At 39.2% G+C, this 144,179-nt stretch overlaps 1 long non-coding RNA gene and 2 pseudogenes across 1 annotated transcript; 1 reads left to right on the forward strand and 2 right to left on the reverse strand.

Moving 5' to 3' along the window:
* The first annotated feature begins 32,836 nt into the window (after positions 1–32,836).
* On the forward strand, positions 32,837–34,552 carry LOC149248939 (uncharacterized). Its single transcript, XR_016265799.1, has 3 exons — positions 32,837–33,189; positions 34,132–34,161; positions 34,273–34,552. It is a non-coding gene; the product is annotated as an uncharacterized LOC149248939 (long non-coding RNA).
* A 36,911-nt stretch (positions 34,553–71,463) lies between these two features.
* Positions 71,464–118,188, reverse strand: LOC149248940 (putative serine/threonine-protein kinase At1g54610; annotated as a pseudogene).
* A 5,398-nt stretch (positions 118,189–123,586) lies between these two features.
* On the reverse strand, positions 123,587–124,458 carry LOC149248941 (putative serine/threonine-protein kinase At1g54610 pseudogene; annotated as a pseudogene).
* Positions 124,459–144,179: the final 19,721 nt, after the last annotated feature.

Here is a 144,179-nt window from a genome sequence, read left to right on the forward strand (position 1 = left end):
GTATCCGGCCGTGTATTCAGTCCCACCACCAAGCAACCTAGTTGTATCCTTTGATTGGAATCAACTAGGCAGACCCCGGTTACCAGCCAGTATCACATTCAGAATCATAGTCCAAATCTACAGAATGGTGATGGCTGGAACTATCATTGATGAAGGGGCATCTGTGAGTATCCTTTCCTCTATTGCTTGGAAAGCACTGGGTTGCCCGACGCTTTTACCTGAGATAAGAAATCTATCAGGTTTTGATAAAGGAACCAGTCACCCGTTAGGGATTCTCCCCAATGTTCCAGTTACATTGAAAGGGAAGACAGTTCATATGAACATCATGGTCCTCCACGGACCCTTGGTTTATAACTTACTCCTTGGACGAGACTATATATATTGCATGGAGGCAATAGTGTCCTCGCTCTTTAGAGTCATGTGTTTTCCGCACGAAGGAAGAATGGTCAAGCTCGTAGACCAACTTTCATTTCCAGGATCACGCATCGCAAATAGTCAAATACCATCCCTTAACAGTTTATTCACTCAAGGAATGCCACCACCCCCGGTTCTACTTCCCGATGAATGCGAGTAATTCGGAAAGAAAGAACTGGGACCCAGGGGGCATGCACCCTGGCCTGCCTTGGGCAGAGAAAACCTTGGGTATAAAGTTAATTTCCGCAGAAGAATGGACTAGTCCGTACCCCGTCCGAAAAAGGAAGAGAGGGTTGTTCTAGGATAAAATTCTTTTGTCAAAGTTATGTGAGCGAAAAGGATCGTCTCCCTTTGTCTAAAAAAGTAGGCTCTCCTAAGGAGGAGATCCATTTGTGGCAGCAAGTAGCCACCATCTTTGAATGTCAAGCCTCACCCATTAAAACAATATGTTTTGAAGGATAAGTAGGGGCAGTCTCCAAAGAAAGAGATGAAATTGCTGAAACAAGTAGTCACCATCCTTAGCAACCTAATGATAGACACCGCCGAAAAGAGAGTTTAGTCTGCGGCAGCAAACAAAACCATTTTTCGGATAATAAGTAAGAGGGCCTCCCTCCGTAACACCAATGTTTTATCTGTTGCGATCTTGCAAAATCAAAAAGTGAACTGATGGGAAGACAAGTACCGTCGGCACCGAAAAATAACAAGAAGACAAGTATCGTTAAAAATATAGCAAGACGACAATTAGAAAAACAGAGGTGGGACAGGGGAGGGGCAGCCTTGAAATTATACTTTATACCTGGGGGCATGCAAACCTTTCGGAGTGCAAGCACGGGACGACTATTTTTTTTTTTTTAATTTTTAGGTCCTCCCTTTAAACCTGTAGGTCTAACCCGTTAAACTCGTAGGATTAGCCGTTTCCAGCTTGCATAAAGAAAGGATGAAGGGCAAAAGTTAAAACCTGCCAAATTGGAGTAATTAGTGAGGTATCGCTCCTTAAATAAGATTACCTCACCTAAGGCATTCCTTGTATTAAGACTGGTAAATCGAGCAGTTTTAGCAATGTTCATGCTCGTTAAAAAATAAACGCAAGAATTCGAGCAGTTTTTGTACAGAGTTCATGCTCGTTAAAAAATAAACATAAATTGTGAGCAATCTTTCCCTACAGTTCAAGCTCATCCAGAAAAAATGAACCGGTAAATAACCTTGAGAAATGTAACCTTTGACTGCCATGTTAAAAGCCCTTGGTCGTGTTTATATGCCATCACCTCCATCCGTTCATTTGGCCAATCGTTCATCTCCATATGTTTGTTTACCCATTTTGAGGAACAACTGCGAAGAGTGATTTCACTTAGCCATCCTTGTGACACTGCCGTGATTGGAAAATTCCAACCTGTACCTGGAATCTATTGCTATCCCTGTTTATCACTCGTTCCTCAAAAGACGAGTCTTCTTTGAGCTCTTTTCACTGACTCGTAAAATATGAAAAGTTTGCCGAGTTTTGGCCTTCCAGCTCGTTAAAAGGACCGGAAGAGCTATCCCTCCTCTAGATTTTAATCTTTTTGGACCTGAGGGATTATTGCACAAAAAGATCGAGCGATTGTTTTGTTCGGCTCGTTAAAGAAATCGAAAATTCATCCCTTTTGTATTGTTTTATACTTTTTCGGACTTAAGGGATTAGATGACGAAAAAGAATTTTGGAGTTAACTTTCCGTACCTTTTCAGACTCTCTAAAAATGAAAAGGACCGAGTTTTCCTTGTCGTTAGACTCATTAAAATGATTAAATAGCGACAAACTTGTCTTTAGACGAGAACGAGTTTCCCTATCGCTAGGCTCGTTAAAACATAGCGATGGGCTTGCCCGAAGGGCAGGTTATAGAACAAGCATATGTTATCCTTCTCAAGCTTGACAAAAATAAAGAGGTACTGGTCAGCAATGACTGGGGAAAAATTGGGAGAACCTCACAGCATTAATGGTAGCAAGTCGCTCTTGAACATGACACTTTGTCCTCCGTATCACATCGGGTTGGATTGTTTCATTCACCGGTCTCATAACCATGGTCCTCGCCACACCATCCACAATTGGGGTAATGCTACCAATCCATCACATCAGTGTCGTTATATGTTCAAGAGATGTGGTTCTGCAAAGAGTCGACCGTGTCCCATCCACTGCCATACATTATCCTTCATCCACTTCATGGCCGCCACCATGAATCATACATCACAGTTTGTTTTCACCTCATCACAATCACTAGCTCCGTTCCGTGTCACTGATGTGGGATTCATTAAGGCCCTCCTTTGACGGATCGCTCCTTGTCGACATCAGCTCATTATCCAAGGAGTTGATCTAGGAACAACCCCTTCAGTACTTTGAAGCTTGCATGCCTCAATGGCAAGTTTCTCACTTCCGGCGACAGGTATACATCAATGACCTTCGACCAGAAGATTTTGCATGGTGGTCGACGCCAAGTCCTTTATTCCCACCATGTGAATTGTACTGCCGTACCTTGAGGGTCATCATCCTTATCGGTGATTCCTCTCGCGCTTGTTAACGGTTTACATCATTGACCGGTAATCAAGCGATGTCTTTCCATGTTCGACTTCAAGAAATTCTCACATGGATCGACTTGTACCTCGAGTGAAGATCGGAAGAGATTGAAGACCCCGGATCTAGTTTCATCCATCCGAGCTGCGATATATATTCAGGACATAAAGACATTTGATATGTACATCATTACAGCAGATGATCATCCTTCTCAAAGGATGATAATTTCAGCAGAGAATTATCGGTCTACAATCAGACGATCGTCTGTTCTATGTACGAAAATGTATTTATAAAGCTGAGCATGGGAATGCCCACCTCAGCTAGATCATGAAAATGTATGAAAAATAATGTATTGTATTGTATATTATTACAGGACACTTCTCAGCAGATTGAATGAACTTCGGATCCTCTCAATAAAGCATTTCACCCGATAAACGACCTCATACTTTAGGGGGCATCTGTTATAGACAATTTTGTGCCTTACAGCAACAGGCATGAATTGTCAATAATCCAAGGGATCCAAAGTTCCCTAAACATGATGTTCCTACCCCTAGAGGAACAAGGTCAGCAAACCAACAGCTCTCAGATCAGTTCTCCACCTGAAAACACTCAAAAACAAGCAATCCTGAAATCAAAGCAGGTGCTCCACTAGGCTTCTGCGCTGAAACTCAGATCCTCCATGGTGTACCTACGTTGCAAAGCAAGTGGAACAAAGGCCACCTGCGCTGAGCGAGATGGGACAAGTGGCACACTGAGTCATTGCTCCAAAAATGACACTTGGATCAGGGATTTCGCCTTGTGATGAGTCAGAGGCTCTGTTTCTCCAAGTGGAAGCAAGGTTCTCCAAGTGGACTCAAGAACTGAAGATCAACTAAAGATTAACTGAAGAGAGAGAGGACACAAGGCAGCTACACATCAGTTGCAAGCTGACTCATCCTTTCTCAATTCATCTATATATTGAGCTCTCTCCTATGAGCTCAGGAGGCTGGAATTTTGTGCAAAGTAATGCTATGCTGTTGGTTTCACTATAGAGCTATTGGGTGATTGCTTGAGGGAGGTGAAGAGGAGAAATTCTTTCTGCTGGGAGGTGTTGCTGGATTAGGACCTTCAATGGTTGTAACACTCTCAGAACCTTTACTTCTTCATTAATAAAAGCTATTGAGGTTCTTCTATATGCATTCGTTCCAATGATGTTTTGTGATAATTGTATATTTGGTTTATGCTAATCCGTGAATCAGTTATGATTGCATGCCTCTTGTAGTCTCCTTCTTTGTCATTTTGCAGGATCTCATTGTAGCTGGGCCGGCAAAAGAGCAAAGAGCTGGGAGCAAGCGGCCATAGAGAAGAGTTTGGATTCGACATTAAGCGCAAGGCAACGGTTAGTGCATTTATCCACTCTCTTTTGCTTTCATAAAGAAGTAAACCTTAAGTAGTTTTCTTTACAGTTGTTGCTGAGGTACTATCACCCTTAGAGTGGGATAGGGTCATCCGAGTCGGATACTTTTCCCTACAACAAACTGGCGACTCCGCTGGGGATCGTATCTGTTTGATTGTTTGTAGTATTTTGCTATTCATTTCCTGAACAAAAGAGTACCAAATCGAAAAGCTTTTGACTATATCAAAAGCGAAGTAGAGGGCAGCTACTCTAGCTCATTTCTGAGCATGTTCATGATTTGAAGAGCTGATCTACAAGGATCCTTGTAAGCTCTTAGTGATAGCTTTTCATCCTCCTAATCATCCCTTTGAGTGTGCTTGACTGATTGCTTCTGATTTGAGCAAAAACTGTGCATTTTTGAGAAAATTGTGACCCGGAAACTGTGAAAACGCAACTTTCGTTTTCCAAAGCAGGTAGTACACAGGCTACCTGCTTTGCAACGCAGGTCCCGAAGGGGCTACCTGCGCTGAGAGCCAGACTGGCTGTGCAGCACCTGCGTTGGCCCAATTTTGCCTTGTGCAGTTGGGGTTTCCTCCCTTTCTCTTGCCTGTTTTCACTATAGATTTGGCAGCCAGTTACCAGTCTTGTACCTGTTCTGAAACCAACCTTACTTGCCATCATTCTGCCTCTGTTATATAACGAAATTGTACTTGTTCTTTTGTATTTCTTACTCATTTACAATTTCCCATAACGAAGAGTAAACTAGTCTTGCTTTTGGCCTCTTAGATCTGAACCTGTGTTAGGCATTTTGCTGGTCTAAAGAGTTAGCTTGTTTGCTGTCCATAGCTGATTAGTCATTTTACCTTCGTCATTATGGTTTGATTTCATGCATTTCCAGTGATTAAGCAAGTAAATCTTAAGGTGTCTTTTGATTTTGGACAAGCTTGTTTGTTTTCACTTTAAATCGAAATCAAAGTTATATAACAACTTTCTTTTTGTAACCCATCTACATTAAGAAAGGGAAAAGAAAATACATGCATTGTGCATTTTGCATTTGACTGTTTGCTTGATGATTTAGGGAAAATTTGCATTTAGTGTGTGCTCTATGATCTGTGTGAAAAGATTTGCCTTTCTTTTCCCTCAGTAGTTAAGGTTTTCAAAGTTGAAAGATTGAAAAGTTTGCTTCTCATCTTAGACTGCATTCAGGAATTTCTTACATACATCTCGTGGTGATCCTTAAAGGCAAACTGCTAAGCAAGATCAACATTAAAATAAACCCAATTTACATAACAACGCTTTGTAACATAACGCAAACACATAGAGGTCTAGGTAGAGACGTGTTCCGGCGTCGTTAAACATAGTGACTGTCGATCTCTACGAAGGTGGGTGATTCCTCCTGAGAGTCGGTGGCACTAATACGGACTTGTGCTCCCACTTACCGTCGCGTATATATTGGGAGACCCCTATAGGAACAAAGCCTTTATCCATAGGAAGCTGTGTCGGCCGCCCTACTGATCGCGATGCAGTGAACACAGCATTCACGAAGATCGACCACCCGTACCGTAAAACGTATTCTGTGGTTTCGCGAAAAGTTTGGCACACCCTCTGCCTAGAACTCCAGAGAAGTTTCTTTTGGCCTTTTTCAAAATCTATAACTGAAAAAGTCCATCCGAGCATTTGTCACTTCGGGCTCGTTAAAACATCGAAGGAGACTAGAGTCATCTTTAGCTTTTTCTCGACTCTTAAAACATGAAAAAGCAAAGTTGCGTCTAAAGCGTCGTTAATAAAATTTATTTTAAATCGGAACATAATCACCTGTTATTCCCACGTTGATCTTTCAGTTGAAAAGTATGGAGCCCACCAACCAAGGAAGTAACCTTGGCGGAAGTCCCAATCCCTTCTCCTCTTGGGGAGATGTTGGTGCGCCTCATATGGCCACATTGTCACTTCCAGGATTGACAATTGGCCTACCCGTATGGCTCTTTTCAACTAATGTAGTGCAGATCGCCACTAATCCTGAGCAGTCGAATCAACAGTCAGACCAGTCTAGAACTACCCACTAGCCTTCCACTTCTTACAATACTTCCTCTGATCCTTCATCTTCGCAAGGTAGAGCCGGCAAAAGTCAGCCTCCCATGGAGAAGAAAGAAAAGAAGAAGAGAGAAAAGAAGCAGAAGGGGCCTATGGCGAAGGCGACTGGGGGAAAGCAAAAGACATCCGACAAAAATCCACACACTGCACCGACCGGGCCTAAATCGCCATGTGTCATTTGCAAAGGGACCCACTTCCATCGTGATTGTCCTGGTATTCCCCGGATACTAAGGGACTGGTCCCCAAGGTTGCACAATCCGGTAGCATCAACCTCTGGTAGTCATGTTGATTGCAGTCCGTCAACTAGCGAGAGTGAAGGACGAAGAGGGAAACCAAGATCACCCTGTATGCTGTGTGAAGGCGATCACGCCATCCACCGATGTCCATTCTTAGATGAGGCGAAGAGAGTTTTGGAAGATCGTCCGGTATCACCGTTACGACTTCCTCCTGGATACCAAAAACTCGTGCCTAATCCCTCGATAGTTGAAAATCCAGCTGGCCCGCTCAAGTGGTCAGCTGAAGTGTCGGTCATTGAGAATGAACCTGCTGAATCCAGACCAGACGAAAGTCTAAAGGTCGAAACGGCAGTTGACCCAGTTCTTCCTTCAGAGGTTTCATCCTCAAATGACTCCGTCATTGAAGACCCATCTTCAAATGACACCCTCACTGAAGAGGATAAGGATGACACCGTCCATATTCTTTTCATCAACACAGACTCTGATGAGCATCAGGGCAATGCGCCCATTCCTTTATCGCAGGAAGGAACATCGTCAGGGTTGTATCCGGCCGTGTATTCAGTCCCACCACCAAGCAACCTAGTTGTATCCTTTGATTGGAATCAACTAGGCAGACCCCGGTTACCAGCCAGTATCACATTCAGAATCATAGTCCAAATCTACAGAATGGTGATGGCTGGAACTATCATTGATGAAGGGGAATCTGTGAGTATCCTTTCCTCTATTGCTTGGAAAGCACTGGGTTGCCCGACGCTTTTACCTGAGATAAGAAATCTATCAGGTTTTGATAAAGGAACCAGTCACCCGTTAGGGATTCTCCCCAATGTTCCAGTTACATTGAAAGGGAAGACAGTTCATATGAACATCATGGTCCTCCACGGACCCTTGGTTTATAACTTACTCCTTGGACGAGACTATATATATTGCATGGAGGCAATAGTGTCCTCGCTCTTTAGAGTCATGTGTTTTCCGCACGAAGGAAGAATGGTCAAGCTCGTAGACCAACTTTCATTTCCAGGATCACGCATCGCAAATAGTCAAATACCATCCCTTAACAGTTTATTCACTCAAGGAATGCCACCACCCCCGGTTCTACTTCCCGATGAATGCGAGTAATTCGGAAAGAAAGAACTGGGACCCAGGGGGCATGCACCCTGGCCTGCCTTGGGCAGAGAAAACCTTGGGTATAAAGTTAATTTCCGCAGAAGAATGGACTAGTCCGTACCCCGTCCGAAAAAGGAAGAGAGGGTTGTTCTAGGATAAAATTCTTTTGTCAAAGTTATGTGAGCGAAAAGATCGTCTCCCTTTGTCTAAAAAAGTAGGCTCTCCTAAGGAGGAGATCCATTTGTGGCAGCAAGTAGCCACCATCTTTGAATGTCAAGCCTCACCCATTAAAACAATATGTTTTGAAGGATAAGTAGGGGCAGTCTCCAAAGAAAGAGATGAAATTGCTGAAACAAGTAGTCACCATCCTTAGCAACCTAATGATAGACACCGCCGAAAAGAGAGTTTAGTCTGCGGCAGCAAACAAAACCATTTTTCGGATAATAAGTAAGAGGGCCTCCCTCCGTAACACCAATGTTTTATCTGTTGCGATCTTGCAAAATCAAAAAGTGAACTGATGGGAAGACAAGTACCGTCGGCACCGAAAAATAACGAGAAGACAAGTATCGTTAAAAATATAGCAAGACGACAATTAGAAAAACAGAGGTGGGACAGGGGAGGGGCAGCCTTGAAATTATACTTTATACCTGGGGGCATGCAAACCTTTCGGAGTGCAAGCACGGGACGACTATTTTTTTTTTTTAAATTTTTAGGTCCTCCCTTTAAACCTGTAGGTCTAACCCGTTAAACTCGTAGGATTAGCCGTTTCCAGCTTGCATAAAGAAAGGATGAAGGGCAAAAGTTAAAACCTGCCAAATTGGAGTAATTAGTGAGGTATCGCTCCTTAAATAAGATTACCTCACCTAAGGCATTCCTTGTATTAAGACTGGTAAATCGAGCAGTTTTAGCAATGTTCATGCTCGTTAAAAAATAAACGCAAGAATTCGAGCAGTTTTTGTACAGAGTTCATGCTCGTTAAAAAATAAACATAAATTGTGAGCAATCTTTCCCTACAGTTCAAGCTCATCCAGAAAAAATGAACCGGTAAATAACCTTGAGAAATGTAACCTTTGACTGCCATGTTAAAAGCCCTTGGTCGTGTTTATATGCCATCACCTCCATCCATTCATTTGGCCAATCGTTCATCTCCATATGTTTGTTTACCCATTTTGAGGAACAACTGCGAAGAGTGATTTCACTTAGCCATCCTTGTGACACTGCCGTGATTGGAAAATTCCAACCTGTACCTGGAATCTATTGCTATCCCTGTTTATCACTCGTTCCTCAAAAGACGAGTCTTCTTTGAGCTCTTTTCACTGACTCGTAAAATATGAAAAGTTTGCCGAGTTTTGGCCTTCCAGCTCGTTAAAAGGACCGGAAGAGCTATCCCTCCTCTAGATTTTAATCTTTTTGGACCTGAGGGATTATTGCACAAAAAGATCGAGCGCTTGTTTTGTTCGGCTCGTTAAAGAAATCGAAAATTCATCCCTTTTGTATTGTTTTATACTTTTTCGGACTTAAGGGATTAGATGACGAAAAAGAATTTTGGAGTTAACTTTCCGTACCTTTTCAGACTCTCTAAAAATGAAAAGGACCGAGTTTTCCTTGTCGTTAGACTCATTAAAATGATTAAATAGCGACAAACTTGTCTTTAGACGAGAACGAGTTTCCCTATCGCTAGGCTCGTTAAAACATAGCGATGGGCTTGCCCGAAGGGCAGGTTATAGAACACGCATATGTTATCCTTCTCAAGCTTGACAAAAATAAAGAGGTACTGGTCAGCAATGACTGGGGAAAAATTGGGAGAACCTCACAGCATTAATGGTAGCAAGTCGCTCTTGAACATGACACTTTGTCCTCCGTATCACATCGGGTTGGATTGTTTCATTCACCGGTCTCATAACCATGGTCCTCGCCACACCATCCACAATTGGGGTAATGCTACCAATCCATCACATCAGTGTCGTTATATGTTCAAGAGATGTGGTTCTGCAAAGAGTCGACCGTGTCCCATCCACTGCCATACATTATCCTTCATCCACTTCATGGCCGCCACCCTGAATCATACATCACAGTTTGTTTTCACCTCATCACAATCACTAGCTCCGTTCCGTGTCACTGATGTGGGATTCATTAAGGCCCTCCTTTGACGGATCGCTCCTTGTCGACATCAGCTCATTATCCAAGGAGTTGATCTAGGAACAACCCCTTCAGTACTTTGAAGCTTGCATGCCTCAATGGCAAGTTTCTCACTTCCGGCGACAGGTATACATCAATGACCTTCGACCAGAAGATTTTGCATGGTGGTCGACGCCAAGTCCTTTATTCCCACCATGTGAATTGTACTGCCGTACCTTGAGGGTCATCATCCTTATCGGTGATTCCTCTCGCGCTTGTTAACGATTTACATCATTGACCGGTAATCAAGCGATGTCTTTCCATGTTCGACTTCAAGAAATTCTCACATGGATCGACTTGTACCTCGAGTGAAGATCGGAAGAGATTGAAGACCCCGGATCTAGTTTCATCCATCCGAGCTGCGATATATATTCAGGACATAAAGACATTTGATATGTACATCATTACAGCAGATGATCATCCTTCTCAAAGGATGATAATTTCAGCAGAGAATTATCGGTCTACAATCAGACGATCGTCTGTTCTATGTACGAAAATGTATTTATAAAGCTGAGCATGGGAATGCCCGCCTCAGCTAGATCATGAAAATGTATGAAAAATAATGTATTGTATTGTATCTTATTACAGGACACTTCTCAGCAGATTGAATGAACTTCGGATCCTCTCAATAAAGCATTTCACCCGATAAACGACCTCATACTTTAGGGGGCATCTGTTATAGACAATTTTGTGCCTTACAGCAACAGGCATGAATTGTCAATAATCCAAGGGATCCAAAGTTCCCTAAACATGATGTTCCTACCCCTAGAGGAACAAGGTCAGCAAACCAACAGCTCTCAGATCAGTTCTCCACCTGAAAACACTCAAAAACAAGCAATCCTGAAATCAAAGCAGGTGCTCCACTAGGCTTCTGCGCTGAAACTCAGATCCTCCATGGTGTACCTGTGTTGCAAAGCAAGTGGAACAAAGGCCACCTGCGCTGAGCGAGATGGGACAAGTGGCACACTGAGTCATTGCTCCAAAAATGACACTTGGATAAGGGATTTCGCCTTGTGATGAGTCAGAGGCTCTGTTTCTCCAAGTGGAAGCAAGGTTCTCCAAGTGGACTCAAGAACTGAAGATCAACTAAAGATTAACTGAAGAGAGAGAGGACACAAGGCAGCTACACATCAGTTGCAAGCTGACTCATCCTTTCTCAATTCATCTATATATTGAGCTCTCTCCTATGAGCTCAGGAGGCTGGAATTTTGTGCAAAGTAATGCTATGCTGTTGGTTTCACTATAGAGCTATTGGGTGATTGCTTGAGGGAGGTGAAGAGGAGAAATTCTTTCTGCTGGGAGGTGTTGCTGGATTAGGACCTTCAATGGTTGTAACACTCTCAGAACCTTTACTTCTTCATTAATAAAAGCTATTGAGGTTCTTCTATATGCATTCGTTCCAATGATGTTTTGTGATAATTGTATATTTGGTTTATGCTAATCCGTGAATCAGTTATGATTGCATGCCTCTTGTAGTCTCCTTCTTTGTCATTTTGCAGGATCTCATTGTAGCTGGGCCGGCAAAAGAGAAAAGAGCTGGGAGCAAGCGGCCATAGAGAAGAGTTTGGATTCGACATTAAGCGCAAGGCAACGGTTAGTGCATTTATCCACTCTCTTTTGCTTTCATAAAGAAGTAAACCTTAAGTAGTTTTCTTTACAGTTGTTGCTGAGGTACTATCACCCTTAGAGTGGGATAGGGTCATCCGAGTCGGATACTTTTCCCTACAACAACCATGCGTAGCAACAAAGCGCTGTCAGCGCGGAAGTACATGGCTTAACCGCGCTGGTTCGTTTTTCAGAACCGTCGCGACTATTAAATGTACAAGCGCGATGACCACGAAGTCAAAGAAACAGTTATGCGATGTCAGCGCGACTGTTTTGATATAAACCGCGCTGAGGCTAAAAAACAGGCAGGATCAAGCCAAAAGCTCCCAAACCAAGGCAATAGCCCTTTAGACAATTAAGGCACCTCCCAGACTGAACCAGGAAATCTAAAAGCAGAGGACTAATCCCCGATCTTTGAAAAGAGAGTACCAATCAAACTCACAGCAAGAATGAACAAGAAGAGACAAAGGCCAGCTCCCACTGTGGTCGCCAAATTGTTGGAGAGGTAAATCCCCTCTACGGATAGAGGCGATCCCTACTAGCCCAGAATGGGTCTAGCAACAATCAGTCAATGCTACTATGCAAGTTCCTAATTGCAAATAAAAGATAGGCAATGAACACCTACTTGGATTCCAACGCTATTGTTTGATGAAGAGATGTCGTTCTCGCTCCTTCGCTTTGGCCGGTCACGATCTTCCACGATCCCCGTAGATAGATACATGCACACACGAAGAGAAACACAAACACAAGCGTGAAATCTAGTAAATGCAATTATACATCAGTCAGAAAGGACGTAATTCACATTAACCATTACAAAGACAAATGAGAATGGAACCATAATAGTAGTCATCTATTATTAATCAATAACAGAGAAAGGTACAACCAAAGTTCTGACGTTGAATCCTTCTCAAGAGGGTCCAGCCAGCAAGCCTCTTAAGCATTCACCCTTGGAGGTAGATCTCCCAAGACAAGAACTCTCTCTCACACAAGTTCACACAAGAAAGCAACACTTCACAACCTTCCTTAAGCTCTCTAGCAAATCCACACTTGTCACACCAACTACCTACTAGCAGCAGCAGTCTAAGCACTATCAATTCCACACTATCAAAAACTAGCTGCTCATGGCCATGGTAGAGGCTTAAATAGGAGAAGGAGTCTCCATGAATGGTGGGAGGATGAGCTTATCTCCAAGGAAGGTGGTTCAAATGATGAACAGACATGCCATAGAAGGAAGGGCGACATTTACAAGGCCAACAACCAGGTCTGGAGTCATCTGGAAGGCTGGCTGTTAGAAAAAACTCGCCCAAACTGGATCAGCGCGGGTGTATAACTGCACTGGAGCGCTGACATCGCATCTGAATAACGGAGAAGGTTGTGTCAGCGCGACTCAATACAAACATAGGATGCGCTGGCTCATGAAATTCGACCAGCGCAGAAAACATGTGTGCTTCCACGCTGGCAGCGCATTCGTTGCACTATGAGGCACCAGTCAGCGCGGTTATTTTAATAACAGTCGCGATGATGGAAAAACTTTGGCAAAGTGGGTCATTTGGCCAGTTTAGAGAGCATGAGCATGATGAATTTGGTTTCATGACACAGTAGGGGGACTGACAGAGAGACAGTGACAAATTACTGTGTAACAATGATCATGAGCAGCCAACTAATGTTTATGTAACTAGTGGCTTAACTCCACCAAACAGCCCTTCATCAATTTCTTCAACGTCAAGTTCAAGTCTAACTTCTTCTCCAATTTCTACAAGGAAGGTAAGAATATTGAGTGATAATTATGAGAGGAGTGCAAATCAAGCACATGAAGAAAGCCCAATAGGTGAGATAGTCAATTTTGCTTTATTAGCCAAGGCTGAATTTGAACCATCATGTTTTGAAGATGCATGTACTAATGAGGTTTGGATGCAAGCCATGCAAGAAGAGATGGATTCCATTCAAAGGAATGACACTTGGAAGTTGACAGAGCTTCCACATGACAAGAAAAATATTGGCACCAAATGGGTCTATAAGACTAAATTTAACAGTGATGGGAGTGTTGAAAGACACAAAGCAAGATTAGTTGCTAAAGGATTCACACAAAAGTATGGAATTGATTATGAAGAGACATTTGCACCAGTAGCAAGATAGGAGACCATTAGAATGTTGATTTCTTTAGTAGCTCATAAAAAGTGGAGCATACATCATATGAATGTGAAAAGTTCCTTCTTGAATGGGTACTTAGAAGAGGAAATATATGTGGAGCAGCCACAAGGTTTTGAAGTGGAAGGAAAGGAGAATAATATCCACAAGTTGAAGAAGGCTTTGTATGGCCTTAAGCAAGCACCAAGAGTGTGGTATGCAAGGATTGATGGATACTTTCAAGAAATTGGCTTCTAGAGAAGTAAGAATGATCCTACCCTTTATTACAAACAAGAAGGTATTGATATTTTAATCATAAGTTTGTATGTTGATGATCTATTGTATATGGGTAGTAGTTCTAAGATGAATGATAAATTCAAAGTTGCTATGATGAATGAATTTGAGATGAAAGACCTAGGCATCATGAAATATTTTCTAGGAATGGAGGTTTATCAAAGTAAGGATGAGATTTTCATTTGTCAGACAAAGTATGCACAGGATATGCTAAATAAATTTGATATGCTTGATTGTAATCCATCCCCTACCCCAGGTGCTCATGGAGAGGTGTTACGTAGAGATGATGGTGCTGATTTAGTTGATGAGAAAACTTACATAAGTATTGTGGGGAGCCTGATATTTCTAACCCACACAAGGCCTGATATTACATATTCAGTTTCACTTGTTTCAAGATATATGAAAAATACATCTGAAATACATATGAAGGCAGCCAAGAGGATTTTAAGGTATGTGAAAGGCACTCTAAATTTTGGTATTCATTACTACTCTTATGAAAAGTTCAATCTTGTTGGATTTAGTGATTCAGATTGGTGAGGTTGTCTTGATGACCGTAAGTCCACATCTGGAAATTGTTTCTCTTTTGGTTTTGGTTTGATTACATGGAGCTCAAAAAAACAAAGTATTGTTGCCATCTCATCCACAGAAGCAAATTATGTTGCAGTTACCTCAGCAGGTACACAAGCTCTTTGGCTTAGAAAATTTTTGGAAGAAATTGGAGAAAAACAAATTCAACTTACAGTGATTTATTGTGATAATGTAAGTGCCATCAAGTTAGCAAAGAATCCAGTTCATCATAGCAGGACAAAGCATTTTGACCTGAAATACCACTTCATTAGAGATTTGGTGCAGAAGAAGGATATTGAATTGAAGCATATAAATACTCAACATCAACTAGCAGATATCTTCACCAAAGCAGTTGCAAAAGATTAGTTTTTGGCACTACGAGATAAGATAGTAAATCCTCATTAATCATTAAGGGGGAGTGTTGGGAATAATGCTTAATTAGTTATGTAAATTGCTATTTTTTGTTCTCTGCAAAATTAAAGAAGCAAATTGTTAGGGTGGTCTGGAAGGTGCTGGAAATTAGCTATAATGTCATTAGATATGTTTCAAAGTTGATTTTAGTAATAGTTTTACTATATAAGAATGTAGTTAATAGTTCAATTAATATATGAGATTTGCAGCATTTTTTAGCTCACACACAGTAACTGTGTTTTTATTTGTTTTATCTTTTTTATATGTATTTTTCTTCATAGTACTCTTGGCTTCTCAGTTGGCTGGAAATATGTCATTTCATATTCTACAGCACCCAGACCAGGAGTATCGTATTCAGAGATTAAACAGTTGCGCGTATAGTAGTTAGATGTCCATTTCATATTTAATTAATAAGACACCATCCATTTCCCATACAGCCGTCACATTAATCCACACAGCTGGCCCCGTTTACCGGAAGAATTTATCCATTAGCCGGGAGATATGAAACTGCCATCTATACCATACATGCGTATTGGTCATGCACTAAGGCGATGATTTGCTTAGTGACTTCTGGTTAATATTTGCCTTGTACAAATGGGTTGAAAAGCTAGTATGTTGATTGAGGATTTTTAATTGTTTACTCTATTATGATATAAAACGTTTTTAATTTGTTCATGTTATTATGATCTATCATACAAGCGAATGGTAAATGTAATGCCTGGAATACTCATTATTAATTGCGTGAAAGGAGTTGGATGGTAAATGTAATGCCTGGAATACTCATTATTAATTGTGTAAAAGGAGTTGGAGCTAGGGTTATGTGAGGAGTAGGGTTATGTGAGGAGGTGTAGGAAATAAATAGGATTGTAGTAATAAAAAACATATATTTATTTATTAACATGGGAGTGTTTTTGTTGTTGGAATTACGTGAAATTATTTTTGTTCAAATCTTATTTTTTGTTGTTTAAAATAGGTTTTTGATTATATATATGGATTCAACACCTTGAAAAAACCATAAAACATTTGTATTATGGAGAGTTTACAATTTAAACTTGTGATTCTAAGAAATCCGTGCTGGATTTTAGACAAATTAGATAGACTATGACCAATTAAATGGTTATAAATATATTATAAAGTTTGCATTAGTTTAATATTAACTAAGGAGGAATTTAGAAAAATTTTGGTAGCATAATAATAGTTGGAGGGTTTGATACCCTCCAACTCGTGTACACCACCCCTATGTGGCCCTACACTCCCCTCCTCCATGTGGGTGTGCTTGTTGCGTAGGCACACGTGTTGTGCCTCCAAGTCGGTTTTTCGCCATCAAGTGGCATGGCCCGTCATGCGTGCTTGTTGGCCTTGGGGCCAACTCAGGGCCCTGACATACTCCCCTACTTCAGAAAGGTTGTTGCCCTCGACAACACCATCTCAACAAACTCTATTGCAAAGATTATTTGTCGCGAAGTGCCACCAACTCCAATGTCAATAGTCCCTGCTACGTGAACTCTTTGAATTCTTCACATGAACCTTCATTAAGGCTCCTGACTCTATGTGGGTAAGATTGCTCAATCTCATGGTCATCAGTTACAACTCATTACGAGCCTCGACACTGCCTCAACTCATGGAAGGTTGCTCCCTCCAACTCGACTGCATGATTTGGTTGCAACTCATGTCGTTCCCATCCACCGCATGTAATCATCATCTAAGTCGTTTTTTCCATACTCCAACTCAACTCTAACATGCATCTATGCACTTGCGTCCCCCATATGACTTGAACTAGTTGGGTGATTTTTCCAACTGTGACATCCAACCCATGAGAATGCACCTCCTCATGCCTTCGTCGATTGTTTCTCCAACATTTCATCACATTTTCAACTTGACCAGGAACTCTTCCCATCTTCATGCATCATCCATACAACCAATGCTCATTGCACCATATCTAGGTCCATGAAGAAAACTCCATCTTATCTGTGATACACTGCTCATCAACGTTGTCAAAGGGGCAAGCCTCTACTTGCCTCATTATCTCATCCATGTGTTGCCCATGGTCATAGAATAACAACCTTCATGTTCATAAAAAATGTCTAAGTCTCATCAGACTTAACCCATGCCCAAGTGCTCCCATCAAGGCACCCTCATCGCTACAACCACCATCCAACTCCAAGGCATGTTGCTCCTATAACATCCATCAAGTCGCTCCCTATGAACACATCCCATATAGTGCCCAAGGTATGTGTCCCATACCACATCAAAGTCAAGTCTCAAAACTGACCCCAACTCCTCAACGAATTAAATACTCCAAGACAACCATCACATGAGGTATTTATCAACTGCAACTTCCCTCAAGTCATTATAGGCTCCTTTGAACCATCTTCATCCAACACTTCATGCAAGCACACTTGTCTTGGTCACAAGTCCCATCGCAAGCACACTTGTCTTGGTCACAAGTCCCATCGCAAGTTGCCTCTAGCTTCTTCATCCCATGAATGCTCTCATAGGTTGCGCATGTCTTCAAAACAAACATGGTCTTGTTGTTCGAATGCGCCCAACATCCACATCTGTCCTTCTGCAAAATATATTCATGTGGCATTGACAAGTCCATCCTGCACAACATCCTCAATTGGAACTTCTGCTTAATGTTCATATGCGACATATCTACAAGTGCCCTCACTTGATGTCCTTGTATGATGTTCACCATGCCCTTCTCTTCTACTTGATGCACACGACTTCAGCATCCCAACTCGCCCACTTCATTAGATCCCATGCAAACTCAACCATTACATCCTTGCCTTCGGTTAAGTTAGTGTCCTTGGTCTCCCTACCCTCATATCATTATCACATGTCCCTTCATCATTATCTCCCCCACTAAAGGTTTACTAAGATTGCCTCTTGGCTCCAATGAAATTGCACTGAAGAATTCCACCTAAGTATGAATATCAAGTCTTCTTCACTTCAGTGTGCCCTTCCTTCTTCTTTCCATGAGTCGTGCCGGGAACTTAGCCAAATCTCAACTCGGCTAAGCTTGACTCACCCATCACATAGGTTCATCATGTTCCACCCTTGTCTCAGGCATTCACACTTTCTCATCAGTTACAACTAGTTGCGATCCTCGACACTGCCTCAACTCATGGAAGGTTGCTCCCTCCAACTCGGCTGCATGCTTTGGTTGCAACTCATGTCGTTCCCATCCACTGCATGTCATCATCATCTGAGTCATTTTTTCCATACTCCAACTCAACTCTAACAGGCATCTATGCACTTGCGTGCCCCATATGACTTGAACTAGTTGGGTGATTTGTCCAACTGTGACATCCAACCCATGGGAATGCACCTCTTCATGCCTTCATCGATCGTTTCTCCAACACTTCGTCACATTTTCAACTTGACCAAGAACTCTTCCCATCTTCATGCATCATCCCTGCAACCAATGCTCATTGTGCCATATCTAGGTCCATGAAGAAAGCTCCATCTTATCTATGATATACTATTCATCAACGTTGTCAAAGGGACAAGCCTCTACTTGCCTCATTATCTCATCCATGTGTTGTCCATGGTCATATACCAACAACCTCCATGTTCATAAAAAATGTCTAAGTCTCATCAGACTCAACCCATGCCCAAGTGCTCTCACCAAGGCACCCTCATCGCTGCAACCACCATCCAACTCCAAGGCATATCACTCCCATCACATCCATCAAGTCGCTCCCTACAGACACATCCCATACAATGCCCAAGGTATGTGTCCCATACCACATCAATGTCAAGTCTCAAAACTGACCCCAACTCCTCAACAAATTATATACTCCAAGACAACCATCACATGAGGTACTTATCGATTTCAACTTCCCTCAAGTTGTCATAGGCTCCATTGAACCATCTTCATCCAACACTTCAGGAAGGAACACTTATCTTGGTCACAAGTCCCATCACAAGTTGCATTTGGCTTCTTCGTCACATGAATGCTCTCATAGGTTGCGCATGTCTTCAAAACAACCATGGCCTTGTTGTTTGAATGCGCCCAACATCCCCATCTATCCTTCTGCAAAATATCTTCATGTGGCATCAACAAGTCCATCCTACACAACATCCTCAATTGGAACTTATGCTTAATTCTCATATGCGACATATCTACAAGTGCCCTCACTTGATGTCCTTGCATGATGTTAGCCATGCCCTTCTCTTCTACTTGATGCACAGGACTTCAACTTCCCAACTCTCCCACTACAATAGACCCCATGCAAACTCAACCATTACATCCTTGTCTTTAGTCAAGTTAGCGTCCTTGGTCGCCTTACCCTCATATCATTATCACATGTCCCCTCATCATTGTCTCCCCCACTAAAGGTTCACTAAGATTGCCTCTTGGCTCCAATGAAATTGAAATGAAGAATTCCAGCTAAGTATGTATATCAAGTCTTCTTCAATTCAATGTGCCCTTCCTTCTTCTTTCCAGTGCCGATAACTTAGCCAAATCTCAACTCGGCTAAGCTTGACTCACCCATCACATAGGTTCATCATGTTCCACCCTTGTCTTAGGCATTCAAACCTTATTCTTTAAGGTCACATATTGCCTAGACGAGTCATGCAAAAATCATCCATCACAAACATACCTCAACCTTCAAAGTGAAAGTCATCCATCGCACATTCCTCTCAATCAACAAAAGGGGAACCATGATATGAATTTCATAAACTACTTCCATCCATGGCTGCGATATGCACAAATCTGGTCCAACTTCAGCAAGTTCCATCTCACCAAGTTCTTCCTATTTTGCTGGAAAGCTCACAACACTTGTTTCTCCATGCTTGTCCTTATGGCCAACCTCTTCCTTCAATCGCTGCGACATGCCCAAATCTGGTTCAACTATGGTAGGCATCATCTCACCAAAATATTCCTCTTTTGGTTGCATGTTCACAACACGTGCATCACACTTCACCATTGGACCATCTTCCTCTTCATACATCACAACTTCTTCTTATTTGTCATGGCTAACAACTTTAACCTGCCCAACCGCCCAACCAAGTTGAAGAAGCTCCCTTCTAACATTGTCTTCCAAAACTTCAAGTTCTTCTCCTAATTGTGGCCTCTCTTCCTTCATGCGGCCTAACTTATCCATAATCTGAATAAGTCTATCGCAACCCTATTGCAAACTTGCCATCGTACTTCCCAACCTTCAACCTGTTCACATCCTTGATCGCAGTTCTTTAATTTGTTCCAAACTTCTCCAAGTGCCCATCTTCACAAAGTAGGCTCTAATACCATTTGTCATGACCCCACGTTGTGTTGCCTTAAGACCATCGTGGGCATTGTGCAACACTGATGATATTTCGTCACAGTTATACAACTACTCTAACCCGGACTATGCCTAATTCTCATTCACTCTTCAATACTTTAGTCAATTTCCAATTCAATCTTCTTATTCAACTATTACTACAACAAAAATAAAAATTCAATTCACTTTACTTCATTAATATTCAATTTCTGCGATACCATAAAGAACAATTTGAACACAATATATGTGATGGGAGGGAGAAAATACCAAAACACTTCTCCCCTTTACTCTTACTAAACTTCAAATAATATTTACAATATAGTTACAAAGGGGCCAACCATGCCCAAACTCATGCACTACCCAAGTACAAAGAGTGGCAGTCGTTGGCCCAACATAATGCACTAGCCAAAGTGCCAAGTTTTGCAAGTAGGGTGTGCCCAATGCAAGGTTGACACCTTGCCCAACAAAAATCCCAAAAATGTCACCCTAAAACAACCCATAAAATCAACAGTCGGCCTTGCCTAGAAACCAACTCCATTGGGCGAGCTCTCGTCCTTCTGTGATGTGCCTTATCTATGTTTTCAAACTCTGTGATGTGTGCCCTATGGATTTGCGATATCGCAAACTTCACCCTTTTTGTGATCTCTCTATGATATTACTTATCTTCTGTGAACTTGTTTACTAACTCCTCCAAGTTTCGAGCTCCTATACTTATATTCGCTCTAGCATTTTGGTTTAAGTGGGCTGAATCCCTTTCACATTTTTAGTCGACCTCACTTCTTGTGCGGACATGACCCTAGGATGGCCTGCCTGTGGCCATGTGGGCATGCAAGCTCACCCTTGCTTGGGCGCTCCGCCTGCCATGTTGTCCATGCTACCACCACTGGTTTCTTCTGTGTCACAAACTCCACATCGCGCTGCCCGCTCGCTCGCCCATTGTGCCCTCGCTCGATACGTCTCTGTCGTCGCAGTTGCACTTCCTTGCCTTGCCCGCTACGCCTTGGCTGTTGCAGCGACTGGGAACTACTCCTTGGTGTGGGTGTGCTTGTGGGCATGGGTCCATTGATTTAGGCTACAACTATGCTAAGTGCGTGCTCTCCCTCATGCGACTTCCATTATGTCGTGTTGTTGGGTGAGCACTCCCATCGTGATGTGCCCACTATGTCTTTCCTCACGTAGCCCTCGGTGCCCTGCCTTTGTGCAGGCGCACTCAGGACACCCGCCCTTCCAACTCGTGCACGCTGCCCTTATGTGGACTTGGGCGCCCCTTCTCCATGTGGGCGTACTCATTGCATAGGAGCGCTCATTGTGCTTCCAAGTCGATTTTTCTCCACCAAGTGAGCATGGCCCGTCATGAGCGCCTGTTGGCCTTTGTGCCAACTCGGGGCCTTGACATAAGCCAACTTAATCATGATCAATAATAGTAATACCCACGGCACAAAGTTGTGTGAGAAAATTACCCCATTCTTTTGTTATAATACTAGTGATCCCAATCTCATCTGCGTTAAGCCATGAATGCAAGATAGAAAAGAAATTGCATGCAATATGAACTTGGTTAAGGTAGAAAATACCTTTATCATGGTGGAGACAAGGAAGAGGTACCGATAATGTGTGATTGGCCAAAAATCCTTTAAGGGCATCCAATCCAATCTCGATCAGAGACCCATCACGAACATCCCAGCGAAGACTCCCAAGCAATCAATGGATATTTTTCATCATCTTGTGCTAGATACAAGATGAAACATGCTTCATCGCTCCACCATACCTCATCCATTTTGTAAAGTCCTGACTGTTCATGTATTCTTCACTGATTATTTGCGACCATATCTTATTTCCAGACAAAGCCCTCCATAGGTTCTTGATAATAAGAGATTTGTTAAAATTTTTGAGTCAAAAAATCCCCATCCTCTTGCTTCTATCGACTAGGTTATAACATTCCATCTAACCTAGTAAATTCTCCCCAATTGTTTGTGGCCAAACCATATAAATCTAGCCAAAATGGTATCTGTCTTATGAAGGATCTTCATCAAAATCATAAACAGAGGTATCCAAAAAACTGAAATGTTTTGGAGCGTTGACTTGATCATAATTAGCTTCCCACCCATGGATAACCATCTGTGTGTCCACTCTGTCAATTTCTTATCAAATTCACTGATTAACCAGTCCCAGTCCTTAGTACCATACTTGTTTAGTTTTAATTTGAAACCTAGATATACAAACCCATCATCGATATGAATGGAAGATATCTCAAATGTGTTGCGAATTTCCTTGATCAAAAAATCCTCTCTGTCACCCGCTATCATCACTAAATTTCCTTTATTTATATATAAACATGAAGCCCCTCCAAAGGATTTGAGAATCCTATGTATATGTAACCATTCATGAAACTTTGTATCGCTTCAAAACACATTTCTATAAAAATTAAAAATATTTTTTACCTGAATTATACAATTAATTATCGATTTGGTTTTATGCAAATGATTTTATCATTACAATTTCATCCCCAGAGCGGATTTAAACATTTTTCATTTAACAGAGACAACTTCTCAAAATTGCAATTGTAAGAACAAACGGATCCAATTGTGGGAAATTTTGGTTCACCTAATTTTAACCAAGGCATTGACAATAAAACTATTCATTTAACCCATAGCCACCCCTGTCAGTTTGTGTAGCCACCTCTGTCAGTTTGTGTCCTGCTAAGTTGTGGGCAGGGTTGGAATTTCAAAACATAGGCACTCGTCAAATTTGAGATTTTTCGCATCTTCTCAACAATTTTAACAATTTCAACAAAAACATTTGACAATTTTCTTAACTGTATTTGACAAGAAAATCACCCATGACAGGAATTTGCCTGTCAAATTCCATCACTGGTTGTGAGTCGTGACCATTATTGTCATGGCTTGGAGTTAGTCTCGACGTCTTAATTGCAAGTTTACCCCGGTACGATAGAATGTCTACTTTAACGTGCTACAATCACGTAGGCCTATCAAAGGTAAAGCTACACAACCACAAGTAGGCAGAGATGGAGTAAGGTAATGGTATATAATCTTTCTGATTTGACTTTTTACAACTTAATTATAGACAATTCCCAGATTTAATCTCATGCATTTCTACAAATGTATATTTATGTTGTACAATCTGTAAATGTAGGAATAGCTTAACGAGGTAACTTTTTAACTTTCTTTGTCCTTTTTTTAATGTGAAATTTGGTTAAAATGGGATAGAATTATACATTTAAGTTATTAGATCTAGACAATCTAAAATCTAAGTATTTATATGTTTTTAGAGAACACAAATCTATTTTTGCACTCAAAAATGCATTTTAAATGATAAAACAATGTGATCTCACAAAAAATCATATCACTAAAATTTAAGTAAAATAACTTGAAAATGTCATTCACTAGACTATGCCTATGCCTAATCTAGATCTATTGACATCCATGTTTGATTAGAACACCACGCTCTATCTAATTTATGTGTTTTGTAATTAAAAAACAAATGTTAACTTGTGATTTCCTTAATAAGCTCTGAAGCAAACACTGTAACACAATGACTTTGAATAACTTGTGTAGGTTTGAAGGTTAAGAGCATATGTTTCCTCTTAAGAGATTACAAATTTAAATGGAGAGTGGCTAAGTATAGACATCTTCATAAACTTTAGCAATCAAATCACGAATTCATTTTTCCACAAACAAGGGAATCTTATACACCAATTTTGTGTGTGGCTTGGATGTGACTTTATTATTATTATTATTATGACAACGTAAAAACCCTTGTGAGTGTAATTTAGTTTGTGGAAACATTGAAATAAATTTATCACTTTATTATTTTATTATTTGTAGAGCTATAAATAACTAGTATAGATCCATCTTAATCATGGATCTAACATGTGTTGAGAGGATCAAATCTCTATATGTGCAAACTTCTTTTAGAGTCTAAAATCTGAAGAAAAAAAATAATTGTATCCTCTCATCCCTTGATATATCGCAATAAATATGAAGTAGTTCTCTCTATATACAATGTGTGATTTTTCATTCTTTAAATTTATTTTTCAATGCTCTATAGAGTACATAAATTAAATTTAGGCAAACAAATCTTTCTTGAATAAACCTAAAAAATGACCAAAATGTAAGACAGTGAGACTAGTTCAAATGCTTTAACCATTTTGTTTTTCAATTATTTTATATGATATAGCCTTTAGACCTTTAAGGAAAGGTGAAAACCCGATGCTAACATTTAGCAAGGAAAAAAAATGCCCACTGTCTCCCTTAAATTGCTCAATGTCAACTTAGAGAACCTTCTTTTATCTCCAATAGCTAGATAAAAATGATGGAGGGCTCCCTCACATGGTAAAACTTTATGTTTCAGTCATGATTTAAGGCTTGAGTTGCTTGGTTATACATTTTATATTGGTTCACATGAGTGTAATTCCCTTTATGTGACCCTTTCCTTGCCCATGGGATGTGCCACATTATTGTTTCTAACCCTCACAACTACCCCAAGGTAAGTCTAACCCTTTAATTATGAAACGATTCATGAAAAGGCACTGTAAAGAAGGTGTTTTAGGTGCTTTTAGTTGGAGATAACTTGGATTTCCTTGGAGAGTGGAATAGGCCTCTTTCTTTTAGGGAAAATTTTAGGGGCTAAATTTTGCAAATGGGGTAATTTTTCATGATTTTCCAAAACAAAGATTCACCAATTTCCATTTTTTTTTTTGATTTGCGCAAATTTTATGGCATAAACTTATTTTACCTTAAAAATTTCCAAAATTTAGTAGAGTTTATATAAAATCATTATAAAATTGATTTTTTTTACAAAAATATCACCAAACATTTTACAACTTGCATATCAAGGACTAGTAATATTTCCTAAGCTTTCTATGTCACTTTAAGATAAATTCATACTTAAAATTCTCCTTTTCATTGCATTTGAGAATGTGAAACAATGCCTCATGGAGTGCAAAATGATCATGGATTGTGATACTTCCATGAAGAATGATGGCCATGACCAAAGATGTGTGCATACATAAGAGAAATGTTATGTGCAAGGAATAAAATATAGGCATGTTAAGATAATAATAAGATGGGTGTTTCCACCCCTAAATAGTGTGATCACCTTTGCCAATAAGTGTTTATTAAGCCATGTGACATATTATATTCACCACCATGTTTCCTAGATAAAAACCCATGTCCATCAAGGTATGGTGTTACCAACCACTAGGGGGAAATTAGCAAAGCCATAAAGCCAAGAACCATGAATGTGAAACTAAGAAGACCAGTCATGACCATCCACCAAAGGGGATATAGGATACATAAACTTCATCCAACATAGCATACATGGCCATAGATTGTAAACATTTTGGCTTACTAATGGGATGTTTCTTTGTCAAGAGTTTTGGGCCATCCCTGCTAAAAGAGGGGTATCATCTAGATCCAACTACAAGGCATGTACTCCTCTTAGGCAAGCTTGAGAAACTAAAAATATCCATACCTATGACCTGCATTAATATCAAAAAAAGAACATCAAACACTAGGCATGGATAGAGATACAAATTACTTATCCCTTCTTGACACGATTGATAAATCATGCATAATGGAAATGACCTCTAATCTAGAAAGTAATGGAAAATGCAACACAAAATAAAATGGAATCACTCAAAGTAGGCTAAAAGAAACTTACTATAGTACAAGGATTCCCCTTAGGCATCGGGTTTTGCCTTTCAAGCTTTCCCATTTATAAGCAAGGGAAATCTTTCTCCATTGAAATGACTAAGATTGAAAGAATTATTTCTTAGGACTTCATGAAATATATAAGGACATCTCCATAACATTTCATACTTACCGTGATTACTTGATATATTACCTCTTTTGTTCCAATGCTGAATGAGGTCATGTTTCTAGAGTTATGATGGAAAGCTTTATTGTCAAACATTTTCCTTGTTCTTTCTTGACTCTGCCACATGAGATCATAAGAAAACCTTCAACTTTTATCAAATTCCATTAACTAATTGATTCTATTTTGTATGGCTTCTAAATCTAAAGAAAGTTGATGCATAAACTTATATGTGAGGATCTTCAAGTGAATTCGAAATGTTACCTCCATCCTATAGACTAGCTCAAATGAAAATTTTTCTAATAGAATATTTCTTTATTATTTTGTTAACCTATACATATATCATATTTGATTTTTATTTCCCAACTCTTCTTATTTTCACCAACTATTTTCTTGATAATGTTCATTAGATTCTTATTGCTTACATTGATGAAACCATTTCCATGTGAATAATAATTTGAAGAGTGGGATAGGGGAAAATATTAGCAAATCTGTTAAACTAAAGGCTTTGGAATAGTTGGTTAAAATTTTTCTAGTACCCTAAATCTTGTGACTCATTTCTTCTAAAAAATCCATAGCAACTTTACAAGTGGCCTTCTTTGATGAAATTTCTTCAACCCGCTAGGTGAAGTAATTTGTAGCAGCAAGAACATGTCGATGACCATCGCTTGAATTTTCCTTGAAATTTTTGATGATATTGATGCCTCACTGTTGCAAGGGTGCTTCTATTATTATTGGTTGGAGAGGGGGTGTTGTTAACTTCTTATTTTCTATGAATAATTGGAAACACTCTACCACAAACTTGTGGACATTTGCAAGGATACTAGCCTAATAATACCCCCTGTAAAGATTTTATGAGTTGTTTTTATTACCTCTAAATGATCACCTAGCCATAATTAATTAGGTGGATTGAAATATGCCATGTAGTATGGGTTTTTACACATTAAAACCCACTTTCACCTAAGGAAATAGCCCGAGGAACCACTTTTCCTAAGTTATTTCCATTAATTAATTTACCCACATGAGAATAATCCATAAATTCATTAATTTTATGTTATTCTCATATTTTTACTCATTAAAGTGAAAATAATTCAAAATATTTTCACTCACATTTTCCATTTCCATATGAATAATTCAATAAATCATTTATTTATTGATTATTCCTTAATTCTTTAAACATTCTCATAGAAATAATTTATTAAATCATTATTTATAAATTATTTCTAACTTATTTTACCATTTCTCATAGAAATAAATTAATAAACTCCTTTTTTTTTATTATTAATTATTGCTTATCATTTTACCCATTTTTAGTAATTAAATCAATAAATATTATTTTTTGAGTTAGTTATTTAAATAAAGGTTATTTACCATCTCTTTGAACTTTTCCTCTCATAACTAATAATAAAATTACCAAAATTGGCTAGATCTTGATTTAGTTCAACAAATATTTTATTATTTGATCGCATCAAATCTAACCTAGCATTTTATTATAAATAGAGATGTTTATTCTTCTCATTTCACATGACCATTATCATCGTCAAACCTTTGATCATATGACATTTGAGTGTTCTCCACTAGAAACTCACCATCTTCTTTTTATTTTTCTTTTTGTGTTTGTGGATTGTTAAACTAGATTTTGGAGAGAGAAAGTAACCGCAGTCATAGATCAAAGATTTTAAGGGACCCTCCCAAGGAGGAGTCCCCTTTAGCCACTCTAATAAAGGGCTTCTTCACAGGTGCTATCATTTTAATAAAAAAAATATTTTACCTTTGGGCAATGAAGTCTTGTAATCATTATATGTTTCAGACCTACTGTTTGATAGCTAGTTTCCATTATTTTTAGTCTTTTATTCATATATGATTATAACACATGAATGGTTACCACTTATAGGGTTTAAACCTTATCATTTTTTTAGCATATTAGCCATTATAGGAAAAGTTTTCTTTGCTAACCTTTGTGTAGGAAAACCTCTAACAAATGGCGACTACACTGGGAAGTTGAACACTTTAGTTCCTAGTGAAGTGTGTAAGTCGTTTCTTCCCTTTTTTTAGAAGCTTTCCATTTGCGGTGATATTTTGGAGAAAATTGGTGCTTTTTTTTTTTCCTTCTATTTTTCAGGTCAAGGATCTCAGGAGTGCAATAGATGGAAAAATCTAAGCATACTTTGAAAACAAAAGCCCTAGGAATTCAACATAAGTTTTAAACTCAAACCTAAATTACTCAATGCATTATTTACTAAAATAACCATGTTGGTCAACACATTATTTGTTTGAAAATCTACATTGGACAATCCACTTTCAAGTACGTTTTCTGCATTTGCAAAAAAAATCAAAAGTTATGATTTTTTCTTATTGTTTCCAGATTTTTCTTTGATTTATGGCTTTAGGTTCCCTCCTGTTTACAACTAGTTAGTAGGCCTTCATATATTTACCTTCTAAACCCTAGGAGGAAGAAATAAACCCCTTTCGGGATTCTAGTAATTCTCCACCAAACTGGGTTGAGAGATTGAATTGGTAATTTAATGTCATATGTTGGAAAACCCCTCTTTCACCATTATTATTACAGATCCGAGAACTTGTTTCCTCATTAGAGCTTGATATTAAGAAAGCACCTTATTGAATAATATTGATCTCACATTTTTTCTCTCTCTTAAACCTCCGTCTTTGGTAGATACGTTTGAGGCTTGTTTGCATCCCTGAAACCCCTGTTTCCTAGTTGTACCCTCTACATAAGTTGGTTGTAGGATAATAGATCCAATTCCACTTTTATTCTTGATTTCTTTTGCCATTTAAAACCCCCCCTTTTCCCATTTTTGAGCCTCTTTTTCTTTGCACGAAAGCCTCTGATAGTGATTTTTTTTTAGTGAATCAACGATTTCAGTTTTATTACAACAATATATTAATTATTATATATAATTTATTACCTATTATTTCAATGAAAAGTAATTTATTTTCAATTTGTATCACACATACATTTTCACACATCTACACACCACTAAGTAAAAAATGCCTGGTTCAAGACCCCATGCTAAGCCTCTAAAATCAACCATAGCTTAACACACATTAATTAAGCCCACTTATGCATCAAAAAAATCTATTAGTTAGGTTAGGATGGGTGGGATAGGCATCCAAATAACACCCATTTATCATTTTACATTGAAACATAGTGGTTGTCTAATAGGGAGCTTAAAATGCTTCACCATCCAATGATAAAAACTGGTGCATAGAAGAAACCCATGAAGTTGGTAGAGCTTACACTATAGATACTAATGGTTCCCTTTGAGGCTCCCAACTCTTGGTCAAGAATCTGAATCCAAAGTGGACACCTAGAATCTAAGATTCTCTTACCCCCACTATAAAAAGGTAACCATAATAACCATTCTTGTAGTTAAAACCACCCTATAGGTGGTGGTTGTGAGAAGCAACCACACCTCTTCATATCTTCACTCAACCTTGTTCATGGCTATGATCATTTAGGAGCTTGGTTATTTTGAAGGCCATCTTGAAATGTAGTTTAAGACTTGTTTGAGCATATTTTATCCTCTTAGAGTCTTTTCTTTGTTAGGATGAGATTTCTTGAATCAGATTAGCATTATCTCTTAGTTAGAAAAACACATTGCACCATTTTTTTGCTTGTTGGTTGTTAATTTCATTTGATTTTTCATCCCTTCATCCTTTTAAATTCATGCATATCTTGACACCATAGTGCTTATTAAGCACCAATTGTGGAGATTAAGAGGTCTTCACCCTCAGTAGCCCTTAGGACACCCTCTTACACCTCCTCGATAAGTCAGGGTCCCTCACCCTAATCCACCTTAAAATTACAACTCATCTAGTTCTTCTAGTGGTTCCTCTACTTCTAAATACATCTAACCCCAACTCACTACCATGGTTGGTGTTAATCGTGGTGGTAATGTTGGTCCCACTGTGGTAGAAAACAAAAGAGGTAATTCCAACACTAATACTAGTACTAATGCAGGTCCTAATCTTGGAGCCAATGTATAAGCACCTTTTGGAACCACTGTTACTCAATTGTTTCTACCTTTCATTGCTAGCTTGAACATACCAAATCTAAGCCATCTCATTAATGACCCTCTCCTCCATATTTTGAGATGGCCCCTAATGTCAACCAAACTTTCCTTGAATATCCCCAAGTTTAATGGGAACTTATGAGAAGATACTACCAACCATATCTAGTCCTTCCACATGTGGTGTCTAGCTAACTCCATAATGGAAAACTTGGTTCGCCTCTATCTGTTTTAGCACATATTAACAAGTGTTGCAGTGAAATGGTGCATTGACTAGCCTTGTGGCACTCATCAAGTGTTCATTATCATAAAAAAATATTCCCTATCTTATTTTAAATTATGTCATGAAACTGATATAGATATCTTAACTATCTATCGCCAAACCACCACCACTCACATCATTGATCACTTTCAGGTGTGGCCTAGATGGTGGATATTGTACAAAACTATAGAGCTCGATGACCACCTTTTCATGGATTGGTTTTTGAAATCACTCCTTCCTCCCATTGCCAAGGATTTTGCTTCAACATTCTCCTAAACCAAGGAAGAGGCCATTCATAAGGCCATCCAATATGACTTGATCTATACCTAGTCAGACTATTTATATAATGTCATCCCCTATGCTCCTCACTCTTAGCTAGGTTATACTTCCACACCAGGGGAATCTCATGCCGCTAACAAGGTGATTTGGTCTGTAGCATATCATTAGCCTTACCCATATCCACCAGGACACACGGGATATGTCCAACTATAGGAGGGCACAATATCTCTAAAAATTATCCTCCCCTAAATCCCTCTTGCCTTGTGTCACAAGGAGGCACTAGTACCTCTTATGCATATGCCCATCCGCCTTAGCTCTTACCTAGGAAATCATGTACTCACCATACTTACCAAAACATAATGGTGAACGTTTGCTATCTGTATCCATAGTTAAGTGTTCTAGCCCCCATGGCACCAACTCCTTAACCTCCCATGCCTCAAAATGCACCTCCTCAACAAGGTCATGTGTATGCCTAGAAGAATGTAGTCAATCCCCCTATTCTAAAGAAAATGAACAAGAAGAAAGGCAAGAAAAATTCCCAAAATCAAGGTAACCAAGGTTAAAAGGAAAATGCCAACCTCGTTAACAACTCAAATACCACAACTCAACAATAGGACAATCAACCGAGGCAAAGAAAATATATTTCAATGGACAAGCCTTGTACTAGTCTGGTGCATAAGGTCGTTACACTCATGAGTGTACCCTCCTCCGTAAAATATGTAGGTATTTTTATGGGTTTTATTTTTTAATTTACAAAAAAAAATTAAAAAATATAAATTTGAAAAAAATATGTAAAAATAATATGTGTACAATTTGTACAACTCTCATTATATCAATCTATACTCTAATGACATGACATGTGTACTATAATATGGATATTATATAAAAAAATTGTCATCATTCAATATTAAATAAATAATTATTAACTTGTTATCATTATCTTCAATGTCAATTATATATATATATAACCTTTATCTACAAAAAAAATGTTTGATTATATTAAAAAAATTAATAAAAGAAAAGTTAAACAAATATTCATATAACTCATTTTACATTTTTATTATTGTTTAGAATACATACAACACATCATAACATTAAAATATCTTAGTAAACTAATTGGCAAAAAAACGCTAGCTATACGACCTTGTTTTATCTTCTTCCCAAGACTTTTTCCTCACTATTTCTCCATTAATTCTGGTAGTTGTAGAGATATTACTTGTTGTAGAGATATTACTTATTTATTTGTATCCAAATTTATAGGGCCTTTATCGTTGATTTGACTTTAATATAATTTTGAACTATGAAGTTAATATATAAGGTCTTTCAACTACACTATCCCCATTTCTTCTATCTGACCGCATCCAAAGTGAAAACTATTTTAAAAGAACCTCATGCACTTTACCCCTCGTCAAGTGAGTTTATGTTGGTATAACCGAAAACATTTACTATATTTCTATACTTGCATATACGCTCATACCTTGGATAATAACATATAAATTCTTGAATATATATATATATATATATATATATATATCTTACGACGGTCATTATAAGGTCTCATGAAAACATAAGGGTGCACGAGTGACATCACACATTGTTTTCTTCCTTAGATTTGCTAAAAACACTTCCACTCCATACTTAAATGAATATAATCCCACACAGTGCCACCGTGACTAACTAACACAATGTATTTAAAATTATAAAGTATTTCATTAGCTATCCTTCACCCATGGTAATGTTATAAATTTTGCGCATCCAATTAGCAGACAAGGTGATAACTCTTGCATCGATACTCCCACTGAGGTATGAATTCCTCTATGAGCAACATTGTGATCTATTTATATTATCATATGTTCCTCTTCAATGTTATTTTCCCCTACATGTGTCTCCAACTAATGGAATACGTAATACACCATACATTAATTCGATTCATGAATTGTAAATGTATGTGACTTGAATTTAACTTGGAACCTGTATGCCCATGGTCACCTAGTTAATATATTATGCCCCACCATGAATTTTGATGAGACTATAAAGTATGATTTGGTTGTACCTTCACACATGGAAATCTTATAGTTGTTACGGCCAAGTGGTTCATGTGAGCTCCATGTGAACTCTAGTACTTACACGTACCAACGGTGGAGATTTCTCTCGTCCCATACAAGGGTGATAGTTGCACCTAGAATAAACCTAATCCCAATTTTCGAACCCTGTAATTTCATTTTCCCTATTGCTTTCCTGGTCGCGCGATGGAGGAAACTCCAGCGCTGAGGTTGTGTCTAATGGAAACCTACATCCTCTTCGACCTATAATACTTCGCTCAACACTTGCGGCCTTCTGAGAAAGATGAACAAGCTCACCCCGGTAAGAAATTGGGTATTTCTGCCAGTTTTTCCTGCTTAAATGGAGAAGGTCTCCAATTCCTGGTTCATTATTAATGATTAAACAAAATTTTCTTTGATTTTTGGCGGAGGAAGAGAACCTGTGACTTCGTGGTTTTTTTTCTTAATGCAAATTTATAGACTGGTTGAGTCCTACTGCGATTTGAGGGGTTTCATCTATTTCACACAGGTAACTCTCTATCTCTCCTCCACATAGGTTAACGCGTTGAAATTTTTCTAGATTAACCATTGAGGTTGGAATTTATTTCTTCTTTTGAAGCATCTAGCCCTTACCCTATTTTATGGTGTATAGGGTGACTTTGATGGATTTTTTTTTTTTTTTTTGGTTTGTTTTTGTTAATTTAATTCTTCTTGAGCACAGATACAATTTTTTTTTTTTGTTTGTGGGTGTGAGACAATTGGGATAACCATGGTTATCGTAATAGTACCCTCCTTTTTTGCTAGTTGACTTTTATTGCTGGATTGTTTTCTTTAGCACTCGAATGTCGCTCTGTCCATACCTTCTTATGTTTCCCGTCCTTGTCAAATGATACTTCCTGCACTTACTGGATTTGGCTTAGTTTTCATTATACTTAGTTCCAATATCGCTCCTTTGTTTTCCCCATAACTCTGGTTGCAGGATTTTGGATAGAATACTTGAAAGGCCTGTTGGGTGTGGTTACATTATCATTTGGGGTTTCAAAATTAGAACCCTAATCAGAGGTACAGTGAATTTCGGTATTGTTATTGTGCCATTCTCTTTTAACCACTTGGGTTTTGGTATTCGTTTTTCAAATGTTGGGCCTTTTGTTATGTCATTCTTCTCACTAGTTAAGAACTATGAGTCGGCCTTTCTCGTTGTTACAAATTGGGAGGAAACAACTTGGTAAGTTAACTGTTTAATCTCTTTTGTATCACAGATTCCCTCGGCTAGTTTAAAGTAGTTTCCGGAATTGGGGTTATTTTTCCCTTCCTTCTTTTTTGTTCAATTGTTCCTCCAACTTACACCACTTGGATACTTATGACAAATTTAATTGGGTGTTTCACAAGTTCAAGTTTGATTGGGTTCTCTTTCCCAATATTTAAAATCTCTCTAATATATTTTTTATTTTTTTGGTCACCACAATTAAAGGATGGAAAGAAGCCATGCTACCCTACCCAGGTAGCACAATGTTTCACAAAATTCCTCATCTCGGTTATTTATTTATTTTTGTCTAGTCCCTTGATTTTGTATCATACCTTTAACTAACCTCCTATGGTTTTCATTTGGCAGGTATGGTTCGGGGTCAGAGTATTTGCAAGTTCTTATAAACATCTTTGTAGTTTTCATCATTTTGACTCCACTGGCATTGGTCTACAGGTCGGGTTCATCTCGAGAGCTCACACTTTATAATACTTATGTGGAAACTCGTAAATGAAGTATGGATATGGTGTTCGAAACCAATACAAAATTTCTTATTTTAAATTTCGTATGATTCTGCTTCACTACCTACCTACCAGGGTTCAACCCAATAGACTAACCATAAATTATTTTTTTAAATTGGGTTTTTATGACATGCATCATGACTGTATTAAATATCAATTATAATTGGATTTAATAGTTCCAACACTTTATTTTTCCAATTGGCACTTCATTTCCATTGTATTGTTGCGTCAAAACTATAGATTTCTTGGGTATCTGAGAACTAATTTCCATGCCTTTTAACTTGCATTATGGTTATTTTACTCATAGAAGTTTGAAAACTATCTTAATTTCCTTTGTGATTATGCAAGTTAGTCATTGATCAGGCTTTTAGGCAAAAGATACTCCAAGGAATTATAAAGTAGTATTACTCAGGAATTATGAAGTAGTATTACTATGTTGTCCACTTCTAACTATGCATATGTTCATGAGGTGCCTTAACTATGCATATGTTTATGAGGTGCCTTAACCATGCAGATGTTCGTCCGCATCACAGTCAACCATTCATCACCTTAATTAATTCAATTTTATTGTTGTTGTTGTTGTTTCTTTAATTCTATGTACAAATATTTATGTCAATAACACATTTAAAATAATTCTACGTAACTCCATCAATGGAATACAACATTAGTGAAACTAATGAGTTATCACCTATTTTTTGTACATGTAATCTTCCTTGGGTCACAATCATTACCATAAGGCAACCTGTTCAATTATACACACTTATACAATAAGAGTTTTTCTAGGTATTTCTAGTGTAATTAATGCTTTGATGTACTTTTCCTTCTGCATTATACTAGCTTTCTTGGTACTAATCCTTACTTTTCATTTCCTTTCTTTTCATGCTATAGCATAAGGTAAAATAGTAACAATTCTGGTAGAAGCGCATAGCATTTAAAACTGTAAACTCTAGGAGCATTTTTAAAACATATGTACATGGCACTTCTGTGAGGTTTAGATTATATAACTATGCGCTTAATTTCATTCCATAAATCACCTATTATCCTGCTAATATGATTCATATCTTCTATGTAATGGCTTGTAGAATTCACCTTTCAACAAAATTCCTAAATTATCTATATCTCTAGGAAACGAAGATTTAGTATTGGATAATTTTAATACCATTTAATTCAACTATTGGTTAATTAGGTCGAATCATACTTGTATTGCAAATAACATAATCGATACTAATAATTAATTCTTTTATGCATGCACACGGAAATTTGTGAATAGATGCCCATAATCTATATGATAACAAGAGTATGCATGTAGACTATAATATGCACAACTAAGTAAAACGTTAAATGAATTAAAAATCGATAATAAGATATGAACAAGATTTCATCTACCCAAAATTTCTGCTTTGAAAATATAATTTCTGCTTTGAAAATATTCAGGACTGAGCATACTCTACCCAGCCACGAACTATCGTTTTACTTAAATGAATTAAAAATCGATAATAAGATATGAACAAGATTTCATCCACCCAAAATTTCTGCCCTGAAAATATTCAGGACTGAGCATACTCTACCCAGCGACGAACTATCTCTAGCAGTACCCCTTGAGCTAAGAACTTATTGTCACCAAGAATCAACTCAGTACTCCTTGAGCTAAGAACTTCTTGTCACCAAGAATCAACTCCCCCCATGATTCCTAGGAGGTTTTTCTTCTTCCTAATAGCAGTCCCCCTTGAGCTAAGAACTTCTTGTCACCAAGAATCAACTCCCCCCATGATTCCTAGGAGGTTTTTCTTCTTCCTAATAGCAGTCCCCCTTGAGCTAAGAACTTCTTGTCACCAAGAATCAACCCCCCCATGATTCCTAGGTGGTTTTTCTTCTTATGAACTCTTCTTCCTAATAGATTGTAGCAGTGTCTTATTTTAAGGTCTGTCAACCTTTTTCCTAGGCTTTTTTATTTTATTTTTAGTTTTCAAAAAATATACTTTTCTTTTTCTTTAAATCACGATTTTCTCTTTCGTAGCGCTGTTGCCCACTTAGCATTTCTATCAAACTAAGTGAAACATAATTTTTTTTCTCCCATCATGTTTTTTTTGTTTTGTTTTGTTTTGTTTATTGTTTTTTTTTTTAATTTCTTTTTCTTTATTGTTTTGTTCTTTTATCTTCTAGGGGATTTTAGGTGACTTTTTGAGAAGGTCCATCACGTAGAATTGACCACCACATTTTTTCTAAGCTGCAAGAAGTTTTCTAAACTCTAGTGCTTTTTCTTGAATATTTCTAAGAAATTTATTTATTATTAATAATAACATAATTACATCATGACATAAGTCTCATCACGACCTCCCTTTCCATTAAATCTAATTATAGTTCAATGTCTGAAAATAATAATGGTCTAAAAGAGAGTCATAGGGGTGTTACATTTGGTCACTTCAATATGGTCCTCCTCTTGAGACGCTACTTACACCCAACATAGATCCTTTATGTTGAGAAATGGCAATAAGAAATTCTAGTTTAATTTGTCTTTGAATTACACTGAGAATTAAAATTGAATTCTATTTTCATAGCAACTTGTAAATAGTTAATTTAGTTTAATTAACTTAATTAGCTTAGGAATTTTGAGTTGGAAGTTTTTTGTAGTTATGTATATGTTCTACTTAAGTTTTAGGGGTCCAATATGAGTTTACATTGAGTTGGAAATTATATCACTCAGTTTTTTGAGTTAAGCTCAGTTAAATTAGTTCCAAACTGTTTGTGGAACTAATAGAAAGTTAACAGTCAGTGGGCGCATTAGTGTATCCACAATGTCACTCTAGTTAACTGAAGATTCCCTCATGAAAAATTCATGCATGTCAGTTCAGGGAAAGATCCAGTTGAGACTAGAGTGCAGGGACAGTGTACTATCAATTGTATTATTTATTGGAGTGTAAATATCATGCATGCGTCAAATATTGATCCAATTTTTGGATTGCACAGCTTTGGAAGCATGAATTCCCTTTAAATACAGACTATTTATCCTAATAATTACGCAAGAGATTAGGGGATTGGAGAGCTACAAAATTGACAAAGTGTTGTCCAAGAGCTAGCTTGTGAGCTGAGAAAGTTGAACATACTTATGCGGAGTTGTTTTAGTGAGAAAAAGTTTTGTATCTTCACTCATATTTTTGATATATGAAATACAGATAACAAGGTTTGGAGCGGTGGCTTTCCTCAGATACATATTATGTTAAGTGCCATTGATTTGTCTTCTTGTTTTTATTGTTTTCATCGATCTATTGGCTTCCGCTGGTTGAAAGTAGAAGTAGATTATTGTCTAGTGCTCTAGTACATTGCTTGCATGCGCTTATGAATCTACAGGATTTTCTACATGTTATCATAACCGAGAATAGTATACTAGAGGAGATTTCAAAGTTTTGAGTTTTGGGTTACAAGTGAAATTCGAATTTGCAATACATACTTTAGGATCGGTAGATGACGTTCTACGGTTTGTGGCTCGAGTATGCCTTTGAAGGAAGCTCAAATTTTATAGCCTGGACGACCATAATGGAGGCTGTGCTAAAGGATAATGGCTTGAAGGAATTCATTGATCAAGAAATTTTTAAGCCAACAACGTCAGATGCACAAAATTTGGTCGAATGGAAGAAGTGTGTGGCAAAGGCAAGGCGGATAATCCTTGACGGAGTTGGAGACCACATTGTCTCGAGTCTCCATGGCAAGGAAACTCTGTATGATATGTGGAAAAATTGACGGACTTGTATCAGAACAAAAATGACCAAAGGAAATTGGCACTAAAGGACAAACTTCAAAAAATAAAAATGGGGAAGGCGAGACTATTCCAAAATACTTGACCAAGTTCACTTAATGTCGTGATGAACTTGGGAGTGTTAGAATCACGGTTTTCGAAGATGATATGGTGAACCTTTATCTTCTATGATTCCCAAAGAGTTGGCATAGTTTTCAGGACTCTGCCAATGGTCGGGAGAAGTTGCTAGATTGTGAACAACTGTGGTCGGATTTGTTGTAGGAGGAGATGAGGACGAACACCTGTGATGGCTCTTCATCAAAGAGTGATGATGAAGAGCACTGTGCCTTAGTGATTAAGGCGAAGAAAGGGAAAGGTAAAGCTTCCCATTCCAAATCAGATTCTTATCATGGAGGTAAGAATAAAGAAACCATGAAAGTTAAGTGCTTTCATTGTCATTCTTGAGCCATTTTTCTACAAATTTTCTACTGAAGAAGACCAAGAAGTCCTTGAGAGGAGTGGCGGGTGAAATTTTGGCCTCTCAATTCAAATTGGAGTTTTCCCTCATTTCATGCATGGTGTTATCAATGATGGGAAGTGTATGGTATTTAGACAGTGGAGCTTCATTCCACATGACTGGCGACAAAGAGTTATTTAGTGACCCGGAGGAGAAAAACCTCCAGATGCACATATCGATATGGGTGACGAATGGAAGTATAGTGTTACTGAATTGGGCACAACTACTTTTTAGAGGGAGCATGGGGCTCCACTCACGTTGAAGAATGTTATGTATGTGCCTGGGCTGAAGAAGAACTTGGTATCCATAGTCATGCTTGAGGATAGAGGTTGTGATGTGATCTTCTCGAAATGAAAGGTGTTCCTTAGACACATAGCCATGGGTCAAGTAAAGAATACAGGGATTCAAGTGAAAAATATCTATAAGATGGAGGTAGAGGAGTGCGCTGTTTTAAGCACAAAAGAAGAAAGGGTGCAAAGCCAAGATGTTGGCGAGTTGTGGCACAGGGAATTGGACTTCTTTCATCATGGGGCTTTGAAGATATTTCAACATATCTCCACCAGTTTTCCCAAAGGTACGTTCAAGCAAGGTGATGCATGCAAGGGGTGTACTTTAGGAAAATACACAAAGTCTTCCTTTCACGATAGAGACAATCGAGCAAAGGCTATTCTAGAGCGAGTCCATTCAAATGTGCATGGACCATTCTTGACAGTGTCCACGACGAAACACATGTATTATGTTATATTTGTTGATGACTATTCTCGTAAATGTTGGATAATTTTCATGCATAAAAAGGGTCAAACTATGACAAGGTGTTGTGCGTTTAAAGCATTGGTGGAGAAAGAGTTGGGTAAGAAGGTTAAAGCTCTATGGAGTGATAATAGTGGTGAGTATGTCTTAAATGAGTTTAAGAAATTCTGTGCAGCGGAAGGGATTAAACGAGAGTTAACGACCCCCGATAACCCTGAGCAATATGGAGTGGTCGAGAGGAAGAACCGAATCATAGTTGGGGCAACAAGGGCGATGTTTCTTGATCAAGGCCTACCACTATACTTGTGGGCTGAGGCATGCAACACAACGATTTATGTTCATAACCATAGCCCACGTCGGATACTTGAGAGGAAGACAGCAGAGGAGGGTTATTCTAATAAGAGGCTAGATGTTGGTCACTTCAGGATTTTTGGGTTATCGGTATATTTCCATGTGACCAAAGATGAGCTGAAAGTAGAGTTGGGGATATTTGTGGGGTACACTGATACACCTCAAAATTATTAGGTGTACTTTCCGACCAACAGGATAACATTAGTTCGCAGGGATGGCAGATTCGATGAGGAGAAGGGCATGTGAGTTTCCCTTGAGAGGGAGCTTGAGCTCCATGCAGATGAGGAGTTTTTAGCTCCTAAGGTTGAGGATCCTTAAATTAATGTGGAGCAGCGACATGCAAAGGATCCGAGACTGGAGACATCCACTTAGGAAAAGTCTTCCAGAGAGAAGAAAGCGCATTAGAGAGGCTGACAGATTGTTCAATTATGCATGGGAGAATGTGGGAGCATCCACTTCTCAGTGCAAGAAGAGGAGGTCACTTGAGAGGTACATTGGATACATGGCTCTTATGGGTAAATGTGTTGTGATAGAGCCATATTCCTTTAAGGAAGCAGTGCAACAATCAGTTTGGGTTGATGCCATGGTGGAGTACGACTCCATGGTTCGTAACAGTGTTTGGGATGTGGTCCCAAGACCAGAGGAAAAGTCAATGGTGAGCTCCCATTGGATTTACAAGGTAAAGGACGCTGCAGATGGTAGTTTGGAGAAGCATAAGGCTAGATTTGTGGCCTGTGGCTTTTAACAGGTAGAGGGGATTGACTATGATGAGACCTTTGCTCTTGTTACAAGGTACTTGTCAATCAGATCTATATTGGCACTATAAAAAAAAATGGGTTGGAAGTTGCATCAGATGGATATGAGGGCAACATTCTTTAATGACATGATTGAGGAAGATGTGTATATAGAGCAGCGTGAAGGTTTTGATACCTTTGACCATGAGTCATTTGTGTGGCGGCTCAAGAGAGCATTGTATGGGCTGAAGCAAGCACCTTGTGCTTGGTACACTGGGATAGATATCTACTTCACTAAGTTGGGCTTCACGAGGAGTGAAGCGGATGCGAACCTGTACCACATAGTGGTGGAAGGTAAACTATTGATCATTGTACTTTATGTTGATAATTTTATATTGACAAGTGATGATCAGTTGATCAAGTCTTGCAAGAAGGACCTTATAAGGGAGTTTGAGATGAAGGACATGGGGCTCATGCATTACTTTCTTGGCATGGAGGTATGGTAGGGAGATGGGGCGTTGTTTGTGTCTAAGGGAAAATATGCCAATGAGATACTCATGAGATTTCGCATGGAGAGCCACAAACCCATGGATACACCTGTAGAAGGTAACTGGAGGAAGGAGGATGCTACTTCAGGGAAAGTAGTGGAAACTACTATTTACATGTAGCTTGTGGGTTCACTCATATACTTGGTGAAAACATGACGAGATATGTGCTATGAAGTTAACTAGTTTAATCAAGCGATGGTTAGGCCTACCAAATTGTATTGGAAGGCGACAAAGAATGTGTTGAGATACCTCAGGGCACTTCTTAGTATGGATTATGGTACAGAGAGATAGAGGGAGTGAATCTTCAAGGCTTCACCGATGTAGATTGGGTAAGTAGTCCATTCGACAGGAAGAGAACATTAGGGGGGATTTTCAGTATTGGGTCAACGACAATATATTGGTACAACAGTAAATAAAGATCGCTTGCACTCAGTTCGATAGAGGCAGAGTACATGGTTGTGAGTCAGGTATCATGTGAGGCCATATAGATGAGGAAGATCCTGGTTGGTTTGTTTGGTCAGCGGATGGATCCAACTGTGATTTACTGCAATAATCAGAGTTGTATCAAGCTCTCTGAAAATCCAATTTTTCATGATCATTCCAAACATATTGATATTTGATATCATCATTTCAGAGATTGTGTATTGAGGTGGATCATGTTGTTACAGTACATTCCCATGGAGGAGAAAGATGTTGACATTTTGATAAAGACATTGTCAAGATGTAAATTCGAGTTTCATAGAGACAAGATCGGGGTCGCTGATAATCCCTTTTTTTTTGAGGGAGTGTCAAAAAATGGCAATAAGAAATTCTAGTTTAATTTGTCCTTGAATTAAACTGAGAATTAAAATCTAATTGTATTCTCATATCAACTTGTAAATAGTTAATTAAGTTTAATTAACTTAATTAGCTTAGGAATTTCGAGTTGGAAGTTTTTTTTAGTCATGTATATGTTCTCCCTAAGTTTTAGGGGTCTAGTATGAGTTTAAATTGAGTTGGAAATTAGATCACTTAGTTCACTGAGTTAAGTTAAATTAGTTTCAAATTATCTGTAGAACTAATAGTGAGTTAACAATCAGTTGGTGCACTAGTGCATCCAAAATTGTCACTTTAGTTAATTGAATATTCCCTAGTGAGAAAATCATGCATGTCAGTTTAGAGAAAGATCCAGTTGAGACTAGAGTGTAGGGACAATGTACTATTAGTTGTATTATTTACTGGAGTGTAAATATCATTCATGTATCAGAGATTGATCCTATGTTTGGATTGCACAGTTTTGGAAGCACAAATTCCCTTTAATTACAGGCTCTTCATCCTAAGAATTACGCAAGAGATTAGGGGCTTGGAACGCTGGAGAATTGGCTAAGTGTTGGCCAAGAGCTATCTTGTGAGCTGAGAGAGTTGAGCATACTTGTGTGAAATTTGTCTAGTGAGAACAAGCGTTGTATCTTCACTCATATTTATGATATATGCAATATAGATAGCTGGGTTTTGAGTAGTCGCTTTCCCCAGATACATATTGTGTTATGTGTTATTGATATGTCTTCTTCTTGTTCCTAATGTTTTTATCGATTTATTCGCTTCCATTGGTTAAAAGTAGAAGTATATTCTTGTCGTGTGATTTAGTACATTGCACGAGCTTGTGAATCTACAGAATTTTATACGCTTTATTTTCAAAAAATGGTACTTTACAAATGCCTCAATCGATAGTCGAGGACCCTCCCAAGATCACCAAGGGATCATTACGAAGAAATTCTACCACTTCCCTTTTACTAGTCACCCATCATTATAGAATTGTAGATGAATTAACATAGTTTTCTAAGTTGGAAATGTAACTAGGTTCAGTGTTCATAATAATGACTATCAATATATGTATTTCATGTAAAAGAAAAAAGTAAGATTTTATTATTATTATTATTATCATTATTTTTATTAGTCAAAGCATGTTCTTCAAGCTTATAGGGTCATTTGAGTCAAAAAGAAAAAAATTATTAAGAGTCATTGAGTCAAAGTCCCATTTGGAATTTTTAAAAGAAAAGAAAAGAAATTTGTTCTCAAGTCAATGTGTCTTCACAAGACCAAGTCAGCCCTCCAGATGGAAAATTCATCCAACCCATAAGTTGTGCCTTTTCATATGGTCAAACAACTATATACTAGGACATGTGCTCCACATTTTGGCATTCAATTAAGATTCTTTGTGTAATAAGGAGCATTTCAGTGAAATCCAAAGTAGTGATAGAGAAAAAAATATAAGGACAAAGAAATGAGTTGATTTGTGCCCTAACACTATTCACACGTGTGATTTTTCGGAGGAAAATTATATGGTGTTGTAGGCCAAAAATTTTAGGGATCAAAATTTTAGGAGATGACTAGCTTTTTAAGATTTGACCAAAATTTACTTCTATTGGCTATGATTTGTTGAAGATGGACTAAAGGAGGGTTGAATTGGGTCTTTTTGATAGTAGAGTTGTCTTGGTTTTGAGTTTTGGATATCTCACTTTGATCTGATTCTATAAGAAGAGGATTTTATTTAGTTTTCCCCCTTGTGGGGTTTTGCCCTAGCTTAGAGCCTACATCTTTGTGTGCTTTATCTCTTGTAATATTAATTTTTTATATTCGTAGCTGATTGATGAAGAAAACATAATAAAAGAAATAAAAATCCAATAATCATTCACAACTAATTGTCAAGTAAGAGAAATCAACCATAATCTACAACATCTTGATCTCTCAACATGGTATCAAAGCTAAGGTGAAAATAAGGTAGTTTGAAAATCACATCTTGTTGGTAGCTTAAAAACTCTATTACAACAATCACTTCTCTCTCTATGAGATGAGGTGAACCAATGGAGTCTGGCATGTAAAAAGAACATAAGAAGCCAAGATCATTTCTCTATGACACAAAAATTAAGGCACCTTCTTCTAAGTAAGTTTTTGTATCTTCTATCTCCATGACATGTAAGGATACAAACTTTAGTGAAACCCTATTTGTGTAACATTTAAAGTATTATTAAGGATCAAAATTTTCATGGCATTATAGCTTTGTGACTATTGGAAACAATAATAAAACTGAGGGGAAGGGGGAGGTGGAGAGTGGGCGGGGCGCGAATCAATATTAACGCTATTTTTTAATATTTTGTTAAATTATTTTTCCTCATTCAAACTTAGCATCCATTATATGAGAGAAACCATTAACAGCCGTAACAAAAACCATATCACAACACAAGCATACACATCATGAGAAACAAACACATGAACACGAAGGTTTTACATGAAAACCCTTTCGGGAAAAACCACCAAATCTTGTTGTTGTTCTTAACGTAAAATATGAACACCTGCTCTACTACATCAATCTGTTTGTGTTCCACCACTCATAAGAACCACAAACTCCTTTTGATTGTTTGCTAGCACCCATTAGGAGGAAGCACCAACTCCCTCCTTTTGTAGATCCCTGTCCAGCGTACCGGAAGCACCATGTGAAGCACCAACTCCCTCCTTTTGTAGACACCTGTCCAGCTTACTAGAAGCACCATGTCAAGCACCAATTTCACATATTGTTTGCAAACACCAACTTGCAGGAGGTACCTATCCCCAAGCCTTCTCAAGCACCCACTAGAGATGGAAGAATCAACTTCTTGTGTGCAGACTCCAACCTAGATTCAATAAGGAACTCAATGTTATCTGTAATTGTCAGTCACTCTGCCAGATATCAACTCTTTTCTTTGCTCACTCTGCTCAATCTGCTTACTCTGCTCACTTTGCAGGAACTCACTGATTTTCTCAACAATAGTCACTCATCACAACCTCTTGCTACACTCTATCCTCTTCTCTTCAATAACATGTACTTTAGCTCTCGGCGCTATCCCACAGGGTCTCTTGGCCTTTCACACCACAACATGGGCTCTCTCTCTTGGGGTCGCTTTCCTCTGCTTAGGAACTCTCAACCTTTCACAACAGAACATGCTCACTTAGCCTCACACCAAGCAACACACCCACAACAAAGATCTCTTTCGGCCTTTCTCACTGCAACACAAACTCTTTCAGGGTATTTTCTTTGCATAGGCACTTTCAACGTTTTCACAACAACATTGGCTCACTCTCTCGGGGTCTCTTCCTTCTGCGTAGGCACTCTCATCCTTTCTGATCCAAGGGATCAGTTTAGTGCTCAAAATTAAAAGTGTTCTAAATTTTCAAAGCCTATACCAATGCATAGACCTCAGTAATCTCAATCCAACACAAATCGTCTCACTCAAAACTGATATCGTATCCTCTCGATATCGTGTTTTGATCAAATTCTAGAACAGGAAAATTTTTACAGAATTGACAGGGTGACTGTACATTTTGGGCCAGTGGGAGTTTGCCACTTGGCCACTCCTGATTGGTCCAAAATTTTGAAATTTGATTGGCTTATAATTTAATTTATTATTTGTGGGTTCTAATTTTTTATTAATTTTTGGGCTAATTGTGTATTTGGGTGGACCAATGGGTGAGTGCCATGTGGGCCAATTGGAGGCTACCACATGCCCTCCAGGGACAGGTCAAAAATTTTGTGAGGGGCCAAGCTTCCCATGAGAATCAAACTTGCGACCAAGCAAAAAGCACCACAGGCTTTAACCATCGCACGGCACCGGAGTTCCTTAACAACCATAGGTTCTCGGTTTGATTTAAGTTTGGCGCTATTCCGCATTGGAGGTCGGGGCCAAGGCTAAGTTTGAGCCCTTTTCCACGCACCCTTAGAACCAAGGGGTGGGACCAAGGGCCAGGGCTTAGCCCTAGCCCTGTGGTCATAACCCTCCCACAAAATGTGCACCATACCCATCGCAAAGAACCGTCGGTGGAGAAATGTTTAGGGGCCAGTGCGAGGTCACATGACCCCTTCATACAACCAAAAGTGCAGAGAAGTGGATAGGGGTACAGCCCCAAGGGACCACCCTAGAGTCACATGAACCTCAACAGAACTGCAGTCAGAGAGCAGAGGGGGGGCCAGACCTTGGCGCTCGGAGCGGGGGCCAGCCACGGGCAACATGGGCCTTCAAATAATTACATGCTAGTTTAAGTTTTGGGCACACAAAGATTAGCATGAGACCTAAGTCTTATGGACCTAATACAACCACATGTTTTCCATTGGGGGCTTGGCCGACGGGAGCGGGCGATTAGCCCCGACCCTTGGGAACATGGCCTGCCTACAACTGTAAATTTCAAAAAATGGGCGTTAGTGGAAAGTTTAGCTGTTCGACAAATTCGCCCGACGGGCTAGATTATAGGCTAGGTCTGTGCACCGATTCTGGGTTTGGTGCACTCAAGCCATATTTGGGTCGAATTGTAGGATGACTAGTTAGGGAATTTGGAAAAAACTTGTAACAGAGATAACTTTCTTAATTTTTGGCCAAATAAGGTGCAGAAAAAACCCAAATGGGGGTTTTCGATGGTTCTGGATGCATTGGAGACATTTTTATTACATTTTAAGAGTTTTAAAGCCATTAAAACACAAATTTGAGCACTTCATGAAAGAGGCTCTATATTGGAAGCTGGACCAGGAGATGTAGCTCAGGAAAGGGGTGAACTCCTTTATCATGTTTGTATGTGTTTCTGATATGGTGTTTTGTCTCTGTTTTGGCTGCTAATTGTGTTTAAGAATCACTTTTTTATGTGTTTAGTAACTTGATCCTCTGCTTAGGAACTTTTAAGCTTTCACAACAAAACATGCTCACTTAGCCTCACACCCAGTGACACACCCACAACAAAGATCTCTTTCGGCCTTTCTCAATGCAACACAAACTATTTCGGGGTATTTTATTTTCATAGGCACTTTCGGCCTTTTGCACAACAACACTGGGACACTCTCTCGGGGTCTCTTCCTTATGTTTAGGCACTCTCGTCCTTTATGATCCAAGGGATCAAGTGCTCAAAACTTAAAGTGTTCTAAATTCTCAAAACTTACACCAATGAGTAGATCTTAGCAATCTCAGTCCAACACAATTTGTTTCACTTAAAATTGATATCGTATCCTCTTGATATCGTGTACCTAATACGACCACGTTTTTTTCCATTGGGGGCCTGGTCGGCAGGGGCAGGGCGTTAGCCCCAACCCTTCTGCACGTGGCCCCCATATGACCACAAATTTAAAAAACTGGGCGTTAGGGGACAATTTCATTGTTTGGCAAATTCACCTGTCGGGCGGGATTATAGGATAGGTTTGTGTGTCGGTTTTGGGTTTGGGGCGCTCAAGCCATATTTGGGTTGAATTGTAGGATGACTAGCTAGGGAATTTGGAGAAAACTTGTAACATGCATAACTTTTTCATTTTTTGGCCAAATGAGGTGTATAAAGAAACCAGAGGGGGGTTTTCGACAGTTATGGATGCATTGGAGACATTTTATTACATTTTGAGCATTGTAAAGACATTAAAACATAAATTTGAGCACTTCATGAAAGAGGCCCTGCATTGGAAGCTGGCCCAAGAGATGTAGCTCAGGAAAGGGGTGAACTCTTTTATCATGTTTGTTGTTATGTGTTTTTGATATGGTATTGTCTCTGTTTTGGCTGTTAATTGTGTTTAAAAATCACTTGTTTACATGCTTAGTAACTTGATCCATTATCCAAAACACATAAAATTTCACTTGCAATTTGTATATCACCTTCAAGTTTCAATTACATATCATTTTGGTGTCAAAGAATTAGGTTATTGTGAAGGTTTGATTTTGTTTGCCTGGTCGGCAGGGGCAGGGCATTAGCCCCAACCCTTCTGAACGTGGTCCCCATATGACCAAAAATTTAAAAAACTGGGCATTCGGGGACAATTTCATTGTTTGGCAAATTCCCCTGTCGGGCGGGATTATAGGATAGGTTTGTGTGTCAGTTTTGGGTTTGGGGCGCTCAAGCCAGATTTGGGTTGAATTGTAGGATGACTAGCTAGGGAATTTGGAGAAAACTTGTAACATGCATAACTTTCTCAATTTTTGGCCAAATGTGGTGTATAAAGAAACCAGAAGGGGGTTTTCGACAGTTATGGATGCATTGGAGACATTTTATTACATTTTGAGCATTGTAAAGACATTAAAACATAAATTTGAGCACTTCATGAAAGAGGCCCTGCATTGGAAGCTGGCCCAAGAGATGTAGCTCAGGAAAGGGGTGAACTATTTTATCATGTTTGTTGTTATGTGTTTTTGATATGGTATTGTCTCTGTTTTGGCTGTTAATTGTGTTTAAAAATCACTTGTTTACATGCTTAGTAACTTGATCCATTACCCAAAACACATAAAATTTCACTTGCAATTTGTATATCACCTTCAAGTTTCAATTACATATCATTTTGGTGTCAAAGAATTAGGTTATTGTGAAGGTTTGATTTTGTTTGCAAGTGATTTTCTGATGCTCATAAAGTTGAATCTTAAAAGAGGAGAATGAAAACTTGTGGAGCCAAGATCTCAAATTGTTTCAAGGAGAACAAACACACTTCAAGCTTCGATAGTCATGGCACATGAGGAAGGTCTTGAAGGGATGTCTACACTGAAATAACTTTCATAAAAGCTTTCTTTGAGATGCCTGAAATGGTTAATGTTCTTTATGAAGAGAGGAATTCAAAGTTATATGGAGAGAGCTCAAAATCGCTAAAAGGAAATGGAGGAAAAGGAGACAAGCCTCCGAAAGGGAATGGAGAAAATGGTGACAAACCACCACCTTCATCTCCATCATCATCCTTAACTTCATCCTTATCTTTTTCTACTTCTTCACCCATTTCACAAAAACCTCCAAATTCTCTAAAATGACATGGTGAAACTCTGTTAAAGCTTGGTATTAAGTTTGAATTTCATATGTATAATGGGGATGTAGATGTTGAGAAATTATATAATTGGATTCTTCAAATTGAAGTGTATTGGAGGATACAAAGAATCAAGGATGATGTGACCAAAATTCATTTTGCTTCTTTTAGATTGGAAGGCGAAACACGTATTTGGTGGGAAGCCAAAACTCAAAAGGACATGAAGAAACATGGTAAGGTTTATCTTCTTGGAATGATTTTGTTGTTGCAATAAGAAGATAGTTTTATCCATTAGTATAGATGCAAAAATATATCATGGATTGGAAAAAGTTTAGGCAAGCTAAGGGGAAAAATGGGCAAAGCTATACTCTAGAATTTAGGAAAAGAGATTTGATTTTGGGTATTGATTTGTTCTCTCAAGATACTTTTCTCAAATACATTGGAGTATTAAATAGCTACTTGAGACACACCATTCTCATGTTTAACCCTATAAGAATATATGAAGTTTGTGTATAGAAAACTCATTTAGAGGCAAGAGGGAATTTTTTTTTTTTTTTTTTTGAAGAAACTACTGAAAAGTCATTCAAGTTTGGAGAAAATGGAAAATGGAAGTTTAAAGGAAAAGATAAGAAAAATGCTTCAGTCAAGAAAGGAGGAGAAAAGCTCACATGTAAACACTGCTTTAAACAAGGCCATGATGAAGACCATTATTGGAAACTTCATCTTGAGATGAGATCCAAAAAGTTTAATAACAAAGAGAAAAAAAATATTATGGCAACTACACCACAAGATCTAGGATCTGATTCCAGAGATGAAACAAAAATCATAGCCATGGGATTGAAAGGTAAGGATTCAATTGCAAGTACTAGTTCTTCTAGCAAAACCATTGAAACTCAAAATGAAAGAGAAAGAATAGAGATGTGCCATATTAGAATCATAACAAAACACAACAAGGTAGATACTTTGTTTGATTGTGGCTCACAATAGAACCTCATTTCAGAATACATTGTTAAGAAATTAAATTTGGAAACCATTCCTCATCCTAAACTTTATCCTTTAGGTTGGGTATGTGACAATGCCAAGTTGCAAGCGATAAAAAAAATGCGTACTTATATTTTTCATCGTTAAATTTTTTATTGATGAGGTATAACTTGATGTGGTAACACTTGACATTTGTGGGATTTTTTTGGGAAGCCCATACTTATATGATAGGAAATATATATTTCATCGCTGTTGGCCCTTGTTTTTGATCCAATTTTGCTTAAGAAAACACACTCATCCATTTTCCATCATATACACCCCATTTTGATATATTTATGCATATTCAGGGATATAAATTTAGTTTTGAAATTTTTTAATTTTTTAATGAAAATTGATTTTTAAGTGCATTTTTGGACAGAATTAGAAATTCCCGTAATGGCTTCATAGATGTCATATTTGCAGGACCCCTGGGCATGAGATGAGTACATTAGAAAACTTGGGAACTAATATTGAACCAATTCCTATTGGTTTGGTCAAACGAAGCTTAAACATGCCCAGTCAAAGTTGGTCAAACATGAACAGTCATTCCGGAAATCCCTAGAAAATAAGGTAGTTTTATGATTTCATGGGATTTTCCATATTTTTAGTAGCGGAATGGATGCGTTCGACTTGGATAGATGTAATATGGATAGACATAACCCTTAGAGACATTTTAGATCAGTTTGTTTCATATTTTTCTATTTAAGCCAAAACATTGAAGGCTTATGTATGTAGAATTTGAATAATGTCATATTGAGACTTCTGAATACTTTGAGTTAATCTGAGGAATCTGTTATATCTTCATTTTTCTGTTCAATGGTGTGGATGATTGACTTAGTTTACAGTGGCTGATAATTTCTTCAAGTGTGTAAGGCAAGGGTGGAGGGCCCTCACTCCAAGCTAGGTACACTTTATGGTTAATCTAGCTTGATTTTCGTAAACTAGTTTTGCTTCAGATTTGTTTAGTTGATTTGATGTATGATGATTTATTATGTTTTCTGATGAATTTTGGTTTATCTATCATCTTTATAAGAAGGGACAATCTAGTGTTCAAGTTGAACCCTCTTCCATTGGATTAATGAATAGAAACTAAAATTCATCTTTCTTGCTTTCAAGTGATTTTTTGAATTTTTAGTTTTCTAACAATGGCATTAATGATGAATGAATTTGTAATGAAGAACAGAAATGATCTCCTTAGTTAGGAGCCTCTTCCATTATTTGTTTATGCATTTGAAGCTATTGTCCATTAGTGATTTTTGATTTCTGTTCATAAAGTAGTATTCTAGAAAAATGACAAATCCAGTTCTCCTAAGTTAGGAGCCAATTCTCCTACTTATTACATAATGAATTAGAAATTACTTAGTTGAATTTTATATTTATAATATTCACTTATGATTAGTTTATAATCACATTTCCTTTAGTTTCCATAACTTATCTTCCAAAGCTGATTATAGTTGATATCCATACACTTTGGACATGCTTCTAAGTTTTACAAACCCAAATTGATAATGAAATAATTGTGTTATTTTACTCTATAAATTAGCCCAACAATCACCATGAAAACAAGTATCACTTGTTTAAATATGGGATTGAGTGCATTGTTAGAGTACATAACAAGAAGTTGGATGTATCTCTTGTGAATGCCAGACAAAAGAAGAGGTTTGTAAATGCTAGTCATAATTTTACGTTGTTGATGATTAAACATAAACATGTCGATGAATATGAAGTCTTTTAAGGATATGAAACAAGTTTGAAATCTGATCTCATTGAGGTTTCTAATCCATGTGATAAGATGTTTCAGGAGTCTAACATGTTGCCTCTTAAAAAAGGAGAACAAAATGAAGTTCATTTGCAACAAGATGCATCAGTGTTGAACATTGGTATGAACATGATGCTAGTGTTAGAGAATGCAAGGGTTAAAAGACAGATGTAAAATTTATATGACAAAGATGACGTTGGTTCTAAAATATCTTCTTTCGGGTTTCACAATGTTTTGGCTTTGATGAAGAATGATGCATGGCGACAACGTTCACATTTGGTGAAGAGTCTAGCAAAAAAAAAGGCTAGACATGCTAAGCATCGTTATGACTACAATGTTCAAAGTGAAGTGAAATTGAAATTGAATAAGTCTCCTTTAATTTAAGATCGAGGAGAAAATGTTCATATTTATTTAACATAATTTTTCTCTTCTAAACATATTGAAGAATTGCTGCAAGGTCCTATCTTTGACAGAAAGACAAAGACTTCAAAAGTGAAGTACCTTCATGAGGAGCTCAAAGCGACAAAAGAAAAACAAATCCAAATCTATTGAAATTGGAAGGGTGAGTGAAATTTATTCTCATCTTATTTTTCATTGAAAATGAGTTTTTGGAGGTCCAAAAGCTTCCAATGGGGAGAAGTAATCAAAGGGATCAGTTTAGTGCTCAAAATTAAAATTGTTAAAAAATGATCGAAACCTATACCAGTGCGTAGATCTCAGCGATCTGAATCCAACACAACTTGTTTCACTCAAAATTGATATCGTATGCTCCCAATATCGTGTTCTGATCAAATTCTCAAACAATTTTTTTTTTGCAGAGTTGATAGGGTGAATGTATATTTTGGGCAAGTGGTAGGCTACCACATGGCCACCATTGATTGATCCAAAAATTTGAAATTTTATTGGCACATGATTTAATTTAATATTCATGGGTTCGAATTTTCTTTAATTTTTGGGTTGACTATGTATTTGGGTGGACCAATGGGGGAGCACCACGTGTGCCAATTGGAGGCTACCACGTGGCCTCCACGGATAGACAAAAATTTTTGTGAGTGACCAAGCCACCCACAAGAATTGAACCCCTGACCAAGCAACAAGCACCACATGCCTCTACCATCGCACCATACCGAAATTTCTTAACAACCATAAGTTCTCAGTTTGATTTAAGTTTGGCATTATTCTGCATTGGAGGTTGGGGTCGGGGTTAAGCCTCAACTCTTGTCCTTGTGCCCTTGGAATGAGGGGGCAGGACCAAGGGTCAGGGCTTAGCCCCAATCCCGTGGTCACAACCCTCCCACAAAACATGCACTAGACCCATCGCAAAGAACCATCGGCAGAGCAATCGTTAGGGGCCAGCCTGGGGTCACATGAACTTGCATACAAACAAGAATTTAGATATGCGGATAGGGTGCCAACCCCAAGGGACCACCAGTGAGTCACATGAACCTCAATAGAACCATGAGAGGAGATCAGGGAGGGCAGCACTTAGTGCTCGGAGTGGGGGCAAGCCCCAGGCCACAATGAGCCTTCAAATGACCGTGGGCTAGTTTAAGTTTTGGGCGTGCATGCATTGGCACTAGGCCTGCATCTTATGGACCTAATACAACCACATGTTTTTCCATTGGGGGTCTGACTGGCAGGGGCAGGGGGTTAGCCTCGACCCTTGGGCATGTGGCCCCTATATGACCACAAATTTTAGAAATTGGGCATTAGCGAACGATTTAACTGTCTGATAAATTCACCCATCAGGTAGGATTGTAGGCCAGGTTTGTGAGACAGTTCCAACTTTGGGGCGCTCAAGCTAGATTTGGGTCGAATTGTAGGATGAGTAGATAAGGAATTTGGAAAAAAATTGTAACAGGCATAACTTTCTCAATGTTTGGCCAAATGAGGTGCAGAAAGGTCCCAGATAGGGGTTTTTGACAGTTCTAGATCCATTGGAGACATTTGTATTTCATTCTAAGCATTATAAATCCATGAAAACATAATTTTGAGCAGTTAGTGGAAAAAACCCTTCATTAGAAGTTGGATCAGGAGATGTAGCCCACGAGAGGGGTGAACTCCTTTATCATGTTTGTTGTTATCTGTTTCTGATATGGTATATTGTCTCTGTTTTGGATTTTAATTGTGTTTAAATATCACTTGTTTATGTGTTTAGTAACTTGATCCATACCCAAAACACATATAAAATTTCACTTGCAATTTGTATAGCACATTCAAGTTTCAGTTGCATATCACTTTCACAGCATAATAGGATCACTTAGCCTCTCTCGCAACAACACACCCTTACATTGAGCTCTCCTCAAATCTCTCTCAACAACACTGCTTTTTCCCCATTGCTAAATGAAAATCACTAGTTCTTTTCTTCTATTGCACACTGGTCGATGCTGCCTCTACTGTCCTGTATCCACACTGCCTGAGTGTACCTCTACATGGATCCTTTGTCCCGCTGTTGCATCCGACTTGGCCACTGCTGCCTCATTAAAATCTGAATATGGGCACCTGAATGATCTCCATACTGAGAATTAAATCTCAGTCTGCATGCATACTTCAACTAGGCTCTCCATGCTAATTCATGGCTCACAGAGCTGGAGAATACTTCAAGATGGCTTCTCTGCACTTTATTTAATTCGTTGAGGCATTCATCGGAGCATAGAGATAGCTTGTCTCGCCTCAAGGCAGACCCAACACTCCTTTTCTGCAAATCATGGTCCTTGTTGACTTGACCCAACAATCTCTGAAAATCACTATTACTCCTGATACCAACTCCTCTGCGCGATCGTGGTTCTTGCTGCTGACTCATCCATCTGCAATAGAGCTTTGTGCTGCCACTTCAGATCCCTTTCATTTCATAACTTTTATTAAAGGAAATGTTACGAAAACATGAGATCACGAGGTTCCTAACCCTTTTTGTTTTGCATCTCTTTCTCTTCCACCATGGGACCGAGATATGTGATTGATGACTTCATATACCACTGTAGTGTTATATCGGACCCCCTGCATATTGTAAATTTTATTAAAAAGCCCTTATGAAATCGCAAAATCCTGATTGGCGTTTAGCTCCTTTTGCTTAGCCCTCATCAATTTTCACACATAGGACCTTTCCCTGTGACTGCCAGTATAGCACTTAGGTACCAAGCCTTTAGGCTCCTGCAGGGGGCTTATCTCCTTGTGTTATAGAGCATGTACGCTGGAGATATGAGATGTACAACTGTCAAAATACTTCATAGCGCTTAGCTAATATCACTACTTTGCGTCCTTGTTTCTTTGGGTCTCCACATGACCATGTGCTAGTTAATATCAATGCCCCTTTTATCGTAACGTTTTCAAATTTCATTTGAGTAGGAGTTACAAGGTCATCAACCTATGATATGCAAACCTTCGAGATGATGTCATGTATACGTCATTTCTCCATGCGGCGCCTCTTGAGTGGTGACATGTGTCACTTTGACTTTCCTTGTTAGGCCACCGAAAATTCCAAAGCAAGCTGCCATGTGTTCATTGTACTTCCATTTCATGCCGACATTAGTTGCCACTTCAGCTCTTAAAGACAATCACAAGCTGCCACATGTCCTATCTAAGGATTGAGAATGAGCATTCTTGGTTCCTGGTCCTGCACTGAAACCCTTTGTATTTATACACCTTTGAAAACCTTGACACTTTAATTAGTTGAAATCATAAGGACTTACGAGGTTTTGATATTTCGAAATTGTCCAGCCTCCGATGTTTCGATCTTATGATGGCCTCTAACATTTCGATATCCCGATATGACCTGCTCCAAGGTTTTGATATTCTCTGATTTTCGATATATCCTGCTCCGATGCTCTGATATACTTCCAACCTCTAATATATTAGCTTGATTAGCTCTGAGGTTTCGATATTCTATGATATAGCTTTCTTTGAGGTTCTAATTTTGGGGCTCGATGTGCTCCGACCTATGATAGATCCTGCATCGAGGCTCCAATATCGGGTCTCGATATGCTCCGACCTCTGATAGATCCTGCATCGAGGTTCCAATACCAGGTCTCGATATGCTCCGACCTTCAATATTCATCCTTCCTCTCTACCGATCTCCGATATTTCGACAAAGTCCCTGACATCGAAATACCATAAAATTTGATCTAGGAGGCCATTTTGAGGCTTCCACACGCTGATGGGAATCTCTTTTAGAGAACTTCCCAATGGAGAAGGTATGATGTAGGATTTGAGCCCATATATTACCTATAAATTGATTACAACATCTCTATCATTCTTTGCTCCTAGAATCCTGAACTCCCAACCACCATAGTCATCATTTTATGGCTTCTCCAATAAGCTTACTATTGTGATGATTCTCCACAGAGCATTGTAGCAACCATGGGACTCCTCCTGATCTTGACACGTCAAGCATATCAATGCTAGCCCAATTACCATCACAACTAGGCTAGGGAAAATCAAAGCCAACATTTGCTCTAACAAGCATCCATGCTGGTCTGGTTGACATCAATGTCAACACCCCCGCCAAAAGTTAGACAATGCCATATGCCCAACACATCTCCCAAGATGATTTTTAAAATCATTTGCAACACACTTGTATATATCTTTACTAAGCCACTAGCCATTTGGAAAATTCCAACTATCCAACAATCTCCCCCTTTGGCATTGATGACAACACCTCAACCTCATATTCACTTTGATGGCCACTCCACATGCTGCTTCCAAACTTCTCCTAGCATAATCCACCAATGAATTTCTCTCTTCTGCACAAGCCATCACAGATTCTCCACAACTATCCAACAATCTCCCCCTTTGACATCAATGGAAAAGGACGACAAGCTGCCTTTTTCTCCCCCATGCAATCTTTGTATGTCAAGAAAATGGTCTAGCTACTGAGATGTGCATTCTCCTCTGCAGACATCTCTTCAAGGATTGTCTTTGTTGCTTCTCCATAAACTGGGCATGTGTGATATGACCCCCTTGAACATATACTGCCTTTTCTTTTTTCTTCTAGTCTTGGACACCTTATGGCTCTTGGATGAATACTCCTCATGCCAAAGCATCTTTTGTATCAGTTAAAAGTAAAATAGATACCAATTATACTTCTCATGGTATTGTTTCTGCTGCAAATACCAATCATTGATGATGCATTTCAGCATTCTCTTCACCGCTATTGCTGCTATATCTTCAATGCTCACTTCTCTTGAGCTTCTCAATCACTTCTTCTCCCCTTGAGTTTGTACTACTCCAAATATGGACAACTACTTAAACAATACCAATTGCGCTAAGAAATAGATACAAATTGGATGTTGTATTAGATAAACTCTTATAGCTCTTTCTCAAAAATAAATGTCCACTTTCACAAAAGGTTTCTCCATACGAATCATACCACCAATTTTTATAGTGATACCAATTGAAGGTTAAGGGACATGTGTACTAATTGTGTTTCATGAACACAATACTACTAGGCATAATCAAATTCACAACTCAAATGAAGTCAAAGTATTCCATCCAAGGCGCAAACCTTTCATTGACTTATCAGTCTTTCTTCTCAAGGCTGAAAATTGTTTCCTGCCACTGTTATCAAAGAAGCCCCCCTGAGCCAATGCTCTCTGATCTTTTGCAGCAACTTCCTTGCTTCTGCGTGAGGTCTGATTCTATGGACCTAACTTTAACTGTGAACTTCCTGCCATTCTACACTTTTGTTGCATCTCATCTTCTTCTCTCACAACATAAAGTATTGTTGTGTACTCCCCCTGAATTCATGTTGGCTTCTACAATAAGATGCACCACTTTGTCTTTGGCTTCCTAAACCTAAGTTATTCAATCTCCCTTGAGGCCATTCTCTTCCTTCACTAAATAGAAACAAAGGATCTACTCCCCTTGATTATATCATCCTTCTTCTTCTTCTTCTTCTTCTAGACCTTTAATGGTCGAGTCCTAACTGAAGAAATACTCTCCAACTTCTTCTTTTCCCATGTTTGTGCTTTCTCTCGGCTGCACATGGCTAGAGGAAACTTATCTTTCAACTCCACTTTCTTTACCCAAATCCTTTTGCTTCTTTTCTTCCTTACAAAGGGGTCCACCACGAGGGTAAGAGGATCATTATTTTTATTTCTTCCTCCTCTTTTTAGTATTCTCTTTTGATACTGAGCACTGAAGACAAACTTGTATTCATTTTCTCTTTTCTTCCTTTTTGTCTTCAAATCCTAAGCTACTACTTTTGCATGCATATGCAAGAATCATGCCATTTATTCTCATATCTGCAGCTAGCTCTCTTATGCCTGAGATTTCCATGGTTGTATCATTCAATATGGCTTAATAATGGGGCAAATATTACAACAATCTTGTCAAAACCTCTGTCGCTGCCAACATGCCTTATCCTAGTCTCTTTATGAATTTTTGGGTTGCTTACCCAAAAAAATGTGGTTTATTGCATCCCATATACAGTTTCTGGCTTTATGTCCAAAATTATTGCAAGAAAAAAAATACCCATAGAAATAATTTGATGACAAATATTACCTTTTCTTTGAAGGATTTTTCCTTGAGGAGGAAAGGACCTCTCCTGGTCCTTCTTGTGCCTTCCATGACAGTTTGCATTACTTCCTTTCACAGTTTCTTTCAGCTGCCTAACTCTCTTCTGCTACTTTACTTGTTGCTTCTTCTTATCCTTTTTCTCCTGCCTTTTCTTTTTTCGTTGTTACTTCTTTCCTTGCTGTTGTTGGTATCCAACAACCTCTTTTCCTTTGTTGTTGTTGGAACCTTGAACTCCCTTTACCTAGGAAGTTGACCCTTCAACCTTTGCCTTATTGGATCTATTTTTTTCTTTGAAACCCAAACCAACATTTATGAGTGGGGATCTCTTAACAAGAATGTCATCCAAGGCCTTTGTGCTCCCCTCAAGCTTCTGATATTGACAATTCTTTATCAAACTTTTCTAAGCCATGTCTTAATGAGACTACTTCAACTTGTAGTCTCTTACAATAAAATTCCTTCTTACGCAACTGATTGGTCAATAGGTCGCGCAACCTGCTAGCCTCTTGTTGTTGAGCATTAAGATTTACTATTGTTTTGCTCAAAGTTTCATTCTCAATCTCATAAATTTTCAATTTATCCTCTTGCTTGAGATTTTTCTTTGATAGGTCTTTGATCTCCTTTAGAGATGAGATCAAATTCTTTTTGAAAAATATCCTTTCATCCAATTTATTTTCTTCACTACTAGAGGTGCTAGCTGAGGCACCACAAAGATATAGAATCATCTCTATGTCCATGAATCTTCCACAGGTCTAAGAGCTATTCCACCTTCATAACTTTCAGTGATATCCCTATTCTCTTCACGAGATATAATCTCTTCTCCTTCAGAGGTTACCTCATATTCTATTACTACTAAAATGGTTCTATATTCATTACAACTACTAGATACATGGCTATTTCTATCTTCAAGTGATTCACATGAACATCTAGATAATGAATGATTTATTTCTTTACATTCATCACAAAGCAATAGCTTACCTTCTAAGCCAAATAACCCTTCTTCTAACTCTTCAACATCCTCTTGAGAGTGATGACCAAAAACCTGTGATTAAGAGGAAGATCTTCTATCTTCTCAGCAACTCTTCTTTGGGATGCTTTCTTCCGACACCAACATGTGCATGTTATGGTTCACTTCTTGAGAAACAAGGTTCTTTGGCCTTCTCTTGAGCCACATGGCTATCTCCTCCATACAAACATTGCAATCTGTCCAAAATTTCCCTTGCTATCTCACAATTCCTTACTTTATCAACATCTGGCTTAGACAATCCTTTCATGATGACCTCCTTGGCTTTCTCATTCTGCTCACTCTTTTCTCCATTAAGTAAGCCAAGGAGGTCATCATGAAAGGAAGACTATTAAGTAGGCTTCCATTCTAACTTCACTGAATACATATTTTGATCCATTTAAGAATGGAACTCCTTCAGATGTAAGCCAATATTGACTAGAATTATTTCCCTTTGATCTTCCTTTTAGCGGTTAATCTATTCCTGAAGGAACTTGGCTCTAATACCAATTGTGGAAACAATATTAATACTGGGGGGGGTGAATCAGTATTAAGGCTAATTTTTAATTTTATGCCAATTTATTTTTCCTCATTCAAACTTGGAATCCATTATATGAAAAAAATCATTAACAACCATAACAACAACCATATCACAACACAAGCATACACATCATGAGAAACAAACACGTGAACACAAAGGTTTTATGTGGAAAATCTTTCGAGAAAAACCCATCAAATCTTGTTTTTGTTATTGATGTAAAATATGAGCACATACTCTATTACATACATATGTTTGTGATCCGCCACTCACAATAAGCACCAAATTCCTTTGATTTTTTGATAGCAACCACTATTAGGAAGCACCAAATCCCTCATTTTGTGGATAACTGTCTAGCTTACCAGAAGCACCGTGTGAAGCTCCAACCTCACATATTTGTTGCAAGAAACAACTTGCAGATCCTTCGATTTATGTAAGCTCTAACTTCTAGGAGGCACCTACCTGCAAGCCTTTTCAAGCACCCACAAGAGATGGAAGCACCAACTTCCTGTGTGTAGGCTCCAACTTACACTCAATAAGGAACTCAACATTCTCTGTAATTGGCAGCCATTGTGCTAGATATCAGCTCTGTTCTCTACTCGCTCTGCAACAACTCACTGATTTACTCAACATCAATCACTCATCACAACCTCTTGCTGCACTCTGTCCTCTTCTCTTCAACAACATGCACTTCAGCGCTCGACCTTCTACTCCACAGACTCTCTTGGCCTTTCACACCTGTTGGGTGTGGTTTTTCAACCATTTTCTGCACCTTATTTCATTTCTTTTGACCTTCCTGTCCTTCAGACCTGTGCCCTTATATTACCAAACTCCCTGTTTTCTTACCTTTTAATCCATTTTACTGTCATGTTACTTTGCTGTATTTTACTGAATAAATATGAGGCTTTATTTCTTTTTGTGGCTAACTAGACGAGCATTGAAGGAGCATGTCGAGAAGTTTATCTTTTTCAGGTGTTGGCTCAGGGAAGTAGTCAGGCAGCAGGAGTTCACTGCAGGAAAGGATAGAACAGTTCGTTGTTACACCTTGAGTGCTATTACATATCGCTGCTACATACTAGGTGATGTTACAAATCACTGATGTTACAGTGGCTGCTGTTACAGATTGCTGCTACACATCGGTGCTGTTACAGGTCGCTGTTACACATTGGGTGCTGTTACACCTTGCGTGGATTCACCGTTACACCAATAGTGTTGTCAAAAGTTATGCCGCGTCATCCCAAACCATCATTTTCTCAATACTGTGGCACCGAATCTGGAAATGTGGGTACTATTCCACATAACAGCTGTTGACAGTAGGATTGTTTATTTTTGAGACAACATGACTCAAGCAATTGTAACTAATGTATATTTATTTAGCAGTAAGTTGAAACTTCTTTATTTTTGGATCATCATGAGAGTCGGATATTCTCATGACTGATTTGTTTTCTAATTTTTGGGATGTAATAGTTATAAAAGACTCGGCTTATTATGTATCAAAGGCGACATATAGAAGAGTACCGTTACTCTGTTTTTGTAACTCTTGAACTTATTTTAATATCAATTGGCACGATGATGCTAGTATTGCTTCTTAACTGATACGTTAATCACTTTTTGTGTTCTTCCTGCGCCCTGCTGAGGAGGAAAGGCCCTCCTCTTTGGCAGGGATTGCAGTGATTAGATAGTTTACATTTCAATTCAGTTTGTTGATTTGTAGGTTCTCGTTGTTGTTGTACAAATCGTGGATTGCATTCGTTGCTGTTTCTATTTATCTTGTGTTGTTACACAGAGTTAAACAACAAAGGAATAATAACCAACTGGAATTGATGTTAGTTCTAGGTGTGGCGCGCCTTTATTTCAATAGCTGCGAGTTGTGATTTAATTCTGTGGATTGTTTTTATATCTGCATACATGATTGATTCAGTAATTTAGATCAACGAGATCTTTTACAGTTTTTCTGCACTTTCTTATGCTTGGTTGGAGTGTATTGGCATAGATAGTGTGAACTCCATTGAAACAACGAGACCTACCCTGGGTTGACAATTAATGTTGCACTCTGAGTCAATTAAGGTTGATAAAATGACACTACATTTTGGCGCCGTTGACGAAGATGGAAAGTTGATGATACAGTCAGCCAAGTTGTTTGTTTAATATAGAGTGCTCCTAGTCCACAGTTGTTGGGTGGTAAGACAAGAGGTAGGACTCTGCGCATCACTCTAACATACCTGGGCAGGCTCAACATTTCGATCACTAGGAAACTTAGGAAATTTTGATGATTTGATTAGTGTGTGATCCCAAATGGATCCTAGAAACCTTATAAGCTTTCCAAAAAAAAAAAAAAACAATCGCAAAGGATGAATTTTTAAAAATAGCGGAAAACACTAGCGGGGGAGAAAAACATGAAGAAAAAGAGAAAATAGAGCCTATCAGAGATCAAAAGAATGATGCGCAGGAGCCATCAGATCTGATCGATCAATAGTCCAGATTTGATTGACATATCTCGGTGGTGGAAAGTGGAGGTTATCGGAGGCGGCCATATGACAGTTGCGATAGTGATCAGCGCAATTCAATGAGGATCATCGATCAAGTGCGCAGATCGACGACCCAGATTAACTCACAATATCGCATCGACAGAATACAAAGGAGTGCTTACCAACGGCCCGGGGACTATGCGATATGCGATTGTGATATATCGCATCGCATTATTGCATCGGAGCAATACAACGAAGCGGGGCCGATATACTTGCAACTTGCGATAGCCAGACCCAACGGGGTTATGAATGGAATTTAATATAATTTTATTTTTGGAAAAAGAACTTTTTCGATGTAAAATCGCATTTTCGTTAAATAAATGACAAACAAAGGAAATGTGAATTGGGCGATAAAACGGACCCGAAAGGGTTTTTATATGTGGTGATATGTTTTTTGAGTTCCGAAATGAGTGGGATTTCGAGCGTGCCTTAGGCGGTAAGTGGTATTGGTCGGGCTCCGCTTGAGCCCATACATTGCCCGACATGTGGCTAGGTGCTGGAGAGAGAAAACCACCTTTTTGGGCGGGTAACCTCCGGGCGCATAAGCCACCCGAAATCAATAGCAACCGTTGGATGAACGACCACTTGCGATAGCGCCCGAAGACGGATTCGAAAGGATTACACATTGGAATTGATAATATTTCAGATCCGATAAAAGGCGTTTGGGCAGATTTTTATGTGTTTTTGTGTATTTCTATATGTAAATAGAGAATGACTATTTTGGGAATTTCAAAGGCACCGATGGTCCCTTTCGTTGCGGAACATGTGGTCACCATACCTAAAGATGTTTAGCAATGATTGCTTAACGCTTAGAGGGGATTTGAGCGGACAGAGACCAGGAGCCAAAGAGCCCAGAAAAGGAAAAGAATAGACAGCGTTGGTTGGCTTAAAAGCCACTGAATGACAGAGACAGAGCCAAGCAGTGCTAAGACAGAGAAAAACAGAGACAGAGAGTGAGAGGGAGAGTATGTGTACTTAGAGAGACTTGAGGGATTCAAATAAACTCCTATTGTTTTGTATCTGTTGTGTTGAGACTCAAATTGAGCTCACTTTTGTAAAACTTTATGCTTGAATACATAATAGAGAGGTCACCACTGAAGGCTGGACCAGGAGACGTAGTCCAAGAGTTTTGGGTGAACTCAATATTAAACTTGCTGTGTTATGTGTGTTTGTCTATTATGTTTCTCTCACTGCTCATTGTCTATATTATTTGCAATCTTATCAATCTATTGTACCAAGTAATATAAGAAAATCCATGCACATGAGTTTGTAATACCTTAATATTAGTCTAAGATCTCATTTCCAGATCAAGTGGTATTAGAGCTTTAGGTTTGCTAAGGTTAGACAAGCTTGTGCTGGATTTTCTGAATGCTAATTAGGTCAAAAGCTCAAACAAAGGAAATGAGAACTTGTTGAGGCTAATCTAGAAATTGGAAGAGTCTATCCTCGGAGGAAAATGGTAGAAGAAACTCCCCTGGGAGCAGAATCTCAATTTATGGAAGGTTTTAGGGCACTTCAGGCCATGGTGGAAGAGATGTATCGGGAATTTAAGAAAGGCCGGGGTGAAAGCACTTCAGCGTCTCAGCCAGATAAAGGAGCAGAGGAACCTCTTCTAGATGCCCATCCAGAAGGAAAAGGAAAAGAAGAGAGGCCTTCTCCACCATCTACTCCATCATCACCATCCTCATCATATTCTTCACATAAAACTAGCCCTGAAAAGAAAAAGAAGAAAACTGTTGTGATTAAATTAGATGTGAAATTTGATTTGCCAATTTATGATGGTGAATTAAATGCATAAAAGCTAGATAAGTGGATTAGACATATTGATGTATATTGCAGGGTGCAGAACATTAATTCAAAAAGGAGAAAGATTCAGCTGGCTAGCTTTCGCCTTGGAGGAATTGCACTAGTGTGGTGGGAAGGCAAGACAAACGCTGATCTGAAGAGACATGGTAAAATTCTTTCTACCTGGAATGAATTTGTTTTTGCCATTAAAAAACAGTTCTATCCTCTAGCTTATATGCAACAAGCAATGATTAGTTGGAAAAATATTCGCCAATTAAAGGGCCAAAGTGTACAAAGCTATACCCAGGAATTTAGAAAAAGAGCTTTAACTCTAGGCATTTCTCTAGACTCACCTGAAATTTTGTTGAAATATATAGGAGGTCTGCACAACTATTTGAGGCACACCATTCTCATGTTTAACCCCACTAGCCTAGATGATGTATCAGTTCAGGCTACACATCTAGAGGCTAGAGGCAAGAATGTGAACCCATAGATTGGGGGATCATCAAAACCCTCTGCAAGCAAGAACAAGGAAAAGAAGAAGCAGAAATGGAAGGAGAGGAAGGCAAATGCAGTACAGAAAGACAAACCTTCATGCACTCACTGCAAGAAGGATGGACACGATGATGAACATTGCTGGTCTTTGCATCCGAAGCTAAAACCTAGGAAGTTCGGTGGTAAGAAGAAGAAGGCTATTGTTGCTATTCAGAAAGACTTGGGGTCAGATTCAGGTGATGAAACAATAGTCACAGCCACAGGTATAAAAGGTAAAAATTCTGAAGCATCTACAAGTAATTATGCTCAATCTATTGATAATGAAGATAATGAGAGGAAAAGGCATGAGCTTTTTCATATTAGAGTTATTTCCAAGCACCAAAAGATGGATACTTTATTTGATAGTGGTTCACAAGTAAACTTGATTTTTGAAACAATAGTAAATAAGTTGGGCTTACTAACAACACCTCACAAGAATCCATATCCATTAGGTTGGGTATGTGATAAAGCAAAGCTACAAGTGACTAGACAATGTAAACTTAGGTTTGCTATTGGGTCAACATTTGTAGATGAGGTTGAGTTAGATATAGTTCCCTTGGATATATGTGGTATTGTTTTAGGAAATCCTTACTTGTATGATAGAAAAGCCATTTTGTATAGAATTGAAAATAAGTATCAACTCACTAAAGATGGAACATAATATATTGTAAGAGCTCATAAACTCCAAAATAACTACTCTCTCATAAACTCAGGGTAGATGAAAATAATTGTAAATTCATGCAAACAATTTTTACTAATGGGTGTAAAGGAAAATAACCCTGATAAAACCAATGTATTTGAACGCTGTGATGCTAAACAGAAAGCTGATTTAGATAAAGTTGTTTCAGAATATGATATCCTATTTCAAGAACCTAAAGATCTACCACCCAAAAGGGAAATAGTACATGATATTCATTTGCAGCAAGATGCTCCATTTCCTAACATCGGAATGTATAGGTTATTCGCTTTAGAGAATGCAGAGATCAAGAAGCAAGTACAAGAGTTGCTCGATAAAGGGTTCATCAGACCAAGCACATCACCATGTGGATCTCCAATCGTACTGGTGAGAAAGAAAGATGGTTCGTGGAGGATGTACATTGATTACAGAGCACTGAATAAAATAACAATTAAGAATCGTTATCCTCTTCCTTGCGTTGATGATCTATTAGATCAGCGGAAAGAAACAATTTACTTTTCCAAGTTGGAATTGCGTAGTGGCTATCATCAGGTCATAGTAGCAGAACAAGATGCATGGAAGACTGCTTTCAAAACAAAGCAAGGGCTGTATGAATTGCTAGTTATGCCTTTTGGCTTAACTAATACTCCTGCCACTTTCATGAGAGTTATGAATAATGTACTCTGACCTTTTATTAATGATTTTATAATTGTATATTTATATGACATTCTTGTTTTCAGTAAAACATGGGAAGAACATTTGAAACATGTAAAATAGACTCTAGATGTTTTGAAAAGAGAAAATCTCTATGTGAAATTATCAAAATGTGAATTTGGCAAAACATTTTTGAATTATTTGGGTCATATTGTAGGGGGTGGTGAATTGAAGATAGATCCCTCTAAGGTTGAAGTCATTGTGAATTGGCCTAAACCCAAATATGCTACAGAAGTTAGGAGTTTCCTAGGAGAAACACAATATTGGAGAAAGTTTATTGCTAACTTTCCCTTGATTGCAGATCCCTTACATGTTTTAATAGGATTGAACAAGGTGTTTCAGTGAGGAGGCAAACAACAAAAAGCCTTGGACACCTTGAAAGAAAAAATTAGTACAACATCAGTACTAGCATTGCCAGATCTTCAACGACCTTTTGAGATTGAAACAGATACCAGTGAATATGCCATGGAGCAGTGTTGATGCAACACGATAAACCCATATGTTATCATTCTGAGACATTTACTTCTGCAGTAGTTAATTATCCCACATATGATAAAGAATTGTATGCATTAATACAGAGTGAAAAGGTGGAAACATTACCTAATGGGAAAAGAAACAATAATACATACAAATCATCAACCACTTCAGTATTTACACTCACAAACTAAATTGCAACAATCAAGACACTATAGGTGGATGGATTTTATACAATAGTTTCATCTTGTCATCAGATATAAGAAGGGCATACATAATAAGGTTGCAGATATGCTATCAAGACTAATCATAAATGCATTTACTATACTTAAGCATAACTCAGTATTGCATGAAAGTTACATTGAACAATATGCTCAAGATATAGATTTTAAAGATGTATATGCAACTTTAAGTCATGGCAAACAAGTAGAAGAATTGGATTATCATGTTAAGGACCAACTCTTATATCATTTGGGAAAGTTATGCATTCCTCAAACTGAAAGAGTTAACATAATCCGAGAAGCACATATTTCTCTAATATCAGGTCATTTTGGTGTAAGTAAAACAGTTGCACAGTTGCAAAGGTTCTGTTATTGGCCAAAAATGCATCAAACAGTTTCTAGATATATTAAAGGATGTACCATGTGTGCTAAAAGCAAGCCCAACAATAGAAAACTAGGCTCGTACACTCCACTTCCAGTTCCTTCTCGTCCTTGGGAAAGTGCTTCCATGGAATTTGTTGGGGGATTGCCAAAATCTAGAAAAGGTCATGATTATTTATATGTTATTGTGGACAGGTTCAGCAAAATGTGTATTTTAATACTTCGTAACAAGCAAATTACAATTGAATAAACAATGAACTTGTTCTTTCAACATGTATGGGTTCATTTTGTGTTACCCATTTCCATTGTATTTAATCGAGATTCCCGATTTGTTGGGAAGTTTTGGTCAAGTCTGTGGGAATTGATGGACACCGGATTGAAGAAGAGCACAACGTTTCATCCAAAAACAGATGGCCAAACCGAGGTGGTTAACAGGACAGTGACCCAGTTGCTCAGGGGCTATTGCAGCAAGCATCCCAGGCTTTGGGATGAACATTTGTGTTATGTGCAACATGCTTACAACTGTGCCAAGCACTCTTCTACTCAGAGATCTCTTTTTGAGACTTGTTTTGGTTTTACACCAAACTCTCCTTTGGATTTTGTATTTAGTAAAGACATAGCAGTTGATGGACACAATGATGTGGACAAAGCAACCAAGTTCATTGAACAGATCTAAGAAATTCACCAGGCAGTGCAGGAACAACTGGAAAGAGGCTAGGCCAAGTACAAGGCAAGGCATGACAAGCATCAAATTGAGCATAGCTTCCAAGTTGGTGATAAAGTCTGGTTGTACATCAGCAAAGACAGAATGCAAGGTGAAGGTAAGAAGCTGAAGCCAATAAGGTATGGGCCTTTCAATATACTTGAGAAAATTGGTGAATTTTTTTTTCGACTTGATTTACCAACTTATATGCACATCTATTTAGTCGTTAATGCAGAGAACTTGATACTGTTTGAACCTTCATTGATTGAAGATCTCGAAGAGCAAAGTCAGTTGCCTTCAATTGATGATTTGTTGCCTGAATATCTCAATGAGTTGTAGGAAGACACAGTTCTGGACAAGCAGGTGAGAACTACACGTAGAGGGGATGTTGAGTACCTGAGAATCGGACTCAAAGGTTCAAAACCAAGCAGTGCAAGATGGATAGAGATTAGACAAGTGAGGATGTTGTATCGCCACTTGATCGATGCTTAAAAACCTTTTGGTGGTCCAAAATATTTTTCAGTGGGAAGGTGTGATCCAAAATGGATCCTAGTAACCCTCTAAGTCTTCAAAAATAGAAAACAATTGCAAAGGATGAACTTTAAAAATATCGGAAAACACTATAGGGAGAGAAAAACATGAAGAAAAAGAGAAAATAGAGCCCTATCGGAGGTCAATAGAATGATGCATAGGAGCTGTCAGATCTAACTGATCAATGGTCTAGATTTGATCGGCATATCATAATCAGTGATGGCAAGCAGAGGTTATCAGAGGCGGCCATATGATAATTGCAACAACGATCAGTGCAAGTCAACGAAGACCGTTGATCAAGCGCGCAAATCGACGGCCTAGGTTAACTCGCAATATCACATCGGTAGAATACAAAGGAGCACTTACGAATGGCCCGGGGACTATGTGATATGTGATTGCGATATATCGCATCAGAGCAATACAACGGAGCGGGGCTGATATACTTGCGACTTGTGATAGCCAGACTCGACGGGGTTATGAATGGAATTTAATATAATTTGAGTTCCGGTAAAAAGGCTTTTTCTATGTAAAATCACATTTTCGTTAAATAAACGAAAAACAAAGGAAATGTGAATTGGGTGATAAAACGGACCCGAAAAGGTTTTTATATGCAGCGATATGTGTTTTGAGTTCCAAAACAAGTGGGATTTCGGGGGGACCTTAGGCGGTAAGTGGTATTGGTCGGGCCCTGCCCGAGCCCATACATTGGCTGACACGTGGGTATGCGCTGGAGAGAGAAAAACGCCTTTTCGAGTGGGTAATCTTCGGGCACATAAGCCACCCAAAATCAATAGCAACCGTTGGATGAATGACCACTTGTGATGGCGGTCGAAGACGGATCCAAAAGGATTATAGGGTGGAATTGATAATATTTTAGGTCTGATAAAAAGCGTTTGGGAAGATTTTGATGTGTTTTTGTGTATTTCTCTGTGTAAACAGAGAAAGACTATTTTGGGAATTTCAAATGTGCCGATGGTCCTTTCCGTTGTAGAACAAGTGGCCACCATCCCTGAAGACGTTTAGCAATGATTGCTTAACGCTCAAAGGGGATTTGAGCAGACAGAGGCCAGGAGCAAGAGAACCCAAAAGAGGAAATGAACAGACAGTGCCGATTGACTTAAAAGCCACTGAATGATAGAGACAGAGGCAAGCAGTGTTGAGACAGAGAGAAATAGAGACAGAGAGAAATAGAGACAGAGAGAGAGAGGGAGAGTTTGTGTACTCAGAGAGACTTGAGGGATTCAAGTAAACCCCTGCTGTTTTGTATCTGTTGCGTTGAGACTAAAATTGAGCTCAATTTTGTAAAACTCTGCTCTTGAAGAAATAATATAGAGGTCACCACTGAAGGTTGGACCAGGAGACGAAGCCCAAGAGTTTTGGGTGAACTCCATATCAAACTTGCTATGTTATGTGTGTTTGTCTATTATGTTTCTCTAACTGCTTATTGTCTATATTATTCGCAATTTTATCGATTCGTTGCACTAAGTAATATAGGAAAATCCATGCACATGAGTCTGTAATACCTTAATATTAGTCTAAGATCTCATTTTCAGATCAGTCTGTCTTCATCTCTTCAGTTACCGGGCAGTAAGATGAGAGGTAAGAACTTGCACATCACTCTAACATACCTGGGCGGGCTCACCACTGTCAAAAGCTAAGATACTTAGAGTTTGATTTGATACACATAGGGTCCATGTGTGTACTTTTTAGGACTTATAGAGATATTGAAATCACCCCCACTCTAATAAGTCACAAGAACGATGGGTCGTAAAAAGGAAACGAAGAGTGAAGATTTGGGAAGGAAGACATTTATCTAGGAATTAATCTCCAAGGCGGAAAAAGAACATTCCAGCTCTCAAAGGAATGCAAGGGAGACAGGGCCGCATAAAGTTGTTACTCCCATAGAAAAAGCAGAAACCTCCAATCCATCCATCTCGGGACCATATCATTCTAAGGCCAACACTCATACCTTCAAGATCAAGGATTTGATTCATGAGCAGGAAGGGGAAGTGAGTAGCCAAAATTTGAGGACCGAGGGCCAAGGGGAAACCAAGGGGGAACATCGGACACCTGAGAAGGAGAAGAACTTAGAGACTTATCAATATCTAGATACAGGTAGTGTGGTGAAATAGCCAACTCCAGGAGTATCTGAGGCATTAATTGCATCTGCAAGGCCATCACAAATGTAGCTGGAAGAACGTCTGCTACATAAAGGCTTAGAAGAATTAATAATGGGGGACAAAAATGATAATAATGCTAAAACAGACACCACTACCACCACCTTTGAATTCCCAATTGGGAACCTCAGGGGTGAAGCTCCTATGAAGAATATTCCTCTATCATCCTTACCATCCTTTCAGGGGATGACTGTGGAAGATTTGGATACATTTCTATTTGAGTTTGATGTCTTGTGTAGAAGTTATGATTATAAAACAGATGCTCAGAAGTTAAAGCTATTCCCTGCTACCTTAAAAGGAGCATCCTTGAGATGGTTCATGGGATTAGGCCCCGCTTCCATTTCAACATGGAATGATATGAAGGAGACGTTCTTGTCAAAGTACCAAGACTATTGTAGGACTAGGGACTTAAGGGAAGAGATATTCAGAATGACACAGAAGGAGGAAGAAAGCCTGGAAGATTATGTGGAACGGTTCCACTATAATTTGCAGAGGTCTAAACACAATGATTTAGACCCAGAAATATTGAAGACTATATTCATTAGAGGAATGAGGGACGATTTCCTTGACACCCTGAACCTATTAGGAAAGAGGGATATATCACAAGAGCCATTCGCGGAAATTATAAATCTTTGGCTACAATGCTCTAGAGGATCATCTAGAGGAAGAAGTACGATTTGGGATGCCTCTGTTTGCATACAAAAATCTGCAGGCGGAGGAGTAACCAGAGCAAAGATCGGAAATTTGTTTGAAAATTTCAAGACCGATATCCTTAGTACTATCTCAGCACAGATAACAACAACACAAATAAAAAAGACACAACCAGAAGCTGATACACCCCTAGCTGTGTTCTGTCCGACTTGTCGGAAGAAACATCTTTACAGGGAATGCGAATTGAACAACAACAGGCTCTGTAACATCTGCGAGTTGGAACATTCGACAGAGAAGTGTTCGGAGCTTCCTAGACTAAAGGAAACACTTAGAGAATCAAGCGAAGATGTGCAGTCCTCTTACTTCATTGCACCATGGAGGCCATGGCCATCGCGACCTCCAGGGATGTCTCAAGAGTTTTCCTCTTTCAATTCATGGATCAATGCATATAATAATCAACCATATCCATGGCAATATTCTGCCCCTCCTTCAGCTCAGTTCCCTTCACCCTGGAACCAATGGTCTCCATCTCCTCCTGTCTAATATCCTCAACCCCAACCATACCCGTGGAACTAGAACTGGAGAGGAAATGCCCAGAATTCAGCTTTGCCTGCACTACCCATGCAGCAACAACTACAATTACCTCCTTTCCAAGCTTCTGTTCCTTCGCCACCTGTACCACCTCAACTACCTATGCAACCTAACCCAAACCCAAACAATAAAGAAGCTCAGGGCATTGAGGCTCCTACAACCTTCCAGACCTACCTTATTACCCCTGTGGAATTTAATGAAATACAATTACGACCGGGCACGTTGATTAACCCCAGTCACTCCCCTATCATTACAGAGGAAGATTGTGAACCATCTAGAGGAGAAGTTGGAGACTTCGAGGCGGCTACTGCGCCTACAACAGCTGATATAGAGGAAGCTGTTACATTTGTAACAGCCAACCCAAGAAGAATTGTTACATCTGTAACAACTACTTCAGGGAAGGCTGATACACCTGTAAGAGCAGATACAAATGCTGTTACGTAAAACCCCCCGTATCCTCATAGACTCGCTGAACCTAGGATGACTTCCCAGCTTGAATCTGACTCCGTTAAGGAGTTGCAAAATCTGTGTGTACGAATCCCTTTGCTGTAAGCCCTTAAAGAAGTACCCATCTATACCAAGACAGTGAGAGATTTGTGCATCAAGAAACCTGAAAGAAAGCTTAAAGACCCTGCCACCATACATGTGATGGGGGAGTTATCTGAATTAATGTATGCTCAGCGTCTCCTTAATAAGCACAATGATCCAGGCAAGCCTACAGTCACTGCCTACATTAATGATCAACCCATAGCCAATACATTGATTGATCTTGGGTCTGCCATTAATGTAATGACGAAAGATCTCTTCTCGCTCTCGTGCTACAGAGACTCAGAGACATCCCCACTGAATTGGAATTGGTAGACAGGTCCTGTGTTAAACCCGAGGGGATGTTAGAAGATATAGTGATTATGATAGCTTCCTGGAGATATCCGGATAATTTCCTTATTCTATAGCCCAAATCTAATTTGGGGGGCATCCTTTGTTTCTAGGGAGACCCTGGCTGGCCACTGCAAACGCATTTATAGGCTACAGGGTGGGATCCATGGTGATCTCAGATGACCAAGAAACCAGAACCTTAATATTTATACCCCAAAACCAAATGTGGATGTGTACAACGCTTGGTGTGATGAGTTTGAGCCTGATTCAGATCTTTACCTACCACTCCTCACTCCGGGGAAAGCCTAGTATTTTAAATATGAAACAGAAGATGATGTTATTAATGGTTTTATTAGTAATTCCCTATCCCTTTCTTCTATTGAAAATGAAAATGAGGACGAAGAGGTGGAATATTTTGAATAGATGAGGACAACTCTGAATATTGCTAACAGCCTAATTGAGATTGAGGCTAGAAAGTTTTTGAATGTCAACCCCAATTTGACTGTTGAATAGAGTCAACAACTATTACAACTATTGCTGAAGTATAAAAAGGAATTTGCATGGGATTATATGGATATGAAAGGATCCACCCTAACTTATGCACTCACCGTATTTATTTGAAAGATGGCTGCAAACCAGTCAGATAGCCACAATGCCGCATGAACCTTGCACTAAAGGAAGTGGTGAAAGAGGAACTACAAAACTCCTGAGTGCTAATTTTATCTATCTAATATTTGACAGTCAGTGGGTGTCACCGCTTGTCATCGTTCCTAAAAAGAATGGCAAGTGGAGGGTCTGTGTTGACTATAGAGAACTCAACAAGGCCATTCAGAAGGACCATTTTCCATTACCATATATAGATAAGGTCCTTGATACTCTCTCCAGAAAGAAATTCTTTTCATTTTTGGATGGATTCAGTGGCTACAATTAGATATAGATCGCCCCAGAAGACCAGGATAAAACAACCTTTACTTGTCCTTGGGGAACCTATGCATACAGAGTGCTACATTTTGGGCTCTGTAATGCACGAACAACCTTTCAAAGGGAAATTTTGGGAATTTTCTCCGACTTATTGAATGACTGTCTGGAAATCTTCATGGATGATTTAACACCTTATGGAGATGCTTTTGAAGCAGCATTAGTTAATCTGGAAAAAGTGTTAGAACGATGTGTATAGACCAATGTTGCCTTGAGCACGGAGAAATGTCACATGATGATGACTAAAGGGATCGTGCTTGGACATTACATTTTTGCTGACAGAATCAAGGTAGACCCTACAAAAATAGAGGTAATCCTAAAAATTCCAACACCCAAAACGCAGAAAGAGGTATGTAGTTTCTTGGGGCATGCAGGGTGTTACAGAAGATTTATATAATTTTTTTCAAGAATTGCATCGTTATTATTTTCCTTGCTCATGAAGGATGTTGATTTCTTGTGGACAGGGAAGTTTGAGTAGGCCTTCTTAAATCTAAAAGGATATGTATCAGCAGCCCCGGTCCCTCGAGGACCTAAATGGGAACTTCCATTTCACATAGCTATGGATGCATCAGATATTGCTGTAGGCGCTATTCTGGGCCAGATGGAGGATAAAAAACCTTACACCATTTAATACATAAGTAAAAATCTAACTCCAGTTGAGCTCTACTACACAATGACTGAGAAGGATTTCTCAGCAGTCGTGCACGCCATCAATAAATTCTGACATTACATCACCATATCTCAAGTATTTGTACACACTGACCATTTTTCCATTCGTTTCTTAATGAATAAGCTAATTACAAATGGTAGGATTACACGCTGGTTATTGCTGTTACAATAATTTTATATCACTATTGTAGATAAGCTTGGAAAAGACAATGTAGTAGCTTACTTTCTTTCTAGGCTAACTATTGATGACAGTTGCACTCCTACTAAAGATTCTTTCCCTGATGAATATCTTTTTTCTATTTCTACTTACTCACCTTGGTATGTAGATATAACCAATTATCTTGATGTAGGGAAGTTTCCCCAGTATTTGTCCTTCAGGGAGAAAAAGAAAATCATACAACAAAGTGCTACATATACTTGGATAGATGGGAACCTCTACCACACTGGGCCTAATTTCCAGATTAGACAGTGTGTTAGAGAGGACGAGGTCTTTGATATCTTCAAAGCATGCCATGAAGAACCTTGCAGAGGACACTTCGTAGATAAACTGACATGATACAAAGTCCTTTCAACAGGGTACTACTGGCCAACCATATTTCAAGATGCCAAGAAGTTTGTGAAGGGATGTGATAGTTGTCAAAGGATGGGCCAACCACTGCAATCAAATGAGATGCCATTACAGCGCTAGATCGTCATAGAACCTTTTGAGAAGTGGGCTGTAGATTTTGTGGGACTAATCAATCCTTCATCCAGACAGAGATCCTACATCTTGGTCTGTATTGACTATGTCACGAAATGGGTCGAGGTGAAGGCACTAACTAGAGCCACGGAGCAGGTTGTCTCAGATTTTCTATTTGAAGACATCTTCATCCTATTTGGCATACCCAGGGAGATAGTCACGGACGGAGGGCCACAATTCATATCTCATAAGATCTGGGAATCGGTCGATAAATATAAAATCCATCACAAAATCACAACACCTTACCATCTACAGGCGAATGGCCAGGTGGAAAGCACTAATAAAGTAATTGAGGGGATCCTTACAAAGACTATGGCCAATGATCGAAGAAATTGGGATGACAAACTTCCGAAAGTGTTATGGGCATACAATACTACATGGAGGAACACTAATGGATTTTCACCATATGAACTTGTGTATGGCAAGAACCCTTTATTCCCCATTGAATTTGAAATCAAGACACTAAGGACAACATTGCAGGTCAATTTGAATTTTACTACAACAGAAAGGAAGAGATTGAACCAACTCAATGAATTGGAGGAGAAACGGTTCGTTGTTATCCAACAAACATAGATTATCCAACAACAGAGAGTTAAGTGGCATGACAGATTTATAAAGAAGAAACAATTCCAGAAAGGAGATTGGGCTCTCTTATATGACTCAAGGTTTAAGGACTTCAAGGGTAAGCTCTGCACCAGATGGCTAGGTCCTTATGAGGTAGATGCAGTCTTTGACAATGAGACTGTAAATTTGGTAACCATTGACAGTGCAAAGCCACCATTACTTGCAAATGGGCACCGTCTCAGGTTGTATCACAAACTTACCTCGAAGGGTTCATTTGTCAACATTGTCACAAATTCGGATCTATAGGTTATGGGAACAGGGGAAATCCCCCCTGTGTTGCAAAAATTTTAACATTTCCAATAAGTGTAACTTTATCCTATTATCCCCTAGATTCTAGTAAGAGATTTCAATATGATTAAATCTCTTACAGAGAAAAAAGGAGGCACCAAAACATTAGGTAGAGACTCCATTGCCTTCCAAAACTTCTTAAACAAAATGAGACTAGTGGATATTGAAACAATAAATGGCAGTTTCACTTGGAACAACAAGAGTGGAGGGGCTTCTCAAGTTGCCTTTAAACTAGATAGATTCATAATCTCAGAGGACCTCCTTCTCACAGGCCTTGACATGCCAGCTCTAATCCTTCCCTTTGGAGGCTCGGACCACTGGCCTGTCCATCTTGAAGCTTCTTTTATGGGTACATTGAGGAATAGATCCTTTAGGTTTGAAAACGTTTGGCTCTTTCACCCTGACTTCACTAGTAATATTGACAAATGGTGGACGGAGGATTTGCCCATTCAAGGCACAAAACTGTTTATGCTGCAACAAAGACTTAAACACATCAAATCCAGACTCAAAGATTGGAACAAGAATGAGTTTGGCGATATTTTTAAAGCCAAAAGAGAAGTTGAATAGAAACTTCAGGGGATTAATCAAATCACAATCATAGATGGTTATACTGAGGAAAGGAAAACTCAGGCTGAGTCTCTTCAGAAGGAATGGGAAGATAGGTGCATTCAAGAGGAGATATTATGGAGGAAGAAATAAAGAGTGCAGTGGATTAGAGAAGGGGAAAAAACACAAAGTTTTTTCATAAATCAACCTTGGATCACAGGGCACATAACAAAATTTCAAAACTCAGATATTTCAAAGGGAAAGAGCTTGTCTCCCATAAAGAAATGGAATCTGTCCTAGTACAACACTTCCTTAGCATTGCAAAGGAGCCTCTCTTAGATAGGTCACGGTTCATTAACAATTTCACAAAGTATATTCCCAAGCTTGTAACAAGGGAAGACAATCACAATCTCAATAAGCCAGTGTCTGAAGATGAGGTTAACGAAGTTATCAATGAGATTCAAAATGGGAAAGCTCCAGGCCCGGATGGATTCAATGTGGATTTCTTCAAAGTATGCTGGATAATAGTCAAGCAAGACATCCTTGATGTAGTGGAAGACTCCAGAAGATCCAGAACGGTTTTGAAGGCTCTTAATGCCTCTTTCATAGCTTTGATTCCAAATTATGAAAAAGCCATGACACTGGACAGATTCAGACCCATAACTTTATGTAATGTGGTGTACAAGATTATTTTTAAAGTAATCGCTAACAGACTTAAACCCCTTCTTCCAGCTCTTATCTCAGAGGAGCAAATCGGTTATGTGGAAAGAAGACAGATTCTCAATAACATCATACAAGCTCATGAGGTGGTTCACTCACTTAAGAGAAATAAGCAAGATGGCATGATCATATAGCTTGACCTAGCGAAAGCCTATGAAAAACTAAGCTGGTCTTATATTAGGGCAGTGCTGAGAGCTTATGGTTTCAACCACAACTGGATTAGATGGGTTATGGCCCTAGTATCCTCGGTTAGTTTTTCAATCCTGCTTAATGGCTCACCCTCAAGAACCTTTATGCCTTCCAGGGGTCTCAGACAAGGAGATCCGCTCTCCCCCTTCCTCTTTGTCCTCATGATGGAAGGGCTAGGTAGAGCAATAAAAAGTGCAAGTGCTGAAGGAAGAATCCAGGGACTGAAATTGACCATAGATGGAGCTGCTTCAACTCACCAAAAATTTGTGGATGACACTATGCTACAGGGCATTCCAATGGTCAAGGAAGTCAAATATTTTAAACAAATCTTGAACGACTTTGCTATGGCTTCTAGAACAGAGGTAAGCCTTGACAAATAAAAAATTTTCTTTTTTAACACTGACATTGCTATTCAGAGAAACCTCACCAGAATTCTAGGGTTTCAAAGGGATCAGTTACCTTCTAAGTACCTTGGCATGCCTCTAACGGACAAACCTTTGAGCAAGGGAGTGTGGGAGCCAGTAATTAACAAACTTCAGGACAAGATTAGGAAATGGACTTGTAGGTCTTTGAATTTTTCAGGGCGTCTAGTGCTTACAAAAGCTATCTTATAGGCAATACCCATGTTCATGTTGTCATCTCTTCCTGCTCCTAAAGGAGTTATGCTTTGGTGGCTTGGGACAAGCTCTGCAAACGTAAGGCCCACTATGGTTTGGGGCTTCATGACCCTGAAAACCTCAGCAGAGTCTCGGGAGCCAAACTCTAGTGGAGGTGGCTCAAGGAATCGGCTACCCCTTGGGCTAAGCTATGGAAGCAGAAATATGCAAATAACTGGCAGGAGAGGGATCATATCAGAATGTCAGGACTTATTAAGGGCTCCCACATTTGGAACCTTGCTTGGGAAAACCGAGCCATTGTCCAACATCATAGTTTCTGGGAGATCCGAGATGGGAACCTTGCTCGGTTTTGGGAGGATAACTAGTAGTAGGAACCAAATTTGTTTAGAGAAGAATTAACTGCGCTAAAAAATGACACTGTCGCAAAGGTTTACTTATGGTAAGTGAATTCTTGGATTAGGAACGGGACAAGGATAAATGGAGAAGGTGGAAGAATCTTGCTTACAGTGAAGAGAGTCCTTTGAGGGCTCAGGGAGATTCCCTTGCTCTTGACTTGGAGCAGAGGAAAATTTTGGTGTCTTCCATGTCTGACCAACTGAGATGGGGTCGAGACATTGAAGGCACTTTTAACCCCAAAGAAGTTAAATGCATGGCCCTAGGTTTTGATTATCCAAACCCTGACCTTTGGAAGAACCCGCAATGGAAGAAAATCAAATTGTTTATATGGTTGGTTCACAAAAATAAAATTCTCACATGGGAAAATCTTCTGAAAAGGGGATTTGTTGGCCCATATAAATGCCATCTATGTGGCTTACAGGAGGAGACGATGGAACATTTACTAAACCTCTGCCCCTTCACCTCTATCATGTGGGATTGGGCGGCCTCAGTCTTCAGGCAAACAGATAGGGATAGACTCAGCATCACAAACACTTTGAAGAATTGGAGGAAAAACTTCTCAAGTAATGAAATCATTAACAAGGCTTGGACTCTGGTTCCAGGCTTTATTATCTGGGATGTATGGAAAGAATGAAATTGTAGGATTTTCAAGAACAAAATAGGCTCGACCCAGAGTATCATTGTCCAAATTTTACGACAGCTTAAAGATACAGTGGGAGCCCTTAGTTGGAAAATCCCTGAGGACCTCCCTTCGCCCCAGGATGCTCGCATACTGATGCAGTTAGGTCTCCATTCTCTGGTTCCCCAAGGTGAGGGCAAGGGTGTGAGCAAAACAACTGCTGGCAAAGATATTTGGCAACCTCCTCCTCCTGGTTTTTTGAAAATCAATATAGATGGGGCCTCTAAGGGTAACCCAGGGATGGCTGGCTATGGTGGTGTTATAAGAGATGAGTAGGGGTGCATAAAGAATATCTTCCATAGTCATTTAGGGACTGCCACAAATAACATGGCGGAGCTTATGGCCTTAGAGCAGTGCCTAGAAATCCTGATGGAGGCAAATTTACACAATGCCATCATTGAAGCTGACTCTGAACTGGTTATTAATGCGGCCAAGAAAATGTGTAATGGAACGACACATGGAAAAGTGTCGAAACACTGGAGGCTCTCACAGGTCTTTCAGCGTATTCATTCCCACTTGCAAACCCTAAGAATAGTTAGCTTTGTTCATGTGAGAAGGAAAGCCAATATGTTAGCTGATCGTCTGGCGAATGAAGGGGTGCTATGTAAGGAAAGCTACATTTGTTATGACTGGAAGTCTATAACTCCGGACAAACTACGCGATGACTGTCAGCAACAGGTAGACAGAGACATGGTGAATCTCCAAACCAATGAAGAATGAGCAGGAGGAAGACCAGTGGGAGAGGAAAGCATGGCACAAACAGTGGGAGAGAAAAGCATGGTAGGAGGAAGAGGTAAGATGAAGGAACGACAGATACACAAAGTGAAGAGAAGGATGAAGAGGTGGGGTAATTATGCACAGGAGTCATTAGATCTAGTAGATCAACAGACATCCTGGAACCGGTTAGTATTGCCGCTTTTAACCCTGACCATCGATCTTATTACTAGATGCTGAAGTCATGTGCCTTTAAGGGGGTTCAGCTACCTGTAACCCGCGTGCTAATGGATTAGGCATAGATTGTAGGTTTTTAGTGCCCCCGTTCATCGAATGGATATTAGGTGTTTAAGTGGAGGGAGGTTAAGCCTAAGGGCGGACCCGAATTTTATAGAACAAAGATTCTTTTTCATTATCAGGTCCGGATGGAGGTTAAGCAGGGCACAAGTCTATGGCGCATTGCTTTCTGATTGGTTATCGGGTTTCAAAGAGGAGGGTGGTTAAGGCGAAGAGCGGACCCGAACTTCTATAGACCACATGTTTATTGACATTTTCGGGTCTGGATTACGGTTAAGTGGAGAGAAAGTCTCTGGAGCGATGCCTTTTTATTGGTTATCGATTTTTAAAGTGGAGGGAGGATAAGGCCAGGAGTGAACCCGATATTTTATAGACCATTGGTTTATTGGCGTTATCGGGTCCGGAAAGCGGTTAAAGGGTGAGCAAGTTTCCGAAGAGATGCATTTTTATTGGTTATCAAGTTTTAAAGTGGAGGGAGGATAAGGCCAGGAGTGGAACCGATATTTTATAGACCATTGGTTTATTGGTGTTATTGGGTCCAGAAAGCGGTTAAAGGGTGAGCAAGTTTATGAAGCGATGCCTTTTTATTGGTTATCGGGTTTTAAAGTGGAGGGAGGATAAGGCTAGGAGCGGACCTGATATTTTATAGACCATTGGTTTATTGGCGTTATCGGGTCCGGAAAGCGGTTAAAGGGCGAGCAAGTTTCCGAAGCGATGCTTTGTCAACCGCCGGATCTAGAATCAGATCGATGGCAGGGTTTTTTTTGCAGTTAGTCTTTTGGTAAAAGAGGGTAAATCTTGTTGTGTGATGTTTAGGGTATGTTGACCCTGTTGTTTGTATTCATCAACGGGTCTGTCTTTCATTGGTCTTTACACTTGTAAAGATGTGTACTATATGTATCATGTTTTCGGTTAATTGAAGGCTCCACTCTTATTTGACCAAAAAAAAGAAGATGACAAGAGGCACTCATCTCCCTCTCAACTAAATGGCACCTACCTTAAACCTTTGTAGGGTTCAGATTATACAAGGCTTCTTGATTGCGAAGCAAAGCAATGAATTCATTGAGTTCAAGGGAGAAGCAGAGCCACAATGCCTCTAAATATCACTTGGATTCATGTTATGTGTTTTCTATGACCAAGCTCAAAGGCTTTCTCTCATGTTCTATGTGCTTTTCATAGTAAGTCAACCTCATTGACTTACTTCAAAGGCACATTATCCTACAAAACTTAACAACCTTCCAATGATGGCAATGGGCATGTGTATTTTGATTATGATGGTGTCCACATGTTTTCTAATGATGACGATAGAGTTGTATCCTATTGAGGTAATGGGTATGTGTCTTATGTTGATGGCAACATCCATCTGTATTGTGTTGATGGTAGTGACCTTAAGTCTTTTATTGATGTTACATTGAGCTATATGTTGATGGTGGTGAGCTCTTCTTGTGGGCTGGGATATTTTTCTCATCGTGTTTCCTAGTGGCTTTACTTTCATTGAAATGTTACTTGTTGCACACAATTAAAATGACTAACATAAAATGAGTTATCCCAAGGTGGAATTTGGCCCTAGTTTCCAATTTTAACACAATCAAAATTTTAAAATATCCTCTAAAAGCCCAAATAGAAAATGGGGTAACAGATCCCATGACATCCAACTTGTGATTTATGGTGGGAAATCCCCAAAGTATCTCTGAAGAAATATGTCTCATTGAGGCCAAGGTCAAGAAGAGGTATGATGCCTCACTAATTTGGTAGTTGAAGAAGTTTGAATCTTGGTTTGTCAATTTGGCCCTAAGTAGGCAAGGCAACATGGAAGGAGGTGACCCCCTTGAAAGAGTTTTATAGGGGAAGGCCACATGAGGCCTTATATAAAGATATAAATCAAAGGACCTCGCTCATAAAAAGTTCTAGACCTATATTTAAAGAATGCAGATAACGACCCATCCAAATGTTGATAAAGACAATAGAACATCCCTTGAATCTCATAATAAATGGGGGCATCTATAGATGAGGTGATCCTTTAATTCTAGTATCTTGTGTATATGGAAAATCTAGTAGATGTTATTAAGAAGAGGAAGGTTGTTATGATTAGTTTCAACTCGACGCGAATGTAAACCCACTTTGAATGCACCAAGGGGGATTTGAAGGGCAACATCCAGTGCTCTTGTGCATATGTGGTTAAACAACCCCTTTCATTTTCATGAAGTGTTCCTGGTACAAATCCATGTTAGAGTCGAGGCCCTGAAAAGATGAAGTCTAAGTACATTGAATGTATTGTCTATAAATAACCTCTCTAACAACCTGACACAAACATACAATGATGTCATTTACATTGGAGGTGTAAATCACTTGAATTGTGTTACAACTTTAATCTCTCCCCCACAAAAATGTGTCATGCTTCCTTGTGATGATGATTCAACCCTATTGGAGAACAACCTCACAATGTAAAAGGCATTTAAACACGATGTAACTTTAATAGTGCCCCACATTCACCCCCTGGCTCACCACTCATGGCTAATTTAAGGCTATTTCAAGCATTGATGTGGATAATATCATTTTATTTTCTCTTATGTATATTATTCTACATTGACACAATTGAGTTTAGAGGTTAAGGACTTAAGATTTAGGGGATTTAGGTGTTAGTGGTTAAGGGGTTAGTAGTTAAGGTGTTTAGGTAGTGAAGGGTTAGGGGTTAAGGGTCATAGGTTGAGAGGATAAGGAGTTATGACTTAGGAGTTGGTTCATGGATTATAGGTTATGGGTTAGTGTCTTAAGATTTAACGAGTCAAGGGTTTATGGGTTATGAGTTGTGAGTGTAGGGGTTAAGGGATTATGGATTGTGGGTGAAGGGATAGGGAATTTGGTGGTTATGAGTTAAGGGCTTATGGTTTGTGATAATTGGACTCCTAATCCCCTTATCACCACTATTGGGGTTTCCCCTATCAATTTCTCTTGCTACCTTCCCTCTAGGTCCCCTATACCCTATGAAATAAAGTCCTAAGCCCCCTTCTCATTCTTTAATTCTAGGATTATAGATCTTAGTAAACCATGCTTTTACCTTCGATTTCTACCATCCATGCTACCCTTGTGTCCCCTTTCCCTGTTCAATACACCATAACATGCCCCCCCACATCCTTTTTGGTCACGCCATTCCACTTTTCCTAATGCTATGAACCCCCAAATTTGGTTCCAATGCCCCTACAACTACACCCTTGGGCCCCCTTGGCTAAGGGATTAAACACATTAAGGTTTATGGGTTGTGATAAGGGAGCCCCTAATCCCCTTATCACAACTAGAAATAGGCTCATGGACACCATCAATATCTACTAGAGGTGTTGCGATGAAAAAAATAATGAATACAAAAGTTGTGGTCAATAGGACACATATCATCAAGATGATAAACCATCCAATGTAAAGATAGTTTTTAATGCTAGTGATTTAGTCACATAAAAGACCCCATAAATTTGTGCTTTGGGACACCCCTAGAATTCAATAATTAATCCAAACTGAGAGGATTTGTTGCTGAGGTGACAATGGAAACAACCTTGAGTTGACGCAAAGTGACACTTTGTGAGCCTTGCACAACTAGGGTGTCGATTTCATCATCAACAAGAGGCACAATTGACAAGTGGAAAACATCTCACATTTAGGGAAGTTGGTCACAAATATTTATGCATGTTTTTCCACCGAGGGTACCTTTCACATTTCCCAAGGCACAAATTACATATTTGGATGAATTTTTGATAACTTGTCACATTTCACTAGCTTCATGCATGAAGAGGAGATCCCATCCTTTAAGAATATTTTGGAGGATTTCATGGCATAGTCAAGGGTCACATGTATAAAATAAGAACACCATAGCCAAGAATAAAAAAATTGGCATTTGTGTTAGGTTTCAGGGAGTGTTAGGGAGTGCCATGGAAACACAAGGGGGAACTAGCTCAAAATGCATGGAAATGAATGAATAAGAGTGTGTGATAGGGAGTGTTAGTGAGTTTCAGGGGTATTAAGGAGGGAATGACAAGGTTATATGCTAGGGAAGTTCTAAGGCATGCTAGATTGCGAGGGAATGTCAGGGAGTGCTAGGGAGTGCCAAAGCATGCCAAGGAATGTAGGGGGTGCTAACATGTACCACATAGTTCCAAGGGATTGTTAGATGTGCCAGGTGATATGGCATGTTAAGATGTAAACTATGTTGCTCAATTGTTTTATGGCCACAGTTGGACATGAGCCTTGACACGGTAACTTGTAACTTGTTAATTTGGATAAGTTAAATTATACATGAGTAGCCTAAGATGAGTTATAGTCAGTTCTTAGGTGAACAAGGCATAGTCTAGCTGTAGTAACTGTAACTTGGTCAAGTTGTAATCTAGGAAAGACTTGGTGGGTTCCCAAGTCCCCAAAATAGTAAGGGTGGTTGTGAGGGTATTATAGCTAAGGAGTGCCAGGACATGCCAAGGAATGAAAAGGCATGCTAACACATGTCGAGCATTCCAATGCATGTTGAGGAATGTTAGGGTGTGTTAGGGCATCACAAGGGAGAACTAGGTAAAATTACATGGAAATGAAAAAATAAGTGTGTGTGCCAAGGAGTGTCAATGAATTCTAGGTGTCTCAAGGACAAAGTGTGTTAGGAGAAGGTCAAAATATGAATTGTAGGAGGAAAGCCTATGGTTACAATTATAAGGGGTTGGTCAAAGCAGTTCCAGATAAAGAGAGACTTTGGGTTGCGCACAACATTGTTTTGCCAATGACTTGGTTGGGTTCCCAAGTCACAAAAATAGTAAAGCTATCTATGAGGGCATGATAATTAGGGAATGCCAAGGTGTGTCAAGGAATGTCAGGAAGTACTAACATATGATAGAAAATTCCAAGGCATGTTAGGCATGCTAAGACAAGGCTACTGCTAAGGCATGCCAACAAGTGCTAGGTGCCAGGGTGTGGCGTGAATGCATGCTAGGGAGTGTTAGGTCTAAGTGCCAAGGAAACACAAGGGAACACTTATTTCAAATGCATGGAAATGAAGTGTCAGTGAGTTCCAGGTGTGCTAAGGAGGGAGTGATAAGGTATGCTATGTAGTGCCAAGGCATGATATAAGAGTGTTAGGGAAGCATACCAAGATGTACCAAGTGCCAAGGTGTGCCAATGAGTGATAAGGAGTGTTAGGGAGTGCTAGGGGAAAGTAAGGGAGAACTAGGTAAAAATGCATGGAAACGAATGAATAAGAATGTGTGACAGGGAGTGTCAACGAGTTCCAAGTGTGCTAAGGAGAGAGTGACATGGTATGCTAGGTTGCACTAAGTCATGTTAGATTGATAGGGCGACATGCAACCAAGATGTTCCAGGTGCTAGGGTGTGTCAACATGTTCTAGGAAGTGTAGGGAGTGCTAGGGAAACACAAGGGAGCACTAGGTCAAATTAATGCACACAAAAGAACAAATAAGAGTTTGTGACAGGAAGTGTTAGTGAGATACAAGTGTGCTGAGGGAGTAATAAGGTATGGTAGGCAATGTTAAGGCATGCTAGAGGCCAGGACAACATGCCAAGATGTGTCAGGTGCTAGGGTGTGCCAATGCATGCCAGGGAGTGTTATGGAGTGCCAAGGAAACAAAAGGGATCACTAGTTTCAAATACATGGAAATGAATGAATAAGTGTGTGACAGGGAGTGTTAGTGAGTTATAGGTGTGGTAAGGAGGGAGTGACAAGATATGTTAGGTAGTTCCAAGGAATGATAGAGTGCCAGGGAAACATGCCAAGATGTGCTAGGTGCCACGGTGTGCAATGCGTGCGAACGAATGTTAGGGAGTGCCACAGAAACACAAGGAAGAACTAGTTCAAAATGCATGGAAATGAAGAGATAAGAGTGTGTGATATGGATTGTCAACGAGTTCCAAGTGTTCTAAGGAGGGAGTGACAAGGTTATATGTTAGGTAGTGCCAAGGAATGCTAGAGTGTCAGGGCATGTCAGGGAGGGTTAGGGTGTGCTAGGGAGTGCAAAGCATGCTAATAAATGCAAGGGGTGCTAACACGCGCCACATAGGGCTAAGGGATTGTTAGAGGTGCCAGGTGCTATGGTATGTCAAGATGTAAACTATGTTTCTTAGTTGTTTTATGGCCATGGTTGGACGTGAGCCTTGACTTGGTAACTTGTTAAGTGGAATGAGTTGAGATTGGACATGAGTAGCCTAATATGTGTTATAGGCAGTTCTTAGGTGAACAAGACATAGTCTAGTTGTAGTAACTATAACTTGGTTAAGTTGTTGTAGTCGAAGCAGGACTTGGTTGGGTTCCCAAGTCTAAAAAAAAGTAAGGGTAGTTGTGAGGGCATGATATCTAAGGAGTGCCAAAGCATGCCAAGGAATGAAAAGGTGTGCTAACACATGATAGAAAATGTCAATGGATGCTGAGGAGTGTTAGGGAGTGTCAGGGGAACACAAGGGAGAACTAGGTAAAAATGCTTGGAAATGAACGAATAAGAGTGTGTGCCAAGGAGTGTCAGTGAATTCCAGGTGTCCCAAGGATGAAGTGTTTTAGGAGAAATTCAGAATAGGACTTGCAAGAGGCAAGCATATGGTTGTGATAAGGTATGGACAAATAAATTTAAGATAAAGGGAGACTTTGGGTTGGGCAGAATATTGTTTTGCTAATGAATTGGTTGTGTTCTGAAGTAGCAAAAAAAGTAAGGTTATTTATGAGGGCATGACAACTAGGGAGTGTCAAGGTGTTCTAGGGAATGTAAGGTTCCCAAGTCATAGAAAAATGTAATGTTAGTTGTGATAGCATGATTGCCAAGGTGTGTTAGGGAATGCTAGGGCATGCTAACATGCACTATATAGTACGAAGGCATGTCAAACAAGCTAAGATGTGCCAAGTGTTAAGGCAATCCAAGATGTGCAAGGGTGTGCCAATGCATGCCAGGGACTGTCAAGGCAAAAAAATGGAGGAAAAAGTTAAACTACAAGGAAATGAACACATAATAGGGTTAATAAGTCATCAATTTACCTTTTCCATGAGGGGTATGCTAGGCACACCAACAGTAGGTGCCAATAGGTTCCAAGTTCCAAGTGTCAGTGCATTCTAAGTGCCAAATCTTCCTCTGTTGCTTCTCATCTACTTTCCAATAATTGATCTCAAATAACTTTAATATTAAACCATGCCAAATCATACCAAGTCATCTCAATGCATGCCAAACATGCTAAGACTTACCAAGTGCCATGTGCCAATGTGTGTTAGGGAGTGTGATGCATGCTATGAAGTGGCAGAGCATGTCGAAGAGTGCTAAGGTGTGTTAGAGAGTGCCAATGCATGTTGAGGAGTGTTAGGGAGTACTAGAACAACACAAGGGAGAACTAGGTCAAAATGCATGGAAGTGAATGTATATGAGGGTGTGTCAGGGAGTGTCAATGAGTGCTAGTTGTCATGCTAAGGAGGGAGTGACAAGGTATGCTAAGCACGAGTAAGGAATGCCAAGGAATAGTAGGGCATGTCAAGAAGTGCTAGAGTGTGCTAGGTAGTTATGGGGTGTGCTAACATGTGCCAAATAGTGCCAAGGAATTCCAATACATGTCAAGTGTTAGGACATGCTAGGATGTGCAGGGTGCTAGAGTATGCCAATATGCGTCAAGTAGTTTCAAGGCAACAAAAGGAATAACCAAACTAAAATGCAAGGAAATGAACACATAATAGGGTTAATAAGTCGAGACTTTATCTTTGTTCAAAAGGGGAATGATAGGAACACTAATAATATGTTCCAATACATGGCAAGTGCCAATGTGTGTCAAGTGCTAATGTATGTCAAGGCAATATTATGCCAAGGTGTTCCAAGGAATTCTAGGGACTACAGGGCATGACAACACATGCTAGGGGAGTGCTGTGCTATGCTAGGGCATGCCAACATGTGCTTGGGCGTCCTACTCATGGCAAGATGTTCAAGGTACAAAGATGTTCCAAGACATGCGAGGAGACAAGAAATGTTAGTGTGTTCCAAAGCATGTTAAGATATGCCATGAGTGTTGAGGAGTGCTAAGTCTCTCTCATTAATATAATTGGAAAAGCTTGATTATGTATTAAATAATATAGTTCCTACACACACTAGTGGAACTTTATCTAAAGGGAATTTGCTAGATAATAAACCTAATAGATATGAATCATGTGTTGATTAATAGGAAAACTATATTCTTATGACTTGAGGGAAATGATACACACTAATTACTTCTTAAAAAATTGATTGATTCTAACCACTATGGCCTTGGACACATAATGAAAAGGACTCTAGAACAATGGTCTTAAATCATTATCTTTTGACAAAAAATATAGTAACATGTACATAGCATCATCAAAAACTCATTGGAATGATCAATGATGACGAACATTTTTTGACCGTCACCAAAAGTAACCAAAAATAGCATTGGTGAGGGTCAATAAAAGATCATCACTAGAAGTGTCACCAAATAGAGAATTAGTGATGGGCCTTTAATGACCCTCACCAAAAGTGTCACCAAAGAGAGAATTAGTGACGACTCTTTAATGACCCTCACTGAAAGTGTCATTGAAAATGGATTTGGTGACAAACCTTAAAGGACCATCACTATATACATTTACAACAATGCTTTTTTAATGACCGTCACCATATATGATATTGGCAACGGACCTTAAAGGTCCGTCACATGCATGACCCTCACCAATGACCTTTTTTCTTGTAGTGTATTGTAATAAACCTACTTTATGAGTTCGAGAGATTACTCCTCATGAAGCATGACTCCAACTGACTTTGGATAAGATATACAATGAAGTACTATACATATACAATTGTTCATGGAGAAAATACATGGTTGTGACAAGTACATAGGACTAACATATGACTCCATTATAAAAAAAATATCACCAACCAATGACTCTAAGGATCTAAGATTACACCATCCACCTAGTAGGGCGACATGAATGACATTCAAAATAGGACATGAATTGGACTTCCATTAGCCCATACATGGCTGATTTGACAAAACATACTAGACATTATGGGTCTCTCCATGAGAAATATGCTAGCAAGATAGAATAATAAAGGTGCATGGCTTTTACATTTGCACATAAGCATTCTCTTATCTATGCATTCCCAATACAATAATATAACATGAGTACACGGCTTTTACATTTTCACATAAGTGTTCTCTCATATATGCATTCCCAATACAATAATATAACATGAGTACATGGCCTCAGTGAGCAACAATATATGCTCCATATAGCATCAACAACGATAATACAATCCATAGCATGTGCATCAAGTATAATACCTACATGAAAAATAAAATAACCTCCATATGTAGCAACAACAATAGGAGTACCCTACAAAGAACATGGTCTCTCAACATCTTAGCCTCTCACTTACAACATGTGTGTAACAAAAACATAATAACCACAACCATTTTTAACATCAACATCTATAGTACAATCATCTGATAGCAGCAATAATATATCATAGAATCAACAACAAATATATTTTCATCATCACAAAGCATCCATGAGGCTCATCAACCAAAAATATAGTATATCATCAAACAAATCATGAGCATCACATCAATAGGAAGCAATAGCATCACTAGCAACATACGAACCAATACATGCAAACTCTCCAACAACTTTAAGATGTGGCCAATATGCAATGCATCTAAATAGCATAATCAAAGAACTAATATATGAAAAAACAGCATTAACTCATCATCTCATCAACCTCAAGCCATCAACTCACTCTCTCTCCCCATGAGAGCAGAAGCCAACAACAACAACATAAAACCATCACAATATTCTTGGAAATAACATACATACTCCATGTGACACCAAATCATAAGCAACATTCTCTCCATATATGAGTAACAATATAAATTATCATGACTCAACCATATGAGTATGCAATATCTCATCAACAACATGCATGATATCAAAACACCTAAGCAACATCATACTCTCTCTGCATGAAATAGCAACATATGATTCAACCATCCAAATAGATATCAACAACAACATAACATATTTAGAAATAGAAGCAATAATCTGCATACTCTAGATGAACTAACTACAACATACCATTTGATCTCCATGGTAGCTACACATGTGTGGAAATACATGACAAAAATATGATCTAGCAGTATAAGCATCATCATATGCCAACTATGTCATGCATGCACACCATCCTACAGTATTTGGTAGCAACAAAAAAATTCTTCCCTACATCAAATCAAAGATATGCACAACAAGCTCCTCAAAGCTCACACTTTGCAGGTCCATTTGGAAGCAAAAATGCTCCCCTTGAATGTATGATCCCCTCATCACATCATAATAATGAGCATAAGAATATAACGCTGAAATATCTTCGTTAGCATCAATAGAAACCCAAGATATAGCTACTCTAAACCTATCAACGGATGTACATGTTTGATCCAACTAAAATCAAACTGGAATAAGAATAGAACAAAAATGGAAATAACACTTCAAGCCTTATGAACTCCCCCTAAACTCATGCATCTCCTACGATATGCAAATTTGTCTTCATGTACTCTTCAAGATATGGCTGCACATCCAAGAATCTACATGAAACTCATTATGCAACCACATGTTCCCCCTAAGACCTTGCAAACCTCAGTTTTTTATGGGAGTTTCTTGTTTCTCTTTTCTCATCCAAACTTTCATCTGTTGATCCTTCTTTTTCTTGCACGGTTGGCCTTGCATATTCTCCTCTCTTTGATTGGATATCTTGTAACACATGGGAAACTCGTAATCCTTGGCCTTATGGCCAATATTTTCACACAAAAATCATCTTATGTGAGAAAATAACTGAGGAATAGCTTGACATCTTATGCTGATCTAATTTTTATTCTTTGCATGTGCTCTGCAGTCAATATTCCTATGACCAAAATCATTGCATGAGAAACAGTAACCATAACAAGAACTATTATACCTGATGGATGGTGGTCTTATATCCTTGCAGGATTGATGTTGCTTCTCCTTTGGATTCTCCTTTTGATGAGAGGGTATGGTTTCTTTACTATTTCAATTTGCTGCAATATGTCCACATTTTCCATAGTTGTAGCATTTTCTTCTTTTTAATCTTCTTTCAATTTCTCTTATTATGTGAGAGGATTTTATCTCTTTTTCGTAATTTTCTAATATATGTATGTCCATGTACTCCACACTTTTATAACATCTGTCAATTTTTTTCTTCTTATTTGAGCTTCTTTGTTTGTTCTTCTACTTCTTGTATTACTGCAACTATTTTTTCAAATCAGAAATCTCCTCCTTGTACCCACACTAATTTTCATCGAAAATTTTCAATAATATTCTCTGATATTTATTTTCAGCCATGAGCCTTTGAATCTCTACTTATAGTGCCATTATCTTTAATTTCTCTTCAACTTTATTATTGATCTCTTCTCGTTGTCCCTCTAGGTCATTGCTTGATCCACCATTACTACCACTAGTGCTTTCATATTCTTCTTCTGAGGATGCTTGATTTACCATTACAATATGTGTTCAATCTTTTTCATTTTTCTCCATCTCTGAAATCTCCAATTTTCCTGCAAGATACAAACTTTGCAACTGGTCCAACATCTCTTTTGCAGTCTCATAGTGTATCATAAAAGGAATGCCAGATTTCACAATCCCATTCAAAATAATCCCATTAGCTTTATCATTAAATTAATTTCTAAATCCATACTCTACTAATAGAAAAATATTTGTTGAGAAATGAGAACAAGAAATTCCAGTTTAATTTGTCCTTGAATTACACTGATAATTAAAATCGAATTCTATTATCATAGCAACTTGTAAATAGTTAATTAAGTTTAATTGACTTAATTAGCTTAGGAATTTCGAGTTGGAAGTCTTTTTTTAGTCATGTATATGTTCTCCCTAAGTTTTAGGGGTCTAGTATGAGTTTAAATTGAGTTGGAAAGTATATCACTCAGTTTACTGAGTTAAGTTCGGTTAAATTAGTTCTAAATTGTTTTTGGAACTAATAGAGGACTAACAATCAGTTGGTTCACTAATGCATCCACTAGTGCTACTCCAGTTAACTGAAGATTCCCTCATGAGAAACTCATGCATGTCAGTTTAGAGAAAGACTTAGTTGAGACTAGAGTGTAGGTACAGTGTACTATAAGTGGTATTATTTATTAGAGTGTAAATATCATGCATGCATCAGAGGTTGATCCTATGTTTGGATTGCACAGTTTTGGAAGCATGAATTCCCTTTAAATACGAGTTATTCATCCTAGGCATTACGCAAAATATTAGGGGTTTGGAGAGCTGTTGAATAGGCTAAGGATTTAGCTTGAGCTAGCTTGTGAGCTGAGAGAGTTGAGCATGCTTGTGCGGAATCGTTCTAGTCAAAACAAGCTTTGTATCTTCACTCATATTTCTGATATATGCAATACATATAGCGGGGTTTTGAGAAGTGGCATTCCCCATATACATCGTGTTATGTGCCATTGATTTTTTTCTTCTTGTTCATATTATTTTCATCGATCTATTCGCTTTCGCTAGTTGAAAGTAGAAGTAGATTCTTTTATTTTTCTTTAGTACATTTCATGAGCTTGTGAATCTAAAGAATTTTCTACATGGTATCGGAGCTGAAGATAATATACTAGAGGAGATTTCGAAGTTTTAATTTTTGGGTTACAGGCGAAATTCGAATTTTCAATACATACATCAGGATTGGTAGATGGCGTTCTACAGTTTGCGGCTTGAGTATGCCTTGGAAGGAAACTCAAATTTTATAGCTTGGAGGGATAGAATGGAGGCTATGTTAGAGGATAATGGCTTGAAGGAATTCATTGATCAAGAAATTCCTAAGACAGTAACATCGGATGCACCAAATTTGGCTGAATGGAAGAAGTGTGTGGCGAAGGCGAGGCAGATAATCCTTAAGGGAGTTTGAGACCACATTGTCTCGAGTCTCCATGGCAAAGAAACAACATATGTGTCACACAGAATCAGTCAATCTTGCGGACAAGATAGACCTTCCTAAAATCTAAAGAAGACCTAATGTCAAGCAAACCAATCACACACTATCCTTCTCTAAATATGCTTTTATAAACAAGGGAAAACAAGTGTTTTAGGCCTACCTTAGGTCCAACGCAAGTTTGCGGAAGTCTTCGCTCCTTCGATTCCAAATGAGCTCCTTTGTCGCGAATCTACAAACACAAACAAGCAAACAAATTAAATAGCACCTGAAAAGCCAATATCATAAAACATATTTAACATGAAAGTTAAGGAATTCATGAAACAAATGACATGAGACACTTGTTGAGATAAATGAGTTTGATTGTATTAATTCAAATAAAGAAGAACTTTACAACCTGTGCCTTGACGCTGTACAAGCTCCTCCTAGGGTCCAGCAAGAAGTCTTCTCTACTTTGACAAGTTTCACTCTCTTCCCAATGAAGCCAAAAATGTATGTGATCTATCCTCTTAAGCTCAACTAGGAAGTCTTAATTTCACCAACATTTACCCTAAAAAATGTTCAGCTTCTAACCTCCTTAGCAACCAGCCCAATGCCTGAATTTATAGTGCAATGGAGGGAAGTTACTAGGTCCTCCTTCAAAGGGATAAAGCCCTCCTTCAAAGGGATAGCTCCTCTCATCAAGGGATTAGCTCCTTCTCTTTTGGGATGCATGAACCACCTAAGAGCGACCAATCCACATCAAAATTCCTTCTAGAATCATCTAGAATTAACCCAAAGTGAGTTTTTTAGAATAAACTTGCGCCTTTTTGACTTTCACAGGGGTCCGCACCCACACCTTTAGGGACAGAGCGGGCAGGTCCGTAGTTTTTGTAAAAAGAAGGTGCGGGACCGTAGGTAATAGTGAGAGAAAGTGCGGAACCAGAGTTTTATTGATTTTCAATGTCTTTCTCTCATTTTCAAAGCTTGACTTGGAGAGCTGAGGTCTGAGACTTGCTTAGGAGGACAGTACAAGTGATGATAGACCCATATTGACTGCAAATAATCATGGTGACGATATTTTTGTGTAACAGGTTGCCCCCTAAAGTGCGAAGTCTGTAGTAGATGAGGATTTCATTTATCATTTAGGAAGAGTGAAGTACTTTATCATTTCGAGGATCATCTTGTGGAGAGCCCGGTTGGAACTTGTAAAAACATTCAATGCAAGATATATATATGAGATCATATCATCACTGAGGTAGGCATTCCCATACTCAGATCAAAACTGACTTAGAAAACTAACTACTGCTCTGATACATGAATGATATTGTAATACATCACAAGTATAGACTCATGTGGACACAGTATGGACGCAACCATCTGTTTATGAATAGTCCATTATATAATGAATACAAAATTCCTCACAGCCTGGATTGTGGAAACTAGATCCAGGGTCTTCGTTTCTACTTCTCGAAACAGTACGATTCTATCCATGTGAATAAATGTGTTGAAGTCGAACATGGTAGAAACCACTTGATTACCAGTCAATGATATAAACTGTTAACAAGTGTGAGAGAAACCACCAATGATGTCAATGGCTCTCAAAGTACCCAGTACAATTCATGAGATGTGAATAAATGTGTTGATGTCGAACATGTCACGGAATCCTTTGATCGAAGGTCAATGATGCAACCTGTCGTCAAAGGCGAGAAACCTGCCATTGAGGCATGCAGATCCCAAGGTACTGACGATTTCTAGATCATCTTTCTAGATAATGAGCTGAAGTTGATAGAAAGCGATCCGTCGCAGGCAAGCCCACAACACAAAATCATAGATCAAGTTGAAGAAATTTAGTTGCAAGTACTGACTCAGGGATGGTTAAGATGGATGACAGATATTTTGCAGATGAATGGCTTATTGGCAGTGACCTCTTGAACGCATAACGACACGACAGATGGCTTGGTGACAATTGTCCCAATGTTAATACCTAGAAACCGGTTGAAGACTTTCAATGTGGTTTGATCAACTGTTAGGTAAAGGATTTCCCAACCCAGGTGAAAAAAAGTGTCGTGTTCAAGAGTGGTTACAAAGTATGACAAACAGGCTCATTTTTCTCTCTTTTCCCCCACCATTTCTGGCAAGTACCTCTTTATTTTTAACAAGCTTGAGGAGGATAACATTTGCTTGATTATAAGCTCATCCTTCGGATGAGTCCAACTTAGTATAAATTCGAACCCTAAGAAGGAGTGGTTCATTCTTGTTTGTAATTGAACAAGTCCTTTACTGTGAAATTTTAACGAGTCCAGTATAGGAGAAACTCGGCGTTTTTCAATTTTAGAGAGTCTGAAAAAACTTAAGAAGACTCCAGGGTTGACCTTTTTCGTAAATTTGTGTCTCCCAAGTCGGAAAAAGTATAAAATAATACTTGAGAGAACCGCTTGATCTTTACGACCAAGGAGTAATTTTCGTAATTAGTGCCCCTGATCCGAAAAAGTAAAAAAGCGATCAACGACACATCGTTTTATAACCAATATCGAATTTGAAACGACAAAAATCCGGCAATCTTTTCATGTTTTTACGGTCAGAAAAGAGCTGTAAGTGGACCGTCTTTTAGTTCCATTTTAACGAGTTTAAAAGAAAAACTCGGCAATCTTTTCATGTTTTAGGAGTCAGAAAAGAGCTTAAAGGTGACTCTAAATGTTTTTTCGTCGAAAATGATAGATTTCGCCTGAATAATCCGTTATCCTGAACAAAAACGCAAACATTACTCATACCTGTTTGAAATGGATAAAAATGTTGCAAAAATACCTTTCCAAAGTGAAACATAAACAAATTTTCAATTTATTTACTCAAAAAACTTATAAAAAGGGCCTTCGTCAATTCAGTTTTACCGTTTGAGTTTTGGGTGAGAAAATAGTGCTTTTGTTCAAAAAACTTCCCGTGAAGATTGCAGAAAATCCAACCGTCGGAATCGAACGCCGTCTTGTCCAAGTAATCCACATCATCCTAGTCTTCATTTTTAACCGTTTAATTTCTTGTTTTAGGCTTTCATTTCATTTCTTGGAGGGTTTTTAGGCTTAAAACCCGCGCGCGGGGGCCCGCAGGTGTACCACTGCTAGCCCACAAACCCCGACTTTTTCTCAATGGGGAAAAAGTCAGGGGTCCGCACCTTCCATGTAGGCAAGGTGCGGAGCCACGCACTGTGTCTAACCTGGAGGGTGCATTCCCCGCCGCAAGGGCTTTTAACTCAAAAATTCTCAAAATTGGCCCAAACAAATTAATTTCTAGCATTCTAATTTATCTTTTAACTTGATGCAGAGAGTACATCATGCTAGATTGGCGTGAACGAGAGCATGAGGACGTGGATGCTGGCGCATGGAATCATCAACCTTCGCTTGATGCTTTGAAGGCGTGCGGCTTGTACAAATTCTGGGCCATACCTGACATGAGGGCCCAGGTGGATTTCTTATAGTGGCTGGTTGACAAATGGAGCATACAGGACCAGTGATTCTTCATTGGTGGCCACTAGCTCGAAATCGAGCCGGCAGACATATATTTCTTGACTGGTTTGCCTAAGAGAGGTGAAGACTTGACTCTATTCGGGGCTAGGCCAGGTGGCCAGTCTGTCGATAGCCTCCAGCTAGAGTTCTGCAACAGCCAGGCTAGAGACAAAGGGATAGACATAAAAACCATATCCCTTCCTGAACTCATGGTGATCGCGTTTACTGTCACCAGACTTTGCGGGAGTGCCGCCTTACATGTTGCCACCGGATCCCAGATGCGTATGGCAGTTGATTGCTTTCGAGGCACCATCTTCAACTGGTGCGATGCTGTGTTGGCCAATGTGAAAGGCCAACTGACCAGAGCCAAGAACGGACAACTAAAGACCTTTGGTTATGGGGCTTTGGTTGTGAGTTTTGGTCTGGAGAGGGTTTCCATGTTGATCCCGCAGCACCTTACTGTTGGAGCTGGGCTTCCTCGAGAGCCCAAACTGATGTGATGGGTCGCAGTTATGGCCCGTCATCCGGACGAGGGGACAGAGGTTGTTCGATTCAAACCTGAGTATTTCCAATGGTTGGAAAACCAGGTTTTTTCTATTCAGGACTTCCCTTACGCTGGGGTAGATTTTCGTGGTGACCCAGACATGGCTCTTCCACCAGGAGAGCAGTGGGATGACTCAGGTAAAATTATTTTCAACATTTTTCCTATTTTAATTTTTTTTTTATAATTTTTCCATCGTCCCAAAACTGATAGCAAAAGTTTCAAATGCAGATGTGGGTCCACAGCGACCAGCCACTCTCCGGCCTTACGAGAGGAAACAACCAGTTGCAGCCACGCCAACCCCACAGGACGAATCAGCAGACGTTTTGGCCGAGCTGGAGGGTCATCTCGAGCGCTTGACAGGAGATATTCCGGAGACCACTATAGATGACATTCCTCGTCGACTTCAGCGCTATGTGATTGGGGTCCCAGGACCTTTTAGGAGGTTCCTTTGCAAGGTGGACCGTGCAGTGGTTTCTTATCGAGATCATCACCAGTGATAGGATGATCGCCTATTGTGGGCACATATAACATTTTTGTTTTTTGTACTTATCATTTTTGCTGATCATAAGGTGTTTTTCAACCTATGATCGAGGACGATGTATTTTTTTGACACACTCCTATCTATATATATCACTATTACCGGCTTATCTTGTAAATCATGTTATGGAATGGTTTTAAATTTACATGTATGATTATTGCAAATGTCTACTTAACATTCGAGAAGCAATTGCATCTGCTAATGTATTTAAAGATCTTGGAATATGCTGATATTCAATATAATCAAATTCACGTTCCAAGAGATGTACTAAAAAATAATCTTAATAACACTAGATTTCTAATGGCATACACTCTATTAAGCTGTAATACAACGAGTTCAGAATCTAACCTCACTATCAAACTCCGAATCCCAAATGAAATAGATTCAGATAATAACTCAATCACTGCACTATACTCGGCAATGTTGTTCGTTGTTTGACCGAGGCTTACCCCATGCATAGATACTAACTCGTCAGAGGGCGAATAGATAACCCAAGCTGCGGAAGAAATGTTCCGTGTATTACGACAAGCACCATCAGCGAAACCAATGTATGTTTGGAGAGGCATCGACATCTGCAATATCAAAAGTAAAACCAAGATAAGCAGGAATAATGACGAAAAACACTCTCTAAGCTAAGCACACTGTTTAAACTAAAACACACCAGCTAGAAAGAAAAACTATCCTAACTAAAAATCTCCATACCCATTCTTTAAGCATAATACCTCTTCAGGTAAAGACCATTTCTGGGTTTACCCAAAGAGTCCCCGTCAAAGTCTACCAATTCATAGGCCCCTTTTGCTAGCTTTCGCTTAACAACATAGGGACCATGCCACATAGGAACGAATTTTCCAGCGCCTAATTTATCATTAGCTTGATCGTAAACTAAGACTAGATCTCCTTCCGAAAAATTTCGAGGGGTCACATTTCGATCATACTGAGCTTTCATACGTTTTGCGTGAGTCTCGATCGCCAATGCAGCATCACGTCGATTCTCATCTAATTGAGCCAAGTATAACAAATTCTTTTCCTCTTCGGAAGTGGCTGGAAGTAACTCGATGGCCATTTGTAGTGACGGGATTTCGCATTCAATGGGTAACACAGCTTCCAGACCATAGACTAGTTGGAAAGGAGTGAACTCTGTTGATGTTTTTACTGAGGTACGGTATGCACAAAGTGCTGAAAATAGCATGTTATGCCAATTCGACCGATGAATCCCAATGATTCATCGGATCATGATGACTAAGACTTTGTTGATGGATTCAACCAGACCATTAGCTTGTGGATAATAAGGGGTTGAACTATCGTGACGCAAACCAAGCTGGTCTGTAAGTTCGGTCATCATAACGTTTCGAAAATGACGCCCATGATCAGTGATTATCGCTTGTGGGACACCAAACCTAGCAATTATATGATTGAACACGAAAATTGCAGCTGTCTTGCCGTCTGCCTCAAATGTAGGCATCGCCTCGGCCCACTTGGTAAAATAATCTACCGCAAGGATGATATACGCATGCCCCCCGGCCGAGTGAGGGTTACATGTAATAAAATCGATACCCCATTTGGAAAAAGGACCAATGGAAATTATAGGGTGGAGAGGAGCAGGTGGAGCGCGCATCTTTCGATCAAAAATTTGGCAGTTGTGGCATTTTCGGACCGCAGTAATACAATCTTTAAACAAAGACGGCCAGAAGTAGCTAGCGCGCAATATATTTTGGGCTGTGGCATACCCAGACATATGACTGCCACACACTCCAGAGTGAGTCATTTAGAACCCTTTCAGCTTCCTCGTGAGTTAAGCAACGTCGAAAAACAGAGTCCGCCCCACGACGATAAAGAGTATCTCCAATAATCCTGAATTGTTGGGACTGGAATCGAATTTTCCGACATTCTGACCTTGAAATTTCTGGCCGAAAGGATTGGGTCTGGAGATAAACGATGATATCCCCATACCATGGATCTAAAGTGCTGATTAGAAACAAGGATTCATCCGCAATGGGCTCCTCCGCCACAGTTTCCGTGTCAGCACGCGGGAAATCACACATAAATTCCGCAAAAACAAAAGATTTTTTAGACTTAGATTTTTCAAATTCCAAGTCGAACTCTTGCAGGATAACAATCCATTTAGAGTACTTGCCCCCTAGCAATTGCTTGGTCAAAATGTAGATCATAGGGTTGCAATCCGAAATTACTGTAGTTTTACGTAGTAAAATGTAGTGACGAAAACGTTGGACGGCTTGAACAACCGCCAATGCCAATTTCTCCACATGTGAGTATTTTAGCTCAGTTGGATTTAAAGTTCGACTAAGGTAATATATCACATGCTCAGTTCTGAATTCATCTTCTTGAACTAAGACCATTCCAATGGTGGAATGAGAGGCGGCGAGATACAAGAAGTAATCCTGGTTGTAGTTGGGAGGATGCAATAACGGTGCATGGGTCAACGCGTGTTTGAGTGCATCAAAAGATTTCTGAGCTATCTCATCCCAATAGAATGGAGTATTCTGTTTCAACAACCGGGTAAAACCCTTTGTAACCTCGGCGTAGTTCGGAATGAATCGTCGTAAAAAGTTTGCTTTCCCTTGCAAACTTTGGAGTTGGCGAAGACTCGAAGGAGGAGGCAATTTGACAATAGCTTCGACCTTCGAGGGATCGACGCGAATGCCGACTTTCGAAACTACAAACCCCAGCAATCGACCCGTTTCTATACAGAAGACACATTTGTGTGGGTTCAACAGGATCCGATAATGCCTACACCTCATAAAGATTGCTCGTAAATAGACGAGGTGATTAGCTCGATGTAATGAATGAGCAGGCAAATCATCGAGATAGGGTTGCACAATGTGCTTGATGTCATGAAACGCATAAGACATGGCCCTTTGAAAAGTTGCTCCGGCATTCTTGAGCCCAAAAGGTAACTTGCAATAAGAAAATGTCCCCCATGGACAAATGAAAGCCGTTTTTGGTTGATCGGCAGGTAGAATATTGATTTGATTGTATCCAGAAAAACCATCCATGAAGGAGAATATTTCGCTGCCAGCACAATCATCAATGATTTGATCGATATAGGGAGTTGGGTAATTGTCCTTTGGACAGGCTCGATTAATGTCCCTATAATCGATGCATATTCTTATTGTTCCTTGCTTTTTGTTAACTGGAACAATATTCGATACCCAATCCGTTAACGGGATCGGATAAATGAAACCTGCTTTGAGTAATTTTTCAACTTCTGCTTTAATTGCAGCAGCTTTTCTTGGGTGAATCTGACGCAAACGTTGCCGGACGGGTTTAGCGTCCGGGTAAGTCTTTATTTCATGAACAACAATCACGGGATCAATTCCTGGCATTTCCTCATAGGACCAGGCAAACACGTCGCAGAATTCTTGAAATAGGGCCTTATATATTTGAATTTCGTCATCTGTACACGAGGCACCTATATGAATGTTCTCAACAATTCCAAGCTTAACCGAAATGTCAATGGGAATAGTTCGAGAGATGTTTCCCAAATTTAACTCTGAATTGGGATGTTTCATTGGATTCTGAGGTTCCTTGACATATTCAGTCGTAAAAATTGATGAAAAATCATTTTCAAAACGATCATTCTCGGGTAAAAACGAAGATCTGTGATGGAGATCTTCCCATGGTAAATCATCTACACATAGGATTTCACGAATTTTCTCATCAGAGTGAACAAGTTCAGAAAACGTGATTAAATCCGAGCTTGATGTGAAAAGTGATTCCTCACGGACCACATTCATGAAGTCAATTTCGGTTGAAGATGGGTCGGTAAACGATTGCACGGCCTCATACGCAATTTCATATGGACTCAAAGGCATGACATCACCAAATGAGTCTATCTCAGATTCAGAAGGAATGATCCAAGGATCATCATAAACAATGGTGTCTGATGTAATCATATGAATGGTTGCAAATGAAGACGATGCGTTGATCGGAGGAAAAGGAAAAGTTCCCAGTAAACCGGCATCTTTAACTAGTCCTACTCCAACATCCTTATACGGGATAGTCGTTTTACCGACATGCTGAATACTTTCAGAAGAGGCTGGGTCGGATGAAAAGTAAGCCAGCTGGTCTATTGTTACAATCTTTCCATTATGAGGAAACTTTATAACCCGAAAGACCGATGAAACGACCGCTGTCATAGCGTAAGACCAACTTCGACCCAAGAGAAGGTTGTAATCTAGAGGGGCATCAACCACCTCCACATCTAGATTAACGGTTTTTCCTTCAACCCCTATAGGCAAATCCTGTAGAATGCCAAAAGGATGAAACCCACGGCCATCAAAGGCCTTTAGAATCGTCGGGGATTGATTTAGCGAAGGAGAACCAAGCGATCTCCAACACTGTATCGACATAATACACGTTGAGGCTCCCTCATCAATCACAGTCCGATGAATAGGCCTGTTTTTGACTATCACTGGAATCTGGAAAGCCATTTGATGAGGTAAACGCGGTGTACTATTTTCTAGATCGAAAATTATTAGGTTCGAGTCCTGAACGTCAACAACTCCTATAGCCGACAAAAGTAATTTATGCTGTGCTGGACATGATTGCAGCACTTCCAAAGCCGACATTGCTGAGGGTGAAACAGCTAAATCCTCAACAATGTTATAGTTTTGAGCCGCTCTCGCATGTGGATTGAAAGCTGACTTTCGAAGTATACCCTTGGCGGGTGGTTTGATTACCAAGTCTGGATTAGGTTTCTCGATCTATAGTGGATCGGAACCGGGAGCTGAGGTTGATGGATTAGAATGAGAAGATTCTGCTTCTTTACCATCAACAGGACTTTTACTACCATAATCATGCGATCGAGTCACAATCCTAACATGGGACATCATCAGGATGGGTTCTTCATTGGCACTCGAGGAAGAACCTATCATCTTACTGTCTTGAGCTGGAAAAGGATCCTTCAAAACAACAGGCGTTTGGGAACCTTTGACAATCTTCGCAACCTCTGCACGATGAGGGCAGTCTCTTGTAAAATGTTCATCGTCACAAATGAGACAAGGATAACGAGGTTTGCATTTTTCATCATTGGATTCCAATTTTTCAGGTTTCTCCTTTGAATTTTTGTCTGTTTTATTCTTCTTCTTTCCTTTCTTCTTCCCACCAGATTTTGATTTGGCTGTAGATGACTCTACAACGTGAATATCGGCAGAAATCTCCACAGAAGAATCTCCTGTCGGGGAATCAGGCAAGGTTATGATAGGAGAAGAATTCTTGGAAGACTTCTTCTTACTTTTAGTGTTAACCGTACCAATCATACCGTCGGCGGCATGAGATCCCGAAGGAGCTGCAGCGATTTGATTTTGCTTGGGAAGATCGGGGATTTTCTCGTGTAACGTACCTCACTGAGTATAGACCAAGTCAAGGTACTGTGCTTGAGCAATTACTTGCTCCTCAGTAACTACTCCGGCTTTAGCTACATCTTCAGTGATCTTTGGCAACAAAGATTTTATGAACCATTCAGCCAAGATCTGATCCGGAATAAAAACCTTCACTAAACGCCGTCGACGTCTCCACTCATGAATATGATCTGAAATGTAAGTGGACGTCGATTGCTTTAACGAAGTTAACAATTCTGTGCCATTGTCATATCGGACTGGCAACTGAAAATGAGTTAAAAACGAGGTAGCTAATTGACTAAAATTATAAAAAGTGCCTCACGGTAACTCAATGTACCACTTGGCCGCAAGACCAATTAGAGTGTGCTGGAAAAGTCTTAGACGGATTGAATCATCTGAAATGGAGTTAGACGCACACCAGAGGTGATAAGTCATCACATGGTTCGACGGGTCCTCTCCTGATTTGCCTTCGAACTTAGGAATATCACTAGGCAACTTATTCGGCATTGGCGGCCAAAACGGAAGATAATTAATGGGATCGTTCGTTAGGCGCGACAAGTCAGGCAAGTCCAAAGTTGCGATAAATGGTAACTGACGATTAGGGTCCCTAAAACTCTGGGTCATGAGACCAGCCCCAGGAGGAGGATATCCAGGATAACTAGGAATAGGAATTGCATTTGGGATATTGTATCCTCCCGGAAAACCGGGATTTACCGGACCGTACTGGGGTTGTTGAGGTTGTTGATATGTGTACCCAGGGTATGGTTGATACTGATAGACTGGCTGCTGCACAGCAGGACCGAATTGGTACTGTCCCTGGTACGGTTGATAAGTAAATTGTGGTTGACTTGTGATAACTGTACTTGAACCAGGTTGTCCTACAGGCATCTGAACCGAAGTTTGAATCGTGGATCCACATGGTGGTAAAGATGTCTGAGGAGTAGATACAGGAACAGTAGAAACCGAAGCTGTCGATACTCCGGAAGTAGGTGGGGTAGATTGAACAGATGTTATGGTAGTTGTAGTAGTCGTTTGAGGCAGAGTACGAGGCGTACTAGGCCCAGGCTGAGAAACTACCGAAGGTACAAAAGTTTGAATATTAGACTGGACTGGTTGCTGGGGTGTACCAGAAACTAAGGGTTGTCCAGTTTGAGATGACAACTGTACATTTGGCTGCAACACCTGTTGAGTTTGCGATGGATCCCACACTAAATTCATTCCGGGGTACTGACCCATAACAGGTTGAGAATATTGAGGACCATAACCGGGTTGAGGGTAGGATTGATAATTCAAAGGTACATTTCCCGTTCCTTGAACATATGATTGACCGGAGGGTGGTTGGAAACCTTGGTTCGAGTACTGACCTTGGGGTTGATACCCTTGAGGCACGTACTGATACTGGGGTTGACCTTGAGGTATAAATTGATACTGGGGTTGACCTTGGGGTACATATTGAGTCTGGGGTTGACCTTGAGGAACATACTGTCCCGTAGGTATGTACTGTCCTTGAGGTTGCCCCCCAGATGCAAATTGGGTACCTTGAGGTTGCCCCCCAGGCGATAATTGAGGCTGCCCCCAGGCGGTAACTGGCCACCTTGAGGTTGAGGATTGGGAATAGAACCTGACATCATGAGAATATCTTCTACGCTCAACGGCTTAGTACCATTGCTTCCAGTTAATAACCCTTGCTCAATGGGTTGAGGAGATGCTCCCGAAAAAGTACCAGAAAGTGACTGATACCCAGAGGGAACAGAAGGACCGCCGTACAAAAAGGATTCAGGCGATTGAGTAAACATGGACGATTGTCTTGACCTATTTAACAGAGGATAATAACCTCTAGGTGTTGGGTGATAAGGAACACGAGGTGGTGAAAAAATTAACCCTGGGTTTTTTAAGAAATTAGTCAAAGAAAGATACCAAGTATTGCTCCTAGGTGGACTGTAAAAAATTGATTCACGCTCCCTTAGCTCAATAACAGGTTGATTTTCAGGGATAGGGATGCCTACTTCTTCTTCCGGAGTAGCAAGTTCTTCAATAGCTATAAGTCCAGAAGGAAGATCTTGGGTGATTACTCTTTCTACCCTAGGTGAACCAGGACCACTAGAAGCTGGAGAAGCAAACCCCGATGTCAGAGTAGCAGCAAATTCACTTTCAGGTTCGGATATTTCAGGTTCCTCACCTATATCACTAGTAGATGAAAAGATACCAGTAACTTCGGAAACAGACACTGACTGCGGATTATAATCTTGTACTAAAGCTTGAAAATCAGGATGTACCACCAAAGAAGACTCTCCTTCTTCAGGTGACCCAACTCTACTGTCTCTAGGAGTTACGAGGACTTTCAAGCCTTCAAGCTGGCTCGGTGAAAACTCAGGAGGTTGGCCCCGAAGTCTACGGGACTTCCTCGGTAATTCAGCCATGGTTAAAAACTTTTAACTACTTCACACGCAAACAAAGTAAAATCTCAATGAAAACCACCTAAAGCCTCTAAAGAACCAAACAAATTTGAATCACACGCCTAAAGAATCTAGGAGATCAAACACACACAAACAGTAACTTTCTGTACTGAAAACACTAGTTGGTGATGAAATCCAACGTCGCAGAGTTCAATACAGAAATGGCGGTTGGAACAGTTACCCCGGCAACCTGCTTAATGAATAGACTGGCACAAGTTCCTCCACTTAACCGTCTCGAGTGAAGAGAACCCCCCAGAAAATCCAAGTGAGTCTAGCCAACGTCTGCTCCAGGTACAGTGGGATCTTCCCACCACTGTCACCTCAGGAAGAATCCTAAAGAATATGGCCACTAAGGTTACCAACTGAAACAAATATACCTGGGGGAACAGTCTACGATCCGATACGCACGCAAGGGCAGAGTAGCAAGCTCAATCCCCTTGAAGGTTCCTTGACATAATCCAAGGTTTACCAACAAGTGACCCCAGGCTCCTCGACAATGGTTAATCCGAGGTTTACCATTTTTAATACGTGAATATCTGGCGTCGTTCCCAATGAGGAAGGATTGATTCCCACACTGGTTCGGACACAATCTCGTGCTTCTCCTTTAAGAGGAGCTTTCCCAGAGCATAAATGCAACAATTGGATTTCTTCCCTACCACAAGATACAGCTACTTGTTTTTTTTACTGTCTTGGAGAGTTAATTACTCTCCTACTCCAAGACACTAGCCTAAGCTATGTTGGTGTATCAGAGCCCTAGAAATAAAAATGTTACTAGATGAATTTTACTTTAAGCGTTATTTTTATTGGTTTTTGTTTAAGTCAAACTGTGCGGAGATGAAACTCGTGGTATGAAGACTCGACTCAAAATCACTAAAAATGCACCTAAGATGATTTAAACAATCTTTTCCCTTCGATGAACTTCTAGCTAAGAAAGAGTTTGAGAATGCAAAATACTTTGTAAACACAAATCTTTCTTAACACACAAATTAAAAGAAGAGCTTTTGTCCTTTCCAATGCACTCAAAATGAAACAACTAGTTATTTCACAAAAATTTCCCTTTTCTTTTCAAAGCACTCAATCACTACAAAAAACAAACTTTTTCCAAAAGAGATTTTTTTTTAATTTTTTATAAAAGACTCAAAACTATGAAAATGACTAACTTTGAGATCTATAAACTATAAAAACCTATTTGAAGTCAAAGCCTACAAGATGTCTTTTTTAAGGATGTTTTACTTAGCTAGATGTAAGCTAAGGACCAATTTATGCAGAATCACAAATCAGTCAAGAACAACCAATTTTGTTTTCTTTTTAAAAAATGAAAATCCAAACTTTTAAACACAAGCTTTTTGAAGTTTTGTAAAGAGAAAACACAAAGCGGATTCCTCAACAAGGGTAGATTTCATAAATGGTCAGACTCATAAGAAGGCTAGTAGACACCAAGGTGATCTGAGGTCCCTACAACTTCTAAGCTCAGAGCTACTACAAGACCAAAACGAAAAACAAACCCAACAAGCAAAACTCCTAGGAATTTCACCTAAAACCCTAACACCAATGAAATCAACCTAAGGAAAGCTTCTGACAGGTTATATGCAGGTTTGGGCAGTAGATAATAACTTCTAAACAAAAACTAAGCTAACTAACAGAGGAAATCTTAGGTTTTTCAAAATTTTGACAGGGTCCGCAGGCCCACAGTTAACACAGGTGCGGTCCCGCTCTGTGCTAAAAGCAAAAGTGCGGATAAGTACGCACTGTGTTAAAAGGCTAGGGTGCGGTCCTCTCCCAAAGCTATGAAAAACGAAAAATAACCCTGGATCTACAAACTCTACCCAATTCCACACACAACAAGCCAAAAACAGAAACAAAAATACAGTTTCTCAGGTCAAAGTAAAAACAAGGAAAAAATCAAGTCCCCAGTGGAGTCGCCATTTTGTCACACGGAATCAGTCGATCTTGCGGACAAGATAGACCTTCCTAGAATCTAAAGAAGACCTAATGACAAGCAAACCAATCACACACTATCCTTCTCTAAATATGCTTTTATAAACAAGGGAAAACAAGTGTTTTAGGCCTACCTTAGGTCCAACGCAAGTTTGTGGAAGTCTTCGCTCCTTCGATTCCAAATGAGCTCCTTTGTCGCGAATCTGCAAACAAAAACAAGCAAACAAATTAAATAGCACCTGAAAAGCCAATATCATAAAACATATTTAACATGAAAGTCAAGGAGTTCATGAAACAAATGACATGAGACACTTGTTGAGAAAAATGAGTTTGATTGTATTAATTCAAATCAAGAAGAACTTTACAACCTGTGCCTTGACGCTGTACAAGCTCCTCCCAGGGTCCAGCAAGAAGTCTCCTCTACTTTGACAAGTTTCACTCTCTTCCCAATGAAGCCAAAAAGGTATGTGATCTCTCCTCTTAAGCTCAACTAGGAAGTCTTAATTTCACCAGCATTTACCCTAAAAAATGTTCAGCTTCTAACCTCCTTAGCAACCAGCCCAATGCCTAAATTTATAGTGCAATGGAAGGAAGTTATTAGGTCCTCCTTCAAAGGGATAAAGCCCTTCTTCAAAGGGATAGCTCCTCTCATCAAGGGATTAGCTCCTTCTCTTTTGGGATGCATGAACCACCTAAGAGCAACCAATCCACGTCAAAATTCCTTCTAGAATCATCTAGAATTAACCCAAAGTGAGTTTTTTAGAATAAACTTGCGCCTTTTTGACTTTCACAGGGGTCCGCACCCACACCTTTAGGGACAGAGCGGGCAGGTCCACAGTTTTTGTAAAAAGAAGGTGCGGGACCGCAGGTAACAGTGAGAGAAAGTGCGGAACCAGAGTTTTATTGATTTTCAATGTCTTTCTCTCATTTTCAAAGCTTGACTTGGAGAGCTGAGGTCTGAGACTTGCTTAGGAGGACAGTACAAGTGATGATAGACCCATACTTACTGCAAATAATCATGGTGACGATATTTTTGTGTAACAATATGCTATGTGGAAATCATTGACGGACTTGTATCAAAACAAAAGTGACCAAAAGAAATTGGCGCTGAAGGATAAACTTCGAAAAATAAAAATGGAGAAAGGCAAGATGATTCCAAAATACTTGACTAAGTTCACTCAATGTTGTGATGAACTTGGAATTGTTGGAATCATAGTTTTTGAGGATGTTATGGTGAGTCTTGCTCTTCTAGGACTCCCAAAGAGTTGGCATAGTTATCAGGACTCTGTCAATGGTTTGGAGAAGCTTCCAAATTAGGAATGACTGTGGTCAGATTTGATGCAGGAGCAGATCAGGAGGAACACCAGGGATGATGAAGAGAACTGTGCCTTAGCGATTAAGGAAAATAAGGGGAAAGGGAAAGCTTCCCATTCCAAATTGGATTCTTATCATGTAAGAAGAAAGACATGATGAAAGTTAAGTGCTTTCATTGTCATGAGCTGGGCCATTTTTTTGCAAATTGTCCACTCAAGAAGTCCAAGAAGAAGTCCTCAAGAGGAGTGGTGGGTGAGGCTTTTGCCTCTCAATTCAAATTGGACTTTTCCCTAATTGCATGCATGGTGTCATCAATGATGGGAAGTGTATGGTACTTAGACATTGGAGCTTCATTCCACATGACTGGTGATAAAGAGTTATTTAGTGACCTGAAGGAGAAATATCTCTAGATGCATATCAAGATGGGTGACGACTGGAAGTATAGTGTTACTGGATTGGGCGTGATTAATTTCTAGAGGGAGCACGAGGCTCCACTCACCTTGACGAATGTTATGTATGTGCTCGGGCTGAAGAAAAACTTGGTATCCATTTCCATGCTTGAGGATAGAGGCTATGATGTGATCTTCTCGAAAGGAAATATTTTCCTTCAATACATAGCCACAGGTGAAGTAAAGAAGATATGGATTCAGATGAAGAATATTTATAAGATAGAGATAGAGGAGTGTGCTTCTTTGAGCAAAAAAGTAGAAAGGGTGCAAATCCAAGACGTTGGTGAGTTGTGGCACAGGCGATTGGGCCACTTGCATCATGGGGCTTTGAAGATATTGCATCACATCTCTACTTATCTTCCCAAAGGTACGCTTGAGAAAGTTCATACATGCAAGGGGTTTAATTTAGGAAAATACACCAATTTTTCCTTTCACGATAGAGACAGTTGAGCAGAGGCTACTCTAGAGTGAGTTCATTTAGATGTGTGTATACCATTCTTGATAGCATCCATGGCCAATCACAGGTATTATGTTATATTTGTTGATGACTATTCTCGTAAATGTTGGATATTTTTCATGCAGAAAAAGGATCAAGATTTGACAAAGTTTTGTGAATTTAAAGCATTGGTGGAGAAAGAGTCGAGTAAGAAGATTAAATCTCTATGGAGTGATAATGGTGGTGAGGATGTCTCAAATGAGTTTAAGAAATTATGTGCAGCGTAAGTGATTAAACGAGAGTTGACGACACCCCATAACCTTCAGCAGAATGAGGTGGTCGAGAGGAAGAACAAAAGCATAGTAGGGGCAGTAAGGGTGATGTTGCATGATCAGGGCCTACCACTACACTTGTGGGCTGAGGCATGCAACACAATGGTTTATGTTCAAAACTGTAGCCCACATTGAGTACTTGAGATGAAGACATAGTAGGAGGCTTATTCTGGTAAGAGGCCAGATGTTGGTCACTTAAGGATTTTTTGGTCATCGGTATGTTGCCATTTGCCCAAAGATACATGGAAAACACTTGAACTTATAACATAGTTGGGGATATTTATGGGGTACATTGATACACCTCACAACTATCGGGTGTACTTTTCGACCAACATGATGACAATGGTTCGCAGGGATGTCAAATTCGATGGGCAGAAGGCCATGAAAGTTTCCCTTGAGAGGGAGCTTGAGCTACATGTGGATGAGGAGATTTTACCTTTTAAGGTTGAGGAGCCTCATATTGATGTGGATCAGCGACATGCAGAGGATACGAGAGTGGAGACATCCACTCAGGGAAAGTCTTATAGAGAGGGAAGAAACCACACTAGAGAGGATGACATATTGTTGGATTATGCTTGGAAGAACGTGGGAGCACCCACTTCTCAGCATAGGCAGAGGAGGTCACCTGAGAGGTACTCTAGATACATGGATTTTATGGGTGAATGTGTTGTGACAGAGCATTTTTGTTTAAGGAAGTAGTGCAACCACTGGTTTTGGTTGATGCCATAGTGGAGGAGTATAGTTCCATAGTTCGTAACAATGTTTGGGATGTGGTCTCGAGACTGGAGGACAAGTCAGTTGTGAGCTCCCATTGGATTTACAAGGTAAATAAAGCTCCAAATGGTAGTGTGGAGAAACATAAGGCTAGAGTTGTGGCTCGGGGCTTTTACAAGTAGAGGGGATTGACTATGATGAGACTTTTTCTTCTGTTGCAAGGTACTCGTCGATCAGATCTATATTGGCACTATCAACATAGATGGGTTGGAAGATACATTAGATGGATGTGAAGACAACCTTCCTTAATGGAATGATTGAGAAAGAGGTGTACATAGAGTAGCCTGAAGGTTTTGAAACCTTTGACTGTGAGTCGCATGTGTGCCAGTGAAAGAGAGCGTTGCATGGGCTGAACCAAGCACCTCGTGCTTGGTACACTAGGATAGATAGCTACTTCACCGGGTTGGGATTCATGAAGAGTGAAGTGGATGCGAACCTGTACCACATAGTGGTGGAAGGTAAACTATTGATCATTGTACTTTATGTTGATGATCTCATACTGAAAAGTGATGATCAGTTGATCAAGTCTTGCAAGGAGGGCCTTGCAAGAGAGTTTGAGATGAAGGACATGGGGCTTATGCAATACTTTCTTGGCATGGATGTATGGTAGGGAGATGGGTATTTTTTTGTGTCTCAAGGAAAGTATGCCAACGAGATACTTAGGAGATGTTGCATGGAAAGCAACAAACCCATGAAGACTCCTCTAGCAGGTAACTGGAGGAAGGACGATGCTACTTCAGGGGAAGTAGTGGAAGCTATTGTTTACAGGCATATTGTGGGTTCACTCATGTACTTAGTGGACACACAGCCAGAAATGTGTTATGTAGTTAAGTATCTTACTCAAGCGATGGTTAGGCCTACTAAGCGGTATTGGAAGGCAACAAAACATGTGTAGAGATACCTCATGGGAACTTTTCAGTATGGATTATGGTACAGACGGAAAAAGGGATTGAATCTTCAAGGTTTCAACGATGCAGATTGGACAGGGAGTCCATCCAACAAGAAGAGCACATCAGGAGGGATCTTCAGTATCGGGTTAGCAATAGTTTCTTGGTACAACAAGAAACAAAGATCGGTTGCACTCAATTTGGAAGAGACAGAGTACATGGCTGTGAGTCAGGCGGCATGTGAGGCCATCTGGATGAGGAAGACCCTATTTGGCTTTTTTGGTCAGCGGATGGATCCGACTGTGATTTACTACAATAATCAGAGTTGTATCGAACTTTATAAAAATCCATGTTTTCATGATCGGTCCAAGCATATTGATATTCAATATCATTATCTCAAAGATTGTGTATTGAGGTTGATTATGTTGTTAGAGTACATTCCCAAGGAGGAGTAAAATTTTGAAAAAGGCATTGTCAATATGTAAATTTGATTTTTACAGAAACAGGATCAGGGTTGCTGATAATCCATTTCTTGTTGAGAAGGAGTGTTGAGAAATGGAAAAAAGAATTTCCAGTTTAATTTGTCCTTTAATTAAATTGAGAATTAAAATCGAATTCTATACCCATAGCAACTTATAAATAGTTAATTAAGTTTAATTAACTTAATTAGCTTAGGAATTTCAAGTTGGATGTCTTTCTGTAGTTATGTATATGTTCTCCCTAAGTTTTAGGGGTCCAATATGAGTTTAAATTGAGTTGGAAATTAGATCACTCAGTTTACTGAGTTAAGTTCAATTAAACTAGCTCTAAATTGTTTTTGGAACTAATAGAGGACTAACAGTCAGTTGGTGCACTAATGCATCCACTAGTGTTACTCCAGTTAAATGAAGCTTCCCTCATGAGAAACTCATGCATGTCAGTTTAGAGAAATACCTAGTTGAGACTAGAGTGCAAGGACAATGTACTATCATTGGTATTATTTACTAGTGTGTAAATATAATGCATGCATCAGAAATTGATCCTATGTTTGGATTGCATAGTTTTGGAGGCATGGATTCCCTTTAAATACAGGCTATTCATGCTAGGAATTACACAACAGATTAGGGGCTTGGAGAGATGCTAAATAGGTTAAGGATTTAGCTTGAGCTAGCCTGTGAGTTGAGAGAGTTGAGCATACTTGTGCAAAATTGCTCTAGTGAGAACAAGCTTTATATATTCACTCATATTTATAATATATGGAATACATATAGCAGGGTTTTGATAAGTGGCATTCCCCAGATACATCTTGTGTTATGTGCCATTGATTTGTCTTCTTCTTGTTTATATTGTTTTCATTGATCCATTGGCTTCCGCTGGTTGAAAGTAGAAGTATATTCTTGTCTTTTGCTTTATTACAGTGCATGAGATTGTGAATCTATAGGATTTTCTACAATATTTTCATCAAGAGATAGAAAATATGAATCCAATTTCATTGTCCAAGTTGCAAATTTAACTTCGTGAAGTACTGGAACTCCTTGCTGATTCATTGCGAAAAATTTGTAAAATTCTGCCAAAAACTGCCAGATCCACTCTCCAACGATCAAGCTACAACTGAGAGCCCCTCTCTGATACCAATTGATATGTTGTTGAATTTAGTTTTGTTGTGCTAATTTCAACTTCAGATTTAAAAACAAATGCTTGTCCATTGCTTCATGTGCATAGGTTTTTCTTAGGATGATTGTGAAAGTAAACAGGTAAATTTTATCAATTTTTTTTATGTTAAGAACATGAAAGACAAGTGCTGAACAAAAAAAATAAATGTACATCAAACCATCAGGAAGAAAACTTAACACAGTGTTTTGATAAAGGATCTCACCCCTCTTGGGCTACATCTCCTTGGTCCAGCTTCCATGGCTTGGGCCTCTGTATTTGCTCAAAATCGCAAAAAGTGATGTTTACATTGCTCTACTACTTTGGAAACCTACTTCAATGGACTCAAAGCATCAAAATCAGCGAGTAACACCTTTTTCTGATCTCAATTTGGTCGAATTTTTCCCAAGTTATGGTCAAAACAGTTTCTCCTAGTAAACCTCCACTAAAACTGGAGGAACTCCAGTTAACTCCACTAAAATTGGAGTTTCCACCAAATTTGGAGGGTCCACTAAAAGTCTTCCAACTTAATCCCGCTTAATTAGGAGTTAATCATGGTTTAATTAGCACTAAACTCCAACTAATCCACGCAGTTAAGGTTTAATGCTAGTGGTTAAATAGTGGTGGTCACATGCACATTAAATGTTAGCGGTAACCGCTAGTGGTTAACCCCTAAACCTTCGGCGCTATGTCTTTAAATATAATTCATGCACTATGATTATTAAGAAACATAGTGTGGTCTAGTGGTAAGGCAGGGCTCTGGTGTGGGGGATGTCACGTGTTCGACTCCCCGGCCTCCCTAAAACTTTTACTACATGCCGATACTAGTCCTTTGGGGAGGGACATGTGGCGGCCTCCAAGCTTGCCACTTGTCCCCTCCTCATTGGTCCAACCTCCGACCAATCAAAACGTGTCAACTCACCATACCATCGACCAATAGCAACATAACACTTGGCAAAACCATATTGTATGTTGGCCGACCTTTCACTTTGCCTAGTCACCTGCCAGATCAGTGGTACGGACTACTGACTGTGCAGTGCCTACATTTTTTTTAATTTCTTTTGTTTGGCAAAGTGGTCAGCGGGCTCTAACTTCCTCATACGAATTCTGTTTTGAATGAAACGAGTTGCGTTGGGATCATATCGCCAATGCTGACGCGGTTGTTCAAGTTTCGAGCGATTCAGAGCACTATGATTTTTGAGCTAATTTTTGCCCCAAATCCAGATTCCAATCACCAATTGTTGGAAACTAAATCACTACTGAGAAGGGGGCTGAATTAGTAGTGAAGGAAATTATAAAATTTTCTCCAAATTAATTATTCTTTAAACCATGCATAAACTGAAGCACATAAGACAAAGATTAAAGCATCAAATATGAGAAAACCATGAAAGCATTCAACACAAATGACACAAGTAATTTTGGTGGAAAACCCTCTCTAGGGAAAAAACCATCCGTTGTTGCTATACTTCTCAAATATTCATTATGATAAGAAAATTATGTACATAGAGTTACAACTGGCTACTATCAAATGGAGATCTCTTTCTAATGCGGAGCTACATGTTACCAGCCACTGGAAGCCACCACGACTAATGATCTTTGCTCGATTACTCCTAAATTATCAATCGAATCTACAGAATCCTATTTGATGGAATCCTCCATGACCAAGAAGCCTCACCCAGGTTCTTTCAAACTATCCAAATACCATTGGATTGAGAAATCTACTCAGTTATATTGAATTCAATGAATTCCTCCAACTCCACTACTCTATGTGGTTCTTATTTCATACATTTTCAAATTGGAAGAGAGAACTGCTCAACATGAGAACTATCACAACCTATCATCAAGCAACATAGTAAAAAACCAAATCCACACCACAAAATACAACATAATCTCATAAAAAATGCATAAGATAACCTGAAGAATACTGCAGCAAAAACCATCTCCGCAATAAACAATTTTCTCGCAAACAACTGTTCCATACAACCAAAAAACACAAGCTACTATCAATCTCCAATAGAACTACAACCAATATTTAGTTTACCTCCTCACTCTCTGCATAATATGTTAGATGAAACATACTTCAGCTAACTATTGTAACACATGCAAACTGCTTTAGTAAATATGCATCATACAACTCTCACAACGTGCACACATTCCTCCAATATCACACTCGCCCAACACATCAAGAGAATCAAACATACTATCATTGAGTTTCCTCCAATATATGGATGAAATGAGGTGCTCAACCCAATAATTACTAAGAACTATGGAGCTCCACAAACAGTGTTCATATGCTTCTGTCGGGCGGTATAAATGAGATATTTACACCAACATTTAATTTGTTAATCCGAGTAAGTAAAATTAGAGGTGTAGAAAAATGTATGTCAGAATAAGACCTCACGGATATGTCTAATAAAAACTAAGATTTTGCAAGAAATTCAAAAGAAGCATCATTCAGGAAAAAGGAACAAGACTTTTTGAAAGTAAAGTAAACACACTCCAAGAATCTACTTCTAGCTCCTCTTCTAGGTTGAGTTGACTCCTGCAGTAAGTCTTCCTCAGTTGTCCAGGGGACAAGGGAATGTAGGCCCCATTCAAAAGAAAGCAATTCAAGAAATAAAGAATGAAAAAACCTCTTAAAATATTACTGCTATGTTGCAAATATGAAAAGCATGAAATAAAACATAAGGCAACTTCTTTCCAATTAATCTAATGAAACCATTGAAAGATTTTAAAAGAAATCTAAATTATACTACTTCTCTGGAAATGATTCAATATTCAAGTTTAAGGAAAGTGTGCAAAAGGAACAAATAAGATGAATACATTCACTGCTTCCAAGTGCACCTTGATCATTAAGCACTTTTCTCTTCAACATAGAAAATATTTTACATGTGTATGGACTAATGCAGTAGTAAATTATGATGAAGGGATATAAAATTTTAACTTTAAAACATTCTAAGAATTCTTGTGAGCAATTCACTTGCCAATAAAACAATATGATAATCTTTCCTTATGCTTATCCAGGCATTAAGACTCTAATAAAGGATGCAATTCTTCCCCCAAAATGCAAGGATGAAATTTACATCTAAACTGTGGTTTCAAGGCAAACATGAATGCTCGAGATAATACATAGTTGAAATCAACTACAATTATTTAACAAAAATTGTTTCCTTCACCATTATATCCTGAAGGCATAAAAATTCTTAACGATATCATTAACATCAAATGTCCAGAGCAATGGAATGAAATTACAAATCAAGAAATCAAAGCATAAAACAAAATTATGAAATGAGATTGCAAAACTGTATCAAATCACACTTAAACACCATGCAACTATCAAAACAAAATGCAAAGAAATCGTAAGAGGAATGGGGCAACGGATTGAATGGTGGGCCCAACCACCCATCTCGTTTCCCTTGCAGCAATTAAATCACAATCTTCAGATCATTCAGAAGGAACAAAAGCACAGAATCAAATGCCAAATAAATTCATTTCAAAGTCCTGTTACAAAATTATGGAATGATGCAACGCTGGCTCTAGTGGTCCCCTCCAGGGATCATCCCACTAGGTGCACAACTCCTCCCTTCCTTGCACAACGAAGTCAATCCCCCTGCTCTGCAAAAAAAATCAATTTCACCAATACCATTTGGATCCCCTGTTCTGTGTGCAACCCTCTATCTTATAGCAGCAACACTACCCAATTACTCAGATCTATGCATACAAGTTTAGCATGGATGTTAAAACTAATTTGGAACCAAAACAAGGAAGTTTGATTTTTACTAAGTTCAAATGGGTGCTGGAGACATTTGTTGGGTGTATGTATTTTAATCATGATTATAACAACTCCGTGGCTTCTAGAAGTAGTTTAACTTTAGCTCCACATATTGCTTTTTGCAGTGGTGAACATCCTTAGGCTCAGTCTCATAATTATATGATATGGTCTTGGACTCCATCTCTACATTCTTATTTCCACTTGACACTTTATTTTTGATGCCATATGTAGAAAAATTGAATACAACAAGTATGCTCATAATGAAGGCCATAAAAAATGTCGTAATCCCTTATAAGGATAATCTTCGTCGCTGTCAATACCTCCATTGTTTATGATGAATTCAAAAGCATATTCCATCAAGGCACCATTGCATCCCTAGTTTTAAGAAGTCTCACAATCCACCAAATCTTGTTCAAATAGAGCAATCAAGTTATTCGTCAAAATTTGGTTTATACCTTCCACAACTGCAACTGACAGAATGTCCAACAAATTCCGTAAGGGGCTTGATTCTTCACTCTCAATATTTGAAGCTGCATGATAATTCGAGTGATGCGTCTAAGTTAATGTTGCTAATTCAACACCTTAATTTAGTGTTGGACCTGCTCTAGATAGCCGGGACACTCTCCTTGCTGCCTCAGATCCATGACCTCTCACGCCTGCATCTCTTTTCCTTATTGTTTCTTGAGAACATAATTTTGCATCAATCTCTTTGCTTGGTGGGTATTTAGGTAAGCTTGATGGATCACAAGCAAACAACTCCATAGTAAATAATTCACTCTTAAGGGCCCCACTTTACTCTCCACAATGCCCAGATTCTATAGCAAGGAGAGTTTCTAACAAGGCCAAAGCTAATGAAGAGAAATATTTGAAAGGCTCAACAATGCAACTTTTATAAGGGTGTTGTGGCTTGAATATGGTTGCATGTGGTAATTTTGACTCCTTCCAATAGTCCTCAGATGGTGATCCACACAACTTAAATATTTTGTGTAGTTGTTCCACCTTTGTTCTTTTGAGCAAGATAGGCTTGCTAGCAAGCAGTTCAGTGAGTATGCAACCAACACTCCATATATCCACAAAAACTCCATAATCTGTAGCACCAAGAAAAAGTTCTGGAGGCCGGTACGAAAGTGTTACAACACTACTTCTCAGGAGCTGTTTCTCATCAGGATAAAAGAGAGTTTCTAGAACAAAGTTAGCTATCTTTAGAATTCCTCCATTGTCAATTAAAATATTTGAATCTTTGATATCATGATGGAGTACATCATGACTGTGATAGTGATAAAGCCCTTGAAGTAATTGTTGCATATAATATTTAACCTGTGGTTCATTGAACTTGATCTCCGAGAAAGCAGCAAGTCCAACAAGGTCATGCTCCATGTACTCTTCATGACTGCATCGAGAGCTTCTTGTAGTTGTTGGGCCTCTGAATATTTTATTGAATCAATGATGACTGCTGAAATAAGAATAGGTAGACAACAGCCTGTTTAGTGCATAATCAAGGCCAGTAGTATCTGGGAAAAAACGCGGAGGTGAGAACAATGTAGTTCCTGCACTGGTGGTACAGGAACTGCTGGTACAGGAACTATTGGTACAGGAACTGCTGGTATAGGAACTGTTAGCACTTGCCATGAAAGAGCTGAAATTTAATGACATTTTCACATTAAATACTCTTAAAATTAACAAAACAAGAAAAGTTCATAGATCAACAATTGTCAGCTCTAAATTCCTCTAAATAATAACTTAATAATGCGTAAAAAGAATAGTAATGATTATAGACATTTAGTACAGGCATAAAATTATTCAGTAAAATCATGAAAATTTGGACAAAACGGAGGCTCAACACTCCCCCACACTGAAATTCTTGCATGTCCTCATGAAAGACAAACCATAAGATTATAGAACCATGGAAGAAGGTAGGGGGAATGTTTAAAGATCATACTATGCTTCCCGAAAAAATGTTAGCAAAAATATGAACAAGGAAATATTAAGATACCTAGTATGTCATCATTTTTTAAGCATTCATTAACTCCGCAACATCACTATTACATTTCCAAACAAAACCATGTTACAGTGCTTATGAAAGTATTGAGTGCAAGAATGATAAAATTGCAATGTAACAAGATCAGGTACAGGAAAGCAATGATTTGTACCAAACATGATGGAGAAAGAGCATTGCACCTTTATAATAGAACTCACATACTTCTTGTCCTGTCTCAAATGAACTCCCTGCTTGTCATAGATTTATTTTTCAGAGTCTTTTTTCTGCCCAGAGTCTTATTTAACATTCATGATAAAAAAATCAAATGTTTGTTGAAAAGGTGCAATTTCAAGAAGACTACCACAAGATTACTACACCTACTATAACAATCATGTACCTAGGTCATGTAGTTCTTATTTAGAGGCAGCCACAATCAACACACATTATTTTCCATTAGTACCTAGTGAGTAATCATCGTTGAACAATTCATCACTCTAAATACCATAAAGAATTGAGGTGAGCTATGATACCAGAAAAGGGAAATAAAAATAGAACAAAATGACACCTTCTTGGACCAATCAACAACCTCTCCATTGAACACTCTAAATTTTGTTTTCATCTAGATGCAAAACTGAATTTCTTCTAAATCCAGTACAAAGAATTACCTCCACTAAGGGTACCACATCATTAAAGATTCCTAACTTTTGAAAGATAGAACTCAAAGAATCATGTTCAAATCATCTTAAAACCATTGTCCAAGAAATAAAATGATGAGTTTTAGGGAAAGAGAGAGATAACCAAGTAAATATTAGTATGCAATTAACTTTAATACCATAGACATCACCCTGCTGCCTGTAGGCGTCTATAGCCTCAACATGGATGTCTTTTAACCTAGCGAAATGCCTGTGTCACACTTACTAGATATAGATATAAATTTATATTATTTAATTTTAAAAATTAGATGAAGGCCACTGTCATGGCTTGGTAAACAGTTGATGGCAATGCCACTCACAAGAAGTAAGACGGATGAATAGGCTGGCTCGTGATGAGACCTCCTGTCTTCCAGCTTTTCAGCTGAAATCCATTACTCTGGCTTGGTGACCAACAACAGTAATGTCATGCATTTTAGGTCTCATGATCATGGTAGGTAGGCTCATCACGAGACCTCCTATCCTCCCCTAAATCTTTGATAAATTATGATTTTAGTTAACTTCAAAGGTTACTTAATAAGTAGGGAGACAGATCTACTCCTTAAGAGTACGGGATGGTGTGAAAAGTTTTTAATGACTAATCATTACTAGCTATTTCCTCTACACTAAAGACTTATTAAAAATATCCCAGATAATGATTGAAATATTCTTTAAGTTAATAATGCTAGTGTTCTCATGAATGGCTTATTAGGATATTTACAAGAGTGGTACATCATAGGGGGCTCTCCAATAGTACCTTCTAAGGGAAACTAAAAATATATATCTCAGATGACAACTTCATTAAAGTGGTTAATCATGGTTACTTTTGCAAAATCATGAGGTATTAGAGTGAATCATACTCAACAAGATTTTCACAGATGTGTGTGTTAACAATCGATGCGGATCAAAAGCAGTTTCAGTGGCTATGCTTTGAAAGTTAAAACCTCAATTGCATTGTTGTAACAACTTTATTCATGGCATTTCTTTATTCTTCTACCCTACTCTACCCTAAGAAGTGGAAGACTCCCTTTTAAGTATAGGAGGACTTCCAGTGAAACCAAGTGCGCAGCAAGAGGATAATCATTTTCATGTTCATATTTAGAAAGTATATCCGAGAAAATACCAGAACATGAGGTACTAGTTTCATTAACTGATGTGATGCTAAAAATTGTTGAATGATAAGGGAGGGATGAATACTGACATTCATCTGAAACCAAGATTATATAGGATCCATATAATCTTGGTAATTTTATTCATGGGAAACCTCTAGTGCATCATGAAAATCCTCCAATTTTCTTTGTTCATCCTCAAAAGTGTAGGCTAGATTAGGTTGGTGTTCTTCAATCTCTGCTTCTGATGGATTCTTCTCATCAAGCATGATCCATAGCTTCTCGATCTCCCTAGGAAGATCTTCTGGTTCTTCATGATTCTCTTCTTCCAGAGGAGTAGACCGATTTCTAATTGATGCCAAGATGTGTTATTTCTGTTAAGCACAGACCCTAGCTTCTGACAGAATTTGAGATAGTTCTTTGAATAACATCACACTTCCTGTCATTTTCCTACTAGCTAGAAATTCTTGTCAGCACCTGAATTGAGAGCAGGGAGTTATTTTAGCACCTGAAAAAATCAAAAGATCAATTGCAGTAAAAAGAACAAACCAAGATTGTAAACTAAGGAAATCACACTTGCAGAAATTAAATAACCTCTATTGCAGAAAATAGGTAACACACTTTGCAGTAAAAGAAATTGCTCATAAAAAATTCAATTGTAGTAAATCAAGCATCACACTTTGCAAAAAAATTACTTATAAAAAATGAATTGCAATAAAAGAAACAAATGAGGCATCACACTTTGCAGTAAATGAAATGACTCATTTACAGAAAGGAAAACCTAGATTGTGAGCTCTATGGGGATGTCATCTAGTATGCTTCAACAAGGAAGGGGAATCTCGTTAATCTAGAAATTCAATTGCGAAGGAAAGGGAAAAACATGAAAAATCGTTGAGGCCTTATCCTACAATGCCTCCCTGGCAACAGTGCCAAAATGTCGGGCGGTATTAATGCTAGATTTACACCAATATTTAATTTGTCAATTTGGGTAAGTAAACTTAGAGGCATAGAACAATATATGCCAGAATACGACCTCAGGGATCTGTCAAATAAAAACCAAGATTTTGCAAGAAATTCAAAAGAAGCATCATTCAGGAAAAAGGAACAAGACTTTTCAAAAGTAAAGTAAACACACTCTGGGAATCTACTTTTGGCTCCTCTTCTGGGTTGAGTTGACTCCTGTAGTAAGTCTTCCTCAGTTGTCCAGGGGACAAGGGAATGTAGGCCCCATTCAAAAGAAAGTGATTCAAGAAATAAAGAATGCAAAAACCTCTTAAAAGATTACTGCTATGTTGCAAAGATGAAAAGCATGAAATAAAACATAAGGCAACTTCTTTCCAATTAATCTAATGAAACCATTGAAATCTTTTAAAAGAAATCTAAATTATACTGCTTCTCTAGAAATGATTCAATATTCAAGTTTAAGGAAAGTGTGCAAAAGGAACAAATAAGATGAATACATTCGCTGCTTCCAAGCACACCTTGATCATTAAGCACTTTTCTCTTCAACACATAAAATATTTTACATATGTGTATGGCCTGAGGCAACAGTCAATTATGATGAAGGGATATAACTTTTTAACCTTAAAACATTCCAAGAATTCTTGTGAGAAATTCACTTTCCAATAAAACAATATGATAATATTTCCTTATGCTTATCCAAGCATTAAGACTCCAAGAATGGATGCAATTCTTCCCCAAAATGCGAGGATCAACTTTCGATCTAAACTATGGTTTCAAGGCAAACATATCCAAGCATTAAGACTCTAAGAATGGATGCAATTCTTCCCCAAAATGTGAGGATCAACTTTACATCTAAACTATGGTTTCAAGGCAGACATGAATGCTCGGGATAATACATAATTGAAATCAACCAAAATTATTTAACAACAATTGTTTCCTTCACCATTATATCCTACAGTCATAAAAATGCTTAACAATATCATTAACTTCAAATTTCCAGAGCAATGGAATGAAATTACAAATCAAGAAGTCAAAGCATCAAACATAATTATGGAATGAGATTGGAAGATTGTATGAAATCACACTTAAACACCATGCAACTATCAAAACAAAATGCAAAGAAATCGTAAGAGGAAGGGGGCAATGGACTAGCTGGTGGGCCCAACCACCCAACTCGTTGCCCTTGCAACAATTAAATGACAATCTTCAGATCATTTAGAAGGAACAAAAACATAGCATCGAATGCCAAATAAATTCATTTCAAAGTGTTGTTACAAAATTATAGAATGATGCAATGCTAGCTCCAGTGGTTTCCTCGAGGGATCATCCCACTGGGTGCACAACTCCTCCATTCCCTGCACAATGAAGTTGATCCCTTTGCTCTGCAAAAAATGTGATTTCACCAATACCATCTGGATCCCTTGTTCTATGTGCAACCCTTTGTCTTATAGTAGCAGCGATGCCCAATTAATCAGATATATGCGTACAAGTTTAGCATGGTTGTTAAAACTAATCTGAACCAAAATAAGGAAATCCCATTTTTACTGATTTTGAATGGGTGCAGGAAGCATTTGCTGGGTGTATGTATTTTAATCATGATGCTAATGATTCCATGTCTTCGAGAAGTAGTTTTACTTTAGCTCTACATATTTCTTTTTGTGCTGGTGAACATCTATAGGCTCAGTCTCATAATTATTTACTATGGTCCTGGACTTCAGCTCTGCATTATTATTTCCACTCGACACTTTCATTTTTATGACATATGTTTCAAAATTGAATACAACAAGTATTCTCATAATGAAGGCCATAAAAATGTCATAATCCATTATAAGAATAATCCTTGTCACTGTTGATACCCCCAATGTTTATATTCAAAAGCATATTCCATGAAGCCACCATTGCATCCTTGGTTGTAAGAAGTATCACAGTCCACCAACTCTTGTTAAGAAAGAGTAATCAAATTATTCGTCATAATTTGTTTTATAACTTCCACAGTTGCAACTGCCGAGAATGCCCAACAAGTTTTGCAAGCAGCTTTATTCTTCACTTTCAATGTCTAAAGCTGCATGAGAAGTCGAGAGTTGCTTCTGTGTTAATGTTGTTAATTCCACAACTTCATTTGGTGTTAGACTTGCTCTAGATATTCGAGATTCTCTCCTTGCTACCTCAGATCCATGACCTCTCACAACCACATCTCTTTGCCTTCTTATTTCTTGAGCACGTAATTTTGCATTAGACTCTTTTCTTGGTGGGTATTTAGGTAAGCTTGATGGATCACAAGCAAGTGGCTCCATTGTAAATAATTCACTCTTAAGGGACCCACTTGCCTCCTCACAATGACCAGGTTCTATAGCAAGGAGGGTTTCTAACAAGGCCAAAGCAGATGGAGAGAAATATTTGAAAGCCTTAGCAATGAAACTTTTGTAAGGGTGTTGTGGCTTGAATATGGTTGCATGTGGTAATTTTTACTCCTTCCAATAGACCTCGGATGGTGATCTACACAACTTAAATATTTTGTACAGTTTTTCCACCTCTGTTCTTCCGGGCAAGATAGGCCCTCCAGTGAGCAGTTCAGAAAGTCTCCAACAAAAATCCATATATCCATATAAACTCCATAATTTGTAGAACCAAGAAAAAGTTCTGGAGGCCGGTACGAAAGTGTTACAACACGACTTGTCAGGAGCTGTTTCTGATCAGGATAAAAGAAAGTTGCTAGACCAAAGTCATCTATCTTTAGAATGCCTCCGTTGTCAATTAAAATATTTGAACCCTTGATATCACGATGGGTTACACCATGTCTGTGACAATGATTAAGCCCTTGAAGTAATTTTTGCATATAGCATTTAACCTATGGTTCAGTGAGCTTAATCCCCGAGCAAGAAGCAAGTCTAGAAAGGTCATGCTCCATGTACGCTTCATGACTTCATCAAGAGCTACTTGTAGTTGTTGGGCCTCTAAATATTTTATTGAATCAGTGATGACTATTGTAATAAGCATAGGCAGACAACGCCTTGTTTAGTGCATAATCAAGGCTAGTAGTATCTGGAAAAAACCGTGGAGGTGAGATCAATGCAGCTCCTGCACTACTGGTAAAGGAACTATTGGTACAAGAACTGTTAGCACTTGCCATAAAAGAGCCTAACATTAATGAAATTTTCACATTAAATACTCTGCAATTAACAAAATAAGAAGTTTTCATGGGTCAACAACTATCATCTCTAAATACCTCTAAATAATAACTTAATAATGTGCAAAAAGAATAATAATGATTATATACACTTAGCACAGACATAAATGTATTCAATAAAATCGTGAAAATCTAGACAAAATGGAGGCTCAACGGCGTCATTTGATCCGGATTCAGCTCATTGACTTGATCAAGCCACTAACTCAACTTCATAAGGAATATTTTCAATGTTAATCACATTCCAGAAGCTCATTAACCCTTTTTTGACCTTTACACGATGATTTCCAAACAAGACAAGCTAGAAATATAAATAAACACCCGATGTGTGTGCGGAATGCGGATAAAAACACGCTTTAAGCCTCAACTGCACCCACAAAACTCTGAAATTTAGGCTATAACCACGTGGATAAGCCTTGTTCCTAATAGTTGGGACCATAGTCAATCATAGGCTAGAAAGTTATCTTTGATTAGTGTTGTTTATGGGCTCATATTTTGGAACATTTTTGGGTTGTTTTGCTAGATGATTCGGTGATTGAAGATCTGAATAACTACACTCTCTTTTTGCTAAAAATTTCAATAACAAAATAATAATAAGAAGAATTTAAAATGGTTTTCCCCATTGTGGGGTTTTTCCCTACTCTTCGACCAATTGTGTTGTCTCTATGTGTGTTGGGATGGGGTCCCCTAGGTTAGTTTGCGGTTAAGATAACCCAAATTTTGGTACAATTTTGTAAATAATGTAAAGTCTCTGTGATTTTTGGATGCAGATCGTGTAGGTGAATAGGAGCTAAAGGGGCTTAGCCCCTTGTTTTGGATAAGTTTTGAGTCGGTTTTCAGATTCACGCATGATCCACAAACCATGGCATTGTATGAAAAAGGCTATAAATAGTGAGTCTTAGTGAAGGGATAAGTAAAACTAGATGGAAGAAAGATGGAGAATTGGGTTGATTGAAGAGTGTAGGACAAGAGCTAAAGTAGGAAGGCTCTGCTTCCTGCGCTAAGATAGGCAAATAAAGGCTTCGCAGATGAGTGCATGGAGGCCTACTAAGAGTCCTCAGCTGAGTGTGCAGACCCCTGAAGTTGTGTGCATAGGGCAGTTTGAGTCTATAATCTTGAATTAAAGATCAATAAAAATAGTTTTCTGAATAATTCTTGAGTATTTTTTATTATCTCTGTTAATGTTATATGTAATTGATGAATGATTTGTTGGTTGAATGTTATGCGATTATCTTTGAATAAGTCTTAATAATGTACGCAATGCATGTTTAAATACTTTCGCAAAGACTCTTATGATTTCTCTTATGTTTACTAATGACTTAAGTAAATCTAAACAAACACTAATTTAGGACTGCTCTCTGATGTGCGTAAGTAGGTAAATTGACAGTTAGAGGTCTACAAGGACTGATCGTAGACCTTCGCAAAGGTTTGAAGGCTATTTTAACAAAGTTGCAGTAGTGTGCCCTATGATTTTATCGATCTACGCGAAGGAAGATCTAAGGCACTTAAAGACATCACACTAGTCTCTGGATACAGAAACTTGGTTTTTGCATCCCCCCATACTGCTTCGAGTGAGACTGCAGCTTGCGCTACATGGGTTGTTGCCAAAATGGCTAGTAGTGTAGGGTTTTTTTTGGTTGGCGTGGCTAACTATGAACCTGGGTCAGGACCCCCTAAGCCAACAAATGGTTTCGTTGCTAAGACCGAGATCTTCTTGAAAGAAATGTGTCATGTCACATCATTGGAATTTGACCAAGAAAGAAATTAAAAAGTGGTTGGATAGGAAGATTCATGAGTTCATGACGCAAGAAAATAGGAATCCATGCCTGTCAAAGGTGTTGTACCTTTGAGATAGTAGTAGGTCAACTACCAATGCTAGAGCATCTAAAATAATTGTTTTGGGTTTTTTGGTTTTAGTTTTGGAAGACTAATGAATGAAGATAGATGTAGAATTGAAATACTTAATCCTTTGGGTTATATTAATATCTCAGTAAAGGGCTGCTATAAAGCTTTACACAGTGATATAGATCAAAAATAGTGGCGAGAAGAAGACAGAAAATAATATGATTATCACAGTTTCCAGACTATAAAATAGAACAATCATAAGTAGGAAAACCTTCTAAACTATGTTCCAAAGGTTCAAGGCAATGTACTTAAGCTTAAATATGTTGGGTTGTGTTATATTCTTTCCACGTAGTTAATAGGGGGTTTGAGGGGTATTCGTAACCCCACTTTATGGGGTCTGGGGCAGCGCCTTGGAAAATCTTGGTTTTGGACCCTATGTTAGTTTGGGCGGATCCACCTATGGTTTTGTGCATGATTTTTGCACATGTTTTTTGGACGCGATGTTTTTTGGTCCATGGTATTGGACGTGATGGTTTTTTGGTCCATGGTATTGGATGCTTCGGCATGTATAAATATGTATTGTAACATTAAAAAAACACATTTGGTATCAGAGCTATTTTGGCTTTAAGGGGACGCCTTTGTTGCTGAGGGGTTTCTCTCGGGCCTGTGGTAAACCCTGTTTGGTGGGAGATCTGCGAGATCGATTCTAGTGGTGAGAGAAGATGGTGAGCAGTGGAAAGATAGAGATTGAGAAATTTAATGGTCAGAGTTTTGAGTTGTGGAAACTATAGATGGAGGATCTATAGGTGGATAAAGATCAGTGGATCGCGGTAGATCCAGGTACTAAATCAACGGGAGTGTCCAATGAAGAATGGAAGAAGTTGGATCAGAAGGCAAAAAGCACAATACGATTTTGTGTCTCAGATTCAGTATTGTTGAATGTATCGGGGGAAGCTACGGCGAAGGCTTTGTGGGACAAGTTAGGGACTTTGTACCAATTTAAGTCTCTGGTGAATAAACTGTTCCTGTGGAAAAAAGTTGTATAACCTAAAGAAGAAAGATGGAGACTCAGTGACCGAGCATCTGAATGCATTTAATATTATGGTAAGTCAGTTAGCATCTGTTGATATTAAAATTTCAGATGAAGATAAGTGCATCAGTTTGTTGTGTTCTCTACTAGATTCGTGTGATAGTTTGGTTATTGCAATAGGTAGCAATGCAACTGCCTTGTAGTTTGATGAAATAGTCTCAGCCTTGCTGATGGAGGAGATGAGACGAAAAAATATGGAGAGCCAGAATGGTGATGCCTTGTCTGTACGAGGACGGTCCCAGAACAGAAACAAAAATAAGTCATCGAGAGGGAGATCTAAATCTAGAGGGAGATCTAAATCTCCAGGAAAACATATAAAGGTAGTGTGCTGGAAATGCGGAAAGGAAAGTCACTTCAAAAGGGATTTTAAATCTAAAGCTCCTAACAAAGGAAAGGGATCTGATGAGGCTCCTTCTGCAGAGGTGAAAACCACCTTAGATGAAGGTTGGGATGTGTACTTGGTTTCTTCAAGTACACATGTAGATCATGAGGCATGGTTGATTAACTCAGGTGCATCCTTTCACTTCACTCCCCATAGAGAGTGGTTCTGCGAATATGAGAAATATGATGGTGGTGATGTTTTCTTGGGGGATGACAGGAAGGCTAAAATCATTGGTCGTGGAAAGGTAAAGTTGAAGTTGCAAGGTGGAAGAGTTAGAACACTTCCAGTTGTTCTACATATTCCTGCATTGGCCAAAAATCTAATTTCTGTGAGCAAGCTAGATGATGCAGGTGTAAAAATAGTGTTCGAGAAGGATACCTGCAAGATGGTTTGGGGAGCACTGGTATTGATGCGGGGAGTTCGGGTTGGAACTCTGTACAAGCTGCAAGGTAGCACTGTTATTGATGGGTGCAATAGTTCTCTGGTTCCTGAAAGTGGAGTAGCAAATATAATGATCTCTGGAGAGAAGACCATGCTGTGGCATCAAAGGCTTGGACATATTGGAGAGAAGGGCCTTCAAATACTTCATGGTAAAGGTATGGTAGAAGGTATGAGTAATAGCTCTCTGAATTTTGATTTTTTTGAAAATTGTGTATACGGGAAGCAGAATCGGGTGAGTTTCCCCTCTGGTAGTAAAAGGGTGAAACATATATTAGAGCTTGTGCACAGTGATGTGTTTGGACTTGTGAAGGTTCCATCACTGGGTAAGTCTGTGTACTATGTATCATTTATAGATGACTTCTAAAGGAATACATGGATATATTTCGTTAAGAAGAAATCTGAAGTCTTTGACAGGTTTAAAGAATTTAAGGCTCTCGTGGAAAATCAGACAGAGAAGAAGATAAAGGTGCTGAGGCCAGATAATAGTGGAGAGTTTTGCAACAAGGAATTTGAAGAATTTTGTAAGAAGTGTGGTATATCACGACAGAAGACTACTCCATATACACCTTAGCAAAATGGGGTTGCAGAAAGAATGAACAAGACGTTGATGTAAAGGGAAAGAAGCATGCTCAGTGGTGTCGGGTTAGGACATGAATTCTGGGCAGAGGCGATGGATACTGCATGTTACCTGGTCAACAGGTCACCTTCATCAGTGTTGGAGGATAAGACTCCACATGAGGTATGGACTGGTAAGAAACCCTCTCTTTCACATCTAAGGATATTTGGATGTGATGCATATGTACATGTTCCAAAGGAGAAACGAACCAAGTTGGACAGTAAATCTGAAAAGTGCATTTTTATTGGGTGTAAGGATGGTTTAAAGGGTTATAAGCTTTGGAACCCAGTCACATAGAAGGTTGTGTATAGCCGAGATGTGTTGTTCAGAGAAGTAAAAGATGTTATTAAACATGAAGTCCAACGAAAGGAACTTGAGAAGATAGAGTTTGAGCTAAAGGAGGAAGAATCAGACTCTACAACAGAGGAGGAATCAGAAGATGAAGAGCCACAAACTCTGGTTGTGAGAAGATTAGTTCGAGAAAGAAGGCAGCCTGAAAGGTATAGTCCATTTGCTTTCTGTTCAAATTTTGTTTTATCTATTACTGACGATGATCCCAGAATTGTGAAGGAAGTAGTAGATTCAGAGGATGGAAAACTTTGTAAAGAGGCCATGGTTGATAAAATGGCATCTTTGCACAAAAATCAGGCTTGGGCTCTAGTGGAGTTGCCAGCTAGAAGGAAACCCATTAGCAGCAAATGGGTGTTCAAAAAGAAGACAAATGCAAAAGTAAAAGTGGAGAAATAAAAAGCTCGTTTGGTAGCAAAAAGTTATTCCTAGGTGCCGAGAATTGATTTTGGTGATATTTTTTCTCCTGTTGCCAAGGTAATTTCTATTAGATTACTTTTATCTGTTGCTGCTGCTTTTAATTTTGAGGTAGAACAGATAGATGTGAAGACAACATTTCTTCACAGGGATCTGGAAGAGGATATCTACATGAAACAACCTGAAGGCTTTGCGGGGAAGGGTAAGAAAAAACTGGTATGTAAGTTAAAGAAGTCACTATATGGGTTAAAACAGTCACCAAGAATGTGGTATCAGGAATTTGATGCATTTATATGGGGACTTGGTTTCACTAGAAGCGAAGTAGATCATTGTGTGTATTTTAAATTAATTGGTGACCGTGTTATTTATCTGGTCTTGTATGTGGATGATATGTTGTTGGTTGGAAATGACAAAGAAGTTATCCAAGATTTGAAGACCCAATTATCTTCCAAATTCGACATGAAAGATCTTGGTGCTGCAAACTATATTTTGGGCATGGAAATTAAAAGAGATCAGGAAAAGAGGAAGCTCTAGTTAAACCAGAGGAAGTATGTCGAAACAATATTGCAGAGGTTTAATATGCAGGATAGTAAACCAATGAAGGTTCCTATTCCTGTAGGTGTGAGGTTATCTGCTGAACAGTGTCCCAAGACACAAGAAGAGGAAGAGGACATGTCTCGTGTTCCATATGCAAGTGAAGTTGGTAGCCTAATGTATGCAATGGTCTGTACTAGACCAGACATTGCACATGCAGTGGGAGTCTTGAGCAGGTTTATGTCAAAACTAGGGAAGGAGCACTGGATAGTAGTGAAGCGGCTTTTCAGGTATTTGTGTGGCACTAGTGATTATGGTTTGTGCTATCAAGGAAGACTAGGATTGGACAGAGTGTTGGATATTCATGGTTTTGTTGATGCAGACTGGGCTGGAGATCTGGATCAGAGAAGATCTACAAGTGGGTATGTATTACTGGAATGAAGATGAGATGCTGCAAGGAACAGAGTATCCAAAGTCTCCAAAATTTCAACCTCTCATACTTCTAACTTTCAGCCATTTATAGGATTTTTACAATGCTCTCGAGGTCTCAAAGGCTCGAGTTGTCTTAATCTATTACCTCTATTTTTTTAATGACTTGATGCCATGAATAGACATGCATGAGCTTGGAGGCTTCTTTTTCTAACAACAGTAACCAAATTTTGGTAATTTTTCCTTGTTATCAGGTGGCTCACTCATGCCAGCGATGCTCCATGATAATTTTTGTCGGTTTGGGTGTGTTGCGTTGTTGTTTTTCCCGTTACAGCCATATATTCTATTATTTAAGTTCACCTGTTGACTGTTAAAAATACGAATAGAGCCAAACAGAGCTATCGGGTCCATTCCCAATCGCTGTCACCTGTCACAAATGGCTTGTCCCTTTGTTTTTTAGAAATACATCAAAACATTGGAAATACATTAAAAATGGCCCATGACAGACTTCAAATATTATATATTTCCCTTCACGAACCTTTTTGGGTCTGAGTCTTATTGTATATCGCAAGTCGCTTCGGTCTTGCTCCATGGTTCCCCTTTGTATTTTTAGAAATACGTTAAAACTGCGAAAATGCATTAAAACTGGCTTTTCTGCGGATCTCAAATCTTATGAAATAATGCTTATATAGCCATTGGATTTGGCTAATCACATCACATACATGTATAAAGGCTCCGCTCCATAATTTTTCCCCGATTGTGATCTGTCGATGCGATTTATCGCAATTGCATATCACTCATGCCACGGGCCGATGGTGAGCGCTCCGTTGTGTTGACTGATTGCGATTGTGCAATGAAACGTGGGCCATAAATCTGTGCACTTGATCGATGGTCCATGTTGACTCCGCCAATCGCCATCGCAAGTTTCATATGGTCCACCCTCAATCTACTGGATTTCCACCGCCGATTGCCACTGCTGATTGTGATCCGCTGAAAAGATTTGGACCGTTGATCAGCCAGATCTGACGGCTATTGTGCATTTCACTGCTCATGCCTCCAATACTCTGTTTTTTCACGGTTTTCTCTGGTTTTTCCTCCCAGTAGTGTTTTTTAGCCGTTCTAAGAGCTCTTGCCACGCGATTGTTTTGATCTTTTGAATGATCTTTAAGAGGTTTTGAAGACTTAGAGAGCATTTTAGATCCATTTCGGGCCACATGCCAATAGGTCTATCAAGGGATTCTTGTGGGGTACACTGATACACCCCACAACTATCGGGTGTTCCTACCTACCAGTCAGAGGACAGTGGTACATAGAGATCTGAAGTTCGACGAGCAGAAAACCATGTGATTATCATTTGAGAGGGAGCTCAAGTTTCATGCAAAGGAGGAACTTTTAGTTCCTAAGGAGGAGGAGCCTCAGACTGATGCGGAGCAGCTGCATGCAGAGGATCCAGCAGTGGAGACATCCACTCATGCTAAGTCTTCTAGAGATGGGTAGAAACGCTCAAGGGAAGCTGACAGGTTGATGCTGGATGCGCGAGAGAATGTGGGACAACCGTCCTCTCAATGCAGACAGAGGAGATCACTCGAGCGGTACACTGGTTACATGGCCTTGGTTGGGGAGAGTGTAGAGTTTGAACCTTCTTCATTCAAGGAAGTAGTGCAACAACCAGTCTGGGTTGATGCTATGGTGGAGGAGTACGACTCCATCATTCAGAACTGTGTTTGGGATGTTGTCCCAAGACCTCAGGACAAGTCAGTGGTGAGTTCCCGATGGCTTTACAAGGTAAAGTAGGCAGTTGATGGCAGTGTTGAGAAACATAAGGCAAGGTTTGTTGCCCATGGTTTCTCACAGGTCAAGGGGATTGACTACGATGAGAATTTTTCTCCTATAGCAAGGTACTCATATATTAGATTGATGTTGGCACTATCAGCTCAGATGGGTTGGAAGATCCATCAAATGGATGTGAAGATTGTGTTCTTCAACGGGAAGATTGATGAAAAGGTGTACATTGAGCAGCCGGAAGGTTTTGAGACCTTCGATCGTGAGTCACATGTGTGTCGACTCAAGAAGGATTTATACGGGCTGAAGCAAGAACCTCGTGCTTGGTACACGAGGATCGACAGCTATTTCACCGGGTTGGGCTTCACCAAGTGTGAATCAGATGCAAACCTTTACCACATCATGGTAGAAGGTAAGCCATTGATCATTGTTCTTTGTGTGGATGATCTAATTTTGATAGGTGATGATCAGTTGATCAAGTCTTGCAAGGAGGACCTTGCAAGAGAGTTCGAGATGAAAGACATGGGTCTTATGCAGTACTTTCTAGGCATGGAAGTGTGGCAGAAGGCTGGGGAAGTGTTTGTGTCTCAAGGCAAGTATGCCAATGAGATACTCAAGCGATTCCACAAGGAGAAGTGCAAGCCCATGCATACTCCTCTAGCAAGTAACTGGAGGAAGGAGGATGCTACTTCAAGTGAGGTAGTAGCTGCTACTATTTATCGACAACTTCTGGGTTCATCAATGTATCTAGTGAGCACATGACCAGATTTGTGCTTTGCGGTGAACCAGCTAAGTCAAGCTATGGTTCAACCTACCAAGCTGTTTTGGAAGGTAGCAAAGCATGTGTTGAGATACCTCAAAGGCACATCTCAGTATGGATTGTGGTACAGACGGACAGAGGGAGTGAAACTTCAGGGCTTCACAAATGCAGATTAGGGAGGGAGTCCATCAGGCTGGAAGAGCACTTCTGGAGGAATCTTCAACCTTGGTTTAGCTACAGTTTCCTGGTATAGCAAGAAACAGAGGTTAGTTGCACTTAGCTTAGCAAAGGCTGAATACATGGCTGTCAGTCAAGCATCAAGCAAGGCCATTTGGATGCCGAAGATTCTAGTGGGATTGTTTGGTCAGAGGATTTATCCAACTGTGATCTATTGTGATAATCAATTTGTATCAAACTCTTTGAGAATCCAGTATTTCATGACAGGTCCAAGCACATAGATATCTAGTATCATCATCTTCGAGACTGTGTGGTGAAGAGGATCATGTTGTTGCTGTATGTTTCGATCGAGGAATAGGATTCAAATATTTTGACTAGGGCATTGTCAAAATGCAAGTTCGAGTTTCACAGAGACAGGATTGGGGTGACTGATAATCCCTTTCTTTTTGAGAAGGAGTGTTGAAAATAGCAACAAGAAATGCTAAAAATACAAGTGCTAAAAATAGCAATGCTATAAATATCATTTAGGGATACATTCCATTTTTGTTAGTCCCTAAACTAAAGTTGAGAATTAAAATTCGAATTTGATCTTAGCAGCTGTTTGTAAAATAATTAATTAATTCATCTTAAGTTGATTAGTTGTAGAAAATAAAACATGAAGTCTATGTGAAGACATGCAACAGTTTCCCCTTTGATTGAGGAAGTTATCCCTTGATTAAGGAGATTAGGATGAGTTGTACTTTGAGTTGTAATTAGTTAGCTTAGTTAACCGAGTTAATTCTAGTTATATTAGTTCCAACAGTTTGTGGAACTGATTGTAAGTTTAGTTAGTTAATGCATGCATGCGTGTAACTGCTGCACTTCAGATAACTGAATATTCTCTCATAAATAACTCATTCATGTAAGTTTAGTCAGAGACCCAGTTGAGATCAGATGATGGGATAGTGTACTATCAGTTGCAGGAATATTCCATTGAGGATATCTCTTGCATGCAGAAGGAATTCATTCCTTGAGGATTGCGCAGTTATTTCTGAGTTTTGGTGAGTGTGTGATGAGAATTTACACAGGTGGCAGCATTGGACCCCAGGAGAAACTGCGCAAGGAAATAGGAGGCTTGGAGAATTGGAGGAAGGCATATGTTGTGTCTATTTAGTTTCTGAGCTATATTGAGGGATTGTATTGAGAGCTAGATAGCTTGTGAGCTAAAGCTTTGTGTAATCCAAACATATTTCCACTTGTATAATAATACAAAGATCGGGGTTTTTAACTGAGGCTTTCCCCAGAGTATTATTATGTGTTCATGCGTGATTGATTTCTCATTCTCTGTTATATGTGTTCTATTTGATCTTTCTCAAAATCGATTAAGCTTCCGCAAGTTTGTTTGTAGAATTAGATCAAGTATTTTGCTTTAGTATATTGCATTATCAAGTGATCTACAGTGGGAAATTCTCCATTCAATAGGATAGATGATCTTGGTAGACAATATCCCTTCTATTTCTTTTTGAAAAATCAACTTATATTCGTGAGTAAATTTGTATAGTCTCTTCTTTATGAGCTTAGCTCCTTGAATGAGGTCAATTTTCATCTCCTCCATTTCGTTTATAAGTCCCTTCATATATTTGTAATAGTGGGAAAATACGTCTTGATGTTCTTTAAGTAAGTTGATAAATTTCGTCTCTTGTCCATCAGACCAATAGTCACCAAGTCGGGCAAATTTCAGTTGGTCATCATTTGAAATATTGACTTATTTAATCTTGAATTCCACATCCATCCAATTGAGAGTCTTTGACTTGTCAATATTTAGGTCCCAAATTTTTATTTCTTGTTCGGCAGGTGGGAAGTCCAATTTGTCGAGTTTCTCACTTTCCTCCTTAGTCACTTTGAGTATTTTTTTTACTTTTATAAGATTTTATGGATGATCCTTTTTCCAACAAAATATTTGGCATGGAACATGGATATTCTCCATTTCCATGTGATTTCCTATATTTTGATATGATGAGCATGATACATAATTACATGCAAAGTTCGACAAGGAGTTGATTGTTGTTCCTCTTTTTTCTTTTTGTTTGTTAGGATATTTTGCTTTCAAATTTTTTCTCATTCGTTAAACTATCTTGATCAGTTCTTTATCCTATGGTAAGAATTCAAACTCTAAAATAAAATCATTCTTTAGTTCACTCCATTGGAGTGAATCACCTCTAGTTTCCTTGAGCTTATACCATTTGTCTAGAAAATCATCGAGAGTATTGGGAAACATGTGCGGCCATACTCTCTCATCCCTATAGCAAATTATTTTCCATTCCATATCACATGTTTGAATATGTTATACATGATCTTGTCTTAGTTGAAAATTTGGAATGTTCGCCTATGCCCATAACTTTTTTCCTCCAAATATTTCGTCAAAATAAGTTGTTGTTGCAATCCAAGTTAGGAGTTTAGAATTGTGGTGTCGCGCCATCAAGAAGCTTGTCTAGTATTAATATTTTCATTCTTCCATGTTCCCTTATTTCCTTACTCACTTATTTGATATGATTTACATGGGATGCTTGTTCTTTGAACCTCATTGGATCACTAGAATCCTAGCTCAAGTCAAATGGTAGCAGTGTAAGAGTTTATTTTAGCTTTATTTCTTGAATAATCGAAATTGGTTTTATAGTGAATCAAGGTTGGACATTCTTAGTCAACACAACTTCAATCTACCAACATCCCTTTGCCTTCATTTCATAATTCTCAATTTTCCATTCGTATAGCTTAGTATCCAAATCTTTTCCTATGGAGGGGGGGCCCTTGAAAGAATTTCTCCAAACATGTTTGGCTCCGCAATATCTCTATCCCCATGTAGTATTTGATATAACCTCCTTGTTTCTACAACATCCTCCTAGGCTTCAACCCAAGGTTTCCCTTTTTGGCTTAAGGGGGCCTGACCCAAGTTCAGAGTTATTCACGCCAACCAACAAAACTTTAATTGCTGGCCCTTTCAGCAACAACCTGCGTAATGCGGGCTGCAATCTCACCCGAAGCAGTATTGGGGGATGCTAGAACCATATTTCTGCATCCAGAGGCCCGTGTGATGGTTTCCTAAGGTTCTTATAGCTTAGATATGTCTTCGCACAAACCTATTCCTTCCGACTATAACGTACTGCAATTCTACTGAATTGGCCTTCAGACCTTCACAAAGGTACTTTATTATACTTAACAGGCATAAAAGACATAGATTCACCACTTTCGCACAATAAACTGTATATTTTGAAGCGTTTATGACCTAGATCTCCCTTCACACAGATTTAGTCTTTCTAAGAAGTTAACTACAACATATTTATTTAACAACTCCCCGAGCTTTTTGAAGGTGGTTAATTATCCTTATTATGCATAAATATTACAGATCTATTTGTTTTACGCAAAGATAAAGCATTACTTCACATAAAATAGATCACAGAGTGAAAATACATAACTTAAAAAGAAGTAAATAAACAAGGCACAGATGCACAAATTCGGCTCAAAACAATCTATATTAAGATGTAAACGTTTAGATACAGAATTCTTATCCATGCGCACCTAACTTCAAGGGCCCGCGCACTCAGCTGCGGGCTTACCAAGGTCTCCGCGCACTCAGCTGCTGGAGCCTTCCACTTTCACCTAAGTAGAAGAAACAAACTTTGCCTTCCTTAGCACCTTGCCCTTACAATGATTCTTCACCAAAAGTTATCTCTTAGACTCACTATGAATCAAATATATATAACCTTTTCATTACAATAACATGGCTCGCAGATCATGGGTGAGTCTCAAAACTGACCTATCACCTACCCATACAAGGGGCTAATGCCCCTTTGACTCTTACTTAGCTTTGTGCTCCTCTTCCATATTTCACGAAAACTTTACATTCTTTCACAAAAACTATTACAAAATTTGATTGAAAAAATTTGACACTAGGTATCCCATCCCAATAGGCCGCCAGCACAAATATGGTGACTCGCCCTCGAGTCACTTAGCTGGCTTCTCCACTTTGTGGCAAAGTTCACTAAAATCCATCTTCAAGAATTCAAGGTATGCTATGCTCTGTATGGCAACCTGCTGCACTTCTTCGACCAACTTCTCTGTAGTTGGTACCTCCATCGCGAGGCGCATGGTCCTCTATGTTTGCTAGAAATTCTGTAGCTTCTCTTGGATAGCCAGAGTAATCTAGCTCACTTCCTCTATCCATGGTTGAATCCAAGCCTTAAAAACTAGCTCTTTGCGCTGCAGCTCCTCAACCTGTGCCTGTAACACCTTCATTTCTTGTAAACGCGCGAAGTGCTTGACTGGCGCCAAAGTGTGTGCAGTCGCCCTCATCTCATCGAATTTCATCTATGCCTCTCTAATCTCTATACCCAATCTCTGTAGGTTTGAGTCCTCCTGCAAAGTGGTCCATACCTCCATAGCATGTTCAAAGAGAATTTCAGTCTTTTACTGCATTATCCAAGGTCAACATGTGTTCTCTGATGGCTGCCTCACATTGCTCCTTGACCTCTGGCAGAGTAGTCGGCTGCAGTTTCAATTGTAGTTCCAAGATCTTCATCTAAAAATAAAAAGTAACTCAGCCTACCTCCTCCTTAGACTATGACATTGCAGTGGCCAATTTATGAACCTTTTCAGATGCAGCCGCATCCTATGGAATGTGTAGATTTGGTATTGAATTACATGCTTGTGTAATTGTTGCTTCTAGGCTCTAGCTTTGCACTGCTAGCTCTTCCTTTTCCTTAAGAGACTGAACCTTTTTGGACAAGATATTCTCATTTTTTATTTTCACTTTACTAATCACTGAAACCGTGTGCTTCTCTCTGATTCGAAGCCCATCTGGGACCCCTTGATGAAGCACATGGAGGGTCTGAAGTGGCAGCGTGGCTAGATTCACATCCACGCCCTTGATATTTCAAACTTGAGAGTTGTCTTCCTCCAACTTTGCATGCAATGTCCCCTCCAACAAGGGAATGACTCTGAGGTCCAGAGTCTGTTTTGTTTCCATTTTTCTCTTGCTCGCGCACTACAAGCTCGCTTGAACCCCACTCGCTTGTCCTACGCTTGCCTGAATTTTTCTTGCTTGGATCTACAACTCGCGCAGATCCTTCTGGACACTCCCCAACATTTGCATGTACTGCTACTCAAATTGTTGCCACAATTCTGTTCTTGTATCTCAAACCTTGTCCTTGATCTCATCCAAGTCCCCTTCAATAAGGACCATTGAATCTGTGTATGCCTGTTTGTCTTATTTTTCCTTTTTCCTTGGTCTAGTAGTTGTCTCCTTTTGTCACTTTGAAAACATGAAGGGAGTTATCTGCTTCTCACCCCCAAATCCTTCCTGTTCGGATTGATCTTGCTCTTCAATATGTTGGGAAGCCAATGCTTTGACTTCTACTATGCCTTATTTTTCAACATGCTCTTTATCCGCAACTACCTTAGCAACAACTTTTTTCTTTTTCTGCTCAGCCAACTCCCACGCTACTACTTGTGCTACCTATTTCCATTTCTATGCAACTATCCTCTACGCGGAAGAACTTTATTCGCCTTTGCTGGTACCTGTGCCTAGATATGTGGTTTGGCGCTACTCTGCTAGCCATAACCCCACAATATCTTGTACATTGGCGTCGGTAAATAGGTATGGCATCTTGTCCCATATATTCTTAGGGTCTCGCCTCGTGCAGATAGATACATTATGAAAATTGGCCTTAAATTCCATGAAGGCCCGCAATTTCTCAAAAACGTTTGGAGACAACTTGGCCTCTGACTTATCACTGTGCAGAGCTCCATCTCAACCGATATCCAGAAGACCTTTGACTTCGTGATCCTCTCTGGATCCTTCATCACCCACAACGAAGCCAACTTCACTGCCTCTGGTAAGTACCCATCTTGTGGAGGGAACTGACTATCCTTTGGTAATTGCCATGAACATAATACAACTAACAATAGGAGCCAAGAATAGTGAAATGTTTTTATTTCCTCCTATGCTTCATGACAATTAGCTAAAAATTCATTGCAAAGGTAATGCGCCTAGTTGTACTACAGCCCCTTTGCGCACTGTGTAGCCAACGAAATTACTAGCGCTAGAACCTCGTCTGTGCAACATTTTCTCATGACCTTCCTAGCCAAAATCTGAGCGTAAAACTACATCATTGGGTCTACAATAGAGTGGATAGAGTATCCGCGCGAATTCTTGACCAATCCATATTCAATTTTTATTTTATCTGCAATTTCCTTCTCCTTGATTTTACCTCCAAATTCCTTAGATGTATCTGCCCCTTTATAGGTAAACTTTGTAATTCTATGGATCATCATGTTTGTTATGGGGATGGGATCGCTTAACCACAAACACCCATCGTGCACTAGTGCGAGCAGTTGGTGCACACAGATAGTATTGATAATTGATCTGTGAAAGTGTGGCACACACAACATATGTAGCAATCCGGCCTGCTCGACGCCTTTTACCCATTTCATCGGTTCCAACCTTGTGACCCCAGTCTCTTCATAGTAAATCTTGGTCATGTATTTATTGGTGGCCAAATGAGGAAATTTCTCATGGTCGGTGAGATCCCAATCTTCCAGTTTTAACATAAGGATTCACGCTAAGAGCGCGCCCTCAAATACCACTTCTTCTGATAGTAGTGACGTAGAGATCTTGAGATTTCCTAAATCTCAGTCCTTGGTTACCTTTTCTTTCCCTTTTTGTGGAAGGATATATGCCTAGAGCCTAGTGATAGGCTCACCCTCATTAGCATCCAATTCCTCAATTCCCTTATGGAGTTCTTGTGCATCCAAATCCATGGTTTCCTCCGGCTACTTTGCCTTGTCCTTTATTTCTTTTTATCGAACCTCCGCGAGGTTATTCCTTGGTGACTGGCTCACCGGTACAGGTTGTGGTTTCTTCTAATTCTTCTTAGGAGGGGATTGCTTCGACCTAGGTGACCTCGGTGTCGTAGGCATAGATGGTGTAGCATCCATTAACACAACTTTAGGGGCCTTTGATTGAGAGACAATGGCTTCAAAACTTACAAGCTCAACCATCTGTTCAAGGATAATCTTCTGGTTATACTCAGGTACTTTCGTGAATGTCGGGCTTGCAATGAAATCCTCCCAAGTATGCCGATTCATAAAGAAAAATAAGAGGGATTATAAGCAACTTTCTGAAAGCAAAGTGTTATTCGGCAGACCAACATGCCAAATTTATAGGTGATTTCAAATTCAAATCTGACCATGCCATCCATTTTCTGATCATAAATGCATCTTTAGTTGTACATTTCCAAATATTTTTGTGATAAATGTCACCTACTCACTCCTCCTAATGGGATTTTCGTTATCCAATCATGAACAGTGACTTCAACAACTACTTTTGAACTCTGTTGCACGACACCAACCCCCATGACGCAGCTCATCCATCGTTGCTTTATCTGTCACAACTTCTTATGTTGTACCCCTTGCATCCATCATGCAATCTCCTTACATCGTTCTCCTCTTCTTTGGGCAGTATAGTTTGTAGTCCCACTCTCCCTTGCAACTACTTGTAGCACTAATATTGTCCTGCTACCATATAATCATTATAGAGGTGTAGGATCCCCTTCATACAATTTCAACCGACTTCCATTCACCCTACCCTGGAATAATTCACCATTCAGCTTCGCGAGGTGAACTGTGCCACCATTCGTGATTTCCTTAACAACAAACAGCCCTAACCAGTGCATTTGGAATTTTATCGGAAACTTTATGAACTTTCTATCATACAACAGTGCAAGATCATTTACCTTGAAGGTGCGCAACTTAATATGCTTATCATGTCAGGCCTTCTCACGTTCCTTTTTCACTTGCTGGTGAAATCCTACAAGAAACCGGTCCTCTTCCAACTCCACCAACTGCACGAGCCGTTCCTTTAGGGTCTCGTGATTCGTCATCTCTATCAAAGCCGCAATGCGTAAGATTATGGAAATATATTCCATGGGAATCACCACCTCGATCCCATAGACCAACCTAAATGGAGTTTGGCCTGTCAACTTTTTATGTCGTCATGTATGCCCATAGAACCATCAGGATGTGTACATCCAAATCATTTCTCTTTGCGTTACAAACCTTGGTCAACGCATTCTCTAGAATCGTACTGAATAATTCCATTGTACCAATGGCTTGGGGGTGATAGGGGATACTCTTTTGATGGTATACCTGGAAGTCTTCGAGCATCACCCTTATTGTTTCATTCAGGAAATGTGTACCCCTATCACTCATTAATAGATTAGGGCACCCAAACTGTGTTAAGGCGTATTCAAGTAGGAACTTCGCAGCGGTAGCAATAGTACAATCTTTCCATGGTTGCGCTTCTGCCCATATAGTTATGTACTTCGTTGCAGTAATAATATACCGCACGCATGTCTTCCTTCCTGGTGGTTGGATTGAACCTACAAAGTCAATTTCCCATTTGTCAAATACCTGTAATGAAACCTTAGGGTTTAATGGCATGTCATCTCTTTGTGAAGGCTTTCCCATCCTTTGACAAGCATCACATGCTTTACAAAATGCCTTAGAGTCTTTATGCACTTTCGGCCACCATAACCTTGCGCGTAGAATCTTTTACGCTGTCGCTCTACCTTTATAATGTCCTCCCGCCACTCCTCCATGTGCTTCGGTGAGGATACTAGCGTGCTCAAAATCTAGAACATATCTACGCAATATTTCATATGTTCACATCTTATACAAATGTCCCACTATAACGGAAAAATCCGCAGCGCGGACCACTAGTTCCTTCTTCTGTTGAGTGAAATACCTATCTGGAGTTGTGCCAGTTGTTAGAAACTGAATTATATATGCAAAATGATCATACAAAATGTGCATAGAGAAGAGTTGTGCATCCAGAAATCCTACTTCCAAATTGGTTGGTCCTTCACCTATCTCAATCTGGCTTAGGTGATCCGGTCTTGTGTTCAATTGTCCAGGCTTCACTATTACTCCAAAGTCATACTCTTGGAACATCAAAAACCACTTACATATTCCCCACCCCCAACACAGGCTTGTTGACCAAGAACTTGAGAGAGGAGTGATCTATGTAAATTTTGAAGTGTGCACCAAACAAATAATGTCGAAACGTTTGTAGTGCATAGACCATCACCAACCCTTTGCGCTCTGTAGTGGAATAATAATTTTCATCATTTTACAATTTCCTACTGGAAAATGCTATTGGATGATCAATATCACCTTCGTCGGACTGGGTTAATACCACACCTAGTGCAATACATGAGGCATCTACATGCACATAGTACTCTTTCTTCTAATATGGAAATACTAAGATGGGTGCAGTCACCATCTTATCCTTTAACACATCCAGGCTCTATTGACATTCCTCATCCCAACAAAAAGTCACATCCTTTTTAAATTGTTTCTCCATTAGCACAATTATCTGGGCATAAGACTTGATAAACTTCCTATAGTATCCTGTGTGGCCCAATGTCACGCGCAACTACTTAACAGTCTTGGGAGCTTCTAAATTCACAATTACTGCTATCTTTGCAGGGTCCACCATCAATCCCTCCTTACATACTACATGGCCTAGCAAAATTCCGAAAGGCACAAAGAATATACATTTCTTCAAGTTTAGCGCGATATGGTATCTACGACATGTATCCAGCATAAGGTGCAGACTTGCAACATGGCACTTTACTAATCCAAACACAATCCAGTCATAAAAATATACCTCCAATAATTTATGAATAAACTCCTTAAACACCACAATTACTACTCAAGAGAAGATTGGAGGCACATTCTTCAGCCCGAATGGAATTAATGTATACTAAAAGCAACCCCACTCTGTCATGAAGGTCTTCATGTTGTGGTCCTCTAGCGCAATCTTTATTTGATGGTATCTTGAGAACCCATCAGTGAATGAATATGCCTCTTGTCCTCCAATAGTTTCTAAAACTTCGTCTGTGAACAGTGTCAAAAGCGAATCATGCACACTTTCATCGTTCAGCTTCCTCAGATCTATGCATATCCTAATTTCACCCTACTGCTTCTTTTCCTGAACCACCATGGGGCTCACTATTGGGTCCCTATAATACTAGTGATTACCCCATTACTACTGTAGTTGTATCCCTTATTAATATTGTTGTGCCCCTATTGTCCCCATTGTTATTACTGTGCCCCATAGAATCCCTCTATTGTTATTTTTGTGGCTTTATACTATTATTGTTAGGTCGGCTGGGTTACACTGTGACTCCTTAGACTCCTATATATAGAAAGGAGGTTTTGTCATTCGAATCATCCAAGAATTGCTCATTTATGTAATGTAAAGGAGGTTTCCCCCTCGAAGAGGCTGAATCGTGGATCTCTCTTTTCTATCTTTTTGTGATCTGGTTTCATAACATTTGGTATCAGAGCTTGGGATTCTAGCGTTTCGCTGCTCCAAACAGGTCATCGTGGAATTTTCGCTATAATTTTTGTTTTTGTGATGTTTCAGAAGCTAAAAAAAAACCCATTTGAGAAGAAATCGCGCTAAATCTTGGGTCCGAATTTCAGAGCTTTTCACCCTATATTTGCGGAGATATGATCTGAGGAAGTTGGTCTTTTTGCAGACTCCTGAATTACATTCCAAACAGGTGACCTAGGGAAAATCGTC

This window comes from Pinus tabuliformis, chromosome 7 (genome assembly GCF_031772625.1).
Source record: "Pinus tabuliformis cultivar Carrire ecotype Pingquan chromosome 7, CPIR1, whole genome shotgun sequence".
Taxonomy (NCBI): domain Eukaryota; kingdom Viridiplantae; phylum Streptophyta; class Pinopsida; order Pinales; family Pinaceae; genus Pinus; species Pinus tabuliformis.